This window comes from Rhamphochromis longiceps, linkage group LG22 (assembly GCF_057381845.1).
Source record: "Rhamphochromis longiceps isolate RC_006_pf linkage group LG22, R_longiceps_female_GT1.1, whole genome shotgun sequence".
Lineage (NCBI taxonomy): Eukaryota > Metazoa > Chordata > Actinopteri > Cichliformes > Cichlidae > Rhamphochromis > Rhamphochromis longiceps.
The window spans coordinates 4791868-4934511 of record NC_140577.1 but is presented as its reverse complement, the minus strand read 5'-3'; the positions used below and the strand labels follow the sequence as shown (position 1 = coordinate 4934511).

Here is a 142644-nt window from a genome sequence, read left to right as displayed (position 1 = left end):
TTGGCCAACCTACTCTTTAATGCTGACACATGAATTTCCAGGCAGCATTTCACTGTAACTGCTCTGTAATGTAACTGCTCAAGGTGGAAGAGAAACACTCTAAGTAATAACTATATCGCTCAGATAATGAAGTAGTCGCATAAGCTTGTATAAAATGTAACTACTCAGGTAAAGTAGAGGTATTTAAAATAGTACTGCATGAATGTGTTTAGTTAGTTTTTACTATTGAAATGCTCAGTTATAAAACTGTGCTGTGTAGGATCAAAGTGAAGTAAAATAACTTCACATTATGGTGCTGTTTTAATGTTTTACAGAGGCAATCATCATGTCAACACAGTGTATGAAAGTCATAAATTGTTGTTGTTGCTTAGCTGAGAGATTTGGCAACACTACACGTGGACTTCCTAGTTTCTGACAGCAACAGAAATGAATGGCTGTGTAACTGGCGCACATATTTATGAATGAAAAGGAAGCTGTGGTCACTGGGCAGTGAAGGTGGGCTCTGTGGTTTTCCTTTGTAGTCAGCAGAAAAAACAAAAAACGTTTTGACAGTTTTACTGACATGAAAACACCAGTTTTCCTTTGCTTTCACGCAGTCGTCTGGAGGTAATCAGTCACAGTGACAGGAGGAAAAATAACAGAATAAATCAAGTTGCTACTTTAGTTGTGTGGTCATCTCAGGTTTTATAACATTTAATAGCTGGAGTAGTTTTAAAGAACTGAGCCTGTGTTAACTGTATTCTCTTTATCTGTGCTTTGGGAATGATATTTCCTTGATGCTCATCCAATCAGTTTGGTATTGTATGACACTCTTACTAAGTCAAAAACTACTGGATCATCAACGAACTGTGAAAACATGATGACTAGTAACAAAAACAGGAGCCATGAGGCACCCAGAGTCTGTTTATCCAAAAGTTGTGAAAGCTACGAGTCAGGTCATCAGACAGTGATGTCATCATTGCACATCACCAGCATTTACTGTAATGTAATTTGCAGACTCACTATAAGGGGCCTGAACCCTGATTCTGCTGTGGAGTGAGTCAGCTCATATACCAGCTTGCCCAAGTGGACAAAAATGGTACTGCAACTCATCCACTCCAATTTTTTTTAAACCTCAATATAAACAACCTCAATATTCAGATTATGCGAATCATTATTACTGCAGTGGTTTTATCCATTATGGTCCAAAGCTTCTTGGGAGATTTCAAGCTTGGCTATGATTTTTTTTTTTTTTTTTTTTATGATGTTGTAGTGAGTATGAGTCATTTTAAGGAATAGGTTTCCCCTTGTTATGCTACATAAATGGATTAGCTGTATGGGGCAGAGCAACGATTAATTCCAGTGAAGTCTGTATATAGCTACATACTGGAGTGATGTCACCCTGTCTCCAGTGAACCTAAGAAAACAGGATGCTGCAGGAATTGAAACTGCACACAGTCATGCTCTGCAATTTGAAAAACAAAGTAAAATAAATGTTTGGCTAATTTAATATTATTAAGAATTGTTAATTAAATCAATGCCACTTATATTTAAGAATCTTTTTCTTCCCCCATTTAGCTGATTTTTATAGCATGAAAATCAGCAATATTTTGACATTTACATGCTTTTGTTCATGTCAGGTTTGGATAGATTCAACAATTTAGTGCTGCAAGAACCTCACAAGTTATATATATGGGACCAATCAGCCACAATGACATGGCACATCTGTTAGGCCAGCAGAGTGGCATTTTCAGCACACTTCCTGTTGCATTTCTCTGTAACAGTAATTTGAAACTGGGCTTGCGTAAATTTCTATAGAACTATTGTACTTTCCAGGATGCTAGCGCGTAATCCCACCAGCAGGACTCATGCCCTCCTTCTCTTGTTTTTTTTCTGTTCTTTGGCTTTTCTTGAGTCAAACAATTTCTTTCTTCTAGTTTCAACTCTGTATTTGTAGCTCTGTAAAATTGTACCTATAAAAAGAAGTTTAGGCAAACAGACGCTGAAGTTCAAATCCCGAATGATCCAGAGTGACTGAACTTACACCTCACTTTGTAAGTGCAACTTTCACACTCTTGTAACTCTACTCCAGGTCTCCACCTCCACTCCCTAAAGGGAAGTATGTGGCTTTTAAATAGTAAACACTTTTGGATTGTTATAGTGTAAAGCTTTTTAGAGGAGTTAAACAGCACAGTCAGGTTATAATTTTATAGGGTTTGTCACCTTAGGGTGCCACCTTTTAGACTACATAATCATTTGATTCACTGTTAATATAAAATTATATATTTATGTTTATCTGAAGTATCCAAAGTGTTTTTTATTTTAGTTTTGGTAGAAAAACATATAAACACGTTCTTAGTGCTGTCACTCTGCTCCTGAAACAACCTGTTTGAAAGCCAAACCTCACACTTCAGTTATTACAAAGTTACCATTTTCTTGTTTATTTGATGGTTTTGGAGAAAGATGACAGAGCTCCTCCCGCCACTCAGGCTTTACACTTTATTCACTGGACGGTCTTCAAAGTACAAGAAGAGCAAATAAGAAGAAATAAGGCACTCACTGTGTCAGAGAGAAAACACAGGAAACTCCAGTGTTTGTTTGTCTGACTCAGCAAGAAAGAGCACACGAACCCGATCGGAAACGGTGGAAGCTTGTGATTATGTGAGAGCTTGCGTGTGCGTGTGTTGATATTTCATGCGTGGGTAAACGAGTGCTGATGAAATGACCTGTTAAACACATTAAAGGTGGCCCATTCACTCTGCTTCTTAAGCAACTTTGTTCTGTGCCGTTATGCTGTCACAGCTGTTTACTCTGCCAAATACATGACTGTACGCAGCACTGCTGGAGGATGTTTTTCTTAGTGTGACAGTTGGGTTTTGCTGATGGCTTTTTCAGTAATTTTCCAATAACTAAATGAAGCATTTTGAGCCCTTCACTAACTGAAAATCATTTTAACATGAAGCCTGCTGTTGCATGTGCAAAAGCCACAGTTGCACTCATTCAGTGCTTGTACTTTTGTTATTAACTATTTCGTGTTTGAATCTTGTTCAACACTGAATCCAAAAACTACACTGTTCTTACAATCAAGCCACGAGGTTTTGTGCTATCGGGAAAATTGAGGATAAGTGAAGAGCAGACAGCAATATATTTGTCTGGTGGTCGATGTCTGACTCATATCAGAGTATTAAATTGTTCTCTGATGCAGTATTTTAGCTCTGTAATAAGATCCAGACATGAATGCTGATGGCGGAAAAATATTGTTTCCCAGCTCTTCTTGACCCCCTGTGCATTTAATACTAAACACTCATAACAAGAACAAACAGATGAAGAGTGAAAGAGCAAAACTCTTTATATTGAGATTTTTAAGAAGAAAAGAAAGTTATTGACTTGTTGGATGAAGAAGGTGTGTCGTGGTGGTGGTGGGGGGTGGGGGGGGGACATTTTTTTAAAGCCTAAATTCATCAATTTCAGTTACATTAATTAACAAACAGCTCTATTGTTTGTTAATTAATAGTCACATTGTGAATGTAAAAGTACATTTCACCAGATGCGTTGATTTAACAGCCATCTTTTGTTTCAGCATTATGACACTGGTGCCCTCAGTGACTCAGCTTCCATCCATCCATTAGTAAACACTTATTTGGATCATGGGAGGTCTGCGTATTATCTAAGCTTTCTTTAGCTAAAACACTGAGTACACCCTGAACATGTTCCCAGTCCAACAAAGGGCCATATGGATGCCATCTTGGTGAATTTAATTTGGACTAAGACCAAGTGCTATCTAAACAAATAGGGAGAGGCATGATTTTGCTTTCACTGGTCAGTAAGACATAAAAGTATACTACAAGTTCATTATGAAATTTTTAGTTTTTTAGCAAATGAACACTGTTTTGTTCCACAGGCTAAACTCACAAGACAATCATAACTCCATTAACCTACTTCGAGTTGTAGCTCAGGAGGCAGAGCAGGTCATCTATTAATCAGAAGGTTGTTAGTGGTTTGATCCCTAGCTGCTCCAGTCTGCATGCGAAATTATCCTTGGGCAAGATGCTGAAGTTGCTCTCCAATGCATTTATTGGAGGGTGAATGTTAAATAGAGTGCATTCAGACCTAGAAAAAAGCCCCAAATTATCATATAGCATTGGTGGGTTTAGTAACTAAAAAGTGGAGGATAAAATTCACATTGTAATGACATTACCGTAACATTTATAAAGTCACAGCTTTATACGTCTGTCTGGCTGCTGACCTTCTGCTTTCCTGCTGTTTCCTGATCAGCCAAAGTCACGAGATGAAATCTGACTTCCAAAGAATAATGTCTGACCAAAGGTCACCAGCAAATTAGATCAAGGTTGAAAGTTATCTTCCAGCGACAGCAGCTAGAATAAAGCTAATATATAGAAATATAGAAAGAAAAACTATAGAAGCAAAAATGGAAGAAATAAAACCTAAAATATAGGGAAGACAATAAGTAGAAACATTTAATAAATTTTCACCTTTACTGAACTGTGTAAAATAATTTAAATATTCAAGTCGTTTTCATTTTAAATGGATAAAACATCACGAAAACTTCACTTTGTTTTCTTAGGTAAACAATTTCACCCTTTTTACCTCATTGTTGACCTCTTTAGCCCATAAAGTATACTGCCCCGAGTGCCTGAGTGGCAGTAAAAGTGCTTAAAGTGCTCCGACACTCATAACAAAGTGGATGTTTTCCCTCTAAAAAGCGCAGCCCGGGGCATCTGCCCGGTGATGTCACCGCCAAGAGATTAATCTGAGTCAGACTTCTGCGCCAGCTCCCTTCTCCTTTTCCAACAAGAGGCCCAGAGCAGGCTGGGAAAAAAAAGCCCACAGCATACCTCTCATTCCTTATCCCTGATCTAACACTAACGGACAGTTCATTTCTTTGTTACTCTGCATAATGGGATTTCTGAAGTTACAAAGACCTGCAGACATGAACTAATCTTGATTTTGGTGTTACTCCTTTCAGTTATGATGAAAAGAAGTTTATGAAATAGAGACAAAACAAACTACAGAAGACTCATTGCAATTATTCGTTCTCAAACAGATAACATCAGGGTGGTTCTTCTTTCCAGGGATTAACTAAGCACAGTAGGAGGTATTCAGTCACGGAGGTCCAGTCCATCAGACTTAATTTTTTTTTTATTGTTCATACGTAAACATTAAATGGGATGGCCATAAAATATAAACACTGTGCTGCTTCTAGTAACATATCTAAAGTGCCCCTCAGCTTTATAGCTTAGTTTGGTGTTCTTGATTAATTGCCTGTTGTTTTACAGCCCTCAACCCTTGCTTCATTAACCTAAATGCGGCAGCAGGAGGTAGCTGTGACTCATGAAAGGTGTTTGAATAGAGTTTACATAGTTAAGCATTTAGCAGCCAAAGAGAAAGATAATTTCCCCAGAAACCAGTGGAGACCAAAACCAGAGCTACAACAAGGTACTGATGGAAAATGGCAAATCTGGCATTAATGTGTCATTAGGCAACTGCCAAATTGAGCAAAACAACTTTGTATGATAGTAAAAAGGCAAACTCATAGTTTCTGTTTCCAAAGTGGTCAGTGTAGCAACTATTCTGAAGCCATGCAGCCTAAAATAAGAGACTGTGGTACTAGATACAAAGTATTATTCGCTGTGAGTTAAGTAGAATGTTTTTTAACAGTCTTATAGACAAAGCAGCTATAGTCGTCTTGCTTTTTGTATTGGGTTTATGTCCGTATGGGCTAATCAGTGGTTGCTGCTATAACTTTGTTGAGGTTCGCTACATTTGCATTCTCTACATTTAACCTGAAAGCATAATATCAGCAAGTATGAGCTAAAAATGTCGTTTTAAGGTACTCATCCATTCATTTTTGACTGCTTCAAAAAGAATTGCAGGGAAAAGACAGCGACCATTTGAAGCCATTTGAGGCTCCAGTTTGTGCTGATGTTGTTCCCTGGTGACACTTCTGAGATGTGATTTACCTGAAACAGCGTCTGAAATTTAAAAAAAATGAAAAGACTTTATGCAGGTCAAATAAAAACAGTGTTATGAAAAATGTCAGCTAACCTGTTAACATGCTGCTTGTGTTTCTGGGAAACACCGGCTATCACTTTGCAGAAAATTTTCTCCTTCCTTCTGTCACACACCCACACTCCTTCAGTACTAAATGCTAACAGTGACCTGCTTTAGTGTCTAAACCACCATCCATGCTTGTTTTATCTCGTATCTGATCTCCTGCTCTTATCTGATTTCTTTGAATTACTGTTTATGTCTGGATCTGATATCTGAGGGTGTGAGGTTTTTTTTTTGGTTTTTTTTGTTTGTTTGTTCGTTAGATCCGATCTCCAACAAACGCTTTGGTGTTAATGCTAGCATGTACCTACAGTCGCATCAGATTGATGGCGTAATAGTTCCTAACTGCCGTGACAAATACAGCTGCCTCAGGATTAATCTTGTGGGTCATGTGGTCCAGATTTAGGCTGGAAATGAAAACAAGTTTCCATGTAGCTCTGTGGTTTTTCTATCTGATTCAGAAGCAGCACGTCTGGGTCGCACAGAGGGGAAGAGGTTGAGTTGTGATACTTTCTGCTGCAACGTGAATGCAGCCCAGTAGCCACCTGTTATGAGAGAGTGTGTGTGTGTGTGTGTGTGTGTGTGTGTGTGTGTGTGTGTGTGTGTGTGTGTGTGTGTGTGTGTGTGTGTGTGTGTGTGTGTGTGTGTGTGCAGCTGGGAGCAGCATCAGCTGAATGTTACTCAGCTCGATCCTTTGCTTTGAATAAATGTGGAGCTGGTGTTTTTATGTGGCTGATTGTGTTTTGATGAGGCGAAAGACCACAGAACCTAATGAAATACACAAGATTGTAACTTATTATTTTGATCCTTTTTTCTTGTCTTTGCAGTTTTCCATGACACCACCTCTTTTCTTCTCTACCTGGTAATACTGGCTGAGCTATTTGTCCATTCGTCGTCCCGTCCCACCCCTTGTCCGTACAGCGTGTTTGAACCAATGATTCATCAGTTGGACAAGATCATCACCTCCTCCAAAAAACTCCATGGTTTGGTAAGGTTTAACTTTACACTTCCTGTTCCAGATCCATGTTGGCTTTTCTGTCATAGAACCATTTTTTTTGTTTCAAAACTTGTTGTTATTAGGTCAAAATAAATCAGATCTTTCCTCACTGACCGAAAACTGGACTCCAACTAAGAAATAGAAAAATTTGAGGCGTAATTAAAAATAAGCACGATACACTCGAGCACAAACTTTGTAGGAGTGTTACTGCAAAAGGCTTGTAAAATGTCTCGGTAAATGAGAGAATTGGTTGTGCACTTTTTAATAAAGCAAGTGAAAAATGAGTCATTTAAAGAACATAGTAAATCACCAAAAGTGAAAGTGCATAACTGTGAACTGAAAGCTTGAAAAATGTCTTATCTGATTCAAGTGAGCATTCTAGTTTATGTTTAACAATTAAAAATCCTATATAATAAGTATTATAAGAAAATGTGGTTATGTTTTAAACCTCCGTTTTCGCTATATTTTAACAGCCAGAAGCCGAGCTTGTGCCCTTCATGGACATAGAACACAAACTGGACAGTCTTCCTGTAATAAAACACACTGCTGCCCATCTCAACTCGTTGAAGGTAATCATCCAGTTTCTCCTATCAGTGATTTAAACGGTCGAAATGCACTCTAAATGCTATCAAAGTTTAAAAGATATTCACTTAATTTGTCGCCTTAACATCTCTGCAGGTTAACGAGTCTCTCTCTCAGCTCTACGTGTACGTCGAGTCCTTCAGGCTGCACACCAAGTGGTTGAAAACTGCACAAGTAAATGTCAGTGTGCCCTTTCAGGCAGCTGAGGGCGCCAGCAACCACCTCGAGCAATTGTCCGATCTCACTAAAAAATTTCTAGAAAAGGTGAGAGCAACAGTATGGCTTGAATTTACTGAGTCTGCTTGTTTTTAGAAAGAAAATCCACTGAAAATGACACACAAGAGATTTCTTACACTTTAATTTAATATTAACTTTAACTGAAAACTGATACTGTTGATATTAGAGCAAAAAGTAAATTAAAGAATATGGCTACAAAATGTAAAAGATAGTGTTTGACATAACAATGTAAAACTTTAACTTTGACTCACATTCATCTTTTGATTTTTTTGTTTTTTTGTGTTGTTTTTGACCACGTAGTCATTACATAATTTAATCACCACCTGGGTTAAAAAAATAAAGGAATAAAGACTAAATTCTTAAACTCTTTTTTCCTGTCTCTCAAAGAAAGCAATGACCAAAATATAGATTAACAAAAGGAAACAAACAAATTAAGAACAGACCTGACATTTAATCATTCAACTCCACAGCTAAATGTATTGATTCCCATTAAATCTCATCCAGAGAGTGAAGAGAAAACAATCAGTTTTTGTGCTTTCTCTGATTCAACCAATGACTTTGGTTTCTTTTTCTTTCCATCTTCAGATCGGTGAACAAGTTCCTCAGACGGCGTCTCCCTCCCTCCCGGTCGTCTCCACAGCCTTCGAGGCTCTCAGGTTCTCTGTAGAGATCTCAGACCGGCTACAAGTCTTCTGTCACTGGTCAAAAAGAATCTTACGGCAACTCCAGAGACGATCCCCCTGTCCAAAACATTAAACTCAAGCCTCCAAGACAAAACTAGTGATGTCTTCCTACATAACCACTGTCACGTTTTATGATTTTCCCTTCAGCATTTGAGCTGGACTAAAAAATATTGAATATTTGATGTCATATCATGTCATGACAGGATATGATATTTAATTTTCCATTACTCTGAAATTTCTCATATTTGATTGAGGTCCATGATACAGAACTTTGAGTTAAACGTCTCAACAGTGATAGGGTAATAGATGTTGATGTCTCCCTTGAGATGAACGGTCTGACGTCTTGTCTGTATTTTGTTTATTTGTTTAAAATTCAGTTACTTCACTTTAGTTTATTTTTAACAAATGCCTTTAAAACTGCAACTCCCAGCTGGACTAAACTTTGTGTTTTGTGCTAATAAGTCAGTTTTAGCCTGCTAACATGCTAATCTGAGACAGTGAACATTGAATATCTGCTAGCACCAGAATGTACTGTCATTGTTATTGTGAGCATTCTTAAATAGCTACTGTAGTCCAAGTACAGCCTTACGAAGCTACTAGCATGTCAGAAGTGGTGAGTAGAGAGTAGAGCTACAGAAAAGTTCAAAAAATGCAAGATCAAGGTTTCAGCATTTTTAAAATGAGAGAAATCTTACTGGATTATTGGGATTTTCTTTATGCTGCCTGTCATTAAGACCTATTTTGAGAAAAGGAAACGGAATGTACTGTACGTTAATGTAATTTGCTATTTATAAGACGTGTATGTCACAGTTTACGTGTCGCCTTTGAAAATGTATTGTATTAATGCACTGTGCTAAGGTACTGTCACCCGTGACCTTTACTCCCTCTCAGACTGTTTACACTCACAGTGCCTGCAGTTCGTGTTTTTTATTGTTATTTTCGGTACATAATTAGGTTACTATTTATAAGCTTTTATATTATGTATTTGTATATCAGTTTAGCTGCAGATGCAGGCATCTCCAGCTAAACATTTTTCTATGTCAAAGTATTTTGTAATATTTAATAATAATATCTATTATCATTCTATAAACCATCATATTGCTATTTATATATTTGTATGTCTTGTTTTACAGTCATTAATAAAACTGCCTTAGAAACTGATGTAAGTGCTCAGTGTGATACTTTTGGGGTTTAGGGACACAAGAATAAGTGTGTGTGTGTGTGTGTGTGTGTGTGTGTGTGTGTGTGTGTGTGTGTGTGTGTGTGTGTGTGTGTGTGTGTTTGTTTTTTGAATATAATTACATTAAAGAGATTTTTGATTATTTACTTTAACATTTGCTCCTCACTTGTTAGAAAAACCTCAGCACTGGTGTTTTTTATAGTTTTGATCATCACAATCTCCTGTGTTGAGTTCAGTATATTTTTGAGTGCATGATGCAGGAAACAGAAGTACAAACATAATGGGAGAGTTGGTTACTGATTGTGCAAACCAAACACAAAATCCAAAATTGTTGAGTCCATGAAGGCATGATGAACAAACCACCAGGGAACCCAAAGATCCAAAAAGGAACGTGAAACCGGAAACACAGAGATGACATTTTTATATTTTGGCTGCTTTGACACAGTAATTTCCCAACCTTTGAGTAAGATAAAGCATATTTCTATTTTAACTGAGACCATAAACTCATTAGGAAATCTTCACTGAGTTGTAAGTCAAAAGTAATTTCCAAACCCTTGAAGTTGCTTTTGATGTCATGGGAGTCGCCCCCTGCTGGCTATTAGAAAAAATGCAGGGCACTTCAGCATTGACTTCCCTTTTTAGTTTATATATATATATATATATATATATATATATATATATATATATATATATATATATATATATATATATATATATATATATATATATATATATCTGCTGAATCCCAAAAAGGAACATGGTTTTATACAACTTTTCCCCTTAAAGCTGAATAAATACTCCTAGCTTCTTGAGTAGAAAACACAAACATGCCACACATGTCAGTGGAATGCTAAAACTTTTAAATAGCAGGGGTAAAAGAGCCCACACAAGTCCAGGTGACACATGAGGGGAATGTACCGACTGCCACTGTTCAGCTGCGACCTGTAACCCTGAACTGAAGTGACACCGTGTTGCTTGCATAATGAGGATTGCATATGAGCGTGTTGACATGTAGGCACAGACAGATGATCTCACTCACAGACAGACTTTCACTGTAACTAATATGAGGCCTCCAGAGGAACACTGCAGTTGTCCAGTATGTGTGGACTGTGGTGGCTGGTAGCAGCTGAGAGCAGGATCAGTGAAATCACAAGGGGTCCGGGTGTTACAGGAGAATCCTTTCACTGGATATAGAGCTAGAGAGGGTTGAAGAAAGGCGTGACTATATGTGTATGATATGTGCTAATGGGTTGACTTAGTGACCAACGGAGCAACAAGGGACCAGCAGAGGAGGGAATAACCAAAACAACAATATGCTGACTAAAAATAGTTTTTGTTTTATTGGTACCATTAAAAAATATGACACCAATGTTCAGTTTGGTTCAGTTCCTCATAGATTACTATGAGCTGATAAAATGCTCTTCATCTCGGTGCCAGAGGACACTTCACTGGTGTTTACAAGTCAATGTTCAGAGCAGCTGTTGAATATTTAAAATGACAGAGAAAAAAGAAAAAGAGGAAAGGAACATAAAAGACATGCTGATCATGCTACAGATTAGAAACAGGCTGAATAAAGATTCTTCAGCTTTTTTTGAATGACACTTGTTGATTTAAAATCACAAAGCCAAATATTTGGGTCATTACAGGAATGTAGTCTCATATGTTCCATGTCCTCTGCTTCACCACATCTGCACAAGAAGAGTAGACCACAGTTACGTGTGGGAGCTGAAAACAACTCAATACATTACTGTAAGTGCAATAAATGCTTCCCAGTGAGTGCTGAACCTAACATGACTGCATGAGGAAAAGAATCCAACTGTCGGCTACATTTTCCTTTGAGAGCAACAGATTTTTGTGGGGGTTTGTACTTTCTCCTTCCATGCTCTTCCAAGCTAGTGTTCCTTTTTGAAAGTATGCAGGTCTACCATTGTTAGGTGGCACTGAGGTGTGGTGTAGAAAGCATTGAAAAACACACCACTCAAGCTTTGGCATTCAAAATAAATATCAGATCTCAGATATTTGCATTCCAATCACAGCAGTAATAAATTTTATCAAACTGGGTGCCATATTAAGTGAGATTTATTCTTTGACTTGATCACCTATCCATTTTCTTAACCATTTATCCAGCTATCCAGGACTATATCATGGATCCAGACTAATTCCATTGTCCTTTGCTGCAGCTGTCTATTGTCAAACCACCAACATTTATTCTTTAGCAGACAACAAAAGCCATTTAAGATGTGTCATACTTTCTACAAATTTCTGGGGGTTTTTTTACTTTATTTTTATGACAATGTGCACTAAAGATTATTTCATAGAGAGTCATGTTTTTAGCAGTCGTCAGTGCCACTTGTGGAATTTTAAGTCAATTTTGAAATTACAGTCACAATTGTAAAATGTGTGAAATGTTCAACAGAGATAACTGGTGCAAAACACAGGTCAACTGAACTCAAAACCCAAATAATGACAGGTTGGAGGTAACATACGGTCTTCTACACACACAAACATGTGTGGATCCGCCTTTCACTGCAATAAGAGAGGACACGAGGAGGTGGGGAGGTGAGGACAGAACACTTTGGGATAAAGGTTGTAGCAGCAGCAGCAGCCACGAAAGCCTCTCGCAATCCAGTCGAAGGGTTTTCCTGACTGAGTGCAGACTACAACCAAACTCTGCCGGCTGCGACAATTCTGCATTTTGGTGCGGTGGGTGGAAAGAAGACTCGGTGTGGAGGCTCTACCAGCTGGTGCACCTGCTAAATGAAGAGGAGAACGTAGCTTTGGATCACCGACTTTGAACTGAACAACTGCAGCAACATGACGGTAAGTCAGAGGTGGAGAAGTATCCTGTGTAACAAGGACAGTTATTCTCGAAGGAGATATTTTAATTATTGATTTGTCCTAACCTGGACCAATCAAACCCAAATTACCTCTGGAAAACTTAATTTAAAAAATACACTGGCTCATCCAATCATTTAAAAATAATTTAAATGGAGTAACTGGATACAATGCACACTGCACTCACAGTGTATGTGCATTAATATGTCGACCCATCAAACTTGGCCCAATTACAGTTGAGAATTTTAAAGAAAATATATTTAATTACTAAGAATTTGGAACCATTAGAAATTCATTAGGACCATGTAAACTATAAAAAGTGATGGTATGGTAATGGCCACATCATGTATTTAGTATGGCTCATTTCAGCATCAGCTGTTTACAGTGATTGTTTTACACATGTTTTCTATTATTTGTAAATGTTGCTCTACATGTGAATCATAAACCCAAATGGCTTAATTACTAAATTAGTGCAAAATATGATTTTGGGCAGAGGGATGAGTACAACAACCACACCCATCATTCGCAGCAATGCCTTTTATGGCAAACATGGTCAAAAACTGGCCAGTTCTTAACAGTTAAATCGTCTGGTGGTCAGTAAAAATATAACGTGCATTTGGACAAACAGTACTTTGTAATTGATGTAAATATTTTGTATTACCACACAAATGCTACAAATCTTGGTACCCTAAGTAGCTTATAGGCTTAGTTTCTTCAAGATTGAAGCAGTAATCTACGAGTTTGGGAACAGACATAGAGATATACATATACTACACTCATTAAAGTATTTCAGACTCTATGCATCCTTTGTATGTTATTAATCTTCATGGTGTAAGATCTAACACGTGTCAGTCTCTGGTTTTGCTAAGGTGAAGAAACACACAGACACATTAAAAGGCACAGAAAGAACATCTTATCATCATAGGTGCTTTGTGGTCCCCAGAGATCCATTTTCATATAGAGGACATCACCAGGTCATTTATCTCTGAGACACACACATCAGTTACTACTGGTCCAGCTTTGTGTTTGTCTCAGCCCGGCATCCCACTGAGGGCTGCTGGAGTTGTTCTGGTCAGGCTGAAACTGATCCTGACTTCATCTTACATCTTTCTGACCTCCGAGGCCGTCGGCTATGCTGCTCTTTAAACACCGTCTTAACTGCCTCTTTGCATTTAGTCTCACTAATGGAAAACTTTGGATTTTTCCCTATTATCTGAGCAGGAATCTTCTACATGATCCCTGCTCTTCAGTTAAACCATGCACCTTCATATTTAGAGATAAAAGAAGCATATTAAAATGTATACTGTGTGTTTTAACACTTATTATTAGACCCACAATAACGAAGATGTTATATTTTTAAAAAGTCACAAACAATTTACTCCCTCATTTACTGATCCTGTTTCTGTTGCCAAAGTGCTTCCTCACAGGGTGTCTTGTCTGATTATTGGGGTTTTCTCTGTGTTTTTGTCTTTACCTTACAATATAAAGCACCTTGAGGTAACTGTTGTTGTAATTTGGACTATATAAATCAAATTTAATTAAATTGTTTATCTAACAAATTACATATAAACTGCTGCAAAGGATCAAATGGTCCTGCCATTTATCTCTGATAGTTTAGTAATCTGGGCATTACACAGATGCTCAGAGGGTTAGAGTTCAGTTTCCACCCAAACCACCCAGTGGAGGAGGATTAGAGAGCATAAAATGACACCCACTGATGTTGCAACAGTTTTTATTATTATTATTATTATTATTGATAGCTATCAAAAAGCATGGGATAAATATTTGTTGCATTTATTTTAGGAAGGCACATTTTGCCAAAGTTATAATCTTCATTTCTTTAAAATGGAAACTTAATGCAAAAACTTAATTTGGTGCAAATGATTAAAAATAAGGTGCATTTATTCCCAGCTAACTGCTAATGTAATGTAACTCTTTCTCGGGGCCCTTTTATGAAATTAAAGACAAATAAGAGTAAAATTCCCAAATTTTATGGGTAGAAAAATTTTAGGTAGATCCGAGTCATTCTCTTAGTGTGAACAAAGCCTCAGTGAAGGGTTCACAGCACATTGACGGCTCTGAGCTGTTCACTGATGAGCTGTAATGAGAGGCTCCCTGTCTGGATGCGTACGGTGACAGTTAATCCAAACTAACCCAGGCCCGAGGGTGCCAGCTGTAGTGGAAACATCACCAGACAAAACAAAACACTGCTGCGTGTGTGACTGTGTGGGGGGATTTAACGAGGCTATTAACAGACATGTTTATACCCGGGAACGAGTATTGCAAGCATCACCATGACGACGATCATCCCTGCAATGGTGGTGTTACATTCCAAAGAGCTGCGAGGGATTCAGTTCAGAAGAGAGATATTTTAGGAAGTCAGTAGTATGATATCAATAAATAGTGTGGAGTCTTGTCACCATCATCTGCTTACATGAAATATAAGAAACCTGCTTATTCAGCCTGCTTTTACACAGGGACACTACTTACCTAGAAATCTTATTATGCAGATTTCTCACATTCCCACCCATTAAGCTTTGTATCAACAAAGCCAAAGACATTATACAAGTAGGAGACATGACACTCATGAATAGAGATCTATGAGAGGAAACAATCCCTGCTCCCTAAGGACCCACAACCTGTTAAACAGGAACCATATTAGCCAATCGTGTTGTTACACTGACACCTGTACACAGTGGAGGTTCATAGTCAGAGTATAGGAGTACAAACACAAAAAGATATTTTTAGCTTTCTTTAGTCAACAAACTTGAAGCTTTTTTTTTCATTGGATTTGACCAGTCAGTCTGTACTGGTTTAATGTTTTGTTATCTCACCCCCCCTATTCAATTAGATGTGGGCTTTAAATTAACCACCAACACTCAATTGCAAGACTAATATAAAATGTTATCACTATGCGGGTTTCTAAGCAACCACATAATCAGGTACTCCTGAAACCTACTGAGCACTTACCCAACCTACTTTGTTGCGGTAAAGATCTTTTAATAGATTTAAGAGATTACCTGTTGATTTCTTATTGACTGATACAAATTAATAAAGGTCATGTTGTTTTCGGCTTGTCACATAGGTTTTAGACAATTTTTAGACACTTTTATACAGACTTTTGAGTGGAAGTTTTAAAAGAAAACTGCCATCCTGTCGTGAGTGATTATGGTGAGTCAGATCTAAGAAAGCTGCTTGGGATAGCCAAAGGTCTTACTGACTATATGCCCCCCCCCCCCCCCCCCCAAAAAAAAAAAAAAAACAAAAAACAAAAAACAAAGAAACCACTGGAAGAGCATTGGTGTAATTACAGTACTTTGTGTTTATTTGTCCAGGCTGCCGCAAAACTTTTGGATGAGATGTGTCATCTGACGGCTCAGTCTCTGAACTCAATGGACACATCAGAGCACTTCAAGGTCCTGAAGCTGCTGGGTGAAGGCTCATATGGAAAGGTTATGCTGGCTGTACACAGAAAGAGAGGTGAGGAGCTAAACAAACACATTATGGCTTCAAGATCCCCTAAAAACACACCTACATCAGTACAGTATCTTTGGATCTTTCAGGTACTCCGATGGCTCTGAAGTTCTTCCCTCGTGACTCTACTTCTCTGTTCTCTTTCCTGAGGGAGTATAACCTCTCCCTGTCATTCTGTACACACCCATCCCTGACCAGAGCTCTGGGAATAGCCTATTCCACACCATCACACTACATCTTTGCTCAGCAAGCCAGCCTCTTCGGTGATCTGTACGAAGTCATCATACCTGAGGTATAAAGATTTTAACAAAGGACTTATGATTCCTGAACAATTTAACTCACACTGTATTTATGTTTTGGAAGATAATTTGTTTTGTTAGACGTTGAAATAATTATTTTATATTTCTATCTTCTTCTTCTCCATTTGTTCTGTAGCTTGGTATGGAGGAGGACTGCTGTCAGCGGGTGGTGTCTCAACTGTGTGGTGCACTTTCCCACCTGCACTCTCTTGGTTTTGTCCACAGAGATCTCAAACCAGAAAACGTCTTCCTTTGTGACTCTGCCTGCCGCTGGGTCAAACTGGGAGACTTTGGCATGGTCAGTATGAAGGACAAAACTAACATAAATAACAATAGCATCTAGCTGGCAGGTCTATTAACAAGCTGTTCGCTAAGATATGATGCAGAAGAAAACCAAGTAAAAGCAGCCGCCTATGGCTCAGATGTGTTCTGCACAAGACTTATGGCATATTTCATCTAATTTATCCATATTTGCATCCACTATCAGTCTAAATGTGGCAAATCAATATTTACCCAGGTAAAGTCCAGGGGAACCAGGATCCCAGAAGTCTGGTACAGTTCTCCTTACTGCACCCCCGAGGCTGAGGTTGCTCGAGGAAACAATGACAGCAGCAATATAACTGATGGAAATGATGGCATCAAGGATGGTGAAGAGAAGAAGAAAAAGAGAGTTTGGGTTTCCGTGGAGCCAAGTACAGACAGCTGGGCACTGGGCATCCTGACATATGCCATGCTTACCGGCAGCCACCCCTGGGCTGAAACAGCCAGCGACTGCCACTCATACCTGAAATATCAAGAGTGGTTTGAAAGAAGTAAAAGCCCCAACGATGAACTGGACGTATGGGCTGAGCCACAAACAGAGAGCCCGCAGGATCTGGATGAGGCTGGACTGGAAAAGAAGAAGCACATTCCCAAAGCTCCCCAGTTTGCATGTTTCACCCATTTGGCCTGTTCCTTTTTCCAGTCACTCCTCAACCCACGGCCACAGCTACGTAGGCAACCTGATGAGGCTTTGAGTTACCTGGGAGGAGACTGGATGATGGAGAAAGAGAGGGTGAGGCTGGAGAAGGCGCGTAAGAAGAGTAGAGGGAAAGGAGGGATCAGAAACATGAAAGAGATGGAGGGGAGAGGAGAGCGTTAAGTTAACAAAGTCTACCAAAACTAAGCTGAAAGAGACAAATGTCTTTCTATGCTCTTTTCTGTCTTCACTTTAACCTTACAAAAGCCTCACACTCCTGGAGTTCTCTTCCTGTTAAAAGGAGTTCTTCCTCCCTACTCTCACCAAGTGCTGACTGATAGGGGATCATTGGGGTTCTCCCTCTGATACCGTGGAGGCTTCACCGTAATCACAAAGCACCTTGAGACAACTTTTGTTGTGACTGCCCACATTAAAAAATGAACTGAATAGAAATTACATTTGAAAGTTGAGTACATACGATTTATGTTATTCACAAGTTAATTTTGTAACTTTACATCACTGCTTTTTAAATTCTTTCTGTTTTTCTGTTGCATAGATTAACACAAAAAAAATACTACACTATGGCCAATGCTGAGGTAAGCTTCTATTACATTTAACTGCGAGCCATCAGGTTGTGTAAGGGAAAGGAAGCAGGTGGTCGATGTGTTAGAAGAAGAAAAAAATCACCTCCCACATGTTTAACCTCTAAACATTAAGAAAACAACTTTGGAAAAATTCCCCTTGTTAAAACAAAACTCCATGGTTTATGGGGAATTTGCTTTCTGGGAAACTGTCGGTTAGTGAGGAAGTCTAACAGCTGCTTGATTCACATCAAATAAATGAAAAATATTTACTTTAACCAACATTTTAAATGACCAGTGTAGAAACAGCTGTAGGCATCAAGATTATTTGCATTAACTGGTGTGTAACTAGTCTGTTTAGTGTGTAATGATCACATAACTTCTGCAAAGCACTGCATCTATATTTGACTCTAGATTTCAGAGAGTATAATACGTCATAGCAGGCTATGAACTGTAAATAGACCGCAGCAGAGCCAAGTCATAAACACCTCTGAGGTCCACTTTAGACCACGGAGGGGGTTTTGACTGTTTGGTTTTTGGCTTTAAAAAACAGTTTTCTGAAAGTAATAATATATATTAACACTTTAATAGCACTTTTATACCCTAAAATGCTTACAAAGTTTAGCTAATGTAACTCATTATTATTGTTATTATCTATCACTAAGCTCTTGGCAGCTCATGTGCAGCATTTTATGCGCAACCAAAAGACTAATTTTGTTTTATTTTGTATTGTAAAACATTATAAAATATAAAAATTATTATACATAATAATGATAACAGTGCAATATCTTACTGAGACTGTGTAAATACTTCTGTAGCTGTATAATGATATATTGTTTATAAAGTATACTTTTAATGTAATAAAATTATTTTTATATATATGACCATTTTATTTGAATGTAAGTTGTTTTACAATTATATGCATTTTTGAGGATTTTAAACATGCTGACCTAACATGTATGCACTGATTGGATCATATCTCAGTAATGTTCTAGTAAGATTATATACCACACATGCACGCACTCACAGACAAGGATCCGCTGGAAAGCTTCCCAATGTGTTTGCAAAAATAGGGCCCTGGTTGTAAATGTGTCGTTACAACCTTTCAGCACTGAGTATGTGCCGCGGCCCACAGTTCTGACCCCTCAGCACCACATTGCAGCCGGATCGCACACGGTCATACTTTCTCCTGCAATTGCAATCAGCTGGACTTTTAACACAGAGGTCAGTTTCACCACAGACACAGTGAACTTCACCAAACATGGACTGACAACTGAGACAGACAAATAATGACTGAAACACACACAACTCTTACTCAAACACACACATAGGGCACAAAGGAGACCCAGTGAAAATAAAACATGACAAAAATATATAGCTGGTCATTTGTGAGTACCAAAGGTCTATGAACCTCAAGAATTGGCAGCTGAAGTCTTTCAGGTGTTTTCAGTCCATGAAAGGTGTGAACTGATGCTCCTATTTTATCTGAAGAGCAGTGGGATCCATCAGAGTCTGACTCCATTACTGAGGACCACCGAAAGAGAGTTATTGTTGCTCATCACACTACACTACACAGTCTGACAGATTATTTACAAACACAAGAAAACACTTTTAACCATCAAATGAGCGATTAAACAACAAATATCCCTCTGAGAGTAAGGCGTGTATTAGGAAATCATAAAAGTCAAAAAGGTAGTAAAGGGGGCAACTTTAGGGAAAGGGAAAATCCTCTCATGTCTGCTAATGTTCATGTTAATGAGGAATAATGTACAGCTGGTCTAAATCTGTAGTTTGCTAAATATAACCTGGACCTGCCAAACATCTGTTTGAACAATGTTTCAGATGAGACTAAAATAGAACTTTTGGCATTGAATGTAAATTGTTTGGAGATGAGAAACCATTGCATTCCTGCATAATGGTGTCTTTTTTTGGGTCTGTTTAGCTACACTGGGGTCAGGACGACTCACCGTCTTTGATGGAGCAATGCATTCTTGAATAATACTTCAAAGGAAAATGTTAGGATATCTTTCTGTGAACCGAACAACGAGAGACAGCAAGAAATTTAGCTTAAGCACACAGCTTCTGCTACTGAAGAATGGATGGTGATATTTTTGAATGACCAGGTTTAAGTGTTGACCTTAATCCACCAAAAATGTTGTGGAAGGATTTGATTGGAGCAGCTTATGTGAGGAAATCCACCAACACCGCAGAGCTGAAGCTCCTGAGCAGCTAAAATTCCTCATTTATTGGAATAATGAAGGTTCTGCTGCACAGGCACTGAAAGCATCATACCTGTATATTTGTTTTCCACTTCACAGATATGTTTTACCAGCTAAGTATAATATCACTGTGGTTTTGGTACATCTTTGGAACATTTGGCTAATGTTTTGGTTTATATTTACAATTAAATTCACCTGCATGATGCTGTTTCAGATACAGGAGGAGATGATATGTAACACAAAAATACAATACCATTACCAAAACTGTTTTATCTGCAAAGTTGCACATAATAAAAATAAACTGGATACATTATTTCGGTTTCACCATCTGCACACTTTGAGAGTCCAACTTAAAATCACAATTTCTCCACTAACAGATACTTTTCTATCATTTTCATAGTTGGAACTGAATGCTACAGGCTTATATATGCTCGCTGAAACTTCTAGTGTCAATTTCTCTGGCTCAGAAGGTGACAAAGCCAGCTACTGTATCTTTGACACATCTGTGGAAAAGTGAAAGTCAGCAGCTTTCAGAGTGTGAGAGGAGAGAGAGAGTGGGAGGTGTGGCTGACCGCAGAATGCCGAACTGCTGCCAGGCGTAATAAAAACCTGCAGTCGTAAATGACAAGCAGAGGTGAAATCAAAAACAAGACAAGGTTCTTTTTGTACCTTTCACTCTCTTTGAGAATATAAGATGCACTCGCATGAAAGTAAGTTTGCTTTTGGCCCACAGCTTTGCTATGGAAGCCCAGAGTTTCCATGGAAAAGCTTGAGGAGGCAGCTGTGCTATTAAATGGAAAATACAGTTTTAACCAGACATAGGTTTACCAAACTTTCTGGTTATCTGTCATCTTTATGATGTTATGTTTAACAACACAAAATTCAATAAAGAAGAATTTTTGTGCGGCTTTTTTACATTTTACTTGGCGTCTTGTGCACCACACTGTGATGAGCTCATCGCTGTCATCTGTGGCTGGAAGCCAGAGACCCCACTGGTGATTGGTTAGAATGCAGTTTTAGAGGAAACAGATGCACAGATGACATTGATGCTTTATCTGAAGTGTTTCCAAACTGCACTCTTTAACCACCTACACCACCAACCACAACTCTGCCCTTTTAGGACTGGAAACAACTTCAAGGCTAATTGGTTCTCATCTATAGTTAAAAGAGCAGCTGCTTCCACAATGGAGTTTATTGTAGAAATAATATATAGTTCTTCGAGTGCCCCCTACAGAGCCCTCAGTAGCAAATCTACACAGCACACACAGCCATGATCGTGTTTCATCTGATGATACCTTGTAAATGTATTTTTAGTCGTGATCATATCTTTAATTCAGTTGAGAGTTTGCTCGTCAAATCTTTTCCCCATCAGTTGGATAAACTAAAGCGCACATGGCCATGAGGCTAAAACTACAGCTGGATGGTTTCTCTCATTCCTGAAAAGCTGAGATTCTAAAGTCGTGAACTGTGTGAACAAACTTACAGGTGCAAATATTTCTTCGTTTATACAAATACATCACTAGCATGAAAATCATCCAGCTAAGTTGCTGGTTCAGGTTTCTCTGAAAATGTCAAATCAAAAAGGTCACTAATCTTTTAACCTTTGACCTTTAAGCTCTGACCCCAGCAATACCTGAATCACCCTAACATCCAGTTTCATGTAGATTAAATCAAGAAGCATAGTTAAATGAAGAGATCATCTGCAAGGAGCAGCAGTTTGTAAGTTATCTTATAAACCTCGCCGTGCCAGAAGTCGTGAATTAGTGAGCTCGTTAAAGAGAGACAGTTTGATGATCGTATCATTCTCTCGAAGGCCAAAGGCCCCGGGGCGGGGGGCAGACGTGGCCGGTGGCCTGAGACCTGCTCCCATCCAAACTTCTGACATTTCACTTGATATGTTGCATTAACGCTATGTGAAGTATGCCAAGATTGTGTGACAGTATGTATGACTGTGTATTTATCTAACAAGCCGACAAGATTAAATGTATCCTATAAGTGTAAGGAAGTAATTAAAAACTGAGAAACTGAATTTTAAAAAACTTGCTGTGTTTTGAAAGAAAAAAACAGAAAATATACAGCAGCGTACTGTAGCCCTGTTCAGTACCTGGTATTTCAATTGAAATATGAAAAACTGCAGGCCAAATACATCAAACAGACTCTGGGCTCAAAAACTCCACATGTACCAAATAAACAACTCACAAAAAATATGAGCCCCAACCAGAGAACAGCTCACTCCTTAGTCTGGATCTTTAGACGTAACACAAATTCATCATATTCATCTATTTGTTTCACTTTGGCTCTCATTGATATTATCCAGTTTAATTAAGTTTCATTTTCACTCTGCTTGTTAATTTAACTGAAAAGTTACAGATGAAATTTTTCCTGGAAACAAGCAGCAAAAATCATCCTTCAGCTGTTATTCCTGTGAGAGCAGCTTTACTCCAGTTCTGCAACCAGTAGGACCTGTAGTAAGAATAGGACAAATATCAGGGGAATTGTTCAAATTTGGACAAATATTGTTTTACATTTTTACATTTACAGAAACCTTGCTACTAAAAGTGAGCATTTTAAAGATTAAATATAAATATAAACACTTTTTATGTGACTGCAATAGTTACTTGATCATGTGACTGTCTCGATGTTTTCACTGAGATGCCTAAATGAGAACAGCTGAGGCCAGTTAATGATTTTGAAAAGTTTTTTGTTCTTCTGATTCTGAATGAAGCCACTTCACTGTTCCAGACTTTACTTCATACCATGCTGATGTAGAATTGGCATTTGTTTGGTGGAGCAGAGCGTGTACCAAAAAACAAACAAACAAAAGTTTAAAAAAAGACACTGCAGTGTTGTTTTGTGGCTGACTTTAAATGAAACTCACATGTGCTGAGACAAGAGATTCAGAGCAGAATTTAAATGTACACTTGAACCTCATTTGGATCTGAAGGAGGAAAATCGATCTCCTCTAATGGGTACATGTTGACTCCAGGAACAGGCTTTGGATTCTTTAAATCGTATCCCTGAGCCAAGAAATAAAGTACTTATGTATTTTTTATGGAGTGCTGATGAGTGTGCTCTTGAAGGTGATGCTAGGCTATGATTAGACTCAAGTCCAGCTGGCTGTTTAGTTAGTCTGTCTGAGTGAGCTGCACCAGACTGGTTTCACAGACTCTGTTGTAAATGCATCATTAAAGCTGTCATTTTTTTTGCAGTCATTGAAAAGATGGTGGATTTTGTGGATTATTTACATAACAGGTTAGGTATAAGGGTTGTGCAGGGACGTAGAGACAGTCTGTAACTATAACTGTACAAAAAGAACAAATATTGCTGGGATATTGTGCGCAAGCATAATATCAGTATTAACTGACTGTTCATGGCCAAATCACGCCCAGGCCAGAGAAAAGAGAAACGTGTCCCAGTGCTCCAGATGGGCAGTTTACCTGCCAGTGACTTTACTCTTGCAACAATGGCATCTCTTGGTCAGATGGCAAAATTTTAATTTGTCCCAAAGGACGACTAACATTGCTGTTGAGTGTTTAAAGTACGTGAGAACCTGCAGGGTTTACAGGCGTCAGAAAGGAACAAAAACAAGTTTTTATCAGAAGTTTCAGTGTTGAGAGTAATGCACATTACACATCAGAGTCAGGAATGACCTGTTAAATTTGATAATCACACTTGTGATAGAGATGAGGAGATTCTCTGGAAAGTGAAACTAAATCTTTAGTGAGAATGCAGGGATAACTAGTATAATGAAAGCCCAGAATTTCTGTGTAGTGTGATAGAGAGATGTTACAGAGCATGAGGTGACCCAGATCAGAAAAAGGATCTGGATTTACTCACATATACATATGTTGATCTTCTAACTGTCTTTAATAACCTAAACCTAAAATTAATTTTAACCTTTAACCTCAAACAGTCCTTTAAAATCATCTTTAAGTCAACAGCCTCTCACCATTCTTCACTATGTGCACACAAACACACTTAGTCCACCCCCAGGTCTCATTTAACACATTCAAAACAAGTTTGCACAGGAACACACATGCACGTAAACATGCATCCTGACATACAAACTTCAAGCCTTCACACCTGTGCTTGCACGTGTTCGGTGCTGGTGCAGCTTTAGTGAAAAAAGACACCATAAATGACCTCAGAGGCCAAAATGGGGTGACAACAAAATCAGAGGAAGATGAATCGTGTTCCTAATGAAGCTCGGAGGAGACCAGCAGTCTGTCTGTCCAGCTGTCTGTTGCTCTCTTTTTCTGTCTGTCAGCAGAGCTAAAAGCTCCTACCCAATGAGGTCACCTTACGCAATATTTCTCACTTCTGCTACAACTGTCTCCCTAACTAGCTTCATGCTGAGTTCATAATATGAGAGCGATTGAGAAAATATTAAAATGCTCGATATAAATTCAGCACTATGTTTTTGTAAAGAAAATGTATGTAGCCTATGTGCAGTAGTATGATCAGTGATTGAAGGTCAAGTTTGATCTCAGGTCACACAAAAAATGTATTTGAGCATTTTGTAAATGTGCAAGTGAGAGCACGTAGTTCCTGAACAACATACCATTTTTAATGCATTTTGAGTAAAAAGGAGTTCTCCGTGCAGATGAAACAAGACATTTGTGAGCTGCAAAAACAGAATAAAATCCATCCAAGAAATTGCTACAATATTAGGAGTAGAAAATCTACAGTTTGGTACATGCTGAGAAAGACAGAAAACATTGGTGAACTCAGCGACCCAAAAAGACCTCGACATCCACGGAGGACAACAGTGGTGGATGATCACAGAATCATTTCCATGGTGAAGAGAAACTCCTTCACAACAACCAACCAAGTGAACAACACTCTCCAGGAGCTAGGTGTATCGATATCGAAGACTGTATGAACATAGATACAGAGGATTCACTGCAAGGTACAAGCCAATCATAAGCCTCAGGAATGGAAAGGCTAGATTGGACTTTGCTTCCCCGCACCCTCACAAACCCACTGAATTAAAGCTGAAAGTCTGCACTTCAACTGTGTCTCAGTTGTTTCACTGAAATTCATTGTGATAATGTACTGAACCAAAATGAGAAAAGCTGTCTCTGTGCAAATATTTATGGTCCTAACTTTACATTCAGTACACGTTACAGTTGAAATAATCACATCTACCCACCTGCCTTCACTCGTTTTTTGTTGGTTTTTTTGTACATTTCTAAAAAATCATAAACTTAAATCTGTCATTTAGACTCTTTATTTTTAAAGTTCCTATCGGGTCCAACATGTTTTGCTCTAGTTATCATTAAGCTGTGGCAAAGTGAATCATTTGGACACATGGTTGTTTAGAAAGACACACACCTACGTGTATAAGGTCACACAGCTCACACTGCAAGTCAGCATTGCTTCTAATATTAATTCAAGATGAGCTGATCATTTCTTCAGAGCCAGCAATGAGAAGTTTTTCCTGTAACTCAGTCTTCTGAAGGAGGAGCTGACTTGTGGGGCGATCGTGGCTCAAGAGTTGGGAGTTCGCCTTGTAATCGGAAGGTTGCCAGTTCGAGCCCCGGCTTGGACAGTCTCGGTCGTTGTGTCCTTGGGCAAGACACTTCACCCGTTGCCTACTGGTGGTGGTCAGAGGGCCCGGTGGCGCCAGTGTCCGGCAGCCTCGCTTCTGTCAGTGCGCCCCAGGGTGGCTGTGGCTACATTGTAGCTTGCCATCACCAGTGTGTGAATGTGTGCGTGAATGGGTGGATGACTGGATATGTGAAGCGCTTTGGGGTCCTTAGGGACTAGTAAAGCGCTATATAAATACAGGCCATTTACCATTTGTATGATTTTAGGCCAGAACTCTGGGTGACTTTGTCTTTACGGTTGTCAGGTGCTAAAGAGGACACACACAGATCTCCAAGTTCATGACTTGAACTTTGAAAGAGTCAAAAATATGATGCAACAGTATGACTTACTTTCCTCGGGCTGCCGCTCTGTGACCACTGACTTCCTGCTTTGTGTCGAAGGCCAACATATCACCTACTAACCCCCATGTGACACATCTCTGGTGGCTGCTGCCTCCCAGTGACCCAAATACATCCCACTGGTGGTTATGACTTATGAATCTATGCTACACAGCCAGATAATAAGGACTAAACACCTACTGCTGTGGTGAATTAGACAACTGCAAGTGTGAAAAGCCTTTGTTTTACACGCACTTGCAACTTTACAGGAAAGGAAATGCAGTACGTGGGTTCTTTCCGGGTACTCCGGATTCCTCCCACAGTCCAAAGACATGCAGTTAGTGGGGTTAGGTTAAATGGTAATTCTCAGTAGTCCATAGGTGTGAATGTGAGTGTGAATGGTTGTCTGTCTATATGTGTTAGCCCTGCAACAAACTGCCGACCTGTCCAGGGTGTACCCTGCCTCCTCCTCTAGCTTGAATAGGGAGGAAAATGTGAGAGGAAAAATAACAGAGAGAGGGGGGAGAGAAAAAGGAGAGAGGATCAGAGCAAATGTGACAGAGATTGAATGAAAGAAAAAGTGCAAAAGAAACAAGAGTGTTTATTTTTCTTTCATGTCTGCGGTTCTGATTTATGCTGCTGAAGATGTGGCGTCACATTTGTGTCCCAGTGGTTCACCACACGGTCTTCTTGCTCCACCATCAGGATTGTTCTACATACTTATTCAAATTTATCACAAAGGATTAGAAATAATTAATCTTATACTCAAATGAATTCGATGCGGTTTCTCCTGGGGGCTTTAAATATTCAAAAATAATAATGACAAGACTCGGAGGGTCCTTTTAAAGGATTTATTGCCTCTTTCTCATTAAGTTGGTCATAAATCAAAAGGGTTAGTTCAGTGATTTTACAGCCAAAGTGGAATGAATGAGAAGTGGGAGACATTTTTAAATCTTAGCCAGCGATGCGAGCAATGTAAACAACAGACACGTCAACATATATCAGTCAGCCCTGTGTCTTAATGCCAATTAAACACAGCTCATGTGATTTGATCACAGCGATACTATGCAGACATATTCACAGTCAAGGCATGTTTTATGTCAGACATGTTCACAATCACCCAAAGCCTTCTTAGCACAAAGATTAACATTTCATTTGCTGCCATTAAACATTCATCAGATGATTTAACACAATCGTTTTGTTTTTCCCCGCCATAAATCCTGAGACTGATGTGTTCGAATCTCTTACAGCAAACAGATCACTTCAATGAAAGGAGCATTTCATTTTAAATAGGCCACAAAAGGATTGCCACTTTATTTAAGAAAACTCAATCATATTTAACACAATATAGTGTGTTCATCAGTCTCCTTTAGAGGTATTAGAGGTGGACTCTGTCACAGCCAGGTGTCTCAGATTTCTTTCATCGTTAAGCTAAGCTAACCACCTGCTTCAAATTCATGAGAATCAACCTTCTCATCTAACTCTCAGCAAAGAAGTCAAATGGTAGATTTCCCAAATTATCAAACTGTTTCTCTAATTTCCAGACATTATCCACAGACCATCAAACCTCGTACAGTCACCACTGTTTGGGACTCATGTGGAGATTCTTCAAATCTGCCAGATTTATTCTCATTTCCATAATGATGAGTTCACCAAACGGCCGTCTTTGCAGGTAAACTGCAGCACATGTGGAAAACTCTTCATGGTTGTTTCATTAACAGAAACCAGCAGGCTGTGAAAACTGCAAATGAAAATCTGGAGCACTCAGACTTCTTCCACTGCACAAAGAAACTGTCAGTTTGTTTTCTCATTTCCAATAATATTGTGTCTGTGCACCAAACATTTTCCTCTAAACCTTTAAATCCAGTTGATATAAATGATTACTGCATGTTTCATATAGAAAGTGAAGCTAAGCTTTGGGCTGACCTCTCTCACAGCAGTTTCCCCTCTAAAATAAATACAAAAAAGCAACAAAAAAAAAATAGAAATGTCTGATAATAAGTCCTACATTTCTGCTCTGATTCATTTTAACCAGACTTGATTATGTGTCGGTTAATTCAAGGTCAAGAAAATTACTTGGGGTGAAAAAAATAGCCCACTTCGCATTTGAGCAATTTTAATTTTTCTGCCTCCAGTTTGATAGAAACTGAGTAGGACATGCAAATATTTCATCCTTCTTAGCTTATGTAGTTCTTTAAACATGCAGCAAAATATGTAAAAATAGTGATAGTCTGGATTTGGCAGCTGATTTTCTGATTTGCAAATATATTAGCTAATCAGAAGCACCCAGAAGTAAACAAACATGATTTCATAATGTAAACATACATTTTTACATTTAATACACCAGAAAGAAAACTGTTAATGTATTCATCACTCACATATTGTAACATCAGCATCTCATCCAACTATTTCAGATTGAGCAATTTTGCAAACATGTGAATAATTTAGAAGATTATTGATTCCTGTAAAGATTTATTCAGGAAATTTGGATAATAGCAATTAAACTTGTGCCTCACGTCTGGAGATTCATGTACAAATTCACCTGTATTATCAATTTCTAATCAAACCCAATATGAGCTGAAGTTGTTAAATGTGAATGCTGACATACACGTGAGAATTTTGAGCCATGTAACTGCATCCACCCTGATGACAACGCTGTAATGCTCCACATTTCACAATGTGAAAAGGAGAGAGTAACTTAAACTCCACTTCAGAGTAAATTTATCATCTTATATAAACTCCTTCTGACCTTGATCATCATGATGCTTCATCAACTGTTCCTTTGTTTTTAGGATCAACATTACAACTACTCAGATCACTGCTGGAAAAATGAATAATTTACAGAATTAAGATTTATGTTCCAGTACAGAAATCATCGTATTTTCTTTTTTTAATTTGTCTCCTGCAGCCTTCACTTAATCTTTGCTGTGTTGCTCTTTACATGTGATTCACAGCAGGATGCAGAAAGCAAAGGTGTGTTGATGTAGTGCTCTGCAGTGCCTGCAGGGGGACAAAAACATTCCAGATCAAAAATGAAGCTCTGCTCGCAGTAGGAGCCACCTACTGGGGAGGAGATGCAGACACATGAAAGAGGAACACCTGCTACTCGGGACATCACGCATAGCCCTTAAATATCATTGAGATGGCGCATATAGAGTGATGGCCTTAACGCATTAATGCTTCACTCTCTCTGAGTGAAGTGATTCTACAGCTCTGTGGGTGTGTCATGTCTCTGCTTTGGGTTCAGTGTGTGGGAGTTACACTCAGTGTGATGCACAGGAAGCTACGGACACAGATGCAGGTGAGATGCAGGTCACGGTCGACGACTCAAAACTGGATCCAGTTTGTGGCGTTTTGTGGTTGAGACGGAGGTGGAGCAGAGCTGAAAACAAAAACTCGCAGTCAATTTCCAGTTATTCAGATGACATTTTGAAATTTAGGACAGGAAGTTTGTTTTGCTGCTGCCACAAATACTTAATTACTGTAATCGTTTATCAACAAATCAATTCTATTTAGTGTAACAAAAAGATTAATTAATATCTAAACTAATTGTTTAGATATTTTGTATAGTTCTTAGTTTCCCTGCAACAAAAGAATGAATAACTAATGACAAAGTAATTAAAAAAAATAAATCAGCATCAAACATCAGCCAAATACTTACTGTAAACAATTTTAAGTGTCAGCTGCTTTTACACACACACAGTAAACCTATTTACATGGCAAGTTTAGTTGCATTAGAGTATCTGGAAATATTTTTGCAACTTTTAGAATAAACACAGGCAAAAAAAATGGACCAAATTCCAGAACTGACTAATTAACCATCTTAATATGGCCCTGGACAATCTAGCAGTAAAACCAAAAAAGAAAACCCTCAAAAATTAAAAACAGGCAGTTTTGTGCTGAGGAACCTCACAGGGAATGACTTCAGGTAGCCTTTACTGCTATTTAACTTTACTAGAGTACAACATTTTTAATCACTCTTTAGTATAGACACGAAAAATTGTGACAAGTTTTTAGGCCATTTAAATGCTTATATAGCATTAAGTGACTTTTCTTTAATGTTAGTAATATTTTCCACTGTAACAGTGTTTTCTCTTTCTTTCTTTTTAAAGGAAAGGACATGCTAATATTAATGGGAATGGACCTCAGTATGCAAAACTGTAAGATGCAAATGGCAGATTTGTGCAAAACTGCTAGTTTACATTGTAGTTTTGATTCAGTTACCAAGTGTATGACCCTTCACTTGCTTAAGCTAAGTTGGTACGGCTGTCTGTGAAAAATATGTTCCCTCCTGCCCTACAGTATGGCAAGGTCAGTCCATCCCTGTGAAGCACCATGTAAAATCCATTTCAAGTGCTATCACATCAAAGGTATGTTTGAATGTCCTTCATCATTACTATGACTGCTATTCTCATTCTCTGTGTTTTTTTGCAGGTGCTGAATATTTTAAATGATTTATTAAAGAACTCTCTTCATGTGTGGAGGGCCTTGACTGGTCTACAAAAAACACAGAACTCAACTTCAACTGCTTTCAGCACCTTTCAAACCGGGAGCCAGTGCTAATCAGTGATATTCCTCCACAAAGTCACTTGTGGACAAAAGCTTAGAAAATACCCAATCCTTCAGTGTGCTCATACATTTAACACAAGAAATAATTTTCTTACCTTGCAGGAGCAGAAAATTCTCCCCAAAGAAGATCTGAACTAGTGTTTGACTGAACCACTGTGTTGGAGTTACTACTGTCCAGCTCCAGCAGGCAGCCTGACAGACGGAGACAGAAGCAGAGCTCATTAGCCTACGAGCTGGCACAGATTTTACTCATTTTCTGCAGCCTGAAGCTTGAAGACGAATGAGTCATCTAACAGCCACTAATTAACACAGTGCCTGTGGAAACGGGTCACTCGTGTACTCATGTTAAAGCTGCACAAAGGGGAACATCCCACCTGACATCTTGTGTGCACTTTCATTTGCTGATGAAGATGTTTATGTAAAGTCAGTTTGCATACCTGTCGCTGTGCTTCCCATCTGTGGGATGATGTTGTGATTCGATAACCCTGATGAAGGAGGAGGGGCTATCTTGCCTCCAGGTGGTGGTGGGAGAAGTCCAAATCCACCCGATCCTTGTGGGCGGGGCTTATCCCTCTTTTTCCCTTGCTGCAGATGGAGAAGAATGAAGTTAGGCTCATGCGATGACAAAAACAATGTATTTCTTCATACTTCATTGATAGTTAAAGAATTGGATCACAAACTGTAACCTTCAAATTTAATCAGGATTTTCATTTTTATGGGGTATTTCTGTTTTGTTTTTTTAAATGAGACCTAAATGTAAGCTTAATAAGAAATATCTGTATTCATTTGTCTGCCTGCACTCCTGGGTGCTCAGGCTGTTCTTCTGTCCTTTGCATCACTGTCAAACTCAATTCTGTTGTCATCACTGGTCCAATCATTTTCATGACTCATTGTGTCATTCTGCCTTTCAGACTCATTTGTGTGATCTGCCTCCACCCCATCCTTCAACAGCACAGCCCTGCATGTGCCTCTTTTATAGACAGATTTTTATCTGCATGTATTGTATATGCACATAAGCTGGTTCTCACCCCTATGTTGAGTGTGATGGTCTGCCCTTCCTTAAAGCCCAAGTCCAGCTTTGGTCCTGAATCCCCAAGCTGGGCATTTTTACTGAGTTCGGTCTCTTGTTTCACCCATCTGCAGAGAAGCAAGACACACAAACACACACTCTCAGCACTGATACAGAATTAAACAATGCACCTCAGCAGTTTTAACAACAACCACAGCAGCTTTCTACAAGCGCATCTCAAAAACAACACTTCACTTTGATGTGGAGTGCTTGTGTTGCAGACAGTTACAGTGAAAGAGAAAAATCAATACTCTGAATACCATTAAAGACAGGATGTACATCTGATGCGTATTAGATTCCTCAAACACTCAGAATTTACTCATTTTAAACAAAACTTTATTTAAATGCAACAGTCTAGCACACAGGTTTGATGAGCCCCTAAAACACTTGGTTTAAATGGTCAGACTTTCTCCCTCCTTTCTTAAATATTTCATATTGTATGGTTGAACCAAAACCTAAACAAACTTTTTTTTTCAGCTTACTGCTTCCCAACAACCACCAGCTAGGAGGCAGGAGGAGTTCAGAGGCTCAGGGTAGAGCCACTAGATGTGGCTCAGATGCCTCCTGGTGCAGGCTGCAAATACTTCAGTATCCCAGGTAGAGCTGAAGGAGGTGGGCATGTAGGAAGAGGGTGGTCAAGGCATCCCTGCTTAGACTGGTGCCCTTGCGACCCAGATCCAGATAAGTGGCAGAAGCATGGATGGATGCACCCAGCTCTGCTGCTTGTTATATTCATTTCTGAACAACTTCAGCCGGCTGAAGGCCTGTAAGGGGAATGAGGGCAGTACTACTACTTTTACTCAATATCATTCTGCATAGGAACATACAAATATCAGCATGTTTTTGGTCGGTTGCTTATTTGTGGTGTCTTGATCTGAAACTTCAGGAAATTCTGGCGTGGTCAGAATGGCTACTGGATGATTTGGCATAACCAGTGTTTCACAGACATTACATGTTTCAATACCCTGCTATCAGATTGTCAACAAAAAACAGAAAGTAATCCACTAAAACCACCAAACCACCAAATCCTGCTTACTTGAAATGATCCTGCAAAGCCACGTTGAAGTCAAAAGCATCCCCTCGGTCACCAAAACCAACTCCTATGAAAGCACTGCGACCTGCCAGTAAGAGATGATAACTCACATTAAGACCAGAAGAGAAAGGATTTAAGGTCTTTGAGCAAGGTTAAGAAATATTCTGGAGTTGCCGGGGTACTTAAATCCTCACCGTTGTCATCCTGTATCCGCAGGACAAAGTAGCGGCTGGAGTCGCTGACGGTTTCCACTGCTATACCAGGATACTCCTTCACTGGTGCCTGGGCAAACAGCTCCCCTGCAACAGCAGAGGAATGTTAAACCAATACAATGCAGAGAGGAAAAGTCGTGTTTCAGCACAGATGGGTCATAATTCTGAGTGCAAACATCACCACTAGCGTGACTTTCACGTTACAGCAAGTCGGTGTCAATTTTACTATAAAAATATAGTTTTAATGTAGTTTTTAGTGCTAAACCCAGTGATGTCATACCTGAGATTTTGTCCTCCAGTTTAACGTAGGCTGCTTTGCCCTTGGCTGTGATCCTCATTCGACCTGACCAGTCTGGAGCATCGAGCTTCCAATCAGCTGCCCTGCAGAAATTATTTGACATAGTTTAGCATTTTCAGAGCTGCAACTATCAGTTAGTCTGGTTACATTTCAATTAAATGTTAGTTATTCTCTCTGTTAATTGCTTTGTCTCTAAAGGGAAAAAAAAACATTGTAAATGGCTTCCAAACAAGACAAAGAAATCAGGAAAATGCTCCAACTCAGGCTACTAATACAGTACATTTCTGCTTAAAGAATAACCCAAACCTGGCTTTTGAGGTGTGATTGGCATAGTGGATTACAGGGCTTGAGGCATACTAGAGTGCATAGACATTTACCTATTTGCATATCACCAAATAAAGCTACAAAACAGACAATGGAAAGAGAAGTGATGCTTCTTGTAATGTATTTTTAATTCTTAGAGAATTTAATAACCTTTAGATTAAATGATTAGAATCCAGGGCTGCTTAAACAGTTATTTATTTTCAGGTCATAATGTGGCCTCATGAGTGCTGACAAAAGTCCAATGAGGTTTCACTTGTTTCACTGACACTAATATGTACAAAGTCCAAAGTGACTTCTTTTTATTGCTTATTTTGAACAATAAAATCCAGAGAGATTCAGTGATATTTGGTTGAAAATTTATATTTCTAACATCTAACAAATGTTTGAAGGTGGTATTAAAAGGATTTGTGTATTTTAAATGAGGAGAATCTTTATTTTCTCTCTCTGATATTTCTTGATTTAGGTGTTCATTTACTTTCATTATTGCAGTTTTAATATGTGCTGCCTCAGGAGCCACAAACCATTAGTGGAGGCTGCACATATTAAAGTGGGATTATTTATTTAATTGTAAAAGCAAAAATCCAAGGTTATTGCTTTAATGTGGTTATGTCATGAAAAGTAATTTTACTTTTTAGCAGTTTAATTTAAAATACTATTGAAAGTGTAAGAGCATTTTACAGAGAAATGGGTAAAAATGGGCCCATTTTTCCTCCATTCGTACCCCTTTAAAAGAAATCTTGAGCCTCCTGGTTTATCTCCAGAGCCCTTTTAGACGTTCCAGAATCACAAAGCAAATTACTTTGATTACACTGAAAATATGCATTTATTTTACACATTGGAGCTCTGGCTCACAAACAAAAAGGATGGTAAAAGCTGACACTTACACGTCACCTTTTTTTAAACAGAGATTTTGTTTTGGGTTATATTTTTGTGTTGCGTGATCAATTCAAATTATTTTTAATTAGTGTAATTTATTACTAAATTTATGGTCGGATATTCTTCTACACCTGCAGTAGAGGGGTGCACTAACAAGGTCCTCTTAGAGTCATGTTATTCCACATTACTCGGCTTGGCCTTCAGTAACACTTCAGGAATTTTGTAGTCATTTTTGACCAAGATATCTCCATCAGCATGCATGACAGACAAATATGTAGGACTGCTTTCTTGCATTTGGCAATATCGCTAAAATTAGAAATACCCTGTCTCAGAGTGATGCTGAAAAACTAGTTCATGCATTTATCACTTGACTACTGTAATTCATTATTATCAGGATGTCCTAAATACTCCCTAAAAAGCCTTCAGTTGATCCAAAACACTGTACCCAGAGTACTAACAGGGACTTGAAAGAGAGAGTATATTTCTCCCATTCTGGCTTCACTTCACTGGCTCCCTGTTAAATCCAGAATCAAATTAAAAATCCTTCTCTTCACATACGAGGTCTTGAATAATCACCATCTGATCTTAATGACCACTGTTTACTGCACCCCAACAGAGCACTTTACTCTCAGATGGCTCCCTTATTTTCAATTTTAGGTTAGGTAAGGTTTTTTACCTTACAGTATTAAGCGCCTTACGGCAACTCTTGTTTAGACATTACACTATAAAAATTAGACTTATTTAAAAAGATTTTTTATTAATGGCATGTTTCTTAGAAGTATGAACTAATTAACTGTTAGAGAAGTAATGATAATAGTAAATACTAATTTGTAGAGATACAATTTGGGGATTATTCTAGCTTAAAAGAGCTATATGCAATTATTAGGGAAAAAAAAGTGTTTGAACTCTTTGATTTAATTGCTTCTGTGACTGGGACAGAGAACTCCATAACATGGTTGTACGTGAAGGTATCATGGCTGCAGCCAACAATTTTCTTCATTCCTAAATAAAAAAACCATTAACTTAGATTGAAAAAACAAAAGCTGTTAAGGTGACTAACATAGAAAACTATGGAATTAGCAAATGTTCACATATTTTTTTAAAAAGCAGGATCCCATGAATATCAGCTAATAATTTCATCTGGTGGGTTTCAGGGAACAGGTGCAGGGAGAAAGGAGTGCTTCAGCACATCTTTTCCCGGCTCCAGGAAGTTAATACAGCCGTGCAGCAGAGCGGGATGGATTTGAAGATTTTATCTGAAAGGATCAATTAAAAGCAAACAGAAGATTTCAGACTGAAGAGCCTGAACAGTTTGTGGAGAAGACATCCCAGCTGTCACAGAGGAGAGTGGGACTATCCTGGCAAGCCGCCCGTATCGAGCCAGCATGATGACAAATACCCCCGGTCACATCTCTGACAGCTCAGCGAATCCCCGCACACCAAACAACCAACATTTCAGCCTCTCTTCATCTTCACAACACCTGGAGATGGACTTTCATCTCATCAGCTGCTTCCGACATCAGAGCATAAAGCCAGCACTGTCCCTCCGTGATTTGTAAAGCATGCGCTGACTATCGAGCAGTTAAAGTACAACACCCAAACCCGCCCAACAAACGCATTTAAACTGCATTTCACAGCAACATCAGCGAGACACTGGTGTGTCTTTACCTGTACGCTCGGTTTGAAGCTCGCGGCGGGATACGGTAAACGTTGACATCGGGTTTAACGCACAGGATCGACTCGTACTCTCCCTCGGCCGCCATCTTGGTCCAACTGTTATTGATGTGGGAGTTGTGGTAGTGACTCATTTATTCAGCTCTTTTCAAACGGGGGCATGTGTGTGTATGTGTGTATGTGTGTATGCGTGTGTGTGTGTGTATGCATGTGTGTATGTGTGTATGGTTCAGGGGGACCTAACTGACACACGACGTCATTTAAAGCTTAGACCGTAACCGTAGGCAACAGAAAAAAAATTATACTTTACTACCATAAAACTGAATGATATTTTAAATTTTAAACAAAAAGAAAATTATTTTTTGGCACAAAAGAGAACTAGATTGTTTATATTGGGAATTTAAATCAATCAATGAATAAATAAATATATAAAGACATAAATAACACTAATTTTGAGAGGGGGCGTGGCCTGGCAGGTGCTGAAAACTGCGGAAGCGGAAACCGTCCGGTCGTGTCGTCTCCTCGAAGATTCCTGAATATCTGCTCATGGTTAGTGCTTTATTTTTACTGTAAATATGCATGTTTGATATGCAAAACGTCAGTTGTAGTTTTGAACTAAAAGCAGGGGACGTTTCGTGGAATATATCCCACCATTTGAACACTAAAATCGGATATTTATGATGGAGCTCGCTGCCTTGACAACACCGCTTGGCTGTTAGCCATATTGACGCCTGCTGACCGTCTTCAGTCGCTCTCCGAGGTCCTGAAAACACCTACTCTGACTCTTGTTACAAACACCACGACTGCGTATCCTAAGACTAAGTATCCAGTTGCGCTAAACATGCAATTTTATCTTTTCTTTTCTTAAAATTTATCTAACATGCCCTGGTAGCTAACTAGCTTGTAGCTCAGCTAGATTCTGAGCTAACGTAGGTGGGGATATATGTTTGTCGCAGTGACAAAGCTGTCACCTACATTAGGTTAGTTTACGCTTTGCAGTCAGTTATGTGTACCTCCCACTGGTCAGCTCTTTTATATGTTGACTGGTTTCTCATTGCAGCGTTAGGATCTGGTTTCTGACATCCTCAGACAAACCAATGCAGGCAGGAGGAAGAGGGGATCAGCAGGATGAATGCTAACTGAGCCAGGAGCTGCACAAATACAACCGAAAGTTAGACTTTTACAACAGAGGACGATTTTACTGAAGGTATGTCACTGTGTTGTTCATGCGCGAGAACATATAGTTGCATTGCATATGATTTGTGTATTGATTACTGTTATATGTGGCATTGCCATCGTCAAAATCAATTGAGTTGTAGATTAAAAAGCAGGCCAGTAGGTCAGAGTTGTATTGGTCCAGAGTGAAGTACAAAAAAAAACATAACTTTATATGCAGCTGCAGACTGAAGGGTTTTGGGGGGGGGGGTTTCGGGCTCAAAGGGAAACCAGTATTCATAGCTGAATGAAAGAGCAGTTCTTTGACTGTGTCTTTCACAGTGTTTTTCTCCATTTGTGGCATCTACACCATGCATGACATTTAGATTTTTATGTAAGAGTTTTGCCTCTGCACTAGCAACTATAATGATTCCTATCATCTGACAAAAGCGTTAACAGACTGCTTTTTTTTTTAGTTTGGGGGCTTTTTTGAATTCATTTAATAGCACAGTGAAGATTACATGGACACACAGCAAATAACCTCAGGTTGGAGTCAACCATGGGCTGCTGCATCTAGCCTTGCAGCATATCTTGACTTGCTTAGCCTACGAGCTAATTGAGCATCCACTTTAACAGAATTTTCTAAATAATTAATTAAAAAAGTTTGTGCAGATGCATGTTGTAGAAATAACAACAAATAAAAAATGATTGTCACTGAATGACAAGGCAAAACTTGGCATTAACATGCCTCAGCGAAGCATTAGGGAAACAGTGGCTAATTCCCGTCTCGGCCCTGCAGGTGGTCTATTATTCAAGCTCGAGTCCTCTACCACAGGCCTAGGATTTTGAGGGTCCTGCGCAGTATCTTTGCTGTTCCTAGGACTGCGCTCCTCTGGACAGAGGTCTGTTGGAGCCACTCGCCTAGCTTGGGGGTCACTACACTAAGTGCTCAGATCACCGCTGGGACCACTGTTACCTTTACCCTTGACAACTTCTCGAGCTCTTCTCTGAGCCCTTGGTACTTCTCCAGCTTCTTGTGTTCCTTCTTCTTGATTTTGCTGTCATTCACTATTGTTACGGCCTCTTCCTCTGCTTCTCCACCACTACTATGTCTGGTTGGTTAGTTATCTCTAGTTTGTCTTTCTGTATCTGGAAGTCCCACAGGATCTTAGCTCAGTCATTCTCGACCATCCTAGGGGGCGTCTCCCATTTTGACCTTGGAACTTTCAGGCCATACTCGGCACAGATGTTCCTGTATACTTTGCCAGCTACTTGGTTATGGCGTTCCATGTGTCCCCTGCCTGCTAGCATCTTGCACCCTGCTGTTTGTTTGCATTTGTTTCACATTTCACGTTCAACATACGTTGCCCATATGTAACTTAGAGGTCACTCAAATTTATATCCATGATGGAATTTTGTTCAAGTTGGAGTGAAGTTTTCAAAAAGCAGTGTAGGCCTGGCCTGGATTTATAATAATAATAATAATATATAAAATGGCATCATTTATTAGTATATTGTCTGTTTTTATGAATGATATAAAACAGGAAAGTATAAAATAACTTGAGCTTTAGAAAATAAATGTCATAGAGCTATTGTGACTTCCCTTTTGACTCACCCTGTAATGCTGCAGGTATCTCTGCTATAAAGACAGAAGCAGGACGGTCAAATTTAAAACTGACAAACTCACTCAGTTTATTTGTATAGATTATACAGCTGTCGGTGTATAAAACAAACAGGTGTTTGATGGGAGGATCTCCTTTTCATGTTAAGGGCTACTGAAGAAATAGCTTGATAAACGACTCGTGGGCTTTTTAATTGTAAAGGTTTGATTGTGATTACAGAAACAAAGTGTTGCTGTTTGAAACTATAGAAAAAAAACTCCACCTGAGTCTCCGTCCAAGTGCTCACTCTCTGCGGCTCATAAAGTGAGCCCATCAGAGACGCTGCACTTCAAATTACACCAAATCTTGTGAGTGTTTTTATCACACACATGCTCCTAGACATGTGGATCTACAAGATTTTCAGTCATTATTATAAGTCAAAGTCTTGTGCTGCTTCACTGATTGTGCAACAAGCTGAAAGATGGGGTTTATCTTCTTCCAATTTGCTGTCTGATGAAAAACTGATCTGAATAGGCCAACAGCTAGGTAGTTCCTGGTCCAACATAACATTTTACTGGGTCTTAGCAATCAGAACACCAGTTATGTTGAACCAAGCAATCTGACTAAAATAAAGATAGCATTTTCACAAAACAATAAACCTCTGCTTCATCTCCATTATCGACCAACCGTCAACTACAAAAATGATGCACAATTAGCAAAAAAATGTATATGTGGATGTAGCTTCAGATAAAAGTTAGGGTAAATTTCCTTGGTAATCGATGTAGAAATCCCCAAAAATTTCAAAAATGTTACATTTTTAGAACTCTTTGTGTTTTCTTTTGCTTTGTTCTCATGTTTTCTCTAAATCAGATCGCGGTGGTTTGATTCCCCACCTCTCCTCCGGACATCATGACGTCTTCTATGCTCCGTCGACAGCTGAAGAACCTGGTCCAGAACTACTCTGAGGCCGAGGTCAAGGTAGGAGAAGCTAGATTTAAATTGTGTATGACCTCAAAACCATAATGTTTTCAGCCTTTCAATTCAATATTACCTCATCCAGTAATGCAAATAATATTTTAAAAATTATGTAGGTTAAATTTAGGAGGACAATAAAGGTAAATATTTATTATGTAGTCTGTGCATCATTGTATGCACAACAAATAATACATTTCTGGCATGTGTTTGAACACTAGTAGCTTTAAATTCAAGTCGTCTGGTGTGGTAACAATTGCTTATACTTTAAGAGGTTAGAGTGACTAAAGGGTTACTCAAGTAAAAACCCTACTAATTAAAACAAAGCAGAAACCATCAATTTTAAGCCCTGAACCTGAATTTCTTAGAGTCAAAGAAAATATAGAGATGAACTCCTTTTTTGGATGCTGATCTCAAACATGATCAATAATGTCCTTGAGAACTGATTACTAAACATCTTTGGTAGCATGGCTCATGTAATGAGATGCCATGCTGCTGCCAGTCCTCCAAAACCCTGATGTTAACATTTTATAAGTTAGCATCTCAAACTTTCAACTTTCCTGAAGCTGTTTTGGCCTCTTTCTACTCTCTTTACTTCTGTTGCAGGTGAGAGAGGCGACATCCAATGACCCATGGGGCCCATCCAGCTCTCAGATGGCCGACATTTCCGACCTAACGTACAACGTTGTGGCCTGTAATGAGATCATGACAATGCTCTGGAAACGGCTGAAAGACGACAAGAACTGGAGACATATCCACAAGGTGAGCGACGGTGAAGGAGTAACACTGGAACAAAGAAGGGTTTGCTTTAGAGGATAGATGCTGGTTTCAGACATATATTGGATTCTTCGGGGATGAGATGTTAAGTGTGGAATTGTCCATTTATTCACAAAAAAGATGGGAAACATTCATCTTCAGATATAGTCAGTTTCTGTCTTCTGTTACTCATCTCTACAATGCGGTGCCCATCTGAAGTGAGGGTTATTTTTTTATTTTTTTATTTTTTTTTGCAGCTACAGTTTCCAGATGTCCCTTTAATGCACCACATGCAAAATCATGTTATGTTGATACAGCTACACGATACAGTCACTGAATATGTCTGTGTGATTGTGCCTGTTCAAAACATGGCTGTACAGATTGTGTGTTGCAGTTTGCTCCAAACTACATGAATGACTGACTGAAGTCATCTGTCACAGGAAACAATAAATCAATAAAATTAACACAAAAGAACTAGTTTGAGTTTTAATCCATCACAGTGTTGATTGTTTGAATTAGAGTGAGGGCAGCATGTAAAACCTCATATACCACAGCTTTTGTTTTATTTTTGTGATTAACAATAAAAGGATTGTTGCATTGGTTAAACTCCTCAACTATTCCCCAAGCCTCTTACCCTTAAGTTTCATAACACTGTTTCTACTTGTTTCCTGTGCAGCCATTATCAAATGAAAAGCAAAAATAATCTAATAAAACAGACTGTGTAAGTTGAATTCAGTAGAACAGCATAACAGTAAGCTAGCACATAGGGAACCCTCTATCAGCTTGGTGTGAGGGTTGGTGTGACACAAGAGGATGCGGAGAATAGGGTGAGATGGAGGCAGTTGATCTGCTGTCACGACCCCCTGATGGGACCAACAGAGAAGATAGAAGGCATTCTTCATCTAAGTAGCATGTACAGTATCTATATAGGAATATGCAAGGTTTTAAAAATAAACATTTAACTTTGTAAAGTTTTTTAATATTTAGTGTTTAAAAAAAAACAAAAAACCTTACAGCAAAAATATATTTAGTTTCTCTTTAAAAGCACAGTTTAGTCTATTAAGTGGCAGTTATTACTTTCTGAACATCAGCTGTATCACTGCTTCCATTTCAGCTTTGCCAGTCAGCCACATGACTCAGTGTTGGCTCATCAGTTCCAGAGAAATTATGTCTTTTCAGTTGTTTTTCTTATCTTTCATCCATTGCACCAATATTTTTTGTTCCTTTTTACTTGTCCTATTTATTCCCTAATGCAGATAAAACAAGAAGCATTGTAGTGATAGGAAACTGCATTTTTATTGTATATAAATGAGTTTGTGTTGTCATGTGTTTTTTATCCTAGTCCCTGACACTCCTGGAGTACCTGCTGAAGACCGGTGATGATCGCGTGCTTCTGAAGATGAAAGACAACATCTACATTGTCAAAGCTCTCACAGAGTACCGCTTTGTAGAAAAGGATGGCAAAGATCAGGTGATACACACTTCCTGATTATGTCAAATGGATGTAGTCTTTTAGGTTCCATTAAAGGATTTCATGCTATGCATTAAGACAGTTACTGGTACTATAATATTTATGTCATTAACCTTCAGACCAGGTTTACAGCAAGAATGAAAGTGTAGTCTAGGTTTGCTGCCTCAATCACCTTAAGATACTCCTAACTGAAAACCTTTTCAGAGTAACAAACACATTTAATTTCTCTACAGCATGAATAAACTTGTTTTTTTTTTTGTTTTTTTTAATCATGTGCTATAGTTTGTTTTAAATTAGATCTTGAATAGTTCTGATCTTGTTTAGCAAAAAGCATTGGGGTTTTCTTCAAGCACAAGTATTTCAGGCTTAAATAATTTTTCTGAAATGGTCAGAGCCAAGTGAACGCTTATTGTAGCCATATTTGTGCTAGGGTGTAAATGTGAGAGACAAGGCCAAGGTTGTTCTTGTTCTTATGGAGGACGATGAGAAACTAAAGGAAGAGAGAGAGTTTGCTGTCAAAACCAGAGAAAAGACATCAAAAAGTGCAGCTGGTAAGCCTTTTTTTTATATCACTGCTATATACTGTTGTTCCAACAGGTTTTCTTCACTGATCATTTATATTCTTTTGCTTACTTTCTAACCAGCATCATCTACGGACAACGTCAAGGATCCAAACTATAAGCCCTGTTATGTACCTGGGGCCTCAGGGCTTCCATCTTTGGACAACATACCCTCTGTAGCTGACTTGACGGCTTCCTTCGCCGCCCGCAAAGAAGAGCGGCTTAAACAGGAAGCTGAGAAGAAAGAAACAGAGAGACGGGTAAGTACAGTGCACAGGTGTAGAAAGATCGAACATTACGCCAATATGATGCTGCCAAGAGGCTCTATTTCAGATAAAAAGCCATTGCCGATAAATGGTAGGCTAACGAGGAAACTCTCCAAACATTTAGCCAATGTGTTTACATTTGAAGGCCTTCTGTTTTATTAAAGTAAACAAAAAAATCTCAATAGGCAGAAGTTATATATTGAGAAGCCCATTGCAGATTCCTATGATGTGTTGCAGTTTGATCTCCATTGGTTTTTAGGGCTGCCTCAGTCCAAGAACCTGCAGTCTATCCAGCAACTATAGTAGTAGTAGTAGTAGTAGTAAGAGTCTAACCTAGCTATATATTTTTAATTACTGTATGTGCTGATTAAGAACAACTATCGTCTGTATTGTGCCATTAAATGGAGGTTAGCCACAGCATATAGCATTTTGGTATATGAAATTATTATGGCATATGAATTATTTGTATTAACCATTTTGCAACGATATGCTAGGCCAAGATGAGTGAAGAGGAGCTAAAATGGGAGGATGCTAATAAAGGTTCTGATGTTAAAACTGATGCTTGGGGAGGAGAGAAAGAAGAGGAAGTAAAAACGGACCCATGGGGAGCCCCCAAAGAACCTAAAGAGGCCGTAGATCCATGGGGCACCCCCTCAAGACCTGACACAACTGAAACAGCAGCTAGCAGTGGTCCCTGGGGGGCTCCAACAAGTCCTGATAAAGATCCATTTGCAGCAGATCAAACTAATGATGATCCTTTTGTGGCATCAAAAAATGGGGAAGATCCCTTTGCGGCTCCGAAAAATGGGGAAGATCCTTTTGTGGCACCGAAAAATGGGGAAGATCCTTTTGCGGCACCGAAAAATGGGGAAGATCCCTTTAGTGCATCAACACCTTTCAACACCCCAAAGGACAGTTCAGACCCTTTCAGTGCCCCCAAAGACACGGAGGATCCATTTGCTGCTCAGAAAGATGAACCAGACCCTTTCAGCTCTTCTAACAATGATCCGTTTAATGTTCCAAAGGATGATCCTTTCAAAGCTCCAAAAGATGACCCATTTATCGCCCCAAAAGATGATCCTTTTAGTGCCCCTAAAGAAGATCCTTTCATTACCCCAAAAGACGATCCATTCAATGCACCTAAAGACGATCCATTCAATGCACCTAAAGACGATCCATTTAATGCACCTAAAGACGATCCATTTAATGCACCTAAAGACGATCCATTTAGCTCTCCAAAAGATGATCCCTTCAGTGCAAAAGCATTAACACCCCCTAAAGAGGACCCATTTGCAGAACCGTCATCAGGGAAAGAGGACCCTTTCACTGCTCCCACAACACCACCTAAAGAAGATCCTTTCTCAGTGCCAACCAAACCTGTTCAAGATCCCTTTGCTGCACCAACAACACCACCCAAAGAGGATCCGTTCTCTACACCATCTTTACATGCAAAAGATGACCCCTTCGCTGCCCCAACATCTCCACCTCAAGAGGATCCCTTCTCCACAACATCTAAACCGACCAAGGAAGATCCCTTTGCTGCACCAACAACACCACCTAAAGAAGACCCATTCACAGCACCATCCAGTCCACCAAAGATAGATGCCACAGATCCCTTCGATGCCCCTCTAGTGAGCTCGCCTCAGAGTAGCACAGCTGCATGGGGAGCCCCAGCCACTTCTCCACCAGCCACCGGGTCAGATCCCTGGGGGACCACGGCAGGTGCTTCTTCACCTACCAGTAATTCTGATCCATTTGGAGATGCATCCAAAGCAGACAATGACCCATGGGGGCCTTCAGGTAAGAAACAAACAAATAAATACTTGTATATGGATAGTACTTCTCAGAACGTAAAGCTGAAGAATTTTGCTAACTTCTAACCGGTTTGAATTAGTCGTAGTTCAAAATGACTGTTATACTTATCTGAAAAAAGATGCCAACTTTTTTTCATTGGCTGACCCTTATCAATAGAAGGTGGGTGGGGCTGCTGTGCTCACCACTCCTTGCACTGAGAATGCATTGTAAGTAGGTGTATATGCCTTTCATTTCCACTGTGGAGTTTTACATGGCACTTTAAAGTGCACACATTCACAAAAAGGCATATCAAATTCAAATTTTATTTGTCACACACACACAACCATACACAGTATGACATGGGGGTGAAATGCTTGTAGCTGTACAATGCCCGACCATTAAATGACAGAAGAAAAGTTTTACAATATTTACAATTTACACTTTACTACAAAAATTTACAAATTAACTTAGGAATTTACAGTAAAGAATGTGCAAATAGCAGAAGAGATTATAAAGATAAGGATTATAAATTATAGGAATTATAGGATTATAGGAAATGTGTGGTGACGTGTGTGAGAGTCCAGTCTTATAGTGACGTGTTTGGGAGAGTCCAGTCCTACACCTGGTTCAGGCCCCGAATAGCCTGGGGGAAGAAGCTCCTCCTCATTCTCTCTGTTTTGGCCTTAAGGGAGCGGAAGCGCTTCCCAGACCTCAACAGTGAGAAGAGTCCATTGTTGGGATGGGAGAGATCCATCATAATCTTCCTAGCTTTGGACTTGCACCGCTTGGTGTAGATGGACAGCAGGTCAGGGAGCTCTGATTGAATGATGCGTTCTGCCGAGCGCACCACCCTTTGCAGATCTCGTCTGTCCTGCTTGGTGCTGTTCCCAAACCAGGTGCAGATGTTTGCCGTCAGGACGCTCTCGATGGTGCAGGAGTAGAAGTTCTTGAGCACCTTCAGTGGCAGATGGAAGTCTCTAAGTCTTCTGAGGAAGAAGAGACGCTGACGGGCTTTCTTAACCAGGGTGTTGATGTGACAGGACCATGACAGGTCCTGAGTGATGTGGACACCCAGGTATCGGAAACTGTCCACTCTCTCCACTGGCGTGGTGCCACTGATGATGAGGGGTTTGTAATTCCTCGCCTGCTTTGTAGTGAAGTCCACGATCAGCTCCTTAGTCTTGCTGATGTTTAGGAGGAGGTTATTCTCCTGGCACCAGGTCTCCAGGTTCCTAATCTCCTCCAGGTAGGCCGTCTCGATGTTGTCGGAGATCAGGCCCACAACAGCAGTGTCGTCAGCAAACTTGACAATGGAGGTGGTGTCTGATGTGGCTACACAGTCATGAATGAAAACTGATTTTGGAAACTGATTTTTATTAGTTGTAGAAAGACCTGTGACTGAATTTCTGTACTTACATCACATGTGGCACCTTTATGTCTTTGTTGAAGAAGGCTGAGTAGCATGGTCCAAAACTCTGGAATAACCAGAGGAGTTAATTCTGTCATTTATTTCTCCATCACCTGAACCTGTCTGTTTAATTTACTCATCTAGCTTTGGCTCCTGCCAGTACAGACGATGCATGGGGTGCACCTGCTCCACCTTTAGACTCCTCCCCATCTAGTGACCCCTTTGGAGATGGAGCATCTAAATCCAATGACCCCTGGGGTGCATCAAGCAACACAAGTGGCAATGGCACAGGTACATCACATTCTACACACTGTCTGAATACATGTTTGTGTCATTTATCCATTATTCCCATGAGCAAACACTGATTGTCTGTATAATCACCTATAACACACTCTGCTCTGATTTAATTGACTAAATGTTTGGCTTGTCTTTAATTAATATCCTGAAAGTGGGGACTCGTTAAACCTTCATTATTGTGTCCATACATGGTGATTTGCACTTGTCACCATTTTCCTTGTTTTCATCCTCATTTCCCCGTCAGTCAGCAGTCACCTAACAGTCTTAATCTATTAACCTTCTCTTCCACTTTGCTCTCTCTTCTTCCCTGACCTGTCCCCAAAAGAAAACACCTTTTAGAGTAGAACTGGACCTTTATTTTATTGCAGGAAAGCACTCGAAGCAGGAAGACGCGATGTATCGAAAGACTGCTTCCTTCTTGGGCTCAGCAGAGGCATCACTGGTTGACTTGGACGATCTGTTTTCATCTGACCCTAAACCCAGACAGCGCCCTCTCATTGACGCCCAAACACAAGCCATCGGTAAGGACAGAAAAAATGACGCGTCAGTCTGGGTGAAAAGTAACTTTTCTGACAAATTCATCATGTGGAAATATTTGTGGTGCACTTGACTCAAACGGATGCATGAACACCCTCGAAGACCTGACAAATGAAAGTCACTCCCTGCTGATTTTAAAAATGCATTCCACTTGTGTTCGTCTGAAGTCATTCAAAGATAAGATGAGAGGGGTGATGGCTAATATTTATCAGTAGGTTTGTATGGAGAAACTTATTGTGGTCGTGTGTTTTACCTCCCCTTCCTGCCCCTGTGGCCTTGCTGTAGTGTGTAGATGTTGTTCTGTACATTAGTGTGTGTGAGAGAGCATTAGTGAAGTTACTCTGTATAAAGACTAGTGTACATTAACCAGCAGATGTATAACCCTTCTCACCCCTCTCTCTGCTCTGCCTTGGCACATTTTCTCTTTACTGGAATTCTTCAAACTGTGTTTAACTCCCTCCCTCCGTCCTTCCCCCTCAACCCTCCATCTTCCTGCCACTCTCCTTGATTTCCCAGGCACTTTCAAAACAGCGGGCATGACATCCAGCCCTTTGCTAAAACCAGGAGCTTTTGCTGAAACATCACCCTCATACTCCAACCCTTTCATTTCGACCATAGCTTCCCCCCATGGTGCACCAACTCCCACTTCTGGAGCTAACAATCCTTCAGCATCATTGAATACTCTGGAAATGTCTAATTCTTCCATCAGTATGATTCAGGCATCTCAGATAGGTCCAGAAACACAAATGATACATCCCATTTATATCAATGAGAGTCCACAATTAGGACACAACATGAACTCCCCCATTGGAGGAGTGGGAATGGTGCAGTTTGGATATCCAGGCTCCATCTTAATGGGAACTGGAATGATTCACTCAGGTGTCTTTCAAGGAAATCACCCATCAGGTGACGGTCAATTTAGAGGCTCCGTCCCACAGGCTGGCGCTGAAGTCGTCTCAGGCAGCGGGTCAGATGAGATGGTGAACAAAAATAATCCATTCCTGTTCTGACAACTTGACATGTAATTTGGATCTCTGGAATCACCAAAAAGGTAGTTTTGCATGTTTAGTGCTACAGTTTAGTGTATGCATTCTCATTAGGATCAATTTTAGAGCAAAATATCTGAACCTTACTTTGAAGTGTCTCTTTCCCCCAAACCAATGCAAAGTTGTTCTGAGTAATCACCTTAGCCTGTAATGGAAATTTCTATCTTTATGGTTGTCGAGCCTTGGAGGAAGACATTGTTCTCCATAGATAAGAAGGGGTCACAAAAAGGTAAAACTGATGTGAATCATGTGATGTGGCCTTTGCAGTGACCTGCTGTGGCAAATCTAGATCAGCATGTTTGAGGGTGTTCTCCACCGCCATTATCAAAACACCAAATGAGGCAATATCTTTAAAAGACAGGAGTTCATCCCTCCAGTAGAGTTCCAGAGACGTGAGTCATTTTTATACAGAACTAGGCTGAGAATTAGCACAGAGCACAAGAGCCCACGTATGACACATTCTCACTGAATCATATGCTTTTGTTTGGTTTGGACAAGCAAGCTGCCTGAGAAGAGCAGGAGACAGGACGCACATCTACACTCCCTAGTGATGAACACACAGGATGATTATCTGTTCAGAGCTCACCACGTGGAAGCTGGCATTCACAATTCAAATATATAGTATACGTGGCAGTTTTTATGTTTCTAAGCTTGGTTGTCAAAGTGCTGTTGAATTTAGCCAGAAGGAAATGACAGTACTTAACATGTACGAAGCAATCTAAATATTTGACATGGTAAACTTACATCTGTGTCTTTCTAGAAAGAAGGAAACAATCGACAAAAGTGGTGTATTGATAATGGGAAGTGGTGAGTATATATTTATACATATTTAGAAGCATAAACATGCAAAACCACCTAATGATGCTTTAATAAAAAACCCTTTCATTCCTGAGCTTACACTAACCTCCCCTGAACTCAAGATGCTGCCCATGAATCAAATATATACAAACACAATGTGTACAGCGTAATATATATAAACAAATACACAGATTATTAAAAAAAGAGCAAAGTAATTCTTATTTAAAAATGAATTTATTAGATTTTTTCCTTTCCCTGCACAAGTGTGACAAACTGAGAGCACCTCAGTGTGTCTGTGTGGAAATCCTAAAGAGTTTTCGGTGTGTTTGAGTGTTGTGACAGGACCTGTAAATCTTTGACTGGGACATGCGTCACTGTAGGATTGTGTGTGTGTGTGTGTGTGTGTGTGTGTGTGTGTGTGTGTGTGTGTGTGTGTGTGTGTGTGCAGTATTTTGCTGATGTAAATAGTGGAAGTATTTACAAGTAAACCTGGAAATATACTGTACTGTATATCAGAGTGTTGCAATCACAAGTAACTATTTATTGATCTATTTATTAATTATTAATTTATTGCTTGGTTAATTATTGACACAGCAATGAAATCCAACAAGATCCAAGGTCAGGTGTAACTTTCATTTCAGGCAGGCTGGCCTGGTGGTATTGATCGTGTGATGTTAACTGACTTTAATCTGATTGGTTGTTTAAATATTTCTTTGTGAATCAGCTCGGTAACCAACGGTGGCTTCATCTTCCCGTTTAGCTCTGTAGACATTTTTGAGTCATTGTGTAATTGTCTTCTTGGTTTCCCGGCTCTTTCTGAGGAGAAACTGAAATACCGTTTTGGCGAAATTAAAAACAGAGTTCAAGAATATCAACTTGTTTAATGTGTATGCTGTTTGAGCGGACGTGTATGTGTACTTGCTCCTCATTTACTTCAACACAAACATCTGAAAGGAGACTAAATGGTTGTATTTTCTCTTCTTGTTACATTTTACTTTGAAAACTTAAATGGTAGCAGGATTCATCATCATCATTTATTAGTTTTGAAAACTGTAAATTAAAGCCACAGTGAAGCAGGCAAACCTGATGAAGGGATCACATGGCTTTGTGCTTCATGGGCTGTACGAGTCCTTACTGTGTTACTGACTCGTTAATATGTGAACGTTGGTGGAAAAACAGACTGGAATACAGTCTAGCTTCACATGACTATTATTTCTCAGATTTAATTTTGTATGAAATGAATTTATTTTGCTGTGTATTAAAATGTATAGTTGTGTTGTAAACTGTGACAGTACATTTGAGAAATAAAACGATTCATGATACAGTCACTCTGCCTCTTTTGGGTCTGGCTGTCCACAGTGGATCCCTCAACTTCTCAAATCTCACTTTTCTTAACCTGAATTATTTCTCACTCATGATTTCTGTCTTTGAGGACTTTCTCACTGTCACCACTAGAGGGCCATGATTACCAACATTTACACAAAACATTTTCCAGCACCCGTGCAGAAGAAACGTTTAAAGCTATAAATATTTGCACATTGATAAATTCCGCATCGTTAGCAAATATGGGATTTTTTTTTTTTTTTAGTTATTACTATCATTATGATGTTTAAACCAGTTGTCTTAGATTTTTATGGAATAAATATGCAGACATACAGCCACAAATTGTCAAAGTTAAATAACTGTCTTCAAACAGTATCTTTAGCCTATATTTATTTGGCCACAGCATTAGGCCTGCTTTAATTATTCATTCACTCATCATTCATTAATCTCCTGATTAATTTAGAAGTGCAAGGGTGAGTGGAGGGCAGATGAAGCCATTACAGATATTGGGCACAAGAGCAGAAAATATAGGATTGACAGATGAGCTGAGTCCCTCCATTCATGAATAGAGGGCTTTAGTGTCTTAAAAACAGACCAGGGCAGATTGGGAATTTGACAGTCAGCTTCAGTCATTTTAGGACACGATGGTCAGTTGAGACCTTGTGTCGCCTTTTGTTTTTTTGTACAGTAAGTAGAGTTATATAATCCTAGCCATCGCCTTCATACAGCGGGATAGATTCAGAATAATGACCATGAACAATTTTTTCTGCTCATTACGAATCCTTGAACTAATTAAACCTCTGTAAGCTGATTCTGAATAAAAAGTGTCACCATATTAAGTGCAGGTTTTCCTTTAACACCTGCCCAATTAATTAAATAAATAAATCACAACCTGACAAAATTTTCATAATTATTAAAGTTTGTTGTACTTGAGTCCCTCTTTAAACCAGTTTGGATGGATAATAATCATAAAATCCTCGCTCGCAGGCTGAGGAGAAACATGTTTAAAATAGCCCAACAACACATCATTTGCTATCTCAGTGTGTTTGGTAACATTTAGACGTGTGATTGCTGAACATATTGCTTTCAAAGTCAGTGATGCCCACTCACTACCCCAGGGGGTAGATGTGAAGAGCAGTTCAAGTTACTTGAAACCAATGCTTTCATTTTAAAGGACTGGTTAAAAAACAAGGTTAAATATTAATGCTGTGTCAGGGCAGCTGGTGAAAATGTCACTTAAAGCAATAAATCTGGAATCAGGGAAAAAGAGTACGTTGGTTAAAAAAAACAGTTAGTTAAAGGGGTGTAAATGTACCTGTTTGGTTACTGTGTGCCTTGAAATGAGAACAAGCCCACAGAGTGGAGCTGCTATAGATGAGAATGAATCCAATAAAGTAACAGGAGAACAAACAGTTTTCTTTAAAAGGTCAAACTGCATCAGAGTAGTTAAGATAATGTCATAGAGAGTAAAGTCACTTGCTTCTTCTTTCTATCGTTCCCATTTCTGTTGTCACAGCAACTTGCCTATCCCTTACATCCTCTTATGTGACACCAGTACTCTTCATGTCTTCTTTCCATGAGTCTTCTTTGTGGTCTTTATCTTTTCCTCCTGCCTGGTATGGCCATTTTCAGCATCCTTTATCCAATTTATCCGCCATCCCTCTTCTGCACATGTCCAATCGATCTCGCCCTTTCCTCTGTACCTCTGCCTCCAAACGGCACAATCTGAGCTGACCCTCTGATATACTGTCACAAACCAGGCTCCACAGCCATGACAAAAAGGGAGATGCCAAATGAATCCCAATTAAAACACTGTTTATTTTGAATGTAAGAAACAAAGGAAAAAACTAAACTAACCTAGGCTTTCAATGCATGATGAGGAATGTGTTTAGTGCAAGAAACAAAACCAAGAAGCAACCACAGAAGACATCTGGAGGCACGCCGCTCAGCCTTAATGTGCTTCTTATTTAGCCACTCCTTTGTTCCCTTGGTGTTCTGAGTCACTGTCATGCTGGAAGAGTCATCGATGACCCATCTTAAGATTAACAGAAGTGGGCCCCATCCATCTGCATCATGATGTCATCCTGCACCCTTAGCATGAAAACAGCTCCAAAGCAAATGTTTCATACTCAGCATTTCACTTCCTCCAACCACAGTGCGTTGAGTTGATACCAAAGAGGTCAACTTGTTTTTCATCTGATGGCAGCATTTTCTCCCAAGACTTCTCTGAACCATCTCTGATGTTCACTGGCAAACTTAAGATGGCCTGTATACATTCCTTCCTGAGGAGGGGGATACATCCATCAGTGTTAACAACAGTATTCTTGGTGACTGTGCTCCCAACTGGCTTCAGATACTTAATATAATATAATAAGCTCCTCCCATGTAGTTTTGTACTGATCCACCATCTTCTCATGATCACCCTCACCCCATGATTCAAGAGCTTACATGGAGCTGCAGACCAAGGATGACTGATGGCCGTTTAGAGTTCTCCCTCTTCCGGACAATTGCACCTACACCTGTCACCTTCTCACCAAGCTTCTTGCTGATGGTCTTGTAGTCCATCCCAGCCTTGTGCAGGTCTACAGTCGTGTTCCTGATGTCCTCTGGGAGCTCTCTGGACTTGACCACAATGGTGGATTGATTGATTGGGAGAATTCTGGCTGGGTTCCAGGGGATTCCAGCCAGAATTTCACTTAAATTTCTCAGTGAAATTTAAGTCAATAACTTTTATGTGATGCAATTTCTTCTGGACTTTTGTTGGATTTCTGTCTCTTTCAATTAAAATGAAACTACCATACAAATGAATTTCAATACAGCAGGGGATCAAATATTAATGTCCCTGTGTACAACACAAATTCATAACATTAGCAATTTAAAGCACTTTCACAATAGTATGCAATGTTGATGACTAACCAGATAAGAAAACCAAAGCTGGGCCTCACATGATTTCTGACTGGTGACTGATAATTAGAGAGTGTTGGTAAGGTTTTGGCATCATCTTAGGATACAGATGGAGAAGTTCTTAAAAACGTTTTTTAAGGTGTAGCAACAAAACAGATGTTTCATTTCAACAGACCACAAAGGCAACTGAAGCAAGAAAACATCCAGCAAACTCAAAATCATTTTCTAATCATGGCCCAGTGATTTGTGCAGTCATCACTCAGTATAAACAGTAGCTGCACCTCACTTGTGTTAAGACGGGTCAGAGTTAAAGGAGCAGAATTACAATCACAACACCAGCTCTCGTCTCAATCTAAGCCTTTCTATACCATGTATACAAATTAATCTATAGAAGGACAGGTCAGCAAGGCCATGACTGAGAGAGGAGGCGTGATGAGGAAGGCAGGCGAGGCGAGAGTGAGAGTGGAGGAAAAGACACTGCAGGGAGCAAAGGGGAGGGAAAGTAACAGATGGACTTGGGAGGATTAGAGGGAAATCTGGGTGGGTTTCTGATGGAAACTCACCCAAAGAAGCACAAGGGAGTAATAAGGGAGCATGAAAAAGAAAGGTGAAGGAAACTGGAACCCTGCTTGAAGACAGGTGAAGGAAACACAAAAAGAGCCTCTCCTGAGATCCAAGGAAAGGTAAGTAGATTTTTTTTTCATTATGTTCTGCAAGTGTAAGCCGATCAATCGGCAGCAGCTGGATTTCAGCGTTTACTGATGAGATGAAACAAAGAGCTCTCTCAAACAGGGAAACTTTATTTTTTTACTTGTATTTATGGAAATCTGTGATGCTTCAACGAGCTGTGTTAATTCAGTTTTTCTATCGCTGACATCTTCAGTAAAACCAGCATTTCTAATCTAAGACTGAGATCAGAGTCAGTAAAAATGAATGTCTTGAGGAAGGTGTCACCATATCGGATCGTCACCATTGTTGTGTTAAACCTGACAATGATTTTATCGTGATGTCTGTGGAAAATCTAAAAAATAAATAAATAAATAGCGGTAGCACTCTCAGCTCAGCCCCTCTCCTTCTAGGGATCTTTGAATTTCAGGTTTTGTGCAGTTTGTCTTCATCATTTAGACTTTTATACTGATGACGTGGTCAGGTGCGTGGTACCAAATAATCCAGCAGAACAGTACATGCATTTGTGGAGTGTGTGGATTATAGGTTTGCCTCACGCTGATTTGATAAGATGAAATTAAACCTCAGTGCCTCGTCAATCAATCTGTGTTTATAGCGTACACAGAGAAACTCCTGCTGTGATGCCCATCAAACTTGATCTAAAATAGGAAATTGGAAATACCTAATTTTTTATAGTTATCAACACTTTAATTCACATTTAGTGGATAATAAATTTTGAAAAGAAAACTGTCAAATACTGGGAAATATGATTTCAAATATGAAAACACACACACTTTTTTTTATTTAAAAAATGGTGCTTTTCATGTTCTAGACGTCTTTAATGATCTGTATGTTTCTGACACACTGATCGTAATTTGTAATTAATTGCTTTTACTACAAAATCTGCACACATTCAGACTTCAGTGGAATCTTTTTAAGTAATTGCTTGTGTACAAGCAGAGAGAACACAAGAACTGGTGATCAAGAGGTCAGGCCCAATACGTTTGTGCTTATAATGTATGATGTGTTGCAATAGGACATGATACAATACAATATGGTCTGATGGAATCATATTATAATATTATATTATATTATATTATATTATATTATATTATATTATATTATATTATATTATATTATATTATCACAGGGGGGTGGACCCTATCCCAGAATTATATTGCTACATCAGATTGTAGTTTAATGATTTGAGTCTAATACGTTGTATTAAATATAACCAATTTACAAATGTGGCACCTGGCAGGATTAAGTGCAGCTCAAATTACTTGGACATAGACGTGACTCTGTCTTCATGACTCCTAATCCCAGATCTTTGCCTCCATCATCTGTTTTTCCCTCTCTTAGGTGGTCGTTCAGACAATGACAGCATGAGTGTCAGTAAGCATTAAACTCATCCACCTAACCCCGCAAGATTACCACAGATTACCAGGCCACGAGGTAGGCCTGAGACGCTGGACTAATCACTTCTTCATGAGTTCAATCCCTCTCACTGAGGTGGAGGAACAGGTTGAAGAACGGGATGTGCCCTGAGAGTGGAACCGATTAGTCTCAAAATCCACAGGATAAGATTTAGATGTTTGTCTTTATCTGAGAGGGGAGAAGATATTAATATGAGACCCGAGCGGTGACTGCAGTAGAAACATGGGCTAAATTTGTGACCAAAGTCTCCAAAAGGAAACAAAGGTCCCAAATTTAAACCTGGCCTGCTTCTCTTCATCATGCTTATTTCCTTTAAGTGACACTGCAGCAGGAGGAGAGTTAGAGCTCCCCCTGCATCCTCTGGCCCGCACATCTGTCTCTTGTTGCTGGAAAAGATTAAATCCCATAGCTTCATCTTTCTTTATTCCACTGTTATTTGACCTTTGCTCAGCGCTAGCTCTCCTTCTCCAGCGCTGCCCTACTTCTATCTCTCCAACAGACTACTTTTTATCTTCCCCTCCGTCCTTCGTTCCACTTCTCAAATACCACTAATCCCCTCTCCTCACTTCTGTCTCTTTCCTACCACTTTATTTTCAATCTCTATTGTATTATTGCAGAAAGCTCCCCAATCTTCTGCTCCAGACAGGTCACCAGAACCTGTCTGGCTCTTGCAGCTATTTTTGACACACACTTGCCAAAACCATTTCATTTCTCATTTGGCTGCTTTTGAGTTGAGACACAGTCATGCTGGAGAAAATGTCCAGACGTAACCGCTCCCTGCTGTCACTGTTCCTCACCTCTCTGGCCCTCACGCTGTCCGTCTGGGCTTTCTGCACCTCTTATTGGTGCGAAGGGACACACAAGGTGGTGAAGCCGGTCTGCCTGTCGCCAGTCAAGATGAAAAACTGCGGGCAGAACAACAGCCAGCCATACACCACAGGTAAGACACACGGGCCACACAGTGCTTATTCTGGACATTTCAAAGATTTCAAGGATCCTGGTTAATTTGGCAACAGCTGAAGTCACTGATGGTAACAGCAGATGCAGTTTAATCATCTCAAAATGGAAGTAATGACACAACTATCTGCACAGTTTTCTTAAAAAAAATGAATTTTAGGGTAGCTGAGGGACTTTGTTCTTATTTCATGCATCATTTTGAGATTTTTTGCTTTTTTTGCACTGTTGGTAGTTTTACTTTTTTGTAGTTCTCCGTACTTTGGGATTAGCTGTGATCAAATAGCCCACAAATTAACCAAAATAAAATATTCTGTAATTTTGATCTTGATGGAAATCCTCAGGCTCTGACTGCACATACACTAAAATTATTTATCATGTGATGGATGTTGCTGACATTAGTCTGAAGAGGTGAAACTATATGCTGCTGTATATACTTCGTGCTTTGTTCTTTTACTGCCGGTCATATAAAACCAAACAATCAATAAAAAGCTGTCATCCACTGATATTTTATTTTTCAGTTGGACAGATGATTCAGTGTAACTCTGGCCTTTACTATTAGGGATTTCTATATTTGTGACCAAATTAAAATGATTTATGATAACCCTAAAAACAGAACAGCAACAAACTGAGAAGACAACTGATACAAACTCATAAATTCACACACGACGTTCGTTACAGAAGGCAACGACTTGCTAAGATGCAGATATTTATCATAGCAACCTAATGTTTATAGTTTTGCATAAACAAGGTTAAACTCACTTTTAACATTTACATAATCTGTGTCATCTGTTTTGCTCATTGTTTGATGTAGTGTCACTATGAATTATGGGACAGCATTGTCTCCTTTGGTTTCTTGGAGGATGAGCCAGAGCTAAGGGAGATAATAAAGGATTCGAGCTCCTTTCCATAGAGAATTTAAAGAGCTCTTATTATGTGCCTGCCACACTGCTGTTTCCAGGTCACTTCACTCAGAAGAAAACAACTATTTGAGTATTTGACGGTGTCTGCTGTGCTCCCATTAGAAATGGGTGCTCCCCTTTCCAGTATTCCCAGCTTCCTTACTGTGCCGTGTGCCAATCCTGACACTGGCTCCACCACCTTATGTGGGTAGAAATTTAGGTTGTCATGACCAGACCTTCTCCATAACCTATGCAAACCCTATCTCATGAGTTCTGGGCCACATGTGGGCCAAAGCGCAGAGTCCTCAAAACGTCTGTTTTCTTGCTCATCTTAACTGGCTTTGATGGATGTTTAAAGACAACTCAGAAGAGCATGTAACAAATCTAAGCTGTATTCACTACTTACTCACAGCTAGCAGACAGTTGGAGCATTTGATACATGCCTAATTGAATGAAAACCAGCTTCTAAGAAAGTGCTTTCACCCTAAGGTCAGTTTAAACATGAATTATCTCTTTTTCTCTGAGTTCTCTTTTGCCTTCTGCCAGCTGGATTTCTAATTTCTCTCGGCTGCACGTGCAGTTTGTGCAGAAAGTCTGAGCGCAGGAATTCTCAGTGCACCACAGTGTTGTCGCACACCAAGTCATCAAAAATGATCTTTTCAAAGTGCATCTGTGATGTTGTTGTGGGGTGTGGGATCGTCCAGGCTTCCCTGTCACTTTTACTATTTTCCTGTTTGCTTATTACAGTATGGCATTAGTAGTTTTACTATTACAGGATCTCCACAGCTGCTTGGGTTGAAGTATTTTTAGACTTTATTGCCAGAGATTCACATAATCCTGGCTTTGTTGCTTATCTCAGCACTTTATGGCAGCAGCTGCATGTTGTCTGGATTTGCTAACCCACTTTACCATCATTCAGCTTTAAACCAATTTTATCTCTGTGTAGTATTTAATTTTTATTACATAAAACAAGGGCTGATAACACGGAGAACAAGGTTTCAGGGCTGGATTGTGTTACACACTGTGACCCAAAGGAGACCTACTTCAGGATTTACAGCACTGTTTGCTGGCATACTTTTCTCATATTTCCGCAGCTCTAGTCTTATTAGAGCAAAAGCTCCTTGGAAAAAAACAAGAACACAAATGATTCTGTTAATTACTTAAGTTTGCTCATTTCAAGCAAAAAGGTATGTTTTTATACCGTTTCTGTCCCCCTAAAACTCCTGTCCTCTTCATCCAGAGGTGCCCACCCCAGACCCCAGGAACCCAGCCTCCAATGTCACGCTGTCTCCTCAGCAGAAGGAGGAGCTGGAAAGGATAAGGAAAAAGCAGCTGGCCAACGCTGTCCACTACATCTGGGAGACAGGAGAGGACAAGTACATGCTGAGATACTTCCACACTGGCTTCTGGCTGTCCTGCGAGAAGCACAATGAAGGTTGGTGAGTGGAACAGACTTTGATCAGGGATCGAATAACTGGGGGATTTTTGTGCCTGAATAACCTCCATAAAAAACTCTCTGTGCAACATTCAACTGATTTCTTTCATAATCTCAAGATGACACTCTCATGTCAAAGGGGCTATGTAAAAGTAAATGAGGTGGAAATAAATTACCTTTTAAAACAAGTTTAATTACAACATTTTAATTACCATAATGACCCAAAAACTAAAGGCAGGTTGAGATAGAGGAATAAGTTAATGCATACATTAAAATGCATCAAACATCACTTAAAAATGGGCAACAGCAGATTTTCAAATATTATTTTAACCCTGTTCATGTGCATTAATTAAAATAGCCTCTTCAGACTGCAGTAAACATAACTGTGAATAAACAGAGCCTGCATGAAGCCCTGTGACTAAAGTTTACAGCATTTTTTACTTGCAAGTGAAATTGAAACTAGAAAGTGGCTGGAACGCATTTTCATATTAAAATTATCCAAAATAAATAAGAAACTAAGAGGAAAGATAAGTAAAATAAATCCAAAAAGCATAAAATCTGAGTGTCTCGGGTGAAAGTTTGGTGTGATCTGCAAATACTTCCTTGACAAGTCATTTGTCTGTCCTCTTTCAAGGACAAGCCACAGTCAAAGGAGCATTAAAAGCTAGTAAACAGTCAGTAGAGCTAATAATGCAGTTATTATGCCATTAGATTATTCCTGCCTTCATTGTAAGAACAATTAATGTTGCAGAGTATTTTTATGCACAAATACCTGGCAAATAATATTATTGAACCATTTATTATCACATGCACAGCTGTAACCTTATTGGTCATGAGGCCATCTTGCAGCACTGACGGTGTGAAATGGCAGTGCTCAGGTATGTAACTTAAAGCCTGGCAGATTCTTAAACTCTTAAATCTTGTGAAACTTGCATCAGTCCAGATGTCCCACAGAATGAACCTCACCTCTTCCTCTGTCTGTGTTTTAACTGCTTCACAGATTTGTGCAAATTAGAATTTTTTTGCAAGAACCTATATTATTTGTTTTAACAGTCACTGGCAATCTGGTTGATGAGGACAAGTTGGAGATGTGCTTTCTATAAGGACACATCTCAACATGAGGGGACAAGTCTAAAGATTTTATACGCACAAACACATTCACATGTTTTAATCTTCATGTGAGGTTTTATCCAAGCTTTACAAATCAAGTGGAGATGCCAGCCTCTTTAAGTATAAATTATTATTCCCTCTTTTTTTAATGTCCTTTCACTGGAGCTCAACAGGGACATGCTGTCCAACGAATAAAACACAAACAGCAAACTTGGAAAATACCCATGTGATTTCGCTGACTCAGCCCAATGAAATCCCGTATTTGCTTCAGAGGAAGATTTGAATACATTTTGTTCACTGCATCAGGATTGTGGATTTTCAGAGTCCAAATCTATCATTTAATATAGTGCACCTCATTTAAGCCGCTTTCTAAGCCTGGATTATTGTTGCTACGCAAAAAACTGATGGAAAAACTGTTGGTAGTATTGAGTTAACACATGTGAGTCACACAATAAAGTGCAACCATCCTCTCTTAATGGCAAAAGAAGCTTGAGAGGGTTTCTTCTTTTCACGAACTAAATGATAATAGAGACCAAAGAAAACATTGTTATTGTTGTTAAGTGCCATATGGGCTACATAGTTATGAACACACACATATAAAAGCATATACAGAGTGATGTTGGGTATCCTGTAAACAGAAAGCAATCACTGTCTTATACCCTTCGATGGAGTGATTGCAACTATGACTGATTGTGGTTCAAAGCTGATTGTAGCTTTAAATTTGACCTTTAAGTATGTGTGTGCCTCTCAGTGCTTACAAAGGATTATTCTCCCCAAACCTAGTTTGTATAAAACAGGTAGACCCCTGTAAACATTATAGATTTAAAGACAATATAACAAGCTTCTTAACCCTTGTTTTTAGGTGCAGATCAGGAAGAAAAGTGTCGAAGTTTCATTGAGCTGACACCAGGAGAGACACAAGGTTGGTCCAATACCAAATTTTCATCTCACAACAGAGAAAATCTTCAATATTTAACCTGAAGAAATTGTCTCTATATCCTTAAATGCTTCCAGGTGTGCTCTGGCTGTCTGTCATCAGTGAGTTCATGTACATCGGTCTCCTGGCTATGGGCTTCTTACTGATGTGTGTGGAAGCACTGTGCCTCTGCGCCAAGAGGGAAATGAACGCCCTCAAGATCAATGCCTTTGCAGCCATGTGCACTGTCCTCTCAGGTGAGAACAAAGAACATTTTCTGAGTCCTAAAAGGCTGTGGGCACTTGCTTGCTTGCTTGATCTAAAAACCTCAAGAGGAAAAGGGTTGGATACAAATGGTGGAAATTACTTTCCTTCAGATGGTGTGTGGGTGAGGACCTCAGTAATTCAGGAGGGGCTCAGAGTAGAGCTAGGATGCATGGATGGATGGATGGATGGATGGATGGATGGATGGATGGATGGATGGATGGCAGGACTGCCATGTTTCAGTCATTCCTACAATAATAACCTCCAAAATTTGAATTATTTTATCTTACTTTTTTATTTTTTAACCATATTTTTTCAGGTTGCAGCAAAGGTAACCGTATCTCCATGTTTCTGTCCTCTCCCAGGCATGATGGGGATGGTAGCTCACATGATGTACACAACAGTGTTTCAGATGACTGTGAGCATCGGACCTAAAGACTGGAGGCCACAGAGCTGGGACTACGGCTGGTCTTTTGCGTAAGTTTCAATTAAACCAAAGTAATTATTCTGTATTAAAGTAAAATATTCCCCAACAATCGTCAGATTAGATGAAATATCCCACAGAGTTTGATTATCACCCAATATTGTCAAAATATTTTATATCTGCAAGGTGTGTAAACATTATCTGGTTAGCAAGCTATACAGAAAGCTGTTTTGAGAGTGGCTGTGACAAACACTAACATGGTCTCAATTACCTACAGCTGTGGTCAGGAGTTCACATGAATGATTGACATGGTGGCTTTTAATTATTTTTCTATATTTCTTTTTCTAGGGTCAAATGATTGCACAGAACACATCTTTAATGACTTTAAAAACAATAATTGAGAGCACGAGTTTTTAATTTATCTGGAATTTTCTGTGATCCACACGGGGTCAGAAGCAAAAAAGATACATATACCGCCACAAATATCTGGTTAAATGTCCCTTACCAGACACTTTTGGTAGTCATCAACAAGCGTCTGGCATAATTCTAGCTATTCTAGATATTTGACCAATCTCATTGGCTGATTTGTTGGATTTTCAACATGGTTGAGGTCAGGGCTTTAGGTAGGCCATTCTAGGTGCATAATGCTAGTTGCTTTGTCCATTTCAAAACCAGTGTTGATGTGTGTTTTTGATCATTGTTCTGTTGAAATGCCCATTTGCATCTAAGGTGCAAACATCTAGCTGTTGGTTTGAGGTAAAGTTGAATAATTTGAACATATTCCTCCATTTTTATTATCCACTTTGTGAAATGTATCAGTACCACTGACAGGAAACGGCATGATGCTTCTACCACTAAGCTTAACAGTTTGTATAGTTGTCTGAGGTTTGAAAGCCTCACCTTTACTCCTCCAAACAATTCCTACTATCATTGTAGCTCAGTCTTTGTCTCATCTGACCATGAATCTTTCTCCAGGAGGAATTTGGCTTTTCCATGTGGGCAGTTGAAAATTTCAGTTTAGCTTGAAGGTGTCGGTTTGGGACCTGGGACATCTTTCTTGGTCTGTACTCTCAGTCCATGGCAATGTAAAACTGGTTTCCAGTTCATGGGAGGCTTGAGCCTTTGTGGTTCCCAGGCTGTTCTTGAACTTAATAGGCCTTATTTGAAGTGAGTGTACGTATATGTTTGAGCCTTCATTGATACTCCTGACCATGTGTGGATTAGAGAAAATTTCAAATACATTCAAACTTGTGTATCCAGTTCTTGTTTTTTTAAATCATTAAAATGTATGGTTTATTGTCATTCCACTTTGGGAAAAGAACCCTTCAAAGAAACAATTAAAAGCCCCAAATTTCCATGACATTCTTGCTCGTGGTGAGTGGATGTAAACTAACTGACCACAGTTATAGATGCTGTCTCTCCAAGCTTCAGTAGTCATATGGCACTTTAAAGAGCTTCACTGTACCACTTTCTGATCTGATCGAATCTTTACACAACCTTTTGTATTGGCTGGTCATCATACTAGAAAGATTCAATCTTTCCCCCTCTCCAGCATGGCATGGCTTTCATTCAGCTGCTGCATGGCAGCTGCTGTGGCCACATTGAACTCCTACACCAAGACCATCATTGAGATGAAGCACCGGGCTCGGGTAAGGCTGGAGGAGGCCCGAAATACCACCAGTGCCCCCTCCTATGAGGAGGTTGTTCGAGCTGGGCCGGGAGGGATTTACTCCGTCAGTCAGCTGATGCAGCTTGGACAACAGGGGGCTCTAATGGACCCAATGTGGCCCAGAGGAGTGGGACCAGCTGTTGGACCTCTGGCATGTGGCGCTGGGGGAGCACTGCTCGTTGGTGGAGGAGGAATTGGAGTTGGAGGCATGGGTAATCTTGGCGTTGGGATGGGACTGGGAGGAATGCCATCTATGGCAGGTGCTGGGGGAAATGGTGTTGGAATGGGAGGGATGGGAGGTGGAGCAGGGGGAGGAATGGGAGCAGGTGGAGTAGGAGGGGGGAAGCTGGCAGACCCTCATGGTGTGGTTGTGGTGGAAGGCTGCGGCACCGAAGGATGTGAAGATTGTGAACGTGAGATGGACGAGATAAATTATGCCCTCCAGGAGGAGCGAGAGGACTCACTCTGCTAAGACTTCTCGGGGCAGAAGACCTCGACAAACATCTCTCCACGGCAGATTTTACTTATCTCACTAAAACTACAATAAAATATATTTTTTAAAAATTCACAGGACTTGCACAGACACACACACCTTTAACCTTTAACTGCAGTTTTGTACATGTGGGGTTGTACAAATGAAGTTTCAAATCAATTCTGGACTATTTTCAGTACTACATCTATTACAGTATGAGAATTTCAATTTCTGGACCAGTAGCGAGCAAAAGAGCCCGAACTATTAGTGTTGTGGTTTATTACTGTAAGAGTTACCACAGTAACATTTTCATCCTATCTCAGTAATGTTTCTGTCCACATGGCAAACTCTGCAGACGTATGTGCAGTAGAAGAACCAAAATAACTGGCTTAAAGACAATGCAAGCTTCACAGAGCTGCAAAGTTGGGATTATTATATTGGCAAGCGAATATTTGAATAGGGTTTAATACTTGAATCAGAATATTATGATGTAACATTTATTAGATTTGCCCTTCTACATGTCTTACACATGGAGTTAGCTTACAGTTGTTCCTGGCTGGAAGTACATATAACTTTAGGCAACTGAAATTTAAACACACGCACACACACACACACACGCACACACACACACACACACACGTGCACACACACACACACGTGCACACACACTCACAGTTTGATTTTATAAAACTGCACAAATCATTTTGTTTTTCAAGCCTTACATTTCTTCAGGGATTTGATGTAATTCAGTGACTCGTTGGATGTTAGAGATGATGTGAATGTATTCAAGGGGCAACAATACATAACAAATAATATAACACAAGTTTGCAATCACATTTGCTGTATGTATATTTTTATTTTTAATCTGTTTTTGCATGATTGTATAAAATTCTCTCCACATTAAGGTGATGAATAAACATGAAGCACATTCATTGCATGACTGGACTCGTCACTTGTAATAGACTTTAATGGAGTCAATGATACTAAAGTTCTTCAAGACAAGAATTTATTTTCTTTTTCAAGTTCATTCAAGTTAAGGGTTTAGGCTTTCAAACCTAACTTAACTGTACCATTCGGTGCTATGTGCACCCACATAGATTTGCATTCAAACAAATAGACTTTCTAAACTTTCTGAACATGATGTACCAGTGCGTTATTTCTACTTTAGAAATTTATAGAGTCGACCTCTGTAAAAACCTTTTCAGGAAGAGACTTGTCAGGAAGAGGCCAGACTCTATAGATGCCCTTCTGCATCCAGCAGTATGCGCGGGTCCACTGGGACACCCGAACCGCAGGTTTTTGGTATTTCCACATTGGCTTCATTCATGCTAGAGCTACAGCTCCAAGGTAATGTATATTTGCATCGATGAAATCAAGAAGAACCAGAATTTTGAGTGTTTGTCATCTAAACCTGCAGATATTTCTCAAAACTGTCAGAAAAATGTAGTTTATTTACATTTCTGAAGAATAAACTGGAAATAATCAACCCACTATTTTGTCTGAAATATTTGGGTATGACGTGGCTCGTCTTTAGCCTGTGGCAATAACGGGGTATACTGTGATCAATGCTGTCTTGTAAACTTAGTGTTGACATCAGAGTTTTTTATCAGTTTTTATCATTTATGAAGATGCTGCAAGCGTATTTATCTTTTTGCAATGTAACTACATCACTACAATAAATTAAAGAACCAACACTCGCTGACATCTTTAAGTCAAAATACACAGAAAATAAATAAAGGCAAAAAATACATCTGCTTTTACATTTAAACAAGAAGTTACGATTTTTAATTTTTTGGTCTTTAGCTTGGCTTTGACATGTTACATATATTGACCTTGACCTTGAAATAATTTCGGATGATTTCTACTCACTTTGGAATTATTGTGACTTTTTTTCTTCTTGCTATTATGAGATCTACCTTCATATATTGTATTAAATATTTAAATAAACAACTGGCAACATTTATAAAACATTAATTACTTTGGTGATCACTTTACCTTCCACTCAGAACCATCTAAAAATCCAAGTTTTAACTCGCTGAATAGAATCAAATATCTGCAGAACCAATACCTGTTAATGGTTCATTTGGGTCCCTCAGACACAGATACAGTAGATCGAGGAAAGAAAGAAAAAAGAAGGATCAACAATTACATTCACAGAGAGATTTGGATGTTCAGACAGATGCTTTCAAATGCTGGACAGAAGATTATGTCAGTAATCTCTGCAATCAGGGGAATGAGAACGAGAGAGAGAGAGAGAGAGAGAGAGCTTGACATCATGCGGGGACAGAAACAGATAAAAGTCAACTGTAAGGTCTCTGAGCAGTATGTGGAGAGTAATTAAAATGTATATAAACAGTTGAATTATGCAACAGTTCCACAACCAACAACATATACAAATTAGAGGCTTTTTAAAATTTGTATAAATTTGCATAAACAGACCTGTGTCACGTTTCATTTTGAACATTTTGGGAACACCTGAAGGTTCCCAGACACCAAACATGTTTTTGAAGGAAGCATCTGAAGTAAATTTATTCTTCTGTGACTTGAAGTGAATAAAAAAAGTAAGGCAGATGTCTCTAAGAAACTAGAACAAGAAAGTAGGTCTTTTTTCTTATGAAACAACATTAATCTTTTATGCAGACACTTCTGTGTCTTGTGTAATTTAAGAAAGTGTCCACTGTTAAACAGGGCATCTGGAGATGCATGCATGAAGGATTTGGCTCTTATTTGTAGATAAAATATGATCATGGTGATTTTCCGATCAGTTTGGTTTGGTGACAAATTTCTGCTACTGCAGCAACATAAAAGAGGAGATTTTGATGCCGAGGTATTTAAAAATCCACACAGTAATACTTGTTTCTTTGGATTATCTATAGACCATAGTGAGAACACCAAGGATTCGTTAAATCTGAATTATTCACAGCGGGATACAAGGATTGTACTATAAATAGTTTTGTTTTTTTTGGTTTGCTTTTTAGGGTTTTTTATTTTTCAAATGTAGTTCTTTTTTTGATAGCACAGTTACAGATAATGCATTATTAAGTTTTAAGTCATCAAATAATATATATGGGAGAAGATAAATGGGAAAGGATGTAATAATAGAGAGACACAGTCATTAACAAGAAATTTAGTTGTCACTTACTTCAGCACATTTGCTGTTTGTGACACAAAAACTGTGCAGCTGTGTAAATAGCAGTGGAATACTTCAGCAACTACAGATTGACATTTTTTCTTCACTTCTTCATTTCGAGCACGCTCTAATAAAGAAAAAATGGCAATATTGTCATGGTTGCTTTATTAACTTTGTCTTGACATTTTGTGCAAGTACTGCATACTTAGCTGTGGATCATCAACAGTGGAGTTACATCACTATGACTTGAACTATACCGGAAAGCCAAATCCTTTTCAGAGAGTAAATTTGTTATGATGTGGCAAAAAGGAACAAAATGCAGACTTGAACAAAAAAATATAAACTTCAATTAGGTGGCATGCATCAGTCAATCAAAATCTGCATGTTTGTGTACTAAATTTTTTTTTTTAAATGTTACAGAAGCCATTTTCCAGTTAACAATGTTTTTGTTATTTTGTTAATTTCTTAATTTTAAGAGGAAATAACAGTTTTTAAATTAGATTTACATCGACATAAAAAAGACTTTTGATAATAACATTTTATTACAATTCCAACATGTTTTATTCAGTGTATTGTACAGGATCAAGACTTGATTTCACATGTTGTCTCACAATAACAAGTCTATTCTCCATATTCAACACTTAACTAGGACATTGAACATTTAAGACTGTGACATATGGATACAATAAAGAATGTAAAAGACATGAAATTAGACCAGGATAATGGAAACCTCCTGCATTTACTGTAGTTACACCGTGGGCTATATGTTGGTTTGGGTTAGAAAAGGAGGTAGAACATAACTTGTGGTAGTAATAATTTTGGCTACTCTGAATGACACTTTGTAGCTTTCATCTTCTTAAGAAATTCAAATTAAATACTTACTTTCTAAATGTGGAAGAAGCGATCAGAAGATGGACATTTTATTTACATGCTGTAAAACTTTGTTCACAGGTTTAAGAGGGGATGTTGTCTGTATGGTAGACACATACCGGTGATACTTTGAAATTTGAAATGCTTACAGTTTGTCCCATTTTTTTCCTCAACATTTATGTGCTGTAAATAACTTAGACAGCACATATGGGTATACAATAAATGTTATAAAACCATTGAAGAGGTTCTGTGTCATTGTTTAAATTAGACCATCTGGTCATTATCATCACACCTACAATGTGTTCATGTTTTGTGAAATTGCTGTCAGGTGAAGTGGACAAAAAAAAGACAGTGACAGAACTAGAGAAATATACAGTGAAAATGTCTGAACAGCTACTTTAAAGGTGAGTATTGAATCAAGCGAAGAGCATCGTCATTGTCCAAAACTCCCTGGATGAACTCTCCTTCTGCAATTCGGTCTGCAAAGAGAAAAAAAAAGTTTCTTATAGTTTATTAGTTTTGTTTATTTGGAGTAATATCAAAAACTGAAAGGAAGTCTTCAAAGATGGACATTAAACATAGATACACTTAAAAGGCATTGCAAATACAAACTGTGTAATTGAGGAATGTCATTTACTTTGATAGTATTACAATCCAGTAGCCTAACCTATGACTACCAGATTTGTCACATTCCTCAGGGATTTACTTCTAAACCAGTGTTTTCACTATTGCAAGTGTGATCTACTTATCTGTCCATATTCAATGTCCATATACGTCTTCACTATTTCTTACCGTTGTCACCCTTGTCAAAATAATTCCAGAGTTTATCTGCCCTCTTCTGAGCTGTGTTTTCATCTTCAGGCAACTTTTCCATCTCTTCTTTGGGAATCAGCTTAAAAATTGCCTGTCAAGGGAAAAATAACAAAATTTGGTGAAAAGTGAGAAAAGATTTCACTTGTGTGAGCTACAGCTGTATACAGTAAAATCTATTTTTGTGGCTGCAGAGGGAAATGGAGCCATTGCCCCCAAATCCTCCTTTAATCTGAACCGCTTTGTCACATCTATGAGCTGATGAGCTGCCTCGCAAACAAAAACAGCAACAAACTGCTGTGATTCTACAGATTAACCAACCAGCTCTTTTGGTCTCTCTGGCTTTATTTAGTGAATATATGAATACTAATCTTTAAGAATGAAATGTGGCTGTTCTAATAAGGTTTCCAAGCAATATAAAGATACATTAACACTACACAGCACAGTAATACTCTTCAGCTGCCTGTCTTAAGAATATATGAAAAAAATTTATTTTTCCAAATGTAAACCGAATAATTTTGTTACATATCAGGGAGGATGCACTACTGTGGGCACAAAAAACTAAAGTGAGAAGGCACTGGCTTTATATAATTCTAAGTGCCTTTTTATATTTGTCTGCATACTGTCAACAAATAATGATGGTGCTTATTGATGAAGGTTTGCAGTTTTCTCTCTAAAAATTAATTCGAGTGGCCGGTAGATAAAACTGATTAATTTTCAATTCCATTCAAATTATTTCGGTTAAATTTTACTTTGTATTATTATATTATTTGTACATTTATAGCTCCAGATCATATCAAATATTGCCTCAATGTGCTTTATTTTTGCAAGGTTTTATGACATCAAACAAGCTCAAACACTGTCTTAAATAATCCTGTGTGCCCATCACACATTTGTTTCCGTTATACTTCATTTGCTATTCAAAGTTTAATAGCTAACATACTGTCATGCTTCTTTGAAATGTATTAAAATTAGAACATTTCACTTACTAAGAGTAAAAAAACGAATATGTGGAAAACCGAGGCTACGTTGTGACATATTAGAATAGAATAATCCTTTAATTGTCCCACAAAGTTAAATTTGGGTGTAACAGCAGCAAGAAAGACACATATACAAACAAACAGTACACAAGACACAGGACAGAAACATACACAATTTTTACATATTTACATCAAGGACATTACCTGTTACCAAGGACATGACCAAGGATTTTACCTATAGACATTTCAACATTTGTGTAAAACTTTGCAAGATTATGTCTATTTCTTTAGGATTAAGTTAAATGCAATCTATTTATCAGCATTAATAAATTATTTTTTATTTATGATCATATATAAGAAAATGAAAATGTAAACCCATATTTAGGCTCAGAATTCAAGCATATTTGGAGTCTTAATTTCAACTATAGTGGCCTGTTTTGCTATTTTACAGGTTGCACATGTAGTTCAAGACAGTCTAACATGATCTTCTATGCAGATAATACGTTTGTCTAACTTTGTTCTTGTGAATCCACCTGTTTCTGTAAACAGTGTGCAAACATCTAGAAGCCAAAGCTAAAGGAAAAGCAGTGATTTAGCACTTCATCACCACCCTTTCACTCACCGTGCAGATTTCCGAGACCTCTGACTTGGTGATGTATCCATTCTTGTCCACATCAAACAGCGAGAAGGCCCATTCGAGTTTCCTGGTGGTCTTTCCTGTTGATGTCATGTGGAGGGCAATGATGTACTCCTTGAAGTCCAGAGTGCCATCGTCATTTGTGTCAAAGGAGCGGAAGACGTGTTGAGCATATGTATTGGCATCACTTTCTGGAAAGAACTTGGTGTAGATTGTCTGAAACTCCTCTTTTGTGATGCGGCCATTTGGACACTGCTTCTTGAAGTTTTCATACCACTGGACAATTTCAGTCTCTGAGAACTTGGTGTTGAGCTTCAGATCCTCCAGGATCTCTTTGGACACAGCTCCGCTCTTGCTATTTCCCATTGCTGGTGTTTTAGTGATGTTTTAGAGCTTTATTTGAGAGTGAATATGTGGCCCCTGGCTCTTCTAGGGCAATTATAACCCAACTTTAACCTAAGAAGTTACCTCCTCTGCTTTGTTAAAGGGGTAACAGCCCTCTTGATCCTGTCTTCGCCTGCTATTCAGCCCACCAACGCAAAAGCTGTGAAAAGAACAGTCGTATGGTAAGCTCTTTAAGCCACTCAACCATCTGTACTTCCAGCAATAGGTGACAAGGTTCATTTCAGGTCAAAAGTAAAGTCCTTGCTTATCGACATCGAAGTGTGCAAGTCTCTACCCTGTTGATCTCTTAAAATAAGCACCAAGCCAGGTTGCAACTGAGGACTCAAATAGACATGATCTTGGCCCCTGAGGGCACCTTGTACTCAGAGTTATTTAGTCCCGGTAAGTTTCTATAATGAGCTTCATCCATACTTAGGAGTCTTATCTATCTATTACTTCATGGGGAAAAATGCTGTGCTTTCCAAAGTTTACATTTTCATTACCAATGTTGAACAAAAACTGAAATGGCCGAACCATAAATGTATCTTCACATGAGTGATTGCATCTATAAGTGACAGTCAATCAATAGCTTTAAATTTACACACTGGTAAGGGTCTTCAAAAGTCAGCCTGCAGCTAAGCTTGTAGTGAACATTTGTACAACTGGAAGACCCTTGTTTGATATAATATCTAGATCCAACATCATTACATGAAAACAAAAATGTTGTTTCCTTGCAAATTATAAAATACCCAAAAAATTGTGCAAGTGATTATTTTAATAAAATGAATGAATTCGTCTGTGAGAAACATAAGTGAATAGGACCAAATTTCTCTTAATTATATTTTCAAAAATTCAGTTTTGGATAAATGTTTCTTGTGAGCTGTAAAACAGAGAAACTAAAACAAAGAAAAGTTTCAGTTTCAAGTCAAAAAACTTGAATTTAACCATTAAGAAATAAAAATTCATTGCTCATTAAATTGAGTTGAACAACACCTGATTAAGATGCCATAAAGTAATAAGTCTAACAGTATCCTTAGTGTTTCCACACTCCTTATAATCAGAATTTATCTTGCAAGTGTTGCTCAGCTCTTTCTGTCTCCTACCTGTATGATCAGCTGGGGAGTCCAGGGCAAACAGTGATGCTCTGTCTGTGAGTAGCTGAGGAAATCAACCTCCACCTGATGGGTAGAGTCAATTAATCTGGATCACCCTGAGGCGGAGCCACATCAGCACCCGTGTGAGCCCCTGAGCTGCTGCTTCCTTTTTATGTATATGTACATAGTCAAGAGGTGGCATCACTCATAAGAACTTTTTATGATGTTTCTCACAAATAACTTTCACTACTACTTATACTCAGGAAGAGTATTTTTGTTCATTATCAAGACTGAACAAAAGGCTCAAACCACTATTGATATATTCTCATTTCTTTGGTTTGACACACATATAGTTATACTATGATCAGGTTGTCATTTTGTGCCATTTTTCTGAATATTTTGCACTTTGTCGGAGATCTGGTCAGTCTGTCATTGTCATTGTGACATGAAAACAGAGCCTGTAAGGACATTTACAATGAGAAGCCACATTAAAATAGCTCCACCTGACGCTTGCAACAGGACAGTCTGGCAGTCTGACTATGGCAGTAAATACTCTGTTTTTTTGTTTTTTGGGGGGGTTTTTGTGTCCTGTCTGGCACTGTAGCAATCAGAATTATTGTCTGAGGGCCAAGACAATTTGCCCAACAGATTTACTTTCCCAAGTGGGCCTTTTGCTATACTGGTCCACTTGATTGTGATAGTTTATTTGATCTTTATTAGTTATTTTTATTCTAAGTTATTGTAATCAGGCCAGACTGGACTTGGGGACGGGAAAGAAAAACAAGAAGAAAAGTTCAGAAGAAAGTTAACAGAAGGAGAGGGAAAGAAAAAGGAGAAAAGAGAGAGAGAAGACAATGAAAATCTGCTTCATCACCTTTGTCTCCCCCCCCCTCCCCCCCCCCCCCCCCCCTCTTTTTCTTTTCCTGGATCACCTGTTGAGAAAAAAAGAAAACAAGCAGAAGAAAACGAGAGCAATAGAATAAACAACATCACGATGATATATGGGAATATGACAGTAAATACTAAATGTTAAACATTATTGTGCAGCACGTAAGATCGACAGCGCACAGTGTGCTTTAAGGTAGGAGCCAAAAAGGGTGTAGTTTGTGGGTGTGATCACCCGTGTGTACACCTGTGAGCATGGACGCGCTGGTTTTTTGGTTTTTAAAAGGTTCCTACATGTAATGATCTGCTAGAGGGTGTGGGGGGGCCACAGCCCCGTCCTCCAGGGCATGAAGCAGGTATGGAGGAGATCAAAACTCCAAACATCCAGAGGCCCCCAGAACACAAGAGACCAAGGAAGACTAACAGAGGGGCAGCCGCGCCACTGTCCCAGTAAGAGCTGAGGAGAGTCCCAGATGAGGGCTCACTCAGCTGCCGCGGAGCAGAAGCCAGGGGGGGTTGCAGTGACGCGCCCGGGAGCTCCGCCGGCAGCCAGCTGTGCCTGAGTGACCGAGCCCCAGGCCGAGAGGCCGAGGGCACCCCACCCCCAAAGTGGCCAGAGAGAGCCCCAGGCTCCAGGCCCCGATAAGCGGCCGCCAAGGAGTGAGCCGGTGTGTACCTGGACGCCCATCCCCGGACACAAAGAACCACCAACGCACCGACGTCTGAGGGCGTCTGCCACTGGCAGGGGAAGTGGTGGGGGGAGATAGGCCCCCATACCTTGGAGGGCCCGAGATGTCCCCAGAGAGGTGGCGTCTGATACCCAACCTGACATATAGACACAGACATACAGGCACACACATATACAAACATCCATTCCCACCCTCATGCTCTCATATGCACTTACTCCACACTCAACCAACGTGGAGACAGACATAAAGAGACGTTGTACACACAATCACACTCCCCAAGCGTACTCTAAGCCCCGGGTCTAGGTACCCTTGCCCCTGGAGGGGGGAACTGCACCCAGACCCAGGTGGTGTTACCCTTTTCCCTGCGGTGGGGGGAGGCAGACCGCCCCGACTCCGCAGCAGCAGGGAGGCCCCACACTCCAGACCACAGTCGAACGGCCAACTCCTCCTCCTAGCCCCCCCGCTCCAGCAGAGAATGGGGGTGAGAGAAGACTCCAAACCTCCCTCCACCCGCTCATATGTAGTAAATGGGTAAATGTTTTGGGTTTGCCATTTTGTTTGAGACACTCCTGAGCAGGTTTTTCCAACTGGCAGTGAGCACTCGTGGTCTATTTAGTGGGAGCTATCAAAGTAACATCCACAAGAATGCACAGGGTTTCCAGATGTTGCATTGTAACATCAATGCTATCCAACATTCCTGTGTACGATGACCAATCAGTTTATGTCATCTGTTATTTTCAGAAAGATTTTCTTTAAAATCCTGTTCTAGATTATATCATTAGAGTTTCTTTAGTTTGGGTATTCAGAGAGAGAGAGAGAAATAAAACCAAGGTAATTATAATTTAGCTTCACTAATTTTGGCTGTGGTTACTTTGATCATGTAGCAGCTCATATATGAAGTCAGTTTCACTTGAGGCTGGCTGCACAAGTGAAAAATGAACAACCAGGTACAAAAATGGATTTGGTCAGTAGAGATAATTTCCTTATTATCACAACTGTACAGAGAGGACAGTTTTTATGCCTTACCTATGTGGGGATTTTTAACTGACAGGAGTAATAATAATAATGATAATAATGGATTGCATTTATATAGCGCTTTTCGGGGCCCTCAAAGCTGGCACAAGCAGTTTTTTAGGCTCACCAAATTATAGTTACAGAACTGAGTTTCTCGCCCTGGTGTATGATGTTTAGGCCTTCAGTGAAAGAAGTTCAGTGACTTGAATTAGCCAACGTAAAGTCCAGTAGATTCGTACTGCCTTCCGTCCGTTTAAATCTGACAAATACTTTTGTGGCTCCCAAAAGAATCCAAACTCTTAAACTGAGGCTACAAAATGCGCAGTTCAGGTAGTAGGAGGTATCGCAGTGGTTATACCCCTTCTTTATATACAGTCTTTGTATAGAAAGAGTCAAAACAATTTGTGAACTAATAGAATAATAACACAGCCTCTGAAACTTAGCATCATCTCACAAAGCAATGGCAAAAATGAACATATATGTTTTAAGTATGCAAAAAAAAACAAAGCCTCTGTTATTCTGGTGTGAGATTTTTATCCTTTATTATTAATCAAGCTGCTGAAGTAATTCAATTTATGTTTTAGTAATCCTATTTAATTTAATTTTGAATTATCATTGTCTATATAAAAGCTTAATTATTACCACTGCTGTAAAATATTATTCCTTAAAAGTAACAGGAAAGGCTTGTTTCTATCTTCAGCCTACAGAGCAAATCAAGTCAGCTGACTGATCTAGGCACTGAAGCATTGCAAGCGCACTGCAGGGTTTGTCTGCTGTAAAAATAAACCCGATCAAGTGAAGTGACAAAGTTAAAGGAAGCTGTTTCCAAATCTACCTTGGACCTTTAGGCGGGCCAAGGTTTAGCAGTTTAAATCCAGTTGGCAGGCAGCAGGTGGAGGATATATCTGCTCCAATCAGCGGGGGATTTAAATACACTTAAAGTGAGTGTTGACTGATCCACCATTTGCTCCACTGTCAACCAGTCTACACAGAAACCCATCAACAGAGTGCACTGAACCAACCAAAGTTTCTATCAATACAGAAAAGCATGATGGGAAAGCAACTGTCTGAACCCCACTGAAAGGTCACAACCTGTGTGACACTCCACACTTTTAATTTCGTGCGTCTAGATTTTTCTTTTATCTTGTCTAATATTTGTACTGCCCACACAGTCGTGCATAAGTGATAAGAATTACAAAAGTCACATCATTTACAGTTACATCATTTTATAAACTCAATCTCTGAAACAAACTAGGAGGGCACAGGGAATGCATTCTGTCTTTCAGTGCATTCAAACACTCCATCTCACTTCCTACCTTGGCTCATAATGATGAATGGTGACAGTGCTAACGTCCAAGCTACCATGCTAATGCTAGACCCCAGTTACAGAGGCCTAAAGACTGTCAACAACCATCTGCAAGCAGTTACTAGTAAGGAAAAATGTGTATTCTTCAATTTGTTGGAACGGTTGCTGGAGATGCATGGCAGTTGGTGGGTGGAACTGGTTGCAAAGCAGTATATTGTGCTGTACTACACCAAAACCTTGTTTTGCGTTTGCTTTAATTGCTCATGAATCACCTAGGCTGCCCATACTTTGTATGGAAGATTCCAACTTCTCTGCAAAAAACCAGACAAACTGAGGTAGTGAAACCTGAAAGGTGGAAATGTTCACCTTCAAAGTAAAAGGTGCACTTTTGAAACATGTTGAATGTGAATATTCTCATATTCTCATTTTCAGTTTTTGTCACACTTTTTCAACTTTGACTACCACTCGGTGAGTATTTGGCAAGTGTTTGCAGACAAGCTGGTGTCTTTGAGGCAATATACAAGTATATTAAGGAATCACATAGAGCTATTCGGTAGAGCACGCTCTTTGCAACCAGTTTCACCTAGCGACAGCCAGCAATCACTACCCAACCACTGGAACCCCGATGGGTCTCTGAGTGTGTGAGACTAAGACTTCATAAAGAATTGTGTTCACTGTATCATAGGTCGCACTGGTATAGAAAGGGCCCTTTACGCTATTCAGTGTTTCTGCATTGCATTCTTATCTCAGAAATTCAATTACTGGTTAGAGTTAGCACCACATCTACTTCGTTAGGTTTACAAAGACATTAACCCTGCAACCCTGAAAATATGGATACCAAGTGTACAACGTACTAACTGTACAGCATCCTTGTTGGCTTTTAATGCCCATTGGTCTGCTTAAATGGTATTCATGAAGCAGCATGAGGTGAATTTCTGCCATGGTTATGGAGAAGTTTTAGAAATGAGCTGCTTTCATACTTTTTATATACAAATTATTAATTACTTTAATATTTTTACTCATTTATTTAGCCAAAAAGCTCTGACTGTTTTAGGTCCTACAATGACTTATTTTAAGTGAGTACAAGCTGATTCATAGTCTAAACTCAAAAAGTGAACTCTGTTATATAATCATCATCAACAACAACAGCAACTGTGATGTTGACTTGTTGATGGCGATGGGTCTGTTCTACCTGATTAAGATGACATAAGTAGCTACCTGCAGAAATCCTCTCCACCCACTGCTTTTCTGTCAGGCGGAGCTGTGCTGATTCTCTAATGCAGGACAAATTTAGAGCCACATACCGTAAGCTCTCCCTTGGCAAACAGCTGATGTCTCTTCTATAGAAGTAAAACATCTTAAATCCTGTGCTGATGTGCTGAGGCCTAACTTCATCATCCCGCCCTCCTCTTGGCATCATTAACCACAGCTCCACGGATCATTTGGATTTTACCACTGGACACATGGCAGAGCCAGAGAGGATGAAGAAGACATGCAATGTCAGCTTTCAAGAATAAATAACTTCCTGCAGCAACAACAACAAAAAAAACCAACCTCTGAACTTGTTCAGATTTAGTCTGACTCGAATAGTGCTGGAATAAAAAAACAGCTAATGCAGGCTAATGTTAGCTAGCTATAGTTAGCAAGCTAAAATCACTACGAGTTCTATAAAATGTATTACTGTTTCAGTATATTTTAGCATGCCACAGATAAGTATTTCACAGTTTTTTAGAAAGTGAAAACAAGAAATGACACCTTGGTGATATTATCCCTTATATTCGACCGATTTGAAAGTTTGACTGACCTAAGATTCCATGACTTTGTTTACAAATAGGATTTCAGCACACAAATTAAATTGTATTAGTCTGCATACAGTGTATTTTATTCAACATTTGTACCCTCTTTGTGTTTCCAGTCCAAAATGACCAGTCATTAGAAACGAATGGGGGAGACAACTTATACATACATACGGACACACAGAAGCATGCATGCATGTGCACACACACACACACACCAACCACTATCGGAACCTTTGCCCAGTCAATCCTCTCCTCCATAGGAACAGCTCGTGCGTTGGCAGTTCTCACAAACAGCTGCAACATTGTTTCAATTGCACTGAGTGTTTCTTGTAGCTTTGGTGTATAATGCTTTTTTGATGCCTTGCTCACAAGTCACTGTGTGGCATGACCAAGGCAGGTCAATATACTCTAAGTGTTACTCTTTATGACATATTTGATCACTACACTTGTGAGGAGGACAGAGAATCTGACTTTTTCAGGCCTCAATGTCACTTCAGATTTGATATGTTGTTACTGGTGATTCGCTTTGACAACATGATACAAAACCAGGCCGTCATCAACAAGACAAGCTGACATGATGAGCGAGGTTTAGGACAAGCGTGTGGAGCGCCGGCCACTCATCACTGTCTTAAGTCCAAACATCAGAGTGGCTTTTGGGAGATGCTGGCCTTTTATTTGTTTCTTGCTAATGGGCACAACCAATTTTCAGACTAGCATAGCTTTCATTGATTTTGTCTCTCTTTTAAAAATGGAATATTATCAGTAAGCACATTAGCATTTAAACCCCAAAGATACTTGTAAATGAGGAGAATATAATTTTCTTTACCCTAAAAACATTCATGGCCAAGATAACTAATGCACAGCTGTCTTTTTGAAGCCCACCATGACTTTGGTCAAGACGTTCAAGTATTCAGCACATTCTCCCTTTAAACATACTGATGCTTTATCAGCTTTCTTTTTTTCCACTTTAACCACTCATTTATCGTCATCTTCCAATATGCCTGCTGCTATATGATTTTACAAGAATACCAACTAACAAAGCTCCACAAAGGTGGCAGGCAGGGTAATGAGTTCCATAAAGAGACAAACACTTTCCAACCACAGAACAAGAATTTAAGTCTGGGACAGCTAAATTTTACACTTTTATACTAGTTTTTGATTTTGGGGGGAATTTGCTCTGTTGGTATCCTGGTAATGCACGAACCACTGATTTAAAGGAGGAAAACATTTTTGATTTGGATCTTGTTTTGTTTTAGATTAATTTCTATTTTATTAGAGAAATTACAGCAGCTGTTTAGTTCCCTTTTGCAATTCTTCTCTCACAGAAGGTAACGATTACCTGTGAGTACTATATTTTTCATTCTTCTGGGTTTCTGGCCTTCCAACACATATTTTAGACCCCCCTTTTTAATTCTTGCTTTATTGACCTCATTCTCAATCAGCTTGCCTTTTTTAAGAACAAGGATATTCCCGTCGGGATTTATTGGATTAGCTGTTTTTGTCCCTTGGTTCTTGGGACAAGCCTTTCCCTGTCACTGTCTCACCTTTAACCTACAAGATTGGGTTCTAAGAAAGGGAATCCTTTGATTGTAAGGAGGAGGGGATTAAGATGGACCAACAGAAGGAGAGCCTGAGAGGAGCGGTGCATGTGGTGATGTTAGGCAGCGTAAGGAGGATTTGGCAGCAATGCAAAGCAGACAGAGAGTTAATAAAGGGAATGGAAAATCTAGGGTTACCTGAACATAGCTGAGAGGTTTTATCAAAGCTCTTTGGCTTGACCTTGGGGAATCTGTTCTTAGAAAAAGAATATTTAATCTAGACATCCTAATTGATATCATGGCGTCAGTGTGGATACTAGTCGAAGGAGGTAAGGGAGGTCAGATGAACAGTCGGCCAAATGACTGAGGATATGGACCGAGTGAGGAGGCGGGACTAATGCAGGACTTTGTGCAGTTACTTTAGACTGGGTGAAGCAAATGTAATGTTGACTGTTAGCATACAGCTATCACATAAATTGAGCAGCATTATAAAAAAAAATAAATACGAGTTTTTTGGTTTATTTATAATTGTAAAAGCATCTATTCCCTTTAGTTCAGCCAAACCTCTTGTTTTATTGTCTTTCTAAAATTGATCCATGTCATTGGATTGTTTGGTCTGTTGGTCAGCTACTTGTTGATCCAAAATAGAGCTGTATAAAAAGATACATTCAAAAAAGCTCTGTTATTCCCACTAGCATGTAAAAAGTGCTGTGTGCCACTCTAACCATGTTCATTAAAAGGATAAAGTATTGATTTGGTCTTAGCACATAGGACCAAATAGAGTTCCAAGTCACTTGGAAATGAAACTGCAATTTAATCTGTTGTTAATATAGAAAAATATTATGGCAAAAAAAAATCCAAAAAACTAAACTAAACCTACAATGCAATCACACTACTTAAATGTGTTCAGTGCCATAATAAACTACCTACACCCTTACTGTTTCCATAGGGGGTAAGTGGCAGCCAGATAATTAGGTCCATTTGATTCACTGATCATAAGCAATTGTAACAATTTCTATTTTTTATTTTTATTTTTTAAAGGTTTGGTGGTTTGCAGGTCTGAAGCATTTGTGTGTATTCACGTAAAGCCAAGGAGAAAATACAAAAGTACCGATCTCAAGTATGCAATTGTTGCTGCCCATCAATATAGGAAGGGATATTTCACCATTTCCAAACAAGCTGAAGTCCAAAACATTCAAAGCAGTTCCCAAGGAGTGGCTGTCCCAGCAAGGCAGGCAGGGCATGCTCAGAGAAACAGCAAAATAAATATGAGTTCTACGTGTCAGACTGTGCAGGCCTCAGTTAACATGGTTTATGTTAGATGTTTGGCCATAATGCACAGAACTATATTTATTTTCCAGCAGTTGCTGGATCAGTCCACCAGGAACCGATCCACAGCTACTGAGACTAGTGACTGGGACGTGGAACGTCATCTCTCTGGTGGGAAGCAGCTAGTGCGTGAGGTTGAGAGATACATCAACACATGGCTTGGGCTCAGAAACCTCCTGGAGTTCTCCTGAGCTAGACTCTGTCTCAGTCTGGAGTTGCTCCTGGTGATAGGCAGCAGGCTTTGGTGGGTATGTTAGTATCCCTCGGCTTGCTGCCTCTGTGTTGGAGTTTTTTCTGGAGCAGATGGAGGCCAGGGAGAGGGAGGTCTGGGCTTCTCTACTTAGGCTGCTGCCCCTGCAACCCAGCTCCAGATAAGAGACAGAAAATGGATGGATGGATGGATGGATGGATGGATGGATGGATGGATGGATGGATGTTCAGCAGCTACAGCTTACCAGGTTATGACTCAGGGCAATCATCATAAGTGCAGCAGCCAATCTGCAACACAATGGCTGATGCAAACTCAAAGTGCTCCGTGCACACACACACACTAATACACGTATTACTGTAGATTGTTGCCGTTTTAATGACTGTCAGACAACAAAATATCCCACAACATCCTCCATAAAGTCTTGTCTGACTCTAAAAAATCATGCTTCATGGTTACTTGCTACTGCTACAGCACTGACAGAGAAAAGGTAGTGAGAACAAGACCAGTGAAAACATCCTCGCTGCGTCATGATCCAATTATTAGCTATATAATTACTGTCTGCAGGGAATGCTGTCCTCACACAGAGAAACCAGTAAGGTTATTCAGGATAGGAGACTGAGAGTGGAGTGAGTTTACTGACCATGCTGAGCTGTAGAGGAACACTGAGGTCGAGCTGCGAACTTTCGATGTTCATAATTGCTATTGTAGCAGATGACCTGAAGGCCAGCTCTGATTTCAAACCATAAGTGTGTCAGGTTAAAGTGGAGTCAAACAGTTTTCAAGCTGTAGTCCAAATTTAATTCACTTGATTTACCACCTAGGAGGGGCTTAGCATGCAGCCTAAGGTCAACCCAGGCCAAGCTGGCAAATTTCCTAAGAAAACATGTCAGACTCAATCTAAAACAGATCATTTATTAGATAGTCTTAACAGAACCCGGCTGGAGCTGGATCCTAATAACCTTAATAAAGAGAAGAATCAGATTTCTTTATTTTAGAATGGATTTCTTGGATACAACTGAGGTAGATTTTGTGAAAACTAGGTTTTATAATTAAATATAATTCTAAATAATAAAGTCTCACCTTCCTTTTAAAATGTATTTATTTTAATTTTGGGAATGAGTTATTTTTTGTACAAACAAAATGTGAATTTAACTGGCGTCAGTAACCAACTCTTTAGCGCTGTCTGGGTTTCCAACATCCATCCATCCATTTTCTTCCGCTTATCCGGGACCGGGTCACGGGCGCAGCAACCCAAGCAGAGAAACCCAGACTTCCTCTCCCCAGCCACCTCCTCCAGCTTATCCGGGGGAACACCAAAGCGTTCCCAGGCCAGCCGACAGATATCCAGCGTGTCCTGGGTCTGCCCCGGGGCCTCCTTCCGGTGGGACAAGTCCGGAAAACCTCACCCAGGAGGCATCCTTGTCAGATACCCGAACCACCTCAACTGGCTCCTTTCGATGTGGAGGAGCAGCGGCTCTACTCTGAGCCCCTCCCGAACGGGCGAACTTCCAGCCACCCTTCGGAGGAAGCCCATTTGCGCCGCTTGTATTCGCGATCTCGTTCTTTCGGTCACTACCCACAGCTCGTGACCATAGGTGAGGGTAGGGGCGTAGATCGACCGGTAAATTGAGAGCTTCGCTTCTACACTCAGCTCTCTCTTCACCACAACAGACCGGTACAGCGTCCACATCACTGCAGCTGCTGCACCAATTCGTCTGTCAATCTCCGGCTCCTTTCTCCTATCACTCGTGAACAAGACCCCAAGATACTTAAACACCTCCTTTCCAACACTGAAGTGCAAATATCTGCACATTCCTCCAATGTCCACTTGAGGCTGGCACACAAAACGAGTCGACCCCTGTAGACTGCTGTGTTAAAATGCCCAACTTTACAGAATCAAAACGCATGGATACCTTCTATGGATAGTTTGTCCATTTATAAAAACTGTATGGATGGAGACATCCACCTGCATCTGGAGTTCGAGCTGTGTTGTAGGTGGGCCAGCACAAACAGCTGTAGCCAGTAGGTGTCACTTCTACTATCTGGAGTCACTGAACTGGACTTTTCCATCATGTTTCTGTTGTTTGGATCATGGATAGGATTATCTGACAAATAGCAACCCTGCAAGCAAGTTAGTTGGGGCAGCAGCATCATCTACTAGTCTCTTACATCTATTTAATGTTTTAAACTTAAAGATTAAAGTAATGTTACCTGTAGAGTCAATTTGATCAAGCTTGCTAGCATTAGCTGATAATTTAGCACTCCACCCCCAAAAAAATAAAAAATAAAAAATAAAAATAGGATTGACACCACATGGAGCTATTTAAAATCCTGTGGGACCAAATTATCTTATGCAAACACAAGAAAGAGATTAAAAAAATACTTTCTTCAGCTTGGCATGTAGGAAACAAGCTTTCACGTTTGTAAATTTTTGAGTTTCTTTTTATTATTATCTACAATTTGAACTATTTCTGTGATTGCTCTGGTTTTAAATATCTAAATGTGACATCCACCTTCTAAGAAAGTACTGACTAGTAATTGGTCAGTCACTGGCCTGTCTGTCTGCTACTCCACAGGCTCCGTAATTGATCTAATCACTAACTACTGGGACTGCAGCCAGTGAGTAATCTATTATTTGCGCAGACACGTCTGCCATTTTCTGCAGCAAGGTTAGAGGTGAGCCAGATAAGGAATCAAGCTTCAGAATCAGTTCCTGTCTTTAGTTTCTCCTTTGCTTTTTATGGGGGCTGCTGTAATTGTGAGCTTAGGTGGAGTTCATTCCTCAGCTTGGGCCAAGCTGCACGGCAGGTAAAGAAGATTTTGGTCTCCGGATTGAAAGCTGATTTTAGGGTTGTACTCAAGGTCCTGGTTATAATGTATATTTTGTGACAGGTTTGGGGGCTGGGTGATGGTACATACCACAGTAATATTACTCACATATTGAATTGTGAAACATTGCCAAACGCTGCACTAGAATTGGATTCATTATTTGGCATATTCACTCAGTAGCTTTAGTGCGGCTGTGTTCTTTACTGAATGTTTGCTGATGTTGGAATTCCCACTTTTCACCAGCAGAGGCCAGTAAAGGTAAAGTAATTCTCTCCCATGCACTCTTATACATACTCATAGTAACTGATTCCTGAAGATGGAAATCTAGATGTAATGAAAAAAGAACAGTAGCTGTACTGTATTTTTTAATAAAGCAGTGGAAATTATATAGTTTATGTTGATGAGATATCATGCAATATTGATCATTGAACATTTAGATCAAACCCATTCTAGCTACTATCTTAATGATCTGTTAATGTTTCGATGGAGGATGTTAAGGTTAACTAAAACACTGAAACTGAAAAGGCCAGAAATCACTCCTGTAAAGGTCACAGTTCACTGTGCAGTCCTGAGGAGCAGGTTAAAGCTCTAACATGGATAAAAAGCTCCTGTTTTTTTGTTTTTTTTGACCAAAGCTAAACTGATGAAAAGTAGAAAACTTTTTGGTAGTAAGATGCTCAGTTCAAGAGCCTGCAAGTCTGATGGCATGAAGGTTCATTAATGCCTATACAATCGGCAGCTTGCAGCACCATGAATGCTGAAAGGTATATTCAAGTTTTAGAGCAGCATGTGGCTGAAAGTTAAACTGGCCTGCCTGGAGTTCAGACCTTTCATCAACTAAAAAATAAACATCTGGATCATCATGAAAAGTACAACAAAGAAAACCTATGATTGCTGAGCAGCTCCATCAGATAACAGTGGGATAACATTCCTCTTCCAAACACCGAGAAAGAAGACAGGAAGCTCCACGGCAGTAAACATGACCATGTCCCATTAAATTCAAGATTACTTTATTTTGTTCTTATAATTCTCAGTTTAACCATTTCATTTGTTTATATGTGTTTTACTGTGTATAAATATATATTGGTTACATGATCTGGAAATGACTGCAAAAATAAAACTTTAGAAACTCTTGGTTTGATTTTTTTCTAATTCTAAATTAAAAATTCTGAATGATTTAACTTACAAGTTACTCCCATAAGCTTCTTATACTATAAAGGCTGTAGATGGAAATTGTTGTTTCTAAGTCCCACAGCTCACCAGTAGAGGGCAGTAGAGAGCCTTTATTGTATGTATGATTATGACACAGGGGAGGTCAAAACCTCACTGAAACACCACTGAGTAAAATGCTTAATAGATATTATAATATTTTATATATATTACAATGTGGTATGATTTTCGATATTTCTGTGCATTCTCAGAATGCTCTGTTGTTCTTTGTTTTACTACTTTCCTGTCTGTAACCTCATTACAACTTTATTTCCTCTTCATTATGTTGTCCAACTGAAAAATTATTTTAATTACAAACAGTTCTAACATATGCAGAGGTTTATATGCATATTAGTCTTGTATTGTTCGCTATATATGTAAATCCATGAATAAATACAATAGTGAATTCTAACAGCTGTTATATTGTAACATAAATAAAATGGCATTAATAGGCCATTTAATGACATAATGCACGCAGTACCTGTCCTGCTATTGCCTACTGTTGTGTCTCTATTGACAGATTGCTGTATTAATATTAATATGACATTTATTTTTGTTGCATTTTTAGTTTCAAACTAAATATTTAAGTTACTTTTAAATAAACCTGATAATCAAATAAAACAAAAAACATATTTTCATAATTATATAAAGAGCTTTTTTTTTATTGAAATCCAATGAGACAACACTGCTCTGTTAAACAACAGTCAGATGATATATATAAAAAAGAAGAATACTGGTCATAATAAGGCAAACGCTTCAGCTTTGTAACACTGAAATCTTTTGGAGAGGTCTGTAACACTTTCACACACAAACAGTTTCATTCAGCATCTGTTTCTCATTAACACTGAACACCATCAAAAGGCTTTTAAAATGAAAGGGACTTCCTGCTCAGCTGCGGTATCTGTGCGAGCGTATCTTGCGGCTGAGGGTTCGGGCGATGCGGTCGACGGCGTAGCTGATGTGTCCCTGCTTCTTGTCATCTGCAAGTGACAGGCCCTCGATGTTTCCGCTGTACCACAACACCCATCCGGCCAGAGACACGAGTAAAAACAGGGCTCCTGAGCAGAGGACACAGATTCATCATTTTTTTATTACTAGGTCATAGAAATTCATCTAAACAGAACAATTACAACCCCAGCCCATTTAATGATCTAGTCTTGAGAAAGAAGCAAAGATTATCTCCTTAATAAAAATAATAAAAAAAGATGTAGAGCACGTGTTGTTTTAAGCCTTTTTCTGTAATAGTTGATTTCCACCCACAAGTTTTCTCATATTTTTGTGTAACATTTTATCTCCTCATCTATTTTGTTGCAGTTCTATCATAAAGGTCACTCTACTCCTTTCTTGTGCTCTGTACTTCTACTGCACAGTAAAAGTTCAAATGCTGTTTCATATTTGTAGAGTCTGGCATTTGTTTGACTTTGTTGCAGTTTAGCCTTTGATATTGTCTGATATTCCACATAACTGATATTTACATAGTTTGCATGGTTAAGACCACCTGGACAAAATCACAAATCACCAGGAAATGGTAATTACATCATTGGTGTCATATATGCAGTTGGCTGGCACATTTTGGCGGATGCATGAATGGATGAGTGGATATTGCAGCCCAGCTTCCAGCCAGGAAAGAATCTGCAAATAAACTTTGCAGTTATTCTGAAAACAGCTGACTCGACTATTTTCACTGCTGTGAGAAATCTGCTTTTGAAGCTCCATCACTTTGAGATTTGGCTCAGAGAATCACATTTTGTCTGTTCCCTGAAGGTAAATGGAGACATGGCAGTCTCTCTCCCACCTATCTTGAAATTGTCTGCCTCCAGCATCAGCTCCCTGTTTGGCACCATTGTCAGAGTACTAGCTTTTTAGCTAGCGGGTGCAGAGGAGGTGTGTGTGTGTGTGTGTGTGTGTGTGTGTGTGTGTGTGTGTGTGTGTTGGTGTACAGCTACAAATATGCAGACAGCTATTCACTGAGTACCTGAAGTTATAATAACTTTTGCAGAGAGCTAATTTTGATGCTTTAAAGTTCACAGAGATGTGCAAAATTCCTTCCTCTGCTTGTGAATTAATGTATATGCTGCTATGACTGTGAGTTTATATTAATTCTAATAATTAAGACCCATTTCTGTAATATACTTACATATCTATATTATTGCTAATATATATTGTAATATATCTATATCACTAAAGCACTTCTGGATGGATGCAAACTGCATTTCGTTGCCCTGTACCTGTGCATGTGCAATGACAATAAAGTTGAATTCTATTCTATTCTATTCTATTCTAATTCACGCTCCAGTTGACTCGTCACTTCTGTTTAATGTCAACCCACTTCTGTTTTTGATTAAGCCACACAAGCATACCAGAGTAGACCAACACGTCTCCAAGGTCCCTGTCTTGGATCTTCAGATTGGCGAAGACCCCCACCAGCAGAGCGGCTCCACCCACTACATCCATAAACACGGCAAACGCCAGGGCCAGTTTACAGTGGGACAACCCAGTATATTCACCCATTATTGAGCTGGGAGGGAGGAGGAGAGGAAAGACTGTTACAATCTGACAGAACCACAGGTGAACTAAACCCGCTACAGGATCACTGATGCATGTGAAATGGACGACTGCGTTGTGACAACAGACACGGACTGGCTGGAAACAGGGTTTATTCCTATAAAACAGAGTGCAGCAGCAAAATCAGTGTCACACAGCGGCAGCAGGCTTCTCCTCACCCAGTGTGGAGTCCGTACAGCTCTGCTTGCATCATATAAAAGAAAATACAACTTATCAAAATAATAATTTTCACAACCGCCACTTCAAAATCAAATATTACAGTGGGGTAAAACAGAGACAATTATGGAATCACTAACAATAACGTATAACATTCAAATTCCCATTAAAATAGGTCAATTGCATAATACATATTCAAACAACTTTTTAACTCTTCCCAACATGGCTGAAGATACTGCTCAGAGCACAGCCTCGGGACATGAGCTCATTATACACATAAAACAAAAACTACACATTTACACATACCTATAAAACAGAGTGCAGCAGCAAAATCAGTGTCACACAGCGGCAGCAGGCTTCTCCTCACCCTGTTTAACACAAGTCAGTTCCACACAAACGGATGATACAACAGATAAAGCGCAGTTCCAAATATCATTTTTCTCACTCAAAGCGATTGAAAACACTTTGAGAGCTTTTAACCCTAGGAGCCAATACTTAACAAAGACAAATACACCGAATTTATATGGATAATTTAGTACAGGGAGAAGAGCTACAGAAAGCGTGCCTCACCAGTGTGGAGTCCGTACAGCTCTGGCTAGGAAACCCCACACCCGCAATGTGGCCGCAGGTGGCGTTACACTGATTAATGTCCCACTTCAACAATAACACACGGAACCTTAGTTCCACAAAAATAAAGTTCACACAATAAAAAAGTATAACCTATGTACAATACAGTTTTGAGAATGTTCACAATTCGTACATTATATCTCAGCTACACTTCCACATGTACTAGTGGAAGAATGATTCACGTTAACACTGACAAAATTAAACATATTAAATGTTTAAATTAAATGTTGTAAATACACAGAATTCAGACATTTACATTCTGATCAGAGTTTAGATTAAAGCTAAATACATGGGACAGAGGCCTAGAATCTGAAATGTCAAAAGAAGGAGGGACTGCTTTCCTGATTTGGTCTCTGAAAGAAATTTATGATCCTGGTCTATGAGAAGCTGTAAATACAATATCAGTCTCCTACCTGCAAAACTGGCCTCCAAAACCTGCTGACAAAGATGACACATTCAAATATTTTAGGGATTTTGAGCATCAGTGATTCTGTGTTAAACTGAACACCACTCCTGAGCGTTCTTAATCATAGAGTACCAGATAATGGTACCAGATAATATGAAGGCTCTAGCTCAAGTGGTTAACTAGATAATTATATTTTAAGACAGCCTTCCAAAGATGATTTCCTAAAAGACAAAACAAAACTGTTTTCCTTCATTAGAAAGCTAGGGACAGTAGGGACCTGAAACTTTCTACTAGAACAGTGTCTTTCAGGCAGAAAGATGACACTAGCTGCAATATAATAATGTACCACAGAACCAGAAGCAGTAGGTTATACATGATTCGTGACTGAGTCTGCTTTAAAAAACTGTCTCAGTTTAGTTTCAAGATGATCCCTGTTAGGGGCAGTTTAAGTTCTGGAGGTAAGAAGATCCACGTCTCTGATGACAACCTGCAGCTTCCATAGATGCTCCATGTTACTGAACCAAAAGCCTTAAGAGGAACCACGAGGTTACTGTGTTAGTCACTGATTGTGTGAGCATCTGCAAAGTAATCTAAGATCGGCAAATGTAATAAAATACAAAACTTTACATGTTTAATTTCTTAAGACTATGGAAACAGTGTAATGTTATCAGCTTCTTATCCCAAATTTGAATTGCCTGCTCATCATAAGAGGGTTGATTTATGTGAAAGCTGCCTGTGTGAGACCCTTATAAGACTATACCAAACATATCAAATCAAACCAAAATTTATTGATATAGCAAATATTAAAAACAATAAAGTTAACCATAGTGCTTCACAGTTAGTAACGCAGACACACAGCTGCATTTTGAACTAACTGAAGCCGGTAAAGAGTACACTGTACACAAAGGAGTACGGCGTCACTGTGTTTGACAGGAGGATTCAATCTTTTTGCAAGCGGTCAACTAGACCCAGAGCTGTTTCTGCCTGGTTTGTAACAGGAGAACATAACAATGTTCTCTTGGATTATGAACTAAAGTTAATTTAAAGACTTTCTTTCACACATAAACTTTGACTCACGTGCTGCTGTTGTCCGTTAAGTTATAAAAAACAACGCCTCCGTAGACGGGTTTGTTCTCTCCACCGTGTTCTTCACTTCCGGCTTGATCTGCGCTCTTACTCACCTGCAGCCACCACGCCCTTCTGGTGACACGTTTCCGGTCCGGATTTCACCCTCTTCTTCTTTTTCTTTTCCTTTGCTTCTTGGCATTTTACAGCTTCATAAACGCAAAGAAATTTATTTTTAAAACGCACTTTTTATTGTTATAGTTTCACTGTATTTATTTAATGTGAGTGTTTTATTGATTAATAAAGAATAATAAGGTCCCTTTTAACACTTTTTAGATATTTCTTTTAATTTGAATGGAAATCTTTTAGGGGGTAAAAAAAAAACAAAAAAACACCGCCCCTCTGCGCATGTGTGAAACAACTAAATCTGCGCGCGGTACACCTGTTCCCGCCAGTATAATCAGGTAATTGCCACCGGGAGTGTGCGAGGCGGGCTGTAGGGCCGCAGGTGTGGCTGGTTTCAGGTCATATTACTGAAGTATAACTGCGCACAGAACTACTGGAGACAAATAATAACAGGTTTATCCAAACACGCGGTTTATTACCGCTCTGTAGCTGCTGCCCGGCAGACCTCTCAGCCATGAATCCTTCCACCAGCAGAGAGGATGCAAGCCCACCAGGTAACAACATGCGGCCCATCCACTTGCCCACAGCAGGCGTACGAGCGCCAGGAGTCAGACATTTAAACTTTTACACCTTCTCCAAACGCACTCTTTCTTTTTCTTCCCTGCACATGTTAAAAGAATGAAAAGTGGACTCGCCTTTAGCTTTAACGCAGCTAAAACCTGATCACAAACATTCCTGAGAAGCAGTGCTGGCTGCCCTTTTGTGTCCTGACATCACTTTTACTTTTAAATACACGGTTCTTGTTTGTTTGCTAGTTTTCTGTAATGACTGTTTTATTGATGCTCTGCTTCCTTCTTTTCGCTTCACTCTTTGGGCTTTCACGCCGTTTTTCTAAAGCGTAAGCGGGCTACCAGGCTATGCGAGTAACCTCGGTGAGTTGTTGGTTTATTAACCTTAACAAGCGACTGATAAGCAGTAATTAATCTGCATTCGTCAACCATAAGAGTCTCTTTTTAAAACGTAAACTTTCGCTTCGTTATTTTGTTTCATATTATTATATATATATATTTTATAAATATTATGTCTTTGAATTTGGGTAGGACGTTAAGCTAGTAAAGCTAAAGGGAAAAGGTATGAGTTTATCAATTATAGCAAAATTCTGTCACTGCTACTTATTTTTGTATTATGCTTTGACTCGGGATTTTGAAAAACTGAATTTATTAATCTCTATAAAAATGACTTTTTAATTGAGAGCATTTCCTAAATAAGGCACAACCTTTGGGGATGAGCAAGAGAAAATAAAGTTGTGGCTGAACGTTAAAACCACAGAATTATTACTAATGTGGCCCAATAATAACAATAATTGTGTGTGTGTGTGTGTGTATATATATATATATATATATATATATATATATATATATATATATATATATATATATGCCTGTACGTTCAGCACTAAGGCCTCAGTGTGAACTTAGTGTTTGTGTATGAAACAATAGATGGTGGACAGAGAGACACACTCTTGTTGTGTGGAATATCACCTAACATATTAAAATGTTCATACTGATAATATTTATTAAAGGCAAGATGGAAACATTTTTCACAGACTTCAGGTTTATTAGTTACTATTTTTGAGTTTTTTCCTCTTTTCTTTTTTTATGTCAGAGCACTACATGCCCCAGTCATCATTAGCAGCTGCAGCATCATCTTCATCAGCAGCAGGAGGAGGAGGAGGAGGAGGAGGTTTATATCTAAATGCCTACGAGGTCTCCTTTCCCCTGGAGGAGAATATAGAACGACCTCCTCCCTATCACCTGAACCAAGGCCAGCAGATGATGGATGGTATGTCACTGAAAATGTTTGTAATTCCCAAACAGTTGATGCTTTTGTTAAATTCTTTGACCAAAAACTAGAAAGAACAGCTTCAATCACATCCCGATTGTTTGATTTTAAACACATGGTGCTGGTTTATAGAAGCAAAACTACAAACATGTCACTGTCCAAAAACATTTCGACAAAACATGTATTTTTTGGCTTCCTGGTATAATACGTATTCATAAACTGTTAACTTGAGATATGTATGTATGTATTCATTATTTCCCGTCTTTTCCCTCGTCTTCCTCCTCCTGCAGAGCCAGTGGTGCAGGAGCCTCCTCACTCTCAGTACAGCACCTTCATCCTGATCTCTAACCTGCGCGCTCACCTCTACGTCACTCTGGAGAAGAACGCCTGGCTGCAGAAGCGCATCGAGGAGCTCGAGGAGGAACGCAACTTCCTGCGCTGCCAGCTGGACCGCTTCATCGTCAGCATGAGGAGTCCTGAGGGTCAGGCTCGTTGACTCTCACCCCATTTAAAGTTTTCAGAAATAAAAAAGCATTTGATTTTGTGTTTTCCCAATTATAGAGTGGAGCGGGGATGCCCAGCGTGGTGTGAAGATCCAGCCTGCCAGCTCTCCTTCCCCTCCGTCCCCCATGACCACCAGGTCCGGGATGACCCTCAAACGCATCCAGGGATCAGGATCTCGGAGCCGCCGCAACGCTGGTGAGGAAGATGCTGACACACGTATGTAAATGAATATGTTCTAAATGCTTAACTTTAAAGTAGAGAAGTCTTTTTGTCATGTTTTTGTTTTGTTGGGGTTTTTGTAGCTGTAACCAAGCAGGAGTTTCACGTGGAAGAAGACAAATACTACACCGAGGACGAGTATGTGGAGGAAGAAGAAGAAGAGGAGGAAGAGGAGGAAGATGTGGACTCTTCAGTAGAGAAGGGGATTAGGAAGAAGGGCAGAGGGCGGGTCAGTGGAGAGCCAAGGATGAAGATGAGGAGGGTCTTCAGGATCACACACGGGAGGGAACGACAGAGAGGTGAGAGTCATGTGACAGAAGACATGATGTAATATAACTATAATTCACATAAATCTTGTTTTGGTTCTGATGTGAAAAGTTTAAAAAACAAAAGTCGTGTTAAAATCCAGAACTCTGTTTTTAATCCCAAAAACATTTTTATCCAAACTCCCCCATGTTGTCAAATATACATAATATGGGCTCGACTTGCATTTCTAACCCCAGCTAAGAAGTCGTTATTAGAAACTCATCATTCTGAATCAGCAGGAAACAAAAACGCTACAACAACACTGTGCTGGAGCCTCAGCCTCCTGTCTATGACACACTTACTTCACTCAGCATTTTATGTTCCTTCCATCAGTTAAAGACCCAGACGGGGTTTTGATCCGTTACAAGAAGATCCTGTCCACCTACCAGCGGGTGAGGAGCATGTCCAGAGCCTTCCAGATCCACGGAGTCGACCGAAACACCATGGCCTCCACCTCCCCCATCGCCGAGCTGCTGCTGGTGGCTCCAGAGAAGGTGAGGACTCCTCTGATTTCCTGTTTTATTGAGCTGTTTTTTCAACTAAGTAATTTGAAGAAAAATAATAATAATTTGCCATCTGTATTGTATCTGTGAATTTCCACTATTTCTTTTTTAAAGTCTACATTTTAAGGAACTCCAATGATTCACTCTAAGTTTATCACACTTTCCAAGTAAAGCGCTTAGACTCAAGGAGACGTTTCTATTAAAGTTTCTAGTGTTGAAATAATTCTTTGCATGTAGGATTCTCTAAAAATAAGAAAACTTGATAGGAATAACTGCATAGAGCTTCTGTTTGCATATTATAAAACTGAAATTATTTTAGAATCCGTGAACAGTCCAACATTTCCTGCAGGTGTCAGAAGTCGGAGAGTTTGAGGCGTCGAAGGAGAAGCTGTTGGATTACGCCCGGAGGTGCTACAAGACGATGGATGACGAGACGCACGCCAAAGTCCAGACCATGAAGAAGACTCACAAGCTGCTGCCCATCTCCTACAGGTTCAGAAACTGAGAGCGGAGCGAGGCGGGCAGCAGGACCAGCTGGTGGGAGCTTTCTGCACTTTGTTCTCATTTTTCTTAAAGTCAGAATATATAATAGGATGTGAGAAGATTAAATGCCAAATTACAGGGCATATTCTGATTTATTTATTTTCATTGAACTGCTTTATTTATGTTTTTGTTTGTTTTTCCTTGTGCAGCTATTACAGTTGAGAGTAGTTTTTTACTCCTCTGAGCTATGACAGTGTTTCACACTGAAGACTGAAGTACTTGTTTTTTGGGGGGTTTTTTTGTTTTTGTTTTTTTTGCTTTACCCTAAAAATTAACTGAAGAATTAAAAAGAGAGAGCGCATATGTTGTTAATTATAATAACTCATCTCTGAGGTATTATAATTTTCTTGAGGGAACCGTCTGATTCATCAGTACCTGCAGATATTTTATAGAGCAGGTATAAGAGACAGAAGTTCGAGTAAATGTGCCTCAAAGTTTTGTTATATAAGAGAGAAATATTTATTATCTTTATTTTTGGCTTAGTGTTTGATTTTTCCTTTTGCACTGAAATGATGTACATGGATTTTTGATGTTTCATTAAAAAAACTTTATTCATTGATGTGTTTCATACAAAAGTTGTTTAAGTTAAATGTGAAAGTATTAACGGTGATGTGAATTTTTTTTCTTTTTTCAATTCTGATAACATAACATGTAAAATGCAATACTGTACAATAGATTAAATAACCTTAAATGTATTAATGTATTGTTTTCCTGACTCTGACTCATTTGATGTAATGAGGCTGACAAAGTGACAACGTGCTGAGCTCAGTGTTTACAAACAAAGTCATTAAGAGCTAAAGAAATCAAATTAGACTTAAATGTTTTGCTAAAAAGATGTTATCTAAAAAAAGAAAAATTAGACTTGCAGACTCTAGCGCCCTCCAGTGGAAGAATTTGGGGAATTAGTTCATTAATAAAGAGAAATTGTTATTAGGGATCAATGGGATCCAAAACATTTAATATTGATCCGGGCTCAAAACATAAAAATCTTTTCCCAGTTTTTTTTCATGTACATCTAAATGTATATATTACATATGGGTTTATTATAGGTCTATTTTATGCTCCACATCATTTGGGATTTGCTTGTAATTTTATTTATTTTATTTTTTCACTAATCTAATGATGAAACTGACCTCACAGCCCGTTGTTCACCAGTGGGCTAGTTTCAGTCATTATGCAAACTGAAGAAGGCTTGCTTTTTTTTTTTTTTTTTTTCCAAAATGACGCCTCTGACTGTAACTGCGTGTGTATAAGCGTGTAAAACCTGAAGATAGTCAGATTAACAGTATTTTTGTTTCTATCTGCCATTCTGCAATTCATCTCATCTAAACAATAACGTGGAGCACAGCGTGACGTGAAAAAAGGCACATACCTTTGACGTTACGTGACGAACTCTGTATTCCTCGTCCACACGTAAACGCAAAAAAGGAGTTTTTAAAAAAATCTGTTTTCGTTGATTCCAAACGCCGTTTACGTGTGGACGAAACAGCTGCGTTTTCAAAAATACCCGTGTAGGTGCGGACGTAGCGTAAAAGATTTAGTAGTTTATTTCATTACTACCTGTAATTTATTGCAGATTAGGCTACTTGTATTTGCTTAATTGTTTGCAAATTGTTTGAGGTGTGAAATAAACCGCAATGGAGCAAAATATGGGTGCGTGTGGTTGGAGGATGTGTTCGTGCGTGCGTGTGTGTGTTTTACATTTTTCTTGTAAAACAAAGGGGGCCTGGCAAAAAAAGTTTGGGAACCACTGCACTGATCTATGAGCCTTTCAAGCATTAAAAAAGCACCAAACTCAAGAAATAGTTCAGTTTTGTCTACACGCAAAGATCCCATTTTAAATTGTGTCTTAGACACTTTGTAACTTGCACCCTGTTGCAAAAACACACAATTTGTTCCCATTTCTTTACTTGAATCCTTCCAAAATGACAGCAAACATCCAGCAAAGACCTGAGAGATGCATCTGACTCTTCAGTTATATCTACTGTTCACTAAAGAAATGGTCTCAGTGGAAAATGGCTGTCAGGAAGCCATTCTTAGCAAAGGAGGGGGAAAAAGGCTGAGGTATGCCAAATTACACAATAACTCGAATGCACATTAAAGGCAACTGGTCTAAAATAGTGCTGAATCCAATTTTGAAGGTTTGGCTACAATTTGTTATCAATATTTGCAGGAGTACATGGGAGGTCACAGGAGAGTTGTGGCTATGGGCATCTGTACAACCTGGTGGAAGCTCTGTGATGGTTTGGAGCTTCATTTCAGCTGGTTTGTTGGAGATCCTATGAAAACAGGTGATATTGTAATAACTGTGAAAGCAGCTGGGAACAGCTTCATTTTCAGCATGACAGCATGGCTCAAGACTTTTGCACAGTACTCTATGTAATAATGCCATTCATTAAATTGTCAAAGGAGCTTGCAAAGAAAAGCGTCTGGACTTCTTTAAGTTGCTTGAAGACGTTTCACTTCTCATCCGAGAAGCTTCTTCAGTTCTAAGGTCAAATGGTGGAGAGTCCCAGATTTAAACCTAGTGGGAGTATCCCCCCACAGAGGGACAAAGGGACCCCCTGATGATCCTCTAATCGCCTAAGCCAAGGTGGGAAACTGGGCGTGGGTCCCAATCAGCCAGAGTTTCGGGTGTGTTCACTGTGAAACCTGGCCCCACCTTATCATGCGAATTAGAGGATCATCAGGGGGTCCTTTTGTCCCTCTGTGGGGGGTCACTCCCACTAGGTTTATATCTGGGACTCTCCACCATTTGACCTTAGAACTGAAGAAGCTTCTCGGATGAGAGGTGAAACGTCTTCAAGCAACTTAAAGAAGTCCAGACGCTTTTCTTTGCAAGCTCCTTTGACTACGATGACCTGGATGACTGAGAACCTTCACAGACACATTCATTAAATTGTTATTTGCAATATGCAAAGAGGTCTCAGTTTTTTGACTAAGCATTGACTAAGCGTTGAATTATGCAAAATATTCAAACTTGTACCCACTAAAATAAACAGCTTGTATACGTTTATATTTATGTATTTATCTATTATAAACTACTCTTTTAGTTTTTAGCAGAAAAACAACATTATAATAAACGTTTACTGTCATGGCGTTCAAAATAGAAAAATAGAAAATAAATGACAACTGCACAAACTTCATTTCCCACAAGACATTGCAGCACACAGGGGGTGCGTTTAGTGTCTGAGGGTGCGGGGGGAGGTCGTAAACTCAGTTTACCCTTTAACCTTTCTGAGCGGGCCAATCAGAGCAGGAGCTACGCTGGAAGTAGTAAAACCAGCCTGTTTGGACTGACAACCGGTTTCACCGAATAGAAGCGCGGGAGCCGCCTTCGGTGCCCAATCACAGTCGAGCTAGGCGGAACTCTTGTCCAACAGGGCATCGGAGGAGGAGGTGTTCCTGGTAGCCATCTTGGATGTGCGGAGTGATTGTTTAGCGAGAAGAATTGACATTTTTTTTAAAGGAAATAACCCTTCGTGGTGAATCGCTGAAGATTTAGCGGAGTGTGGCGACTGAGGAAAGCACTCGCACCTCGGAAAAATCCAGGTAAAGTGACGGTCGAGCCAGAAGTGATGAATTTGTGTGCCTTCCCCCTATTTTCTCTCTCCCCCCTCTCCAAATTGTGTCTCCCACATCAAATAGCGCAGCCAGTGGGAAGCTGCAGCTCTCGGTACTGCCAACAACTTCAAGTGTGCGCGTTTGCATTAGAGTCGGAACTTCCTCTGCCGAGCCGCGGTGTGTAACGCGAAGTTGAGTTTGTTTTGAAGTGTATGTGCTGGGCTGGAGCTGCTCTCAGAGTAATGATGCCCGCATTGTTTGTAAACATCCCGGGCTAACAAATACTACTCCCCGGTGCACAAACGCCACCTGGGTGTCTGCTCAAAGCCTCTCAAAGAGCAGCCCGGCTGTCAGACACGGTCATAAAAGGCTAGGCGTCCTCTGTTGGTCCAAACTTAGTTCAGTGTGGACAGGAAGGGGCTGTCTCCAGATGTGTGCAGATGTGTGTAAAACTAATGCTGGAGCTTATTTGACAGTGTTTCTTTATTGTAGTTCTGTTATTCAGACTAGGACTCAGTTACTAAACAGTGAGGCTCTTTTAAGTCGGAGTCCAGGTTTCCCGCAAAAGTTTTGATCCCAGAAACCGAGTAGAGGACAAAGAGTTAGCAAATAAGTACACACAGCTGGGAGTTTAGTTAGCTAAGGTGGTTTAATGTGAGATTACCTTTAGCAAGCATACAAAGTTCAACAGCACCACAAAGGCTTCAATCACCTATTAATCCCAAACCCTGAAAGTTGAACTTCCTACATAACTTGTCATCACAGAAATAGAATACAATTTTATTTATGCTGCACCTTTAAAAAAAACACAGTTTACAGAATGCTTTGGCAGACATACAGAAGTGGAATGATCAAAGTGTAGATTAAACTAAAAATAGGCAGCATACATAATAAACAAAACAAGGAAAAGCTGATAACCAGAAGACAAAGTCACAAATCACACAAGTGTTTTTTAACTTGTTTTTTTGGCCATTTCATAGGCAATAATGTACTTTACGCAGGGGGGGGGGGGTCTCTTTTTGAGGGGGTAGCAAAATTTGTCTTATGCAGGAAAACCCTGGCTTTACATGCCGGAGTCACCTGGAGTCCTTTTTTAAAATTTTTGTTTATACAGTGACAAGCGTTTGGCAGTTTCTCAAAGAGGTTTCATCCACCTCCAATGGAAATTCCCTTCTTCCAGTGCTGCAACAAAATGATTTTATTTTTTAACTGCTTGGTTCATTTGTTTTGCAGCTGGTAAAGCATATCACACATTTTTTGTTTTTAAATCAGTGGTTCAAATAAGGTACTGTGTGTACCAGTCATGATTAAAGCTAAAGGCCTTCTTCACATAAAATGGCCTTTGGGTCCACACATGGATAATAAACCCTCTGGAGAAATACTTTTTTTCCACTCTGGAAGTTTATCGGGATGTAAAAGGTGATGACAGTGCCGTTTGTTTTTTTTCTTGGCATTTACCTCTATGTGCCTTGTATCACTCGGCATCTAAACTCAAAAACTAAAGGTGTGCAAATCTCTGACAGTCTCACTTTAGCCACAGGACAGGAACATAAAATAAAATTGTATAGGACATGTGCTCCATGCCTTGAATGAGTGAACAATGATGAAACAAAGTGTGGCCTTTGTGAATCCATAGATTTCTCCCTTGTAACTGGGGATCAGTACATCTGTAGTAAACCTATGCTGCAGAGACCTCTATAACCTATATGTGCACCTACTTAGAAACATAATTACATATCATGTTGACACAGCCCACAGCTACTGTAATTGGCCTGTTCAGTACCTTGGACTCCTCCTTTGCATTTCAGCTACTTTTGTGTTGCAGTTTTTAAATAAATCGGCGAGATTATAATAATCATAGCCTCAATGTAAGGACTCTCAGATGTCAGCAGTTTCAGGAGGGAGGGATGTGAGGGAATGTACAAAGAAGTTGAAAAAGTTGAGGGTCAAATATGTTTGCCTGTAGAAAAAAAACCCATCACAAAAGTCCCAGCATTTTTTTCTATCAAGGCTGGCACTGCATCTAAAATACCAGGACACAACCACAAGGTAATTAACGTGTAATGCACCACATACAAGCATGAATGCCTGCAGGCGCGTCAGCATAGGTTATGTTATAGGCTGTCATTGCAGAAGGTTAAAACAGCTGTAAGAAGTCTTCTGTCATCATGTGGTAACCATAGACAGCCATCTTTAAAAACATTTTACAAGCGCTATACAAATACAGGCCATTTACCATTACCATGTTTTTTTACATTTTCCAGATATCCAAATATTGACTGCAAAGTTTTTATGTTTTGTACTGCAAATGTAATAATGTACCAAATACTGGTGGTCAGTCTTGGTTGTTAATTATCTGTATCGTCCATGAAAAAGTCATGTCAGTTGATTACTAATGTGTCCTTTGAGACAATAAATAGTGATATTGGCTGCCTCTTCAATGAGTTCCTCATCCCGTGGATGGACTCGGACTGCAGCTGGTAGCAGTTGATCGTGCTTACGTAGCATGGAGGAGGCTAACAAAGCAGCAGCAGCAGTTCGGTGGTGTTTCATGGCTGGTACACCGCAGCTTTTCTTTGTATGTTTGCAAAACCTTTTTTATTTAACTGCAGACTGTGGTTAAAGTAAGCTGATGTGACTGAAAAGTTCAGCTGAGTTGATGCATTGGCTTCAATCTTTCACTCTTATGTTTGGTCATTATATCATGTTGAAACTAGAGTGATGTTGGTTTGGTTTCACAATGGTTAGAAAGCTTTTATTACACGTAGGGTAACATAAAGCGGCTCAACTCAATTAGAATTTTTTCACTTCAGCTGTTGTCTTGAACAAAAAGAATGACTTGCAGTCTCTTCCTCTGAGATGGAGCTTATTAATATAACTCTGCTACTGGATCAGTACTCTGTATCAGCAGATAGCCACAGGCAAGGTGTTTGAAGCCTACTGAAAATGGAAAAAGGTAGGCTGCATGCATTTTTACCATGCAATGCTACTGCCAGGGAACATTTGCTAATCATCATTAACCAAAGAGTTAGAAGAATGCATGCTACCTACCTGACAGAACAGTAAAAGGTGTCAGATGGTACTCCACAAACAGAAACATGCAAAGAGAAAAAAATCTTGTGTGGTGCACCTTTAAAAAGTAAATTGAAACAAGATCCAATGCAAAGGAGCCATTTTTGTTTTTGATTGTGATTAAATGTTCATCTCCTCCTAATTTGCATTTTAAGAACAGGGGTCAAACCTGCTGCATCACTTTTTGTCTCGGACACACTTCCTGCAACACAAATAAAAATGTAAATGTTTTTTCTGTAGCTCTTAGTTTCACTCAGCTTATGTGTCAAAAGAGCATCACAAGCAGTAGCGGTGCCGGCGTCGTCACATATGCCTTTCTTTAATGGCCCGTGTCTGAACCTGACAAGTGGCGTGCTGCTAGTTTGCGCCTTAAAGCTGACACAGCATCTTCTCAGCCTCACCTCAGGCTGCTCATTAATAACATGTCTGCACCGCCTGTCCTTACTTGACTTTGTTAAGTGTACTTTGGTCGCTTTCTGAGGCATGAGGATCATCTTCTCAATTTGATGGGTGTCCAATCAACGAAGCAGCTCTTATGTCTTTGAAGTTAGAATTGAAATATTTCAGGATCTATATTCATCTGTGTGTGGCTTTTTTCGATTATGCTGCTTATCATAAGGTTTTGGCTTCTTAACCTGCTAGAAAATAGAAAAGAAATTTATTTGTTTTCTGTTTCACTCCAAGTCTAAACATTTATTATCATAATTATAACATTTTTGGCTCTTGGAGTTTGACTCACTGTGTTACCTTAGTGCTTAAATGGTTCCAATATCTCAGACTTACAGTTGTCTATCGATTGGCTTATAATAATTAATTAATAAATCCAGAAAATTTACTATCAGCATTGAAGACATTATTGTTCTCGCTGGCTGCTTTTAAAATCGAGGGAAAACTTGAGCAGCCCGGTTTTACATAAAGTAAGTTAAACTTCAGTGATGTCAGTCCGTCCAATTAGGAAGCATAAACCACCAGGAATCCATTTCAGCTGCTTTAGTACAAATCTAAGTGACAACAGGTGCACTGGGGCATCAACATCAAGACGACCCCCAAAAAGGGAATGGTTTAAGCAGGTGTTGATGGCAGACCATTGCTCTCTGCTTAGCCCTCCCAACTTTTAAGGGTTTTTGTTCCTGCTGGTAGCATGAGGCAGTAACTGCAACCATTCAGGTGTGTGCAGGTTGTCCAGCTCCTCCAGCGAGACACGGCATCACAGGAAGCTTTGCTGTGTCTGATGTTCCCGTGTTGGTGCTATATAACATGGACTATATTTGTCCAGGTTTAACATTGCAAATGATCAATCATATTGCTATAATGTCATAGTTTTGAGATGTGGAAAAATAATCTGCTAGTGTCCACAAAAGTCAGAGAAAGCAGGCATTTAGGTTTAAATTGTGTTTGTAGTTACAGTTATGGAGTTGCGGTTTGGTATGTGGTGTGATGGTGCAAAACTATGACATCACAACAATGAGCTCGGTCACTGGCAGTGTTGAACCTGGGACATTAGTTTTGGCGATCTGGGAACAGTACCAGCACGGGGATATCCGACCGTGTGGAGATGCCAGGAGAAGTTACATGAGGAGAGCTCATGGACAGGACCGTTGGTTGTTTTGCAGGGACAAAAATAAATCTGCATAATGATAAATCATTGAACACAGAGCCATCTAATGAAACTGTTATGTAAACACTGGCCACTGGTGCTGGTGAATCCCTAACAAAAAACAGCATTGTTTCGGTAGTGACCATGAGGCTGACCTGTTGTGCGATCAGTAATGATGAATAATAGCACATAATGCTCGTCCTTCATCGACAGATTGGGTATCAAATCTGAACTTCTGCAGCTGATTAAGTGCTCCTCTGGCTTGTGCCAATTTGCAGTCAAATTAGTTCTCGCTGATTGCATTTTCCCCCTGCCGATATTAACAAACAATGATGGTGATGATTGCTTTAATGAGCTTAAAGAAACTCGCTCACTGTTCACTCACTTGTGAATGTATATAAATGCCTTTAATTACTGACAGTTGACTTAATGACTTTGTCATATATAAACCCTTAAAGCAAACTTAATTGTTAGTGTATGTAACCAGAGAGAGGCACTGAGATGATGTTCTTAATCAGACCTCTGTTCCTGCATTATGCTTTGAGTTGCTTTTAGTGTTTTAGTGCAGCTGTAGTCAAAACAGGTTCTCACACAATATTATGTTATCAAGGGGCAGAAGTAGAGTTAAATTACGATTCCACAGCATGAATAAAACATCAGTACTGGGCTGATTAAGATTGTATTTATCTGACAGAAAGAAAAATAAATTCATAAAAACAAATGTGCAGTAATTACATTGTATTGGCATTTCAAGTAAGTGCGATCCACCTGGAGGCATTGAGATCATTTATCTGCAGTCAGTTGTATCTCGAATCACCTGGAACCCTAAATGACCTTCCATAGTACTATGACAGTATGAAATTACAAAATACCTTAATGCCAGGTTTATATTTACAGTAAACTGTCTCTGAAGGCCTGCAGCTGGTATTATATTTATTCTTGTGCTGACTGATGAGCTCTACTTTCCAAACATTTTTATCTACACAGGCCACCTGCAACTGTAACTGCATGCAGAAGTACTTTAGGGCTGCTCGGTTATGGCAAAAGTCCACATCTTATGGTTTAGTTTTTCCAGTAATTGTAATCTGTATTATTTATTTAGTTAGTTAATTTAATTTATTTCAGAGGTGGAGGCGGTGGGGACTGGATGATCCGCTGTTTACAGCATTGCTGTGAAGGCAATGGGTGCCTTTGGTTCATAATATAAGATAAAACGAGAGCTTTGTAGCAACCGTTCATTATAAAACTAATTGTTTTATCAAACTGTGATTGAAATTAGGCTCTTATTATTGGAAATATTCGATTTTTGTTTTAATCGCTGTATGTTTTAATGAAGTCGTCATCAGTTGAGTTTAAGAAGAAGAAATGTGAGGAATGACTTTGGTGTCTCTCTGCTATGAAAACCTTGGAGGCCACGTGCTCAAAGCAAGCTTTTGATGAAGCCACTTATATTCATAAACGGCTTTTCTGCCATACCTGTCGTACCTGCTCACCTCTATCTGATCTGCTCAGCGCAGCAGTGTTAGGTATCACTGCTGAGTCAGATTGAATCAAAAGGTCTGCCCTGGAATGGCGGCTGTCAACTTTGTTGTTGCTTTTTTTGATTTTCAGCTGCAGAAAAGTGGCGGGAATTCAGTGTGCTGCCAACAAAAACACAGTTTTTCAGCAGGGCAACAAAAGAAGAAAGAGAACCACAATTTACAGTAAAGTCACAAACTATTACAAACATACAAAGAGAAGCTGTTGGCATCACAGGTGTGAAATATCTCGAGACTGCCGACACTTTGCTTGCAGCTTCCTCCGTGCTCCTTTTGCTCTCGTGCTAACAACTGGTGCACTGCTGCTGACACATGGTGAGGCAAACGCAGAGCAACATAGAACTGAATTGAATAGATTAGCACATTTTTACTGATACTCAATCCAGCTTTTTGAGTCAGGATTGGAGTGATGCTTCCCAGCTGGAGACCTGTACAGTAGTCATAATTACAACAGCATAGAGCCAGAGCCATATGTAAGTAAACACCTCAGTCACTGGGTGAGACACCCTCAGAAATCACAAACAAAGGCACTGGGAACTTTTAATGATCCTTCCACCCACAGAAACATTTCGACTTTTGCTTCCTTTAAAGAAGCTTCCTCACCAAAGGTTCTCACTGGAGAACCAAACTGAGTTTTAGAAGCTAATGAGGACAGTTGTGTCCACATTTCTCCCTCTGTCCTCAATCCATCCATCTTTCCACAAGTCATCATCGCTCTGCATCCTGCTTCCTTTCATTTTTATATTCTTAGTCTTTCTCTGTGACACCTATCCTGGGATTTATTAATGCAGACTCCTGTTTTTTTTCCCTGCAGTGAAAGAAGGCATGAAGACATCATCCTAGTCATCAGTCATGGCCGATAAAAGGAAACTCCAAGGTGAGATTTCTGCCTGAGTGTGTGTGTGCATGCATGTGCATGTGTAAAAGGGCATTAGTGAGATGATCAGGTGCCAGGTGGATTAGGTTAACCACAAATTACAATAAAGATCTCATTTGATCTCAATGAAGAGTTTGTGTTATGTGTGTTGCTGTTGGAAAGTCCCCTGATGTTTTGTCTGTGATAAACTCCGCCCATGTGTCACTCTGACCGGAAAAAGATAAATAGTGCACGAGCACACCTATACCTGCTTCGTTGGCAAGCAGTTTGTTTTGCGACCAAAAGTGGAAAATTTTCTTTGGTTTATTTCCTTAATTACGTCACAGTGCTTGTTTAAAAGAGAGCCAGGGCTTGTAAACAAAAGTCACATGTGTTCACAAGCAGCTTGTTTGTGGAGTTACGTAAGTGTTCATCCTGCCAGGTTAGAAATGTTTGGCTTCACATGCAAGCTAAAACAAATCTGGTTTTGGTTTTCTAACTTTAACTAAAGCATGGGAGATTTACCTGCTTTGTTCTGTGTCAAATAAAAGCACAGACGAAAATACGGGAGCATCAGATGATTGGTTTAATGTGCACAGGGCTCGCAAAATTTCAAAATCCCTGGTAGCCCTTCGGGCAGACACTCTTCAGTTTTTGATAGCCCAAAATAAATTTAAGTAGCCTGAAAAAAAACAGAGGACAATTTTTTGATGGATGTTTTGTTTTGTAATAAAACATCCTTTAAAAAAATAGTTAAAACACAAATTACAACAACTGTATAAAAATTATAATCATCAACTCAAATATTTGGTTCTAATTGAACAGAAATTTCTATGAACTTGTAAGAACTGTGTAGAACATGAATTAGTCTGTGCCTGAATCTGAAATTTCCACTGAAGTCACGGGTAAGAGGTAAGTGGAACCAAGATCTAGGCCATTTGCTTTGTGTGCAAAGACTGCTACATTTTGCCAAAGTTTGTCATTTTAGCTTCTTTCTGTTTCTTTAGTCTGGAGTCAGACTGGATTCTTTCCTGCCCTCCAGTAAAATTACCTACATAGCTCATTCTCCTCTCAGGTGCTTTTTATGTGTTTGCCTGCTTAAATCAGATGGCCTGACAGTTTCAGATTGCCCTCCACTGTACATCAGAACTAACCACTTTACAAAGTCGGGTCTCTTTGAAGTGTGAATGCACATTTTCTGTTGAGTTTGTGCAATCCGAACATGGATTCCAAACATAACTTGATGATAAGGACAGAAAACCTTCAAGCACATTGATATCGATCTTCTTAAATAGGGTTTCACTCTGCTTTACTTTATTTTCTCTTATATATGTACCACTACGTTGATAGGTACCGTATTTCCCGGACTACAGAGCGCACCTGTATATTAGCCGCACAAGCTAAAATCAGGGGAAAATCCTGTTTTGTACATACATTAGCCGCACCTGACTAAAAGCCGCAGGTGTTTCAATGTTGACTTATCATATGTAAGAGAATATGCACAAAGGGAATTGTCAGGAAAGAGATGGCTGTTTGGAGACACACGCCTTTTATTAATTATTTTGAAAAACAAGTTATGGGTACATATTTGCATAACTTTTTAGGTATATGTACAAGTAGCGGTAATTACAAGTACGAAACATGTACTGTGCTTCATAAATGAGTAACAAATGTAGTACATAACAATAACCTACAGCACACCAGAAAAATAGATTCGGACTACCTTTTCGGCTCAGATGCAGCGACACGGCTTTAACAAGAAGAAAAGTCAGTCATTCACCACCATCTTCCCCAGTGTCGGATATGAACAGGCTCAGGATGGCTTCGTCATCCACTCTCAGCTCCTTTCCTTCGTTGTCACTTTCAAAACCAAAGAAATCCTCGTTGTCAGTGTCAGAGTCGAACACCCTCTGAAGGGCCGTGGCGGTGTCCTCCTCTTCATCATGCAGCAGTCCAGCCCTTTGAAATCCGTTGGTGATCATGGATGTTTTCACACTTTTCCACGCTGTCAGAATCCACCGGTGGAGTTGGGCATAACTTGCTTTTCGCAAGTTTATGGCCGCTTGTCATCCACGCCTCCCGCTGAACGTGTAGCGCTACTTTGAAGTTTGTTTTTCGCGCTACTTGTACGGCACTATGTTGCCTGGCGGATGGACATGTGACCAACATACTACTCTTGAACCCCGATGTGTGTCCGATCACATGCCCTTCCGCCAGGCAACGTAGTGCCGTACAATAGCGGAACAAATAAAACAAATCGTCTTACGATATGACAAAAATCATGGACAATCCATAGAAAAGCCGCACCTGACTAAAAGCCACAGGGTTCAAAGCTTGTGCAAAAAGTAGCGGCTTATAGCCCGACAATTACGGTAATTATATTTGACATGTATTCCTGGGAGCAAAAATCTGCACATAAGATAAAAAGGTAATATTTTGATCTGTGAGTTATCCAGATCTACTCAAGAGGAGTTCGTGGGTAAGAAACAGAGTCACTGGGTAAAAATTCAAATGATTTTTGATGTGAGTTACCAACACTTCTTTTTAAATAAAATCAAACTAGATGGTGCTTAGCTTTTTGGTGTTAGTTCAGTGTGCCAAAAAATTAATATGAGAAACTCACGACCCAGTTACTCAGAAAACAAAACCTGTTGTGAGCAGTTTCATGTAGGAACTGTTCTCTACCTGCTGTCTCTGTCTATTAGATGTAACAGAATGGGCAGGATAGGATAAAAAGATCCTTAGTGGATCATTTTATAAAGCTGCTGAGGTTTCTCACAGTTAATTCGGCCTGTACAAGTTTGTCTTGGGCAGAGCTAAAATTTAAAAAGACAGTTCAAAATTACATTTATGCACATTATTACTTTGCAGGAGGAAGTATGTATCCATCAGCGATGAGATTTTGCCAAGGTCTAAACACTGATAGCGTGAACTGCCATGTAAGCTTGTTGTCAGGCAGCTTTTTATTTTGGCGACTGCAGGTAGAAGAAGGTTCCTACATGAAACTTGTGGAGTTTTCTGAATAACCAGGTCATGATGATTTATTTTCACCTCAAAGGTTTTGTTTTGTTTTTTTTAAAGCTAAGTGCCATCCATTTTGATTCTATTCAAAGGAAGGCAGGCATTTCTACAGCTGATATATTCAAAGCTTGGTAACTCGCATCCAAGTAATTTGAATGGATAAATTACAATACAAGCCAGAGGGAAGATATGTAAATTAGATTTTGGGGTGAACGGTGTTGTTTTAAAAGTTCCACATCCTTCCTGACTGCATATGTTATCTATTTTTACCTCCACCAGGAAGGTTGTGTGGAAGGTTTGTTATTTGAATAAATAAAAATAACAAATTTTGTGAATTTTTATGTATTTAAGATTTGGATCTGGAGTCAGAAATCCATTTTGCATCAAATCTTCGTAAATAACCATAGAAACTGAAATAAGGCATCATTGGCTGACTGACTGACATCACTGACTTTGGTGTGCAAGGAAATTTTCAGGCTTGATGTTGACATGCAGGGTCAAAGTGCTGTCGTTAAATTTTTGAGTGAACTGTGTATACACACAGTATAATCATTTTTATTTCCCTCATAAATTTTTCTGTCTCTTTGCATTTCCTGTTTTGGTTTAGTGAAAATGTTTCTACCTGTTTTTGTGCACAGGGTGACATTGCATCCGTGCACGCCGGCAGACATCTGTGCAAAAGTCTGCTCACTGCTGACACACTTTCACAGAAACTAGAGCATGTGTCAAGCTCTTTGTTCTATACTTTTATTTTGAAAATTTAAACAAGTACTACCACACTCACAGCTCTTGGATGATAATGCTGGGATAAAATTCTGACACTCACCACAACAAGTCTTGTAACCTGAACCCAGACCTTTGTGTGAATACCAAAAAACCTCGAGGCTTTTTTCTCCCTCCCGTCGATGTCTTTAACTTTGATGGGTTTCTCCAGCCGACGCTTGTCGCCGCAGGCTAAAAAACACTTTTTTGACAGGATTCAGCATCACTCATCCTATCACATGATATTCCCGTGAGTTCTCCGGTTGAACAGCTGTCACATTAAAAACAAAAACCCATATACGTATCCCCCTAAAATGTTGTCATGAGTAAAAAAAGATCAAGCTCCAGCACGGCCCCGGCTCTGTCAAATTGTAATGTATTATTACAGAGGAGGTAGACTTTCATCTAAAAATAACACAGCCACGGCAGTATCTTAACATCAAGGCTGTTTAAGGCCAGGCTCAAGCTGGAGTTTGTTCACACAACTTGGCTACAGCAGCGGGTTTCTCTCGACCTCACTGGTTGCTGCTTATTTCCTCATCACTCCTGTTATCTTCATTAGCAAACACACAGTGGATCAAATAAAAGTCTGATGTATTTAAGAGATTAGAAATACAAGGGTATGAAATCAAAATGTTACTTTCGTACTATGAAAATATGTCAAAATTATGGAATTTTTAAATATTTAAACATCACTCTTATACAATCATTTTGACTCATTTCTCAGGCAGTTACGGCTACAATGTCAGTCTGGTATAAAAATGTAGGAGAAAGGAGACCTGTCATAGCTTTCTCTTGTGACTTATCAGAAAACAGATCAAACATCCAGGGTACCAGTGCTTATTTCTGTTACTCTGCATCATAGACATTAAATTAGTGCAGTTGTTGTTTATTTAGTTCAGGGTGGTGGGTGTGCCTGAGCCTTTTCCAGCTGTCGTAGGGCGAGAGGTGGGGTGGACCCAGCACAGAGCTCCATTCATATCCTGGGTATACATGCAGCCGTGCTAATGGAAATCTGCTATTTTCCATAATATTGATATGTCCCAAGCTGGTTATAGTAAAAGATCCTGCTAAACAAAAATGTGATTGTAGCATTTGGAGTTAGTGTAAACATATTTTTAGCTTGCAAAATTTCACGCTGATATGCCCTGTATTTATGGGCTTATGAAGGATCAAAAACACGAGGGAGAATAGGAGGAAGGTACTTTCGGTGGCTCCCTGGATGTTTGATTTGGCGGTGCTGGGTGCTTTCTCTCAAGCGACCACTCATGTGTATCTGGGCTTGGGACTGGACAAATTTCACCTCCATTCTTATGTATTTTGGGTCTATAACTCTGAAAATACCATGAAGGTAAAAAGTTAAAGTTGCAAGCTGGCTCCTAGAGACTCCAAGTCATCACCCTTGCTTGTGAAATCTCATTTTCTTTCTTAAAGCTGAGCATTTTCCATCTCTGCCCTGGGTTTTAGAAATCAGATGTCACAGTTGACGGGCAGAAAAAATGAGGATGCTACACACTCATGCAGTAGTAACCTATCAAGGTTACATGCCCAGTGCATAACCTGCTTTATCATCTGCCTTATGTGGGATTTACAGTCGCCCTGTTTTGCAGATCTATGCAAAGAATTTAACCGACACAGAGAGTACCGAGATCAAACACTGTCCATAAAACATGGTTGTCACTGTCATGTCATCCGCTGGTTTCTGTACTCTGCATTTTGAGGCTGTGTACAAACTACCGCTTTACCAAATGAGCATCATGGTGTGTTCATGGTGCTGCTGGAAATACATGTGAAACATGACAAGTTGGGAATATCTGTTTAGGAGGTGTGGTGGTTTTTGGCAGACCTTTTTCCCTCACTTCACATGTGCATGCATTTTAGTACAGTCTGTGAACTAGTCACACCCTTTATCTGCTGATTTTTGTTTCTGGAAACAAATTTTCCCATCCTTATTTTTGTTTTCCTGAACACAGCTGTTTGTCTGGCTGGTGTCATGTGTACACTAAATGAATATTTTCCACTTTTAAATGGGAAAAAGTGAATATTGGGGCTGGAGGCTGAAGGGGTTGGTGGTGGTGTGAAGAATCTCAGCACTCATACCAGCGACCACAGTTTGAGTCTCTCACGGGACCAGATTCTACACTTGGCCTGTGATATTTTATGTTGTTGTTGAAACTTTAAAAACATAAATGGTTAGGTTCAGAAAATATGTAATAGTATTTAAAATTCTACTATGAGACTGGGCTGTACATTTATGATGATCTTGATTTTCCCTGACCAAGTAAACCATGACATAAAGCTGTAATTGGATGAGATACGGGTGAGCATATCATGATTTTCCACTCCAGGACTTACATTGACATTCCTCTGCGGTATGTAAAAAGCAGAATGACTAGGCTGATGTGGTCCAGGTCAGAAATGTTAAAATTAGACTGCAAGCATTTTCCTGTTTACATTTGATAGCCACGAGCTAATCCATGCGACCACAGAAGGGAGACGTAAATCTGTTGAGCCTAAATCTAGACGTGTTTGTCTCTTTCTGTCACTCCCTAATCGCTTCTGACTCTTTAAACATCCACCACACGCTATTCATGGAGCTGCATTTCTAAGATATTGGGAATTAGCTGCTGTATATGTGCCACCACTTGCTCAGGAGCATAATGTGCCTTTTACAATATGCATATTTCATGAGATGCCAGCCACAGTTTTAAGTGCCTTGTTGTTATATGGTGCATTTATCGCTTCTCTTTGTGCCCGACACAAAAACAGCCCTCCAGTGGCCTGTTTTTAAGCTGGAGCCACTTTGCTGAGCAGAACGCCTCAAACCTGGAAGCAGGAATATATTGATGGTAGAAAAAAACTCTGGTTTTAATCAAATAACCAGTACAGCTAGAGCCATGATCGGCAGCGTCAGTGCTCATATACTAAATAATTTCCCAAACATGACATTTCTTTTTATTATTCTGTGCTATTGACTACATCTCATACATGTTTAAACACAAGTCAGTTTAACTAAAAAAAGAGGTCAGTGATGCTCTGACGTGATGAATCCGTTATTATTTATACTCTGTTCTTCCCACCTCTTATGAAATGACTTTGATGAGGAAGTCATGTGTTCTGGCTTTGACCTGCTTATACAGCTTCTTTGAATTAGAACGGAGACACATGTCTAATATGCTTTATATGAACTTTTTGCTCTTTTTTGGTCTCCTCCAGGTGAAATAGATCGATGTCTGAAAAAAGTAGCGGAGGGAGTGGAGCAGTTTGAGGATATTTGGCAAAAGGTAAGAAACAATCATATTATTGGGACTGCAACTTTCTGTTTTTTCATTTTGACTCAAAGATATCCTGCAATGGAGTCATGGTAGGGATGAGAGGGATAATTGCATTTTAATGCTGCAGTCAGTTGGTGTTGTGGCACAGTGATTGTCTGGGTTTATGCTTTACTTTCATATGAAGAGGAGCTAAAGTGAAAATCTAACAGTAAGACGCATTAAACAACTTAGCTGCTATAACTTTGTCTGTAAATCGAGTTGCCACTTAAAAGAGAAGGCTGATATTATTGCATGTCATAGACTGTATCTAATAAATATAGAGGTGACAGCTGTGACATCACCTACTAGTTGTGTACTCTGCATTTGGAAGCTTTCGTTATAGCATGTTGGATGCTGCCATGCTGGTTCTTGAAGCATGTGCGACCATATTTGAGTGAGAGGGTGGTGTGCTAAGTTATCAGCAGGTTAGCAACATGCATTTCTATGTTACACAGCTTCAGATGTGTCCACTAGAATCTGAGAACCTGGAGTTTTGTCTCAAACACAGTTTCACAGGCAGTTAAGAGAGACGCAGACAGATCTGCCAATATTTTAATCGTGGCTCAAGAGTTGGGAGTTCGCCTTGTAATCGGAAGGTTGCCGGTTCGAGCCCCGGCTTGGACAGTCTCGCTCGTTGTGTCCTTGGGTAAGACACTTCACCCGTTGCCTACTGGTGGTGGTCAGAGGGCCCGGTGGCGCCAGTGTCCAGCAGCCTCGCCTCTGTCAGTGCGCCCCAGGGCGGCTGTGGCTACAATGTAGCTTGCCTGTGTGTGAATGGGTGGATGACTTGTTGTGTAAAGCGCTTTGGGGTCCTTAGGGACTAGAAAAGCGCTATATAAATACAGGCCATTTACCATTTTACCATTTACCAAAACGCATTAAACAGAAAATAATATGTTCATACTTTTTTAAAATAAATAGATTTTATAAACCCTTTTGCTTAACCCACGTGACCAACATATGCCACAGTTAAAGCTGATATGGCTGGACACACTGTGTGATGACACTTTCTAAATTACCCCAAAAAGTTCGAAATTATATTCTGTTACCTATCAGTGCCTATCTGAAAGCATGCATGCATCATATTAATATATATCTGGGGTAAGGCAATGTCAAGTTCTATCCCATATTTACTGAATGTCTTTATTTTGTATAGTCTACAAAGGTATAAAAAACAAGAAATGTCTAATATTAGAAAATGTTCAGAAAAAGTGCAAATGCTCCACATGAGGTCCGTGATGTTCTCTGTGATCAGTGTTCAGTCCTGACAATATTCTGTTTGCAGTTTTAAAGAAGAATTCAAGAAGCATGTTTGTAAAAAGGTCTTAAAAATATATTAATCGTTAAGTTATTGTTCACAGATTCTCTGCCAACCAAGTGATCAATTATTATTGACTGCTCGTTCCATCTGTTATCATTCAGGCTCTGCGGGGACACTTTCTCCCTCTCAGGCTATTTGTTGCTAATGTTTCTGTGCAGCATTAGTTTCATCAGACTCCTGCATTTATTAACCTTAGTAGTTAATAAAGGTTGCCATTACCACAACAGGATGTCCAATACTCATGAGACTTATAATAAACAAAGTGAATACAGCTGTTATTAAAACAATGCTTTGCCCAGAGCGCACAGCAGCGCCCACAGTGAACATCGGCTTTGCTAATAAAGAGGCACAAAGTCATTAGCGCATTAACAAAGATCCCAGTTGCCTTTTTTCCCTTCATTACATCCACTTTTTATTGTGCTGTTGGCAGTTACTGCGTTTCCTTATGACCTTCCAGAAGCTTGTGTTCTTCATAAATACTCATGTTTGTTTGGATGACCTTTGTTAGTTTTATGTCTCACTTTATTACCCATTTAGTTCTTAGGTTTATGTTTTTGTCCTACTTAATCATGTTGTTTTTGCTACGTAATCAGTTAGTAGCACTAATCTAATTAAACAGGATAATTGTGATTTTAAGAGTATGATCACATGCTTTACTTGCAGGCTGTAAAGCTTTCAACAGATTGGATGATTTTTAGTATGGTACATTTTGAAAATGAAGGCGTGCACTGCTGCACTTCAGCTTTGACCCTTTGTCTCTGTCTGTCTCTCTCTTTTTTTGCAGCTTCACAATGCAGCCAACACAAACCAGAAGGAGAAATATGAAGCAGACCTCAAGAAAGAGATTAAAAAGCTACAGGTAAGGAACAAAGGAAACCAGAAAATAAAAGTTTTTCCACTGACAGGTTGTTTGAGGTGTTCTGGGCTCCCACAAAGCTGATTAAATCAGTATAACTTCAGGGTAGATGTGTCTGATTTTAAATAATTCCAAAGTTTAAAAAGTCAGAGAAGTCAAAAAGCAATCTCCATTAAAAGACAGACATATCATTGTCATGTTGAACTTAAAAAACGAACAATAAAACCCCTCCAGCGTGCAAGCCGTCATCAGCAAGGGTAAACAGATTTCCTGGAAGCAACCATTGTTTTTTCTAGAGGTTTTTCACCTACAGTTTGACCAAAAGCTGTAAGATCTGTGCAGTCTTCTGGTTTAAAATGTTAATTTGATTATCTGAAAGCCAGTTATAACTTTTGCTTAGTGTCATGGTGCTACATCAAGCTGGAAGATCCAGTGATTGTCACCAAACCACTGCTGGATTATGGGAAGTTGGTGTTTAAGGAGGGTTTTAATCTGGTCATTCCTTCGAGACCTCCTGAGATTTGTTAAATGATGCTTCTCCGTAGTCTATATTATGACACAAATCAATATATATTTTGAATCAACAGGACAGTGTCTCTAAAGTCTGCAGATTTTAACCAGGAAAACAGCCATTCGGTTATTAAAAATGCACTGAAACGCTGGTTTTCCTCTTAAATAAACAAAAGTGACATAGGTGTTTGCCTTCCTGAGTCAGCAAACCTTTAACTTGAGTTGAATTCACAGGTTCAGTGACATTACTGAATGAAGAAGCTGGGAATACACCCCAAACTGTAACAATTCAAAACACATCAGGCGCCAGCAGAAAACACTTGAGCCTGATTAGAGTTGTTTTTTTCATAGCTTTTATTATCATGCATCCTGTAATCAGCACCACGTTTGCAGGAGCAAGAGACTCCTCCACTGAAACTCCTCCACCTCTGCAACCGACTCTGCTTTCTGAACCGCCCACAGGTCACACAAGTTTTGACATCACTGAATCAAAATGAATGCAAATGCGAAAGGGTTGGACCACTGATAAGATTATCCACGCAGACCCTCCCTTTATTGATAACTGATTAACGAGGTGTATTTTAAGCAGACTGGGGTAATGTTAAAGTCCTGTAACAAAAAATGGAATCACAGAAACTTCAAATAACTTCTGGAGGCGTGGAGAAAGCTGCGTAAGCATTTTATGCCCACTGTGAAAATCAAATCTGAAAGTAACAATTCTCTGTTCACACTTAGCGACACATCATAACCTGTTTTGTTTCAATGGAATTTCTGAGTTTATTGTGCCTTAACATGAAAAATATGTTGTTCACTTTCTATTCTCGGCAGTGTAAGTAGGAAAATGCCACTCTGTGAAATGTGCTTCATTTCCAGCCTGAAGACAAGAACACAGGACCAAGAGCATCACAGTCACATATAGCAGTGACTGTTTTACCTTAATAAGTGACCAGAAACGGACAATAACTAATTGGCTGGAACCTCTTTGCTCTTTTGGCCTCTTCAGTCGGGTTTTGTTTAGTTCTCTTGTTTCTTCTCCTCGCTTCATCATGCTTTCAAGTTTTTCACTTACAAGCACACAAACAAAAATTAAGGAAAAAATTCAAAGAGCACGTAGGAATATCCTCCTGTTTTCACTTGTTCTGGGTTATAATTAACTGTTCAGTGTATTTTGTCCTCTTGTTGTCACTCTGTGGGCCATACTTCCTTTGCTCTCTCCACTTTGTTTGTGTAGATTTCTTGAAAGGAGGAGATCATTATTAGATGGCACCAGTGTTCAGGTGGCTATTTCAAATGCAGGGAGCATAAGGACAGCTAATTTCTCCTTTTATTTTCAGTCAGACTCACATTTTCTAAGGATTTTTGTAAAAACTGATTCAGCTTGGACTTGTTACCCTGATATCCTCGTTTCTAAGTTTGCATGACTGATAGGGCTGCAGCTGCCACAATAAAAAAACAAGCAGATAGAAGTAAAGTAGAATTATCTTTTAAAATTAGATAACAGCATGGTGACCTTTCCACAGGTTTTCTGGAGAGACAGGCCTCTGGGAATGATTGAGTTGATTTTCTTTTCTTTTTTTGTGATTCTGTGAAGTCACTCAGTTTAAGGCGGGGCTATCGTTACTCAGCTCCTGACTCCTTTTAGCACCAGGTGTGAATGGGTTCTAATTTGTGGCCAATCAGCAGTGAGCAGGTGAGACAGAAGCTGCTGATCTTAACCTGACGTCTCTGAAAATGGACTGTGAAGGCTGAGATGTTTGCTGACTTGAATCATTTAACCTGCCACACATAAAGGTGTGTGTTTGTAGCATTAAATATCATCTTGCTCAGCCTGAAATGTTCAGTGTTGTCATGAGGACCAAACTTCACGCCAAGCCTGTTTGCTGCATGCAGACATCATGTTCACCACCCATGACTGCTGGAGAGGAGGCTGCGCTCCTATCACAGACTTCACTGATGTATCTGTGTCTCTCTCTGTCTCTTTCTCCCTCCTCTCCCGCTATGTCCCCCCCTCTTTTGCCTTCTTCTTCTGGTCCCTCAGCGTCTTCGAGACCAGATCAAGACGTGGGTGGCATCAAACGAGATCAAAGACAAAAGGCAGCTAGTAGAAAACCGCAAACTCATAGAAACGGTAAGTAGAAACTGAGGATGAAGGTCATTATGACACGTCCTCCAGGGCCTGTTTACACTCTGGAGGACTATTTGTTTTGAAATCTGGAAAAAAAAGTCAGATAAACAAGTTTTATGAGATTTTTTTTCTTTCTTTTTTTTTCCTCAAATAATTGAAAGTTGTGCTAGGTTAGTGGTCTTTATGGAGCCATTTACCTGCAGTTATCCACTAATATTTGGCCCCAGTAATATTACCACTAAGAGCTAATGAAAAACAGTGCATGTTTTTAATTAATGTTGAGCTTTTATTTTATATATGTTTATATTTTTTGGGGTGGATTAAAGAAAACGGTTCATTGTTTTCAGTTATTTTTGCTTTTTTATATTTTTCCAGCTCTGTCAGTAAATTTTTATCCTTCTAAAAGATGGATGGAGCAGAACTGACCAATTACTATAACCTAATCACAGATATCAGTCTTTACTGGGTCTTTGCTGAATAATGCTGCTTAAAGTTCTCATTGAGGACAATGCAGCACAAGCTGCACCAGTTCTTTAGAAATGGATCCTTTGGGTCCAGTAAGTCACAAGATGGTCTCTCTATAGATCAGGCTTGTGGTGTATCCCAAGGATATTCAGTCAGATTGGGATCAGTGAGTTTGTAATTGACTTTGATCTGTTTTTGCGTCGTCCTGCTGGAGGAGGCGGCTGTTGTTACGGAGTGCTTAAAACTTATGTCTTAAAAAAAGAGAGACAATGTCCAGAAACAGGATTCCCCAAGGCTCAGTCCTAACAGAGTGTCCGTTTATTGTTTGCAGTACAGTGGCTGTAACTGAGGAAGATAAGGAAAGTTTTCCCGGATAGCAGATTGCCTGTTAGTTTGTGGAAATGGAAAGTTGCAAATTTTTTGAGTTTAGTGATTGTTTTGTTTTTTGTTTTTTTTTTTCATTAGTCATTGCCTTCAAGTGCTTACAATGCCAGCTGAGCTAGAAGTTTATTTTTTTTATCTTACATTTCTGTTTAAAATCATTTTGAAATGTTTTAAATGTTCCTTTTTATTGCTGTAAAAATTCTCACCGCACCTTCAAATGCACACAGACGGTGCCGCCTTTAGAAGCTCAACAACAAACAGAAACGGTGTGAACGTGTTGCCAAAATTATTCCCTAGATTACTGGCTCAGATTAAAGAGCTGCGCCCATTTTCATCTGCTCCGCTATCTAACACCTGTCCTCCAGGCCTCGGAGCCACGTGAGCCTTTGATGAGGGCTTTTGAGATGGACTGAATGTGAACCACCTGCCTGCACAATGAGGGACCTCTGCAACTCAGCAGAGGTCCCTTTTAGACGTTCTTCGAGTTTTCCTGCAGTTTTGTTGGTTGACCTGAAATTACAGTCCTGCAGGAAGCGGAGGGAGCTTGTTAGAAACATGTTGCCTCAACAGCAAAAGATCATTCACAACCTACTGGGTGTTTACACAGAAATGTGACCAAGATGAACTTGCAGTTTAGAGCCGTGAATGCAGGGTTGGTGTTGAAACCGCTGCAGGCAGAGAAGAGACTTTAACAACATTCAGTCACAGACAATATGTCCCATTTATCAGCCGCTAAGAGGCGTTCAGGAGCTCTTCGAGTTCAAGAACTACATTTATTAAAGCAACGCTTTTGTTGGTGTTCAGATTATTTAAGAAATCAGTGGAATAAATGACATTTTCTGCAGTTCTACACACTCAGTGGTCACTTTATTAGGTACAACTGTAATGCCATTTTTAGATGGTTTTCACTGTTGTGGTGCTTTATAATGACAGGTGTTTGGAAAATTATGAACCCTGCATTTTTATAGAGGATTACTCTAAACCCTGAAAAAGGGTTCAACAAATTATAAGAACAAACCTTTGGTTTGTATTAGGGGTGTCAATAATAATTCATATTTAAAAATGAAATATTCATGTCTAGTTCCAATGATCATGTATTTAAACTGGTTTAAAGTTCCAGAGCTCCATTTATTTCCATTTGTTCAGGCACTGTGTCCATATGAAGTTGTGAAATGAAACAAGAGAACCACATTACTCCACGTGCATAAATCTATCCTCTGTAGCGTCTCAAGTGTTTTCCTCTAATAGTCAGCACCTGTCACCACTGCTGCACACCTTTTATCTGCACTCATTTAAGCAGCATATATAAAGAAGCGCCATCCGGTGGCTGGAGGTGTAAACACAAAGATATTTAAAAACGGCCGAGTAGCAGCAACGTAATGTTAAAGACTCGCTGTGCAGTTTATCTGAGCTCGACAGCTTAGCTACACATTTTATGGATGATTGCAATAAGGTGACAGTGCTGAACTAACAATCCTGTCACAGCAGCAGCTTCTTGCTTCTAGGATAAAGCCTCTAAGTTAGACTCAGTTACTCGCCCAGGTGCTGCATTTAAGCTCCTCAGCGAGCTGTACTGTTTTGCCCTGCATCTGGACTTGCAGGCGTTTCTTTAGCTCATACCTGGTCTGATTGAGTCGCTGCAGTTTTGTGCTCTATATTAGCTGCATGACATTTTGTGTACAGACTGAGTGATGAATGCATCAGTGGCATTTCTTCATATCTGTTTAGTCACCTAATTTTTGTAAATGATTTGCCTGAGTTAACCTTAAAACACAAAAGATAAACAAAATTTGGGCCGACGGTTGACTCGTCTCCACATTTATGTGAAAATATGATGGCATGGCAGATTTTTGTATTGTTTTAAATGTCTTAAATCTGAATTCTTAGGATTTTGTTTTCTGCAATTAAACCTTTTTTATGATAATCAAGTAAAATCGAACTGAAGTTGGAGTAATGTTTAAATAAGGGGGCACAATTAGATGTTTGTGAAGATCAATATATCCCTGAAAACTGAAGTTGATCAGCTTCTTATTTATTTCTTTGTTTACTTGCAGCAAATGGAGCGATTCAAGGTAGTGGAAAGAGAAACCAAGACAAAAGCATACTCTAAAGAAGGGCTCGGTCTGGCACAGAAGGTGGACCCAGCCCAGAGGGAGAAGGAGGAGGTCGGCACGTGGCTAACGGTGAGCTTCATAATCAAATGTTGTCATACGAAAGATGGGAAATGGTTTGTTTGTGACGGGAAGAGTAGTATTTCTTCTAGATTAGTGTCATCTAAATGCTGTCAAGCATCACATTAATTTGTGTAGAGTAGTACTTTCTAATCCTGTAAGTCTAATCACCCATTTAATGTAACCACTGCTGTAAAGCAGAACAGGCGAGTCGAATGACACCGTGGTGAAATCTGTTCTTATTCTCAAACGCAGAAACTACTTTGAGTCAGCGGCTCAGTTCATGTGTCACAGCTCGGGTCTCTCATGAGGAAGTTTTCTGCTTGAATTGTTTTTAATTTTCTTTTGCAACGAAACCTGGAACTGAAAGTGAAATCAGGTGGAACTAAAACCAAAATTAAAACAAAACGCCGTCTCAGCTTTCAACGAAAACAGACTCCCATTAATCGACAGCCATTTCTAAACATGACCGTACTTGTGTTTGGCGCTCTATAAAATGTGTCGTCATTCTGATCATCAGAGTAAAAAGGCTGATTTTGAGCAGAGATGTTAAAACGGCGAATCACATAGTTAATTAATAATTTATCTTATTTGTCAGGTTAAAAATGTCAAAATTTGATGCCCATATGGAAAAGATATATATAAATCTTATAAAGTTTGTATCTGTCTTGTGTGAAACTTGTATGAAAAGCATATAAGTGTGAAAACAGATATAAGATCCCTTGAAAAATTATATAATGAAACTTGTATGTTTTGGATACTTACTAAAACAATATATGAAAGTAATGCGAAAGTGGCCACTTTCATGAGTAAATCATGTAAGCCTTATATGATTTACTCATGAAAGTGGCCACTTTCATGAGTAATCACATATAAGTTTTTACTATTTCTTTTCCGTGTGGGTGGTTTTGTTTATACACTTGTTTATTTCATCTTAGACTTAATGGGGATTTCCCCCAAGTCTCAGAATGGTGGGACTAAACTTGTATGTATATTAGCCCATCTATAATAAAGGCAGTAAATCAATGTTGCCTTTATTTATTTATTTATTTATTTATTTATTTACCCCTCAGTTGTCAAACACTGTTTGGGGTATTGTTGTCACCCTGCCGGGTGGGCAGGCAGTGTGGACACAAGTTTGTAAATGCAGTAACTCAAGAATGAGATGCAGGAGTTTAAAATTGAGTCTATAGGTATATTTCCTAGGAGGCTGAGGAATAAGGCTGGTGTCCAACAGTGTGTGTTGGTGTTTTGTGTTCCCAGAAATCTCTTTTTACATTTTTTCTGTGCATTTTATGAACAAAAATATCTATTTTGATTGAATAAATGAAATCTAATGTAATAAACCTGCTTAATTAAATTTTAGTCCATGCTTTGGGAATCCTTCAGCGATGGCTGTGGCTCATTTTCAGGTGTGGCTGCCAAAACATTCCTCCGTTATGGAAAAACTTATGCTGCACGACACATTTTAAACACTCAATGACTTCCTCCTTTTGTTTTGCCTTTTGTAATCTTAACAGCAAAATTAGGCTTTTTAGTTTAATACTTGCTGTTTTTTACATGTTAAGCCTGGGTAAAAAAAATTTTTTTAAACTTATCCGAACCTACTTAATAAGCGAGCGAAGGAAAGTCCCGTTTTTCCACTATTAAAAAGCCACTTCTGGATCTAAACATGGTTTGTTTCGTCAGCCGATGATTCCAAACGCCAAAGAGTTGATTTTTAATGTCATCCAAGGTTTACAATGGCAGCAAATATTTAAAGATTTTAATGATAAATTTCTTCAAGAGCCGATCTAGTTAAAGGTCTAATAACCAGCTGAGTTTTGTCACACCGCTGCCATGTTAACTTTTAATGTCTTTTCTTGCTCAGAATACGATAGACACTCTGAACATGCAGGTGGACCAGTTTGAGAGCGAAGTGGAGTCTCTCTCAGTCCAGACGAGAAAAAAGAAAGGAGACAAGGAGGTCAGTGTGTGCTCTCATCTCTGATTCATTCATTATTTTCTTCTCTACTCGCCTCTGAGGTTCTTTTTCTCTCAGCCTTCTCCCTCGTCTGTTTACAGCTGACACAGATCACTCGGTCAGCCGGCCTTAGCCTTGCAGCCTTTCTCTCTCCTCTTTTATCTCCCTCTCTGCTACAGAGGTCAGATAGTGTGTCCTCCATTCATCTTCTGTCTCTATCCAGACAAGGGCAACTCTCCTGACTTCCTTCTTTTGGCTTTCGTTTCAAGTCCTCTTCAGGGATCTCATTTATAGAGAAACCTGTGGATGACAGTGCAGATATTGCAAAAAGCATGAAAACTTTCAGATTCCATGTTTGAGTTTATAGCTCATGCTGAAGAAAATACTTTTGTTATGTCACAAAGTGTTTGCAGCCGACTTTGTTAGCCTCGCATTTAGTTGTGAGCACGAATTTTTCGCCGTGGACGTTTCATAAATGAGACCCAGAGGAGTTTATTTTTATCTGTATCTTGTGCGGTTAGTTTAGCTGGCCAAAAGCGTAGGACCGTCTCTCTCAGCAGAGATCTTCAGAGTTACTGTTGCACTGTACTGCTGCTGTAAGATTGTGGTTTTCAGACCAAAAGTTTAAGGCTTAAAATTTCTTTTGGTATAAAAATCTTCACACAGGGTCTCTCTCTCTCTCTGTTGTGCTTTGTACTTTGATTTTTAAATGTTCAAGATGCAAGAAGGATGAATTTAAAAAAAAAAAAAAAAAAAAAAAAAAACAAGCTACAAAGTGTGTGCAGAGATAAAGAGGGGTTCTGGTTAAATCTTACGTTTATAGGCCACTAAGTTGGCTCCTATTAGGACATGTTGCCACTCGCCACTTTAATAGGTCCTTACTAATACTGAGCTGGACCTTCTCTTGCCTTCAGAACTGCCCTAATTCTTTATGGCATAGATTCATATATTGATTGCGTCACACAGTTGCTGCAGATTTGTTGGCTGCAGATCCCCGATATAAATCTGCCGTTCTACCGCATCCCAGAAGGGAGCTCCATTAGATTGAGATCTAGTGATTGGAGGCCATCTGAGGACAGGGACATGTTCAGAAAATCAGTTTCAGGCTACTCTGCACAAAGAGGAAGTACTGGCAGTATAAATATTTCTTATTGTTCTCTTTGGATGAAAGAAGCTCATGACTAAAATTTTTAACATGTTTTTTATTTTATTTTTATTTTATAATTTACAGGATACCTCTGGTGATGTTTTTTCCTCTCACTGTGAGCGTGTTGTTCTTCCAGCTCTGTTGTTGTCCAGAAACTATTAAAAACTCGAGTCCTCCGATACACACTGCTGCATTAACATCAGACACACACACTCTTTATTTTGTTCTGCTGCCCCAAATACTTACCAGAGCACCAAATGTGTTTTAATCTACAATTGAAAACGATTTGCTGCAGACTGCTGTAGCCGGACCGAAGAATTCATACAAAACTCACAACTTTTTTTTTATTTTTTTTGTTTTTTAGATTAACATTACAATATACATTATATTTTCAGTCTTTTAAGGCTTTATTGGGATCAAAATAGGGAAACAAAAAATAAAAGAAAACAAATTGTTTTCTTAATGTTAGAGCCAAATAAACTTGTATACAGGCTTGGACCGTTTCTTAATTACACTTGTGGCCTGCATACTCATGGACATGAACGTCATGGGGTAGTTTTGGATTTTCCCATTCAGAGTATTGCTCAATGCAGTAAGTGCTGTCAAACAAATCCTTCATATCTTTGAGGCTGTGTGGATTAGAGAAAACAAACTTGTGCAGCCGATTGTTTTTAAACTCATTAAAGATGTGTGCTGCACCATGATGCCACCCTGGAAAAAACAGTACAAGGATGATCTCATTAATTTCATGCTTCTAAGTACATATAAACGTCTGACTACAACTGTAGCTGTGGCACAAGAGGCCAAAGAGTTCAGGTGTATGTTGGAGGCTTGTTCATGCTTCTGACTGTTCTGGTGCAATGTTAAAATGCACTAAGGTGAAACATTAACACGCCACACTTGGCTGCCTGCACCAGCAGCCACACCAGACATTTCCATAAGAGTCCTGACCGCCTGTTTTAACAGCTGCTGTGTTGTTATAATCACATCAGCCCAGCTTGCTCGTGCACTCTTTTCTTTTATTCCTCAGAGGTATCTGGGTGTGTTAGTTTTATCTAAACTTATCTCTGGACAAAGAAACGCAATACATGGCTGAGAGCTCCAGAATATGTATGAAGCTTTAGAAATATTAAATATTGAAGTAAGAGGTGCAGTTATGCATGAGCTAGCTTATATGATGCATTAAGCCATAAAGTGCACATGTAGCGGCATGTTACGCTCGCACAGCCTTATAGCTGTCAAATGCTCCGGCTGCTGTATGCTTTTTTTTTTTTTTTTTTTTTTAGTCCAACAGTAAATAATTAATGTAGAGAATTGGCATGCTCAAACATGTTAAGAGATTTTCATAACACAGATATAATCAATGTTTGGACTTAAGCAAATTAAAAAGTAGATTGTGGGCCTGTGTTGCCTCCTTACATTACTTAAATTGCTGTTTTGTTTTTCTTCTTCTCGCCTATTTTTGGTTGTACAGAAGCAGGACCGGATCGAGGAGCTGAAGAAATTCATTGAGAGGCATCGGTACCACATCCGGATGCTGGAGACGATACTGAGGATGCTGGACAACGACTCTGTGCAGGTGGAAGCCATCAGGAAGATCAAGGTCAGAGGCTAGAGTGATTGGTGTTTTCTGTCCTTTTCTCAGTTTTAAACATAGAATCAGCAACTAAATGTTTGTACAAAGGCACAGTTTGTGTCCACAAGATCTTCTTCGGGTGTTACTTGCAGAAATAACTTATTCTAATTTAATTAGTGTGCCAAACTTTTCCTAAAAATTAGTTTTACGGCCTTTTTCTTTGTTTTTCCATCAACTAAATGAAATATTTATACAAAAAGTGTAAACCTTCATCAGATGAATTTATTTATATACTGCCACACACAAAATTAGTTTAAGAAATGTTGTATACGAAACTTTCTTGTAACTTTCCCTTCTATCTGCACTTTCCGCAGGATGACGTAGAGTATTATATCGACTCGTCGCAGGATCCCGACTTTGAGGAGAACGAATTCCTTTACGACGATCTGGATTTGGAGGACATTCGTAAGTAGAGAAGGAACCGGGGTTTGGTTTCTGAATTCACACTTTTTATTTGTTTACGTGTAATTGTGTGAATGCCGTGAGGCTGAAAACTCCCTCAGTTTTCAGCCGATTTTCACCATTCAGATTTTAAACTGTTCTGCTCTTTCTGCTAATGCCAGCTATATCTTTTGGCGCTCGTAACATTTATACTTTTTGAAATATTAAGCATTTTATGCCCTTTTTTTTGGCCCCTTGAGATGAATGGGACCACATCACAAGTGTCTATGCTGATTTAGCTCCCCGCGGGTGGGCTGTGTTTTAGCTCAGTGAGATGAGCACCCGTTCTCAGAGCGGGAGGCCCGGGTTCAAATCCCACCTATGGCAACAATTTCTTCAGCTAACAGTACAACTTTTTTTTTTTCTTTAAAGTCTTTTCAACACAAATTTCAGTTTCTTCACCTCTTTTCAGAAAAGAGTTCAACAAGTTCACCTCCTTTAAGCAGAAAGTTCAGCTTTTTCACCTGTTTTCAGCACAAATTTCAGTTTCTTCTGCTCCAGTTTGGTTTAGTGAGATGAGTAGCCGCCTTGAGACCAGATGGTGCAGGTTCGAATCCTACCTATGGCTGCTGCCCCACATCTTTTCCTCTTGCACTCGCTCCACCCTTTCAAATAAAGCAGTTTTCACCAAAGAGATAAGCTTCTACGCCTCTTTTCAGCAGATAGTTCTGCTTTTTTTCAGATTCCACTACACGGCATTCACACTGCATTTTCACAGGAAATGCAACTTTTTCTAGTTGCACGTAATATCCTCCCCGTATCCCCAGCATCCTCCTCTGTCACACCAACCATGTTTTCCGTCACTACATCCATGAATCTTCTCTGTGGTCTTTCTTTTTTCCTTCTGCCTGTCTGCTCCATATTCAGCATTTTCTTCTTCCAGTCAATCCAACGTCTCTATTCTGCACATGTCCAAACTCATCCTTTTATATTCTCCTTTCTAATCCCGGTCACTTCCAATGGAAAATCTTAACATTTTTGACTATATCATATATACATCATATATTATTAAAATGGCCCAAACCACAGTTTTTTGTAAACAGCTTTAAACATTTAAACCTACCAAAGTCTTAAAGGCCTTTTGACTTTCACTGACCTCCCTCTCTGCCTCTGCTTTCTCCAGCTCAGTCGCTGGTCGCCACTTCACCGCCGGGGCACTCGCACTTGGAGGACGAGATCTTCCAGCAGTCCAGCAGCACACCCACCTCCACCACCTCATCTTCACCCATCCCCCCGTCGCCTGCTACTTGCACTACAGTAAGAGAACTTTCCCCAGAGTTAGCTAAAGCTTCTGTTATGTGTGTGCTTTTGTCTGTGCTAGCTGTGCACTAATAAATAAAACACTGAGGGCTTTTTAAAGTCATTTAAAAAGGATTAAGAGTAATTTGGACCCCACTTGTTGCTCACAATCATTCAAGCTTTTCTGCATATTATTTGCATCCTTGATGTTCCCGTCCCCAGTGATATGACAATTAAAATTACTTTAAAAATCCAAATGAATAAATTAACCTGCTGCTTTTCCACCAAAAATAATCATCCAGTTTTATCTCATCACTGACTGCTGAACCTGTCACTAATGGTTCTATTGAAGTAATACTGGTAATCGAGGGAAATTAAGTCGATTGTTACACTCAAGTTGAGTCAATATCTAAAATATAAATGAAAGATAATTGCCTTTGTAGCTTTTGTAGTGCCCTGCCATCTGCTCTCATTGTTCTGTTGCGTTGCCTTTATATCATCTGTTCTTCCTATCCGCCCACACACAGTATGTAGTGAGAGCAGTTATTATAGGGCTCGTTTGTCTGAATAGAAGGCGTGGTATTGTTCCGCGCTGCTGATGAGAAGTTACACCGTGGCATTAAAGGGAATGTAAAGGATGAGGAAGGTCTTCAGTAGGCTGCTCTGACTCGGCTGTGAAGGTTTCTAGAAGTTGTTGAGTTTGTTCGACACAGACATACATGATGATAATGAGACGCAGTATAAGTTTGGATGTTTGTTTTACCTTAGAGTTTGCACTAAAAGTCAAATGTAACAAAACATCTGGGAGTCCCAAACTACAGACGGCTGTTCTACGAAGCAGAATCTGGAAGTTTTAGTGTTCCAGAGGTAGTTAATTTTATTAGCATTCACTTAAGCTACAGAGCTAATCGGTTCCAGAGCAGATCACGTGCAAGATAAAAGATCAACGCATGTATAACCACCCCCTACTGACCAATCAGTGCTCCAGAAAATTGCATCAGCATTCATTGTAGAACTTGTTGAACTTGATGCATGGAGGGTATAAAGTTTTTAAAAACCATCAAACATCAGGTTTTTTAATTTCTGAGTTGATACTGATCTCCAGTAAAAAATGTAGATTCAAATATGAAACTTTATTCCTATGTTGTTGTTGTTGTTTTGTTTTTTTTTTCCCCCTCAGTGGTTTTATTGATCTGTAAGGCTAAACATATATAAAAAAAAAATCCTAAAATAGGGCACCTCTTGTACTTGCTGACCTTTTGCACATAGTCTGAGCCTCAGTGTGATTTTTTTTTTTTTTTTTTTTTTTTTTTTTTTTTTTTTTTTTCCCTCCTCCTCAAACATTAAATCTGTACTTGCCCTGTTAAACACTGTCACGGCTGCAGCTTATAAAATACAGCTTACATTGTCTTTACCATAAACACGTCTAAGCAATGATAGAGCTGTGATACTGATAAGTCTGTTCACTTAGTCTGCCTCTTATGTTCTGCCAAAGCACTTACAATATATATATTCATACAGTGTTTTTTCTTCTTCCCATACATACACTCGCTCTACTTTGGCTGTAGCTGCTGTGTTGCTTTCAACCTGTAGTATGTGTTCACTTTGTTTTATTTTTGCGTTGTGCTTTGATTGTCTTTATAGGGTTACTCGCTCTGCAGCCAATTTTTAGAAAAATTCCACAGCTTTTTCCGTGACACACCTTTGTGTTAACATGCACACAGGAATGGGAATGTGGCAGGATGCACATTGCAGATAGTGGGTTGATTCTGATGTACCAACATGTACACAGACTAATGTTAATGTAAGTGCACGCTTCTTAAATTGAGGTTTACTTTGCATGTTTCTGCACACAGTGCAAAAATCTGAAATGAAAGATGATCTCCATTTTCCCATACACATAAGCAGCATAAGAATTAAGCAAGACTGAGAAGAAAAAATGTGCTCGTATAAAGTTGTTGATGGTAAATGCAAATTAAATATAAAGTGCATTAATTACTTAACTGCAATGGACAGCTATGGATACTTTAACCAGAAGAATTAAAACATGAGACCCAAAAAGCTCTGCAAAGCTTAAATCTGCTACTGCCTGCTTCTCCCCCCCCCCCCCCTTCTTCTTCTTTTCTTCTTTTTTCACTTCACACACATTTGCATTGGCGCATATGAGGATGACAACCATGGTGTTTGTCTCTGTGGCCCTAATGCCATGTGTGTTTTTTTTTGTTTTTTTTCAGGAGAACTCAGAAGATGATAAGAAGAGGGGACGTTCGACGGACAGTGAAGTTAGTCAGGTTAGTGTGAAGATGCCGAAACCTCTCCCAGTAAAGCAGGAGTGCCGAAAGCTCCAGGAACATCATTACCTTCTGAGATTATCATAAAGTGCTGCAGTTATCAGTTAATTTTCGTTAAGTAAATAGTCAGACGAGTGTGAACGTCATAGACTGCATGTAAAGCCTATGTAAGTGCATGCCTTAAACCAAAGTCCATCTGGACTCTGGTCTAACAACTCTGGAGTCATCTTGGAACCAGTCTGATCCTAAACAAACTAGGAAAGAGCCAGAACCTCAAACCACAGTATCCAGAGCACCAACACTGCTCAACACACCACAAACAAAAAGTGTAAAATTTCTACATCTTTACTAAAACACAAGAGTAGAGAGGTTTGCTACAACATAGCTGAAACTGTCATAAACATCTATGGTCATGCACCGGGGCAACAACATTAATTAGTATGTACTAATATGTTGCCTGTTTTTACTACTTAAATTTTAAGCCAACCACCTTCTTTGCTACTGCAAAGATTTCTATTCAGGATTCTTTGAGTCTCCTCACATGACGTGTCTGCTTAAACCTGCAATCTCTCCAATGTCCTGTAGGGGGCGATCCCTCTGGTTGCAAAAAGACGTCTAGTTCTACATGTTAAAAAAAGCCTTCATGGCAATGGCAAAAACACTTAGGTTGAGACTTGACAACAGGATTCTTCATAATGGCTACACCTTTTAAATACAGCCAATGGTGACAGCTATATATAAATGTTGCACAGTCTCTTTGTTATCTCCTTCATCGATGACTAGCAGGGGAAACAAAGCACTATCCTTTTCCTGTTTTAAGTCCACAAATGAGCCTGAAATTTTCATGGAGATTTTTCCCTGAAATCCCCAAACAGCATACTTATCTCATCTGCCTTAAAATATATTGTTGTGTGGGTCAGTCCCTCATGTTCAATCGAATCTTTGACTTTGGTTTATGATTTGTCCTCAGCGATAAATGAGCAGTGTTCATTGTACTGTAATTAAACAATGATGTGTTATTGGGCAAAAAACAATTGTTGTCCATCAGATAATGGAGCAACAAGAGCAGTGCTTTGAAAAGTCATTGATTAAGACATCAGGTTAATTTTTAATTAATTCATGTATTTTTTTTATATTTTTCAGTCGCCTGTGAAGAATGGAAATCCCTCCTCTTCGTTATCCTCTTCTTCCTCCTCCTCTGCTTCTTCTTCCGTCTCGGGACTGACCTCATCTTCATTGATCTCTATGGCGACCATCGCTGGGGGAGGAAGCAGTAGCTCTGGGGGCAACAGTCATCACAGCAACTCAGCAGGTCATCTCACCAACACTTCCGCTGGCAGCTACAGCAACGCCACCCAGCAGCCGCCGCACCCGTCAGCGCAGCAGCAACAGGCCAAAAACTCCGTTAGCTCCTCTTCCTCCTCCTCAGCTCCTATCTCCAACTCCAGCACCTCCACCAACAGCCACCCTGCCTCACTGGCCGCCTCTCCACCCAATGCCAGCACACAGGAGCTCCGTGCTTCAAATTCGCAGCCGCAGGCTCCATCAGGGTCCACGCCAACCTCCAACAGCCTGGGCCTTAGCCTGGGCCTCTCTTTGGGGAAAGGCATTTCGGGCGCCGTCACCACCAGCCCCATGTCCGGAGGCCTCGGCCTGTCGGGGATGCCGGCATCCCTGACGGGCACCATGGCAGGCCTTCTGTCCAGTAACACCCCTGCACCCTACGCTCAGGCGGTCGGCTCCAGCTTACCAGGCTCTTTGGGTGGAGTCAGCACAGCAACAACCAACAGTGCTGTAGGCTCCATCGGCAGCGGGAACATGACAGTCGGCGGGCCGACATCCTCGACAGGTCTGCTGGGTGCAGCGCCGGGCGTGGTTGGCTCTGGGATTCTGGGTTTGGGCTCTAGTCAGTCAGGGGTGCAGGGCTCATCCTTGGTGTCACCGAGCTCAGTGGGAGGTTTATCCCCAGGTAGCGGAGTAGGAGTCATCGGGAGCAACGGAGGCAGCTCGGGATCAGCAGGGAGTGGAGTAGTAGGAGGAAATTCGCTCCCTGTCCGACCACCGAGCCGACAGAAGCAGAACGGTAGCACTAGTGAGTATCTAATGTCTGCGTTTTTCCAGCACCTGTAGAAATAAAGTTTCAGAGAGAAATTACACCTGAGGATGATTTCTAAGTGCATTTATGTATTTGTTTTTATTACAGGTTACAGTGCTGTGGTAGCAGACAACACAGCAGACTCCGCCCTCAACAGTGCCAGCCAATCCGCCCTCAACAGTGCCAGCCAACCCTCATCTTTGACCTCTACAGCCAATCAGCCGTAAGTAGCCAAAACAGCTGGTTAGAGGACATGATTGTTTTTATAGAAGCATTTTAATGAAATTGACTGTCACCACTACCCTCTCCTTTTTGTTAGACTTTATTTCTTATTTGTCTGATTAAAAATACGCGTACAAAGCATCCTTAGAGCCGCTCAGATTCCATAGCTAAAATGACTGCATTAAAGTCTTCCTATATGCACTTCTAATTAAAAGCCTTTTAACCTTCGGCCTGCACAGGAGTATTTGTCAAAGGGGATTTTATTGCGAAACTTCTGCTGCTTGTGGAAAACAAGACTTTCTGTAACTTCTTTAGATTTGTGCTCCTTTTTGACTGTGACCCCAGCCTAAACAAATCCATGTTTCCTATTTCCAGTAAGGACACTGGTCCCAGTCTACTGGGCTCTATGAGTTTGTCATCCAACTCTCCATCCCCGGCCTCTTACAGCGAGGCCAAAACGGTGAGCGGCAGCAACCTGTTGAATGGGCCAATGTCCTACTCACAGCAGTCCTCCGACAGCATCAAGGTGAGACACATTTGAACATACGAAGGTGAACAGCTATGTTTTTAATCGTTTTGGGGGGATATGGGAGTTTGGGATTTGAGTGTTGTTTGCTAAGAGAGCAACTTAATCTCCCAAATCTCCACAGACTATTAATTTGCATGCAGACACAATAAGAATGGCCTTTGCTTTAATTAATTCGTTCTGCCAACAGTTAAATCCAAAGGGGAGATGATTACAGTCTCATTACTGCTGTTTGTTGATTAACAGAGCTGTTTAAAGCAAATTTCAGCAAACACTGAGAGAACAGTGCCAAAAATCAATAAATGTCGACACGGAGGAACCAAATACCTGCCAAGTTAGGTTGGTACAGTAATGTTTTAAAGAGGTATGAATATACACCGATCACACACATAATGACCCCTGACAGGTGAAGTGAATGACTCTGATTATCCCTTCATCATGGCACCTGTTAGTGAGTGGGGATATCAGGGACCAAGGGAACACTATGTGCTCAGAGTTGATGTATTAAAAGCAGGAAAATTGGGTAAAATTACAGATTTGAGCATCAGAACTGGACCACAGAGCAACAGGAGGCCTGGTATGATGAAATGGCTTTCTTTTAAATCTTGTGATTGCTGCGTGTTTGTGCCGTGCTTACCTGGGGACCATCTGGCATCAGGATGTACTATTTGAAAGAAGGCAAGCCAGCAGAGGCAGTATGATGCTCTGAGAAATGTTCTGCTGAGAAACTTTGGTTCCTGCCATCCATGTGGATGTTACTTTGACATTTACCACCTAACTAAGCATTTCTGTAGGCCATGCACACCCTTTCATGGAAACTGTATTCCCTGATGGCTATGGCATCTTCAGCAGGGTAATGCATCCACCCACAAAGCAAAAAATGGTTCAGGAATGATTTGAAGAGCAGAACAATAAGTTTGAGGTCTTGATTTGGTCTCCAAATTCCCCAGATCTCAATCCAGTTGCACAAGATGTGCTGGATAAACAAGTCTGATGCATGGATCCCTGACCTAGCAACTCACAGGACTTGGAGGAACTGGTGCTAACATTTTGGTGCAGATACCACAGCACACTCAGGGGTGGGGTTGAGTCTGTGCTTTGACGGATCAGTGCAGCAGAAGGGGGGCAAACAGAATATTAGAGGTGGTCATAATATTGTGCCAGATCATTGTAAGTTCAAAAGTGATCTCCAATTATACAGTGTTTCCATGGGGATATAAAAAAAGTAAGATCATTTGATTCTTGATGAATGAAATGTTAAAGCTGCAAAATCTGAATTACTGAAAACTTGCAAAAACAACAGTTTTTGCTGGAGAATTTGCAGCCCTGTGAATTTCATACAAACTTCCTGTTGTATAAAATTTCAAGGCGGTGTAAATCTGTAACAGAGCTTATAGAGTCTTTACATAAAAGTGAAGTTGAACCATGGCGACAATATTTAATATTTATTAGTATCAGGAGAAAAGTCTGTGGGATCATTTTAGCTGGTAGGTATTCGAGACTCAGTGTGAAGTGAATATTTTACCAAAATTGAAATGTTTAATTTGCCCAGTGTGAATTTCTTCCATTTCGTATCTTTGCATACGCACAATTGAGCTCGAGTTAGCCTGTGACTAAACGTACTAATTTCTTTGGCTTTAAGTTCAACTTTATTTTTATGGAATATGTTAGACTAACTCAGTGTTTCTCCAACTGATTTTGGATGATCTGAGAAAATATGGAGAGTAAAGTAGGACTTTTGTAGGGGATGTACAGAAACAAGAGGTTTTTTGATACTAGAGTGCTGACCTCCTTCACTAAAACTCATCTTCGATCTTTTTATATTCTTCATGATTTGGCACTCCATAAACAGTCTGAATGGCTGCACTACAGACCAATCTAAAGTATCTTTGAACCCCCTGGATGTGCCTGCAGACACGAGTACACACAACTTTAGGTCCACCACATAAAACCTGACCGCAGTCAACACACCAAACGAGAACAATAATTTCTCTATGGATGTGGTTTTAGTCGATTTTGTTTCTTGTAGTAACAAAAATCTCTGATCTAAGAGTTAAAGTAAATCACATTATTGCAGTATGATATTGAAGGACACTCTCCAAGCTATCCACGTACTTGCGAACATATAGTGCATTATTTTTGTTGTTGTTTCGTCATGTCATCTTGAAATCACTCCTCAAGCTGCCTGACGCTACGTCACATGCATCTTAGGAAGGGAGGGCACAGGAGCAGAGAAACCAAACAGCCCGAAAACTGAAGTCAAAGTGATTTCCATGACAACATTATCAGTGGTGCGGGAACTCGAGTTCCTGTGTTCAAGCAGGTATGATAACTCTGTGCACACGTCCTGGAGAATCTTTTTTCCCAAGTGTCTCCTTGTCGGTCCTCATCAGCCCCAAGAGCCTCTGAGCAGCCTCAAGTCCATGGCCGAGCGAGCAGCAATGAGCTCAGGGATCGAGGGAGATGTGACCTCCCTGCACCTCACGTCAGGTAAGACACACACACACACCTTGATAAAAAGAGATGGAGGGTTACCATAGAGCAGAAATAGAAAAGCTGTGTTTTAATGGAACAAAATGTCATCTCACCTCCCACTCTCAGCCGCCTCTGAACAAAAACTGCTGATGATATTATCATCCCTGACTCAACTCCACTTTTCTTTCTCTCCATTTCCAAAACCCGAATCCCTCTCATCGTCACTTCCCCTCACTCTTTCCTATTCAGAAATATTCCCCAGCAGCACTACGGCCCCTTCAGGCCCCCCATCAGGACCTCAGCCCTCGCTGTCAGAAGTCAGCATCCCCCCATCGTTGGGGGTGTGTCCGCTGGGCCCGGTTCCCCTGTCCAAAGACCAGGGCTACCAACAGGTCATGCAGGAGCAGGCGTGGACGCATATGCCACACCCATCCGACTCCGAGAGAATCAGGTGCAGTGAAATTTTTACCACCCACCTTTTCTGCAGTCAGAAAAAGCATCGTTATACACAACACACTACAGGCAGCTTCACAAACAAACAACTGTTTAAATTCAGAGGAGGCCAGGGTCAAGTCAGCTGTAAAATAAATAAATAAAAATAAAATAAAGCCCATTTCTTTACCTGAATCTAAGAAGACTCAGTAGTTCACTGCGGTACAACAGTGAGTGTCTACAGTCATCTGTAAAACATGGTGGAGACTCTGTCATGCAGAACTAAGTCGTACATACAGAAAGTCAGATTTGCATCCTCTATGCAATATAACCTGGAAGGTTACTCACTGATAATGTCTTAGTTCTGCAGCATGTCAGTGATCCCAAACACATCCCAGTGCAGTATATTCAGTTCACTGTGTTGAATAAAGGTGGTCATACCAAACATTGACTTTCAGGCTCATTAGTGCTGCACTTTTCTTCCCTCATATACTGTTTTCCACTCATAGCATAGAATGAAATGACATGAAATGTTGTACATGCACAACAAAACTGTGGAAATTCATGTTTGTGCACTTTCCAAACATAAATAAATCACTGTATCTATTCCATATTTACCCATTTACAAGTGACTTAACTTTTGACCAGCACTATACACTACAGTTGTTAAAAGATCTCCTCACAGTGACTCTATCAAAACATCTACGGATCAGATTGGACAAAAGCGCCTCAGCTCTTTGTGTAAACAATAGTAAAAAATATTTAAAAGAGCAAAATTCAGTCAACTGAAGTCAGTGGGAGAAACTGCAGCACAGGGAATAAAAACCCCACTGCTTTATTCGATTTGTGTGTAGTACAGTCTGATACTGGAGTGCTCAGTAATGTAGCCCACCTGTACACACACAGTCATAATTGCAGAAGTGATTATACTGGTACAGTATCTACAATGCAGTCAGCCCACACAGATACAATTGACATTTAAATCAAACACTCAAACCCTCTTGTCCCACAGTACCTGTTGTGCTTTACAGATGAGAGCGCGCGCGCACACACACACGCAGAGCGTGGATTTTGTCTTGTTGTGATTAAAACATGACTCTGTAATAAAAGCGTGACAGACGTGTTTGTTCCACCTGTTTCTTAAAGTATAATTTACCTTCAGCTTACACGCACACACTTGTTTCTCCTACACGCACAGAGCTCATTTCCTCCACGTTTGATTTGAAGTGCTCACATTAGTCAGACACTCGCACACTTTCTGTTCTGCTCCGTTTGTGGGACTCTGTTATTTTAGGCGCGCCCTCGGTGCACACAGCTTCATGGAAACAGACAAACTGGGTTTGTCATCATTCTAAAAATACTCGGAAAAGTGCATTTAGGTAGAGAGAGTGACCCACTGCTGAATTTTCCTACTTTCTGTGAATCCATCAGGGAAGGAAAATCTTTATATAGATCATTGTGTACGTACGACCCACATGTTCCTCAACATGTGACATCTCGGTCTTCAGATCACATGTTGGTAAAATGAGTCTGCCGTGAGAATAACTCTGATTCTCACAATTAAACACATTATAAATGTTAGGCTTTGATTTTTCTTACATTTCGACCAGTTTGTAGTTTCTGATGTCACGGTGTCAGTGGTTCTGATTGCCCATCTTGACTTGGTGTTTACAAATGGGAATCTCAACCTGTTGCTTTACTTTATTTTTGCACTTGTAGTGTTTGCATTTCTTTATATTTATTTTTTTAAAAAGCCTTAAAACAGAGCTTCACTTTTAACTGTGCAGAGACGATGGGTGAAGTCTGTCGATGAGGGTTGTTTAGGTCATGGAAGAAATCCTAATTGGTTATTTTGTTCTGCTTATTTTCAGCCCCATATTTTTATTCTCAAGCTCTACTAGAGTAGCTTAACGTGATTCACGGCTCAACAAAAATCCATCTGAGCTTTCGTAGAGCCCATCAGTTCATCTGCTTTTAAGGCCACCCTCTCTTTAAGCCACCTGTCTTCTGATTGGCTGCCCCTGACAAATGGAAGGTTTTAAAGGGAGGTGCTTCAGTACTTTCACCTTTTTCTGACAGCACATAAGTTTTAATTGTGGATTTTCTTAAACATCTAATATAGTTGAGATGAAAAACTGATTTTTAGGTAAAGATGTTTAAAAAAATGAGATCAAGACAAATTTTTTTTCATCTTTTCTGTTTCTCCCCCCTTCTATACTGAAGATAAGACTTTAGGAATGCAGCGTGTTATCTAAAAAGTTATGCTAAATTCTTGCCATTTTCGTCATTTATAAACCATTAACTCCCCTCTCTGTCTGTATTACAGGCAGTACCTGATGAGAAACCCCTGCCCCACCCTGCCTTTCCACCACCAGGTGCCACCGCCCCACTCAGACACTGTAGAGTTTTACCAGAGGCTTTCCACAGAGACCCTCTTCTTCATCTTTTACTACCTGGAGGTAAGCGGTGTTGGTCCGTTTCTGCTTAAATGTTGTTTACAGCAAACTCTTTCTGTGAGACTGTTTTAGGTTATAATTGGATCTGCTGAATCGGAATTTGGAGGATGAAGATGATTAGTTTAAATGAAAGAAGGGCCTGTTAGGGAGTCCAGGGTCAAGACTAAATTGATTACACTAAAGTCAGATTTAATTTAGGCTCATGAGGTATTTATGAATCATATTACAAGTAAAATTGAGGATTTCTTTCTCCTCAGAGCCAAAACGTGCTCCTAATTTAGTCTCATTTCTCAGCACTCGTCTTCTCCTCTCTCCCTCTCTGCAGGGCACTAAGGCCCAGTATCTGGCAGCCAAAGCCCTGAAGAAGCAGTCGTGGAGGTTCCACACAAAGTACATGATGTGGTTTCAGAGGCACGAAGAACCCAAGACCATCACTGATGAGTTTGAGCAGGTGAGAATCACATCTGTGTGTTCAGCCGCAGAGTTTAAAAATGTTAACGATATGGATGTTTCTGCAAACATTTAGTCGTGCGTTGACCGCCTTCCTCTTTGTCCTCAAACTTAGTGTTTTCTTTGCTTGTTTTAGGGAACATACATTTACTTTGACTATGAGAAATGGGGCCAGCGGAAGAAGGAGGGCTTCACGTTTGAGTACCGGTACCTCGAAGACCGAGACCTCCAGTGACGTGCAGAGAGAAGCGACAGGACTGACAGCTGAGAAAGTGAGAGATGGACGCATGGAGAAGGTTGATCCACCTGCTGACATTCCTGGATTTGACCTCAGCTCGCTGGGAAAAGGAGACGTGCGGGCCGGAGGGGGGCGGGCGGGTTTCGTCCCTCCTCCTGACCCTCCAAATCCCGCCTTACCATCCTCACACCGGCAGTGATAACCCCTCCCACTCCTATCATCTCCTCCTTTCTTCTTTCTATCTCTTCATCAGCAGGCCTTTTTTTTTTTTTTTTTTTTTTTTTAAATAAAAAACATTTCCTGGCTTAGACAAATCACACAAACACACACACACAAAATAATCACGCGTATAATGTTCTACTATCCCCTGCCCTCGACTCTGAGTTATCCTGTTAATTTGGCTTTAAAACTGTTGCTTCTGTTAGCCCCGCCCTTTAAAGGCCAAAGATTATTGGTCAGTTATATTCTCAGCGCAGGCTCTGTCTACTTTAAACAGACCAATGAAAACCTGGAGATGTGAACTCCATCAGTGAGGTAACACTTCTCAGACTTGCATCAGCTGAGAGAAATGAATTTTAAAATCAAGTGAGAAGCAAACGAGGACGCGTCAAAGAGGATGAGCAGCCAGCTCTTTTCTGCTTCATGAACTTGACAGCTGCTAATGTGACGCTTCGCATAACCTGAGACATAATGATGCTGAGCTTCTGCCTTGTTTTCCACTGGTTTATAATCCAGATTAATTTGGATTTGGAGTAGTGGAATAAAATGATAGCAGGGCTTCATATCCGTGGACACACATCATTTTCGTGCCCGTTAATACGTCAGTCTTTCTGCTTCAGTACAAATTAGGTGGAGAACTTGAACAGCCACATTGAATCTACAGTGAAATGCAGTTGGTGGCCAGATTATTAGGTACAGCTGTGCACTTAAATCGCTCTTCTGTAAAGTCGACCTTCATGATCAGTGTGGTTGTCTCCGTTATTGAGGTGTTAACAGTGAAGTATTGGTTAGAGGTGGTGCTAACCAGGCTCACCTGCACCCTTATATATGTAAAAGTAAAGCTCATCTCCACAACAACAAGAGCTGATTGGGGTCTTGTTGGAGTAACAGGAAGTCATTCACAATGAATGAATCTGTTTAAAAGAGGGAAAAAAAAATAAAAAAAAATACAAAATTTAGTTTAAAGTAAAAGTAAGCAGAACTAATGAAAACCTAATCATGAAATTTAAAATTATTTGCTGTTCTGCATTTTCGGATCTATTTTTCTAACTCGTTATATCATCAGACGCCGAAGGAGCTGAAATAGAGCAGCGGATATCAGATGCTGTAGGTGAGGCTATTAATGAATGAATTCATCCGCCTCAACAAGCGAGTAGAAGCTGGTATTTAGGCCTAGCATCTCTTCCCCCAGTGTGGCGGTTATCATTGGAATCACAGGTGTCAAGTTCCTGAGGTGCAAAAGTGTTGGATTTCTGTGTAAAACAGCTGATTAATGAGGTCACCTGCCCTGCTGCTGTGACGATGAGGCGTCCTTTTACAGCTCTGTGAAGCCGGAGCTCAGCAGTTAGCTTCTCTCTTCTGGTCTGTTTGGGAAAACAAGCAACCAGCAGCCGAACGGGTAAACACTGGTCGTAGGTGGCACCGCAGGCCTCGCTCGCACTCCAGAGGTCCCGTTTCTTGTTATTGTTGTTGTCGGTGTTTGTTTACTTGTGAGGTGGTTCATGCTTTTTGTCCGCTGGTCTAAAAATATCCCGCCCTGCCTACTCCCGTCTATCCGCAGAGGAGGAGTGTGACAACGCAGCCGGCGAGGTGTTGGTAGTAACTGTCTTTTACCTGGTGGGCAGCGTTATGTCATAGTTTCACAAAAATGGCTTCAAACTGGGAGAAGCTTGGACAACTCAAGTTGTAATTAAATCTTCTCCTTTCCCAGTTTTCTCGTCATGCACAGTTTAAATTTTTCTGCGTTCACTCAAACGCAGCGGAGGTGCACGGGGATCCTCTCACGACTACAATAATGGCACTTATGAATACCTGCTGAAAGCTCAGTCCACAATGTTCCTCTATAGAGTTTTTGTTTGTTTTGTTTGTGCACAGATCAGATTGTGTCCACCTTCGCTGCGCTGGCTTGTCGGCAGAAATTTTCCCATCCGGCTGCCAGACAAATATACGATCAGCTGCTCATGTCAGTGTCTGCACGCAGCAGAAAGATGCTAACCAGGTGCTTCTGATAGCTTTCAACAAGCTAAGCTACAACTTTATTTAGGTTTGAAGCTTTATGCCTGAAAATACGCCAAAATGTTTTCATCCCAAGACGTCAGATACTGGCGTTTTGTCTTCAGCAGTACAGACAGAGGGTCGTTTTTGCATCTCTGACCAGAGCAACAGTGGACACAAAGATCAGAGAGGCCATGAAGCTCCGTTTGGGAGCTTTGTGTCCTGCTCTGTCTTGTTTATGACAGATTACTGTTGCTGCACCCAAGGGGGGCTCAAGCACACTTTTAGTAACATGTGAGAACGCTAGAGTCCCCCGCGTTCTGATCAGACCTTGGCCGGTCTTTAATCTGCCAGCCCCTTAGTGCAAAATCTGTGTGCTGCATTGGTGATCTATCAGCGCAGCTCCCTCACATAAATCAAGCCAAATATTTTCAGGACTGCGTGTGGGCCACTTCCTGTTTTGTGCCACATGTGAGAACTGACAAGTGTTAGAAAACAAAAAGCTCCTGACCTGCTCTGTTTGTGAAATCAGCCTCTGTGACATCAGCAGCTTTGACAAAATTTCTCTTTGACGGCGTCGGTATGAGACCGGGCTCATGCTACACCCGACACTCGGAGCGCCTCACACCCTGGACGTCTAAAACTGAGCAGCAGGTTAAAGCCAGGGGACGTGATCCTCTTAACACAGAGCAGCTCCAGCAGTTATCATGGTGGGTGTTGGATGCTGCCGGCAGCTGGATGGACAGTTTGTTCGTCTCCCACCAGCCTCTTCTTTCCTTCCCTTTTTCCTTCCTCCCGCCCTCGTCCTCCTCCTCCTCCTCTCTGTGCTCGAGCACAAACAGAGCAACACCAGCACTGCTGCCCACATCTCCTCTGTCCTCCAGCTCTCTGCTCCATGTTTACACACTGAAGGGTTCGACTGAGCCGACTGGGCCCACACCAAACACAAACACACTCGTTCTCACACTGCCCGAGCTTCTTCCACAGCTGCCAGCAAAACTCAACAGCAGCTCATTTTTTTTTCTTGTTTTTCTTGTTTTTGACACAAAACACTTGAGTTTCTGTCTCTTCCTCTCTCTTAGCCGCCGCCTCCTCTCCTCTTCATGCCAGGTAGATATTTCCTTTATTTCTCAGGAAGTATTTGATAGACCATTTTATGAGGAAATGTATCCGCCAGCAGCTCCCATTGCCACAGCACAACTACAGTATATCTTCCCCTCCAGGACAGACTCTCACCGCAGGTTTAATTTCCATCCTTTCTTCTCTTTACACCACAGCGGCCCTTTTCATTTCACTCTTCTTTCTTTTTTTCTTTTTTTTTGTTTTGTTGTTTTTTGTTGTTTTTAATAAAAATATCCTCCAATGTTTGGAGCAGCACCTGGAAGAGAGACTATCTTTATATTTTGTATCAAGTTTGTGATAGGTTGTGCTTTTTCTTTGTTTGTTTTTTTGTTTTGTTTTTTTTGTTCCAGAAATGGGGGAGATCATTTTAAAAGCCAGAGGAGAACGGGGACTGTTCTTTTTAAAGATCAGCGACTTCTCAAAGGAGTGTTTTTATAACCTGACACACAACTCTACACTTATTCACTTGACTGACAGTCGTGCTTTTAACTTTTTTGGGGGGGTTTACTTTTTTTTGACAAGCGGGAGGGATGAGAGGTCAATCCGAGAGCTGAAATGTGAATCTCTCTCTGCCCCTTGGCAAAGAAGTGTTGTATAGACTTCTCATCCTTCAAACTTCCTTATTTTTTTTCCTTCAGTTGTTGTCATCAGACAGCATGGAATAATGACACTTGCAAAGTGGCGCTGAAAAAGTAAATAATGACATAACCATGAATAAAGGATTGTAAAATATTAATAAAATAATTACTTTTCAGAAATCTGCACTTGTGTTTTGGTTTTTCTGGGAGTTTGGGAACATCTGAAGCTTCAAACATGATTGATGACGGGGGTGATTAGAGCTCATGTGAATATACAGGGTGGGCCATTTATATGGATACACTGTAATAACATGGGAATGGTTGGTGATATTAAAGTCCTGTGTGACCATGGTGGCCATTTAGAAGTCGGCCATCTTGGATACAACTTTTGTTTTTTCAATAGGAAGAGGGCCATGTGACACATCAAACTTATTGGTAATGTCACAAGAAAAATAATGGTGTGCTTGGTTTCAACGTAGCTTTCATTGGGTTGAGACCAGGAGACTGACCTGATAACTGTCTCGGCTTACTTTGGTAGTATGATTTGGGTCTTTGGACTGCAGTGAAAATGGACAATGAGTCTGCTCATATCTGAGTCAGAAGCAGCAGGATGGATTATACTATCAGTGGTCACATCATCAGTAAACACTAGTGGCTCTGTTCCACTGACAGCCACTCATCCCTATGTCATATTACCTGTCAAACATGGAGGTAATGTGCGTGCTTTGAATCATGAGCCGTTTCTTTTCTCCTCCACACTGTTCTCTTCATTCATTTTGGTTTCATCTGTCCAAAGATTTTAGTTTGTTTTTTTTTTTTTCCAGGCAGTCTCTTTAAGCAAATCTAATCTGGTCGTCTTCCTGGCTGTAACCAGTGGTTTGCATTTGGATGAAAACCCAGTTTCAAATCATGAAAACATCTCTTGATTGTAGACCCAGATGTCCCTAAACCTGTTCTTGTCTTGGTTTGATGCTGTGAACTTGTTTCTCTGAACCATGCAGGTAATCACAATTCACACCTCGGCTTCACACTTCGGCTCATGTGGTTAGGTAGAGGATCACCAAGGGGTCCTTTGTCCATCTTTGGGGGGGAAACTCCTACTGGGTTTAAATCTGGGACTCCCCACCATTTGACCTTAGAACTGAAGAAGCTTCTCAGATGAGAAGTGAAACGTCTTCAAACAACTTAAAGAAGTCCAGACGCTTTTCTTTCCAAGCTCCTTAGACTACGATGACCTGGATGACTGAGAACCTTCACAGACACATGCAAGTAATTCTGTCCTCATGCACGCTAGTCGTCTTTTATGTTTCCATTTTGGTTTTGTTTTTGGCCTCCTCTGCTTCCATCAGCATCTGTTTGAACCTCATATTGACATCCTGTGAGCAGCTACCAAATCTGAACAACAGCAATCAACTCCATGGTTGTCACTCCAGCTGTGATCTTGTTACTTCTGGGACCTGACAGGTGATAAACGGCAGTGCATTACATCATCTGCCAGGACCTTTCATGGCAGGCTTATGTGATAAGAGCATCACGCTTTACCATTTCTGATTGTGACTGTATAATGTGGTGCCGTATGGAATCAAAAAGCTGCATGTGCTGCTTGTTCTCTGCATTTGTTTCAAGGATAATGTTAGAATCCTTTATTCATATGTTCTTTGTTGCTCATGGTTCTGTTTCTGCACCCAGAGGTCTTCTGTCTGCACGGGGAAAAAGCTCTTTACTTTTTCATTTACATTCATGTACAGTTAGGAGAAGCTTTTTCCATTTTGTGCAACACTTTTACTCATAAATGGCATTTCTCTACATTTATGGATGGTTGCATGTGGATTATTGTTCTGTTCTTTTACTTTGTTCCCTTTGTTAAATGGATGTAGGTACTGCTTATTTCATAGATAAAAAATGTATCTACTATATACTGTATCAAGTATTTATAATCGCTTCCACTCAGACCTGCTGCGGCATTAAAATCTCTGGATGCTGTATGTTAAAGACTGTTTTACACTCGGATTTCTTTTTAGCATTAAGTCAGTTCATTTTTCTTGAAGTACTGAGTGTAGAATATCAAACCAGCCCACACGAACATCACATGACTCCACCGCTTTCAGCTTCACCTGGACGTCAGGTGAAAACGTTAACTCTTTATTGTCATACTTTGTTTTAGGACTAATGTGGGAGAGAACTTCTGTACAAAGGCAGTAATCACAGATAACATAAAGAATAAAAAATGTGAATCATATTTACAGAGATTTAAATAAGAGCACTCAGGTATTTGCACTGTTTAGGCATTTTGCCTGTTGTAAGAGCCGTCCTTGATTTGCCCCTGACTTCAGCGCCCCGAGTCCCCTGACAGACGGCGGCAGCTTAAACAGCCGGTGTCCCGGGTGTGTGCAGCCCCTCGAGATGCTGCGTGCCCTTTTGAGACAGCAGGTGGTGTAGGGGTCCTTCAGAGAGGGAAGGGGGGCGGCCAATCATTTTCAGGGCGATGTTAATGACCCTTTGTAGTGCCTTCTTGTGTGCCATGACGAGCTTGAGGCCCACACAAAGATGCACTCCATGCACACACAGTCAGCAGATGCTTCTATATTTCTATTTAAAATCTGTTTATCTCCGCTCTTCTCTTTTTTTTTTTGCTGTTTTTCTATGTATGTTATTGAGCTACGTTGTTTTGTTTTTCATCTTTTAGCAGCAATTTGTCAACTCTCCAACAGGTGACAGATTAAAGGAAAAAAACAGTGTAATATATGCTGGTAATGCACTGAGCTACCATGT

The 142644-nt window shown here is 39.9% G+C and overlaps 9 protein-coding genes across 15 annotated transcripts in view; 6 read left to right on the top strand and 3 right to left on the bottom strand.

Annotated features, from left to right (window-relative positions):
• The window catches only part of il11b (interleukin 11b), a 10308-nt gene extending 629 nt beyond the window's left edge, over positions 1-9679 (top strand). The window contains exons 2-5 of the mRNA XM_085396414.1: positions 6879-7039; positions 7522-7617; positions 7727-7894; positions 8453-9679. Coding sequence (XP_085252540.1) covers positions 6879-7039; positions 7522-7617; positions 7727-7894; positions 8453-8623 — 596 coding nt within the window. The 3' untranslated portion in view covers positions 8624-9679. The remainder of the gene's footprint in view (positions 1-6878; positions 7040-7521; positions 7618-7726; positions 7895-8452) is intronic.
• Positions 9680-12304: 2625 nt separating this feature from the next.
• On the top strand, positions 12305-18688 carry LOC146643180 (serine/threonine-protein kinase SBK2). Its single transcript, XM_085396875.1, has 5 exons — positions 12305-12550; positions 15901-16045; positions 16129-16331; positions 16475-16636; positions 16856-18688. Exons 1-5 carry the CDS (start codon positions 12545-12547, stop codon positions 17477-17479), a joined length of 1140 nt encoding a protein of 379 aa, XP_085253001.1. The 5' UTR covers positions 12305-12544; the 3' UTR covers positions 17480-18688.
• An 8107-nt stretch (positions 18689-26795) lies between these two features.
• necap1 (NECAP endocytosis associated 1) lies at positions 26796-36313 on the bottom strand. The gene is made up of 8 exons (XM_085396768.1): positions 36073-36313; positions 33187-33287; positions 32889-32993; positions 32698-32779; positions 31621-31729; positions 31030-31177; positions 30688-30784; positions 26796-29405 (listed from the first exon to the last, which is right to left on the bottom strand). The coding sequence occupies exons 1-8, from the start codon at positions 36210-36212 to the stop codon at positions 29351-29353; spliced, it is 837 nt and encodes a 278-aa protein (XP_085252894.1). The 5' UTR covers positions 36213-36313; the 3' UTR covers positions 26796-29350.
• A 205-nt stretch (positions 36314-36518) lies between these two features.
• On the top strand, positions 36519-50067 carry LOC146643178 (uncharacterized). Of its 4 annotated transcripts, none has more exons than XM_085396546.1 (12): positions 36598-36838; positions 37139-37285; positions 38033-38135; positions 39705-39812; positions 40413-40568; positions 41905-42033; positions 42464-42584; positions 42678-42853; positions 43354-44659; positions 46206-46352; positions 46727-46879; positions 47412-50067. In XM_085396546.1, exons 4-12 carry the CDS (start codon positions 39744-39746, stop codon positions 47903-47905), a joined length of 2751 nt encoding a protein of 916 aa, XP_085252672.1. In that variant the 5' UTR covers positions 36598-36838; positions 37139-37285; positions 38033-38135; positions 39705-39743; the 3' UTR covers positions 47906-50067. The 4 variants fall into 4 exon arrangements, with proteins under 4 accessions (XP_085252670.1, XP_085252672.1, XP_085252671.1 ...); XM_085396545.1 differs by having other exon boundaries at positions 38033-38251; XM_085396544.1 differs by lacking the exon at positions 38033-38135 and having other exon boundaries at positions 36519-36627.
• Positions 50068-53530: 3463 nt separating this feature from the next.
• LOC146643177 (germ cell-specific gene 1-like protein) lies at positions 53531-64132 on the top strand. Its single transcript, XM_085395810.1, has 7 exons — positions 53531-53649; positions 54995-56009; positions 58166-58360; positions 60333-60392; positions 60485-60643; positions 61016-61127; positions 62627-64132. The coding sequence occupies exons 2-7, from the start codon at positions 55814-55816 to the stop codon at positions 63213-63215; spliced, it is 1311 nt and encodes a 436-aa protein (XP_085251936.1). The 5' UTR covers positions 53531-53649; positions 54995-55813; the 3' UTR covers positions 63216-64132.
• A 2790-nt stretch (positions 64133-66922) lies between these two features.
• LOC146643176 (recoverin-like) lies at positions 66923-71179 on the bottom strand. Its single transcript, XM_085395695.1, has 4 exons — positions 71130-71179; positions 69628-70186; positions 68008-68119; positions 66923-67694 (listed from the first exon to the last, which is right to left on the bottom strand). Exons 2-4 carry the CDS (start codon positions 70006-70008, stop codon positions 67609-67611), a joined length of 579 nt encoding a protein of 192 aa, XP_085251821.1. The 5' UTR covers positions 70009-70186; positions 71130-71179; the 3' UTR covers positions 66923-67608.
• A 13388-nt stretch (positions 71180-84567) lies between these two features.
• LOC146643175 (transmembrane protein 238-like) lies at positions 84568-88893 on the bottom strand. Of its 3 annotated transcripts, none has more exons than XM_085396777.1 (4): positions 88761-88866; positions 87691-87712; positions 86290-86447; positions 84568-84987 (listed from the first exon to the last, which is right to left on the bottom strand). In XM_085396777.1, exons 3-4 carry the CDS (start codon positions 86438-86440, stop codon positions 84818-84820), a joined length of 321 nt encoding a protein of 106 aa, XP_085252903.1. In that variant the 5' UTR covers positions 86441-86447; positions 87691-87712; positions 88761-88866; the 3' UTR covers positions 84568-84817. The 3 variants fall into 3 exon arrangements, with proteins under 3 accessions (XP_085252903.1, XP_085252904.1, XP_085252902.1); XM_085396778.1 differs by having other exon boundaries at positions 87691-87715; positions 88761-88824; XM_085396776.1 differs by lacking the exon at positions 87691-87712 and having other exon boundaries at positions 84569-84987; positions 88761-88893.
• Positions 88894-89243: 350 nt separating this feature from the next.
• LOC146643174 (coiled-coil domain-containing protein 106-like) lies at positions 89244-93452 on the top strand. Of its 2 annotated transcripts, none has more exons than XM_085396350.1 (7): positions 89244-89428; positions 90540-90716; positions 91007-91198; positions 91278-91415; positions 91523-91738; positions 92079-92239; positions 92598-93452. In XM_085396350.1, exons 1-7 carry the CDS (start codon positions 89389-89391, stop codon positions 92751-92753), a joined length of 1080 nt encoding a protein of 359 aa, XP_085252476.1. In that variant the 5' UTR covers positions 89244-89388; the 3' UTR covers positions 92754-93452. The 2 variants fall into 2 exon arrangements, with proteins under 2 accessions (XP_085252476.1, XP_085252474.1); XM_085396348.1 differs by having other exon boundaries at positions 91278-91436.
• Positions 93453-96191: 2739 nt separating this feature from the next.
• Positions 96192-138353, top strand: LOC146643173 (CCR4-NOT transcription complex subunit 3-like). Its single transcript, XM_085395801.1, has 19 exons — positions 96192-96343; positions 103377-103439; positions 110418-110485; positions 112621-112695; positions 115241-115330; positions 118231-118359; positions 120218-120313; positions 122932-123060; positions 123408-123498; positions 124658-124791; positions 127008-127064; positions 128208-129156; positions 129268-129382; positions 129757-129907; positions 132301-132397; positions 132632-132833; positions 135141-135273; positions 135596-135721; positions 135857-138353. The coding sequence occupies exons 2-19, from the start codon at positions 103415-103417 to the stop codon at positions 135953-135955; spliced, it is 2766 nt and encodes a 921-aa protein (XP_085251927.1). The 5' UTR covers positions 96192-96343; positions 103377-103414; the 3' UTR covers positions 135956-138353.
• Positions 138354-142644: the final 4291 nt, after the last annotated feature.

Excerpts from the sequence above, each read along its gene's own strand:
- LOC146643180 (XM_085396875.1), top strand. Across the intron at positions 16,046-16,128 it reads GGCTGTACACAGAAAGAGAG|GTACTCCGATGGCTCTGAAG; the intron begins GTGAGGAGCTAA and ends TGGATCTTTCAG. Across the intron at positions 16,637-16,855 it reads AACTGGGAGACTTTGGCATG|GTAAAGTCCAGGGGAACCAG; the intron begins GTCAGTATGAAG and ends ATATTTACCCAG.
- necap1 (XM_085396768.1), bottom strand. The coding sequence starts at position 36,212 with ATGAGTCACTACCACAACTCCCACATCAATAACAGTTGGACCAAGATG. Across the intron at positions 32,994-33,186 it reads ACTGGAGGACAAAATCTCAG|GGGAGCTGTTTGCCCAGGCA; the intron begins GTATGACATCAC and ends CTGCTGTTGCAG. Across the intron at positions 29,406-30,687 it reads GAATTTTCTGCTCCTGCAAG|CTCTGCTCCACCTCCGTCTC; the intron begins GTAAGAAAATTA and ends TTTTGTTTTCAG.
- LOC146643178 (XM_085396544.1), top strand. The coding sequence starts at position 39,744 with ATGACGTCTTCTATGCTCCGTCGACAGCTGAAGAACCTGGTCCAGAAC. Across the intron at positions 44,660-46,205 it reads TGACCCATGGGGGCCTTCAG|CTTTGGCTCCTGCCAGTACA; the intron begins GTAAGAAACAAA and ends TTACTCATCTAG. Across the intron at positions 46,353-46,726 it reads CACAAGTGGCAATGGCACAG|GAAAGCACTCGAAGCAGGAA; the intron begins GTACATCACATT and ends ATTTTATTGCAG.
- LOC146643177 (XM_085395810.1), top strand. The coding sequence starts at position 55,814 with ATGCTGGAGAAAATGTCCAGACGTAACCGCTCCCTGCTGTCACTGTTC. Across the intron at positions 58,361-60,332 it reads CTGCGAGAAGCACAATGAAG|GTGCAGATCAGGAAGAAAAG; the intron begins GTTGGTGAGTGG and ends CCTTGTTTTTAG. Across the intron at positions 60,644-61,015 it reads CATGTGCACTGTCCTCTCAG|GCATGATGGGGATGGTAGCT; the intron begins GTGAGAACAAAG and ends GTCCTCTCCCAG.
- LOC146643176 (XM_085395695.1), bottom strand. The coding sequence starts at position 70,008 with ATGGGAAATAGCAAGAGCGGAGCTGTGTCCAAAGAGATCCTGGAGGAT. Across the intron at positions 68,120-69,627 it reads AGGTCTCGGAAATCTGCACG|GCAATTTTTAAGCTGATTCC; the intron begins GTGAGTGAAAGG and ends TTCCCTTGACAG. Across the intron at positions 67,695-68,007 it reads TTTTGACAAGGGTGACAACG|ACCGAATTGCAGAAGGAGAG; the intron begins GTAAGAAATAGT and ends TTCTCTTTGCAG.
- LOC146643175 (XM_085396776.1), bottom strand. The coding sequence starts at position 86,440 with ATGGGTGAATATACTGGGTTGTCCCACTGTAAACTGGCCCTGGCGTTT. Across the intron at positions 84,988-86,289 it reads AGACGTGTTGGTCTACTCTG|GAGCCCTGTTTTTACTCGTG; the intron begins GTATGCTTGTGT and ends TCCTCTGCTCAG.
- LOC146643174 (XM_085396348.1), top strand. The coding sequence starts at position 89,389 with ATGAATCCTTCCACCAGCAGAGAGGATGCAAGCCCACCAG. Across the intron at positions 91,199-91,277 it reads CAGCATGAGGAGTCCTGAGG|AGTGGAGCGGGGATGCCCAG; the intron begins GTCAGGCTCGTT and ends TCCCAATTATAG. Across the intron at positions 92,240-92,597 it reads TGCTGGTGGCTCCAGAGAAG|GTGTCAGAAGTCGGAGAGTT; the intron begins GTGAGGACTCCT and ends CATTTCCTGCAG.
- LOC146643173 (XM_085395801.1), top strand. The coding sequence starts at position 103,415 with ATGGCCGATAAAAGGAAACTCCAAG. Across the intron at positions 120,314-122,931 it reads AAAAGAAAGGAGACAAGGAG|AAGCAGGACCGGATCGAGGA; the intron begins GTCAGTGTGTGC and ends TTGGTTGTACAG. Across the intron at positions 132,834-135,140 it reads TCCGACTCCGAGAGAATCAG|GCAGTACCTGATGAGAAACC; the intron begins GTGCAGTGAAAT and ends TCTGTATTACAG.